The 113560-nt window shown below is 40.5% G+C and overlaps 8 protein-coding genes across 17 annotated transcripts; 4 read left to right on the top strand and 4 right to left on the bottom strand.

Annotated features, from left to right (window-relative positions):
- Nucleotides 1–28104: 28104 nt before the first annotated feature.
- On the bottom strand, nt 28105–35428 carry stx7l (syntaxin 7-like). 2 transcript variants are annotated; one of them, XM_084953992.1, is made up of 10 exons: nt 35343–35428; nt 33633–33725; nt 33456–33525; nt 33107–33197; nt 32473–32610; nt 30418–30467; nt 30234–30324; nt 30049–30121; nt 29832–29914; nt 28105–29574 (listed from the first exon to the last, which is right to left on the bottom strand). In XM_084953992.1, exons 2-10 carry the CDS (start codon nt 33715–33717, stop codon nt 29479–29481), a joined length of 777 nt encoding a protein of 258 aa, XP_084810118.1. In that variant the 5' UTR covers nt 33718–33725; nt 35343–35428; the 3' UTR covers nt 28105–29478. The 2 variants fall into 2 exon arrangements, with proteins under 2 accessions (XP_084810118.1, XP_084810119.1); XM_084953993.1 differs by having other exon boundaries at nt 30418–30464.
- A 2967-nt stretch (nt 35429–38395) lies between these two features.
- Nucleotides 38396–41102, top strand: leg1.1 (liver-enriched gene 1, tandem duplicate 1). Its single transcript, XM_084952413.1, has 8 exons — nt 38396–38747; nt 38902–38985; nt 39058–39131; nt 39332–39436; nt 39692–39810; nt 40335–40476; nt 40592–40688; nt 40780–41102. Exons 1-8 carry the CDS (start codon nt 38450–38452, stop codon nt 40929–40931), a joined length of 1071 nt encoding a protein of 356 aa, XP_084808539.1. The 5' UTR covers nt 38396–38449; the 3' UTR covers nt 40932–41102.
- Nucleotides 41103–41848: 746 nt separating this feature from the next.
- Nucleotides 41849–68090, bottom strand: dpf3 (double PHD fingers 3). Of its 5 annotated transcripts, XM_084952409.1 has the most exons (12): nt 67941–68086; nt 58244–58404; nt 55813–55920; nt 52851–52984; nt 52060–52155; nt 51737–51809; nt 51287–51328; nt 50316–50453; nt 50054–50182; nt 45243–45355; nt 44854–44935; nt 41849–44711 (listed from the first exon to the last, which is right to left on the bottom strand). In XM_084952409.1, exons 1-12 carry the CDS (start codon nt 67970–67972, stop codon nt 44644–44646), a joined length of 1176 nt encoding a protein of 391 aa, XP_084808535.1. In that variant the 5' UTR covers nt 67973–68086; the 3' UTR covers nt 41849–44643. The 5 variants fall into 5 exon arrangements, 4 of the variants coding, with proteins under 4 accessions (XP_084808535.1, XP_084808536.1, XP_084808537.1 ...); XM_084952410.1 differs by lacking the exon at nt 51287–51328 and having other exon boundaries at nt 67941–68085; XR_014802670.1 differs by lacking the exons at nt 41849–44711; nt 44854–44935 and adding an exon at nt 47154–47825 and having other exon boundaries at nt 45260–45355; nt 67941–68090.
- Nucleotides 68091–68580: 490 nt separating this feature from the next.
- wdr21 (WD repeat domain 21) lies at nt 68581–77647 on the top strand. Its single transcript, XM_084952408.1, has 13 exons — nt 68581–69038; nt 69170–69297; nt 69554–69711; nt 73973–74055; nt 74633–74735; nt 75068–75211; nt 75413–75462; nt 75736–75815; nt 76054–76146; nt 76233–76330; nt 76412–76588; nt 76836–76950; nt 77044–77647. Exons 1-13 carry the CDS (start codon nt 68944–68946, stop codon nt 77250–77252), a joined length of 1533 nt encoding a protein of 510 aa, XP_084808534.1. The 5' UTR covers nt 68581–68943; the 3' UTR covers nt 77253–77647.
- Nucleotides 77648–77683: 36 nt separating this feature from the next.
- Nucleotides 77684–83972, bottom strand: zfyve1 (zinc finger, FYVE domain containing 1). 5 transcript variants are annotated; one of them, XM_084952403.1, is made up of 13 exons: nt 83354–83972; nt 82556–83061; nt 82224–82467; nt 81874–82134; nt 81556–81770; nt 81356–81462; nt 81114–81222; nt 80935–81032; nt 80661–80778; nt 80156–80326; nt 79770–79950; nt 79543–79656; nt 77684–79437 (listed from the first exon to the last, which is right to left on the bottom strand). In XM_084952403.1, exons 2-13 carry the CDS (start codon nt 83033–83035, stop codon nt 79205–79207), a joined length of 2331 nt encoding a protein of 776 aa, XP_084808529.1. In that variant the 5' UTR covers nt 83036–83061; nt 83354–83972; the 3' UTR covers nt 77684–79204. The 5 variants fall into 5 exon arrangements, with proteins under 5 accessions (XP_084808529.1, XP_084808528.1, XP_084808531.1 ...); XM_084952402.1 differs by having other exon boundaries at nt 83573–83972; XM_084952405.1 differs by having other exon boundaries at nt 83651–83972.
- A 288-nt stretch (nt 83973–84260) lies between these two features.
- On the top strand, nt 84261–87673 carry pigh (phosphatidylinositol glycan anchor biosynthesis, class H). The gene is made up of 4 exons (XM_084952414.1): nt 84261–84725; nt 86323–86532; nt 86631–86714; nt 86830–87673. Exons 1-4 carry the CDS (start codon nt 84549–84551, stop codon nt 86902–86904), a joined length of 546 nt encoding a protein of 181 aa, XP_084808540.1. The 5' UTR covers nt 84261–84548; the 3' UTR covers nt 86905–87673.
- A 16247-nt stretch (nt 87674–103920) lies between these two features.
- rhov (ras homolog family member V) lies at nt 103921–106915 on the bottom strand. The gene is made up of 3 exons (XM_084952349.1): nt 106256–106915; nt 106035–106093; nt 103921–105779 (listed from the first exon to the last, which is right to left on the bottom strand). The coding sequence occupies exons 1-3, from the start codon at nt 106593–106595 to the stop codon at nt 105333–105335; spliced, it is 846 nt and encodes a 281-aa protein (XP_084808475.1). The 5' UTR covers nt 106596–106915; the 3' UTR covers nt 103921–105332.
- A 71-nt stretch (nt 106916–106986) lies between these two features.
- Nucleotides 106987–113316, top strand: vps18 (VPS18 core subunit of CORVET and HOPS complexes). The gene is made up of 9 exons (XM_084952347.1): nt 106987–107394; nt 107487–107628; nt 108472–108563; nt 108972–109222; nt 109398–109751; nt 109865–111127; nt 111302–111511; nt 111808–112044; nt 112167–113316. Exons 1-9 carry the CDS (start codon nt 107292–107294, stop codon nt 112461–112463), a joined length of 2949 nt encoding a protein of 982 aa, XP_084808473.1. The 5' UTR covers nt 106987–107291; the 3' UTR covers nt 112464–113316.
- Nucleotides 113317–113560: the final 244 nt, after the last annotated feature.

The raw sequence follows: 113560 nt of genomic DNA, 5'->3' as shown, positions 1-113560 counted from the left end.
ACTTTAAATCATGCCACACAGCTAGGTGCTGGAAACATCCCTCAGAGATTCTGGACCGTGTTGACATAATAGGACCACAGAGTTACTTTACATCCATAATGGGAAACTCCTGTCCCACCAAAGTGTTCTCTATTTGATTCTGCCATCAGAAGCCATCAGAGGATATGTACAACGTGGTCATAAACTAATGGGCCCAGTCAGCAAGAACACTCAGGTAGGCTGTAGTGTTTAAATGATGCTCAATTGGTATTAATGGCTCTAAAGAGGGCAAAAAATATCCCTGACAGTATTACACCACCGTCTGCAGCTAACCCACTGATCAAAGTTAGGATGGATCAATAGTTGTTTACACCAAATTCTGACCCTACCATCCAAATGTCACACAAGAAATTGAAACTCGTCAGACCAGGCAACGTTTTTCTAATCTTCTGTTGTGCAATTTTGGAGAGCCCAAAATAATGTGGTTTACATGACACTTAATTTCTTTAGCAACATCCGACTCCTGCTTTAAGTGAAACTAGCATATCTTCAGTTATGTCTGCCTCATATCTGACTCTTGCTGTCAAACTTCCCACTGTGTTTGGATGCTAGCTGCTATTTTATGATGCTGATCAGAGTGACGAGAGTGAACCAAAACTGCCAGGTACTGTAGATAAAGATAAAAAATAACCCTTTGCACATCCAGCCTCACCATTAGACTAAACTTTAGCCATGACATCACATAAGATCATGTGGCCTGCGTAGTAATTTGAGGTCAAGGCCTGCCTCTTACAGTCCAGATTTACTCTAGTCGCCGCTTGCTCGTTATAGCCTCATTACGTTCGTGCTTCATTCATTCTTACTGTGTGACATCACAAAGCAGCAGAAGCATGTCAGCTGGGAGCTCAGCAACTTTAGGATCTGCGGTGATGACAGACTCAGTGTCTGACCACGCTACATTTTCATACGCCTACGTCAGGTTCTGGGAACAACCTCATTTAGCCGCCTCTGGAAAGTGGAAATAATTCCCAGTTTTCTTAAACACCTCATATGTGTGTTCTATCACACCACGGTTGATGACTTCATAGCTGGTGCTGACGACACAGAGCAGGCCTCTGTGTCCCGTGGGGCATCTCCTCACCTTTTCCAAGCTTCGCGGACACTGTCTGCATTCAGCACCACTGCAGTCATAGTAGGCCTTCCCAGCACTTTCAAAGTTAAACAGGAATATAAAAACCAAAATTAGCAGTCGCACAAAACATTCTGTCCTGAGGTTTCACTGTTCCGAACCAGGTCAGATACACTACGAACACCTTCAGTACACACAGTGCACCTAAAAGTGTCTGCCTTCAGTTTGCTTTTATGTACTTTCCATTTCTTGCTTGTTTAAAAAAAGTGCATGAGGTTTAGTAGATGCATTTATCCAAGCAGTGCAGAAGTACTTAGTGGACTTTATTGCTGCACCCTGTTGCCAGTTTGTTAGATACACCTAATTAAAACTAATGCATGCTATTACAGCCGTCATGAAGGTCAGAGTTAGCTTTTGTTCTGATTTATGCTCACTTTATAAATGTGCATCTATACGTATATGCTGGCAAATCCAGTATGTTTTTCCCAAACTTTGTCCACATTTCAGGCTGTAGTTGTGTTACCTCCACTCAGCTGTCCATTAAACTAAATTCCATTAGTGGTAGCTGGCAGACTATTCGAGGAATGTTCCATGGCTTTGGCCTTCAAACAAACCATCTATGTACCACTAAACCAAACATGAAGCCAAGATCTCAAAATGATTTTCCTGCCTGCATATTTCTGCTTCTTTGAACTCGGTGGCTGACTGCAGAGAGATGGCGAGAGCGTAAAAGCTGAAAACAACCCAGAGAGACCTTATTATTATTTTGCACTTAATTAAGATGTCGGGCATTTTAATTGTCTTTCCGAAAGCACGGTGCACATACTTTTGCGTCAACGCTGCACGCACAGCCACTCCACAAGGAAGGCAAAACTCGATCACAACAGCAAAATAAGTGCATAACATGTCATTTGCCGTGTATTTGTTTCAGCAGCAAAGCAAACAGGCTAATGAAGACTTGCTGGAACAGTAAATTGCTCCTTTGTTTCACAGTTTGGAGTCAGTCTGCAAAAACACTCAGAGGGGAAATTTTAAATGAATTGGATGATGATCTGTAGATATTTAACAATGGAGAAGGGACTGCCTTTGAAGGCTGTCTATGAAGAGACAAGCAGTGGAGGCCAATAATGGATCTGGAGCCTGGTATGATTTGTGGAGATTTAACAATGGGGTTGGTGGGAAGATAAACTGTCAAGCTGGAAACTGAGTCTATTTAAAGGCTGCGCTGGGGGAAAATGTTCGGCCTGGAAACATGCATGAGACCTAATCTTTTTCAGGCACAGCCTGCATGAAATAGTTGGGTTTAATATTACTTGGGGTAATGGACCTAAGTATAATATACTGACGATTTGATGCCAAAGAGGCATAGTTGAAAGGTAGATTGCATTTTTCAGTCAAATTTTCTCATAAATCATTAAGTTGGGTAGAAGGGAAAGGGAAGATATCATTTTCATCTCCTGTGGACAAAGCCTTTTTCCCTAGCTGTAAAATAGTGTCACAGGTGGAAACTATAGTAATAGGCTGAGAGCCTGGGAACATCTGTACAGATATAACCGGAGGACGGATGAGTTTCTGAGCTGTCAAAGGAAGAGAGAGTGGAAACTGCCTGTTTAAATCCTGCATCCTGGAAATTGTTTAGACTAGAGACACAGATGAGAATTTTGGGCTATAACTCTTTCAACAAACAACAGAAGCTCATCACAGCTCGAGATTTACTGCCACACACATGGATGTGGAAGTCAGATGGTCTTCACCTAAACACAACTACATGTGGGTCCAGTACAGCATCTGTTCTGTTTCTGTGACTTCTCAGCTGGAGGTCGAGCGGGTTTCTAAACTTAGAAATAATCTCTGACTCTCTGGATTCTCACTGAGCGCTTCATCCTGTGGACCTCATGCCGAGCTATGAGGGTTGATGAAACCAGGTGGTATTTTGGCAACCTGACTTCAGTCCTGCCAGGAAGTTTTACACCATCATGAAACCATCACTACTGATCAAAATTAGCTTTTCAGACCTACAAATGCCAGCAGCAGCTAAAAAAACTGTGAATTCTAGGGGTCATCAAGTCTCTGTGGCCCTAAAGATGGACCAGCCTGAACAGATGATAGTTTTCTAAATATGGCATCAGCCCGGCCACACACTGTGCTATAACTACAGCAGAGGCAGCTCCTTCAGAGTGATTCGAAAATTTGTTAAAGATCTGAGATGAAAAGAATTGTTCACTTAAAAGAAAACAAAATACAAAAAACCCACTTGGTCACTTCTTTATCAGATTTAGGTGAATAACAATCCTACGTCAGGTGCAGATTTGTGAGCTTTAAAACGTACCTACAAACACCCCTAAAACCTAATTTACCCATTAACACTAGATTATTCAATAAAATAGATATATTGACTTTTTCATGTCATAGTCTCTATTCCACTACAAAACTCTACTACTGATGTTCACAGACGACATTTTGATCTGTAGTGAGTTTACGGGAGCAGGTGGGGATGTGGAGGTATGAAAGTCAGTAGAAGCGAGACAGAATACATGTGTATGTATGAGAGGGATACAGGTGTAACAGTGAAGCTGCAAGAAGCAGAAGGATTGATGGTGGATGAGATTAAATACCTGGAACCAAAGCAACAGACTGTACACAAGAGAGGTGAAGGAGAGAGTGCAAGCAGGGTGGAGTAGGTGGAGATTTTAAGAGGGTTAAAGATGTCAAGATTTTCATTGGGACTGATCAAAGAAAAGATTAATAATGAGTATATCAGAGTGCTGGGTTAGCTCAGTGTGTGAGCGGGCAACCACATACCACATGGCTAGAATGCAAAAGCCTGGGTTCGAGTCTGACCTGCATGTCTTCACCCCAATTTCCTGTCCATCTCTACTTGCTATCCAGTAAAAAATGTGAAAACCCCAAAAAATAATATTTAAAAAACAGCACATAAGAGAGACAGGAGGAGAAGAGTAAGACCACAGAGAAGATGGAAGGATGTAGTGCTCCTGTGAAGGGAGCAGCCAAAGAAGTCCACTTAAAAAGTCATTTTACATTTCTTTTCTCTGCCAACTAAACAAATGAGACACAAATATATGGTTACCTATGAAAAGGCAGGTTATCTGGCTACTGTAAACAGTTCAGTTTTTTATAAAGAATACTACACTGAGAGCAGTGGGCAAGGCACCTGTACACACCTGTACATACTGCCACATTGCAGCAACTAAAATCTGAGTCTGTGCTTTTTTGGGGTCACATTTTTATGATTTTGTCCTTGTAAAAAGAACCTGATTGAATATTAACTGTGGCTGAGGAGGTATAGAGCGGGTCATCAACCAATAGGAAGGTTGGGGCTCCCCACTCATTTCTTTCAGTTTCTATTGAATGCCAGACAAAGTGCTTAAAGAGACAGAGTGAAAGCACATGTGTTTATGTGTGTATGATTGGTGGTAAAAGTACCAGTCCAGTGTTGTTCACTGACACCACGGTGGTGCAGTGAGTGGAAATGTACAAGAATGTTCAGCTCAGTTTGTCCTTCAAGTCTACCAGATGTGATGGGAAAAGCCATTCCTATTGACTTGAGACAACCATGTTCCCTCTGTGAACACCGCAGACCCTCAAAGTGACATCACCGATTACGTTTGTAAACTCAAATTCAGCATTTTGGCTGACAACCCTCTTGTGTTTTTGAAACCAAGTGGTGGTCTTGCATAAGAGACCAAGGACACTGCAAATGCATGCAATAACAATTTGTCAATCACAAAGTAACAGTGCTCTAAATTCTACCCTGTTATACTCTAAATGGTAAATAGTCTGTATTTGTATAGCGCTTTTACTTGGTCCTAAGGACCCCAAAGCGCTTTACACTACACACAATCATCCACCCATTCACACACACATTCACACACTGGTGATGGCAGCTACAGTGTAGCCACAGCCACCCTGGGGCGCGCTGACAGAGGCGAGGCTGCCGGACACTGGCGCCACCGGGCCCTCTGACCAGCACCAGTAGGCAACGGGTGAAGTGTCTTGCCCAAGGACACAACGACCGAGACTGTCGGAGCCGGGGCTCGAACCGGCAACCTTCCGATTACAAGACGAACGCCCAACTCTTGAGCCACGATCGCAACGTAAATGGGATAAATATTTTTAAAAATTAACATAATATAGTATTAATTATCTTAAACTAGTGATGGATACAATCAGTTTAATTTGGAGAAAGTGTCCAATAAGATCGGAGATCAAAGGAGAAGTAGACTTCTATACTGTCGCACTTCAGGAGCTGCCCCCTGATGGACACTAGAAGAATGCAGGCTTAAGGCACATTTACAGTAGCTTTATTTTGGGAGACCCATATCTATCTTTAATATATAGTGTACAGTGAAGAGAGAATATCTTAAGTCCCCCTGACAACAATATGCTTTTAGTTTGATATTGCCAAACTAAACCCAGCAGCTTTGCTCAGCAGGAATTATCTGACCACTTATTAAAAGGGTAACTTTGCACTAGTTCCTGTTTGGGTGCTTATACAACATTTCAAAGTAACCTTTATCACCATGTTTAAAAGGAGAAATAATTCGAGCTCTCCTCTGCCAAATTTTCTCATCTTGCGGTAAAAGTGAGCTTGACCACATCCAAGCTTTTCTTCGTTTTTCACTGGGGGGAAAAAAAAAATCATGTCGTGAATAGTTTGAATTGAACATCTTGGGGCTCACACAGAGGAGGCTGTGAACGTAAACACGTCTTCTTTAGCTTTCTGAGGCCACTGCTTCCCTGCAGGAACGGCAGCTTCCCCCTATTAGCCTGGCACACGACTGCATACCTCGGTTAATTAGCTTCCCGTGAAAGCCTTGAATAAAAACATCTCCTTTAATCACACGCTACTGCCTCGTCTCATTCGCTGCCAAGGTAAATGTTACTTCAAGCGTTTAAAAAAAATTGACGTTTTGCTTCATGGGCTTCTACTTCCCAGACAGGTGTTTCACTCTGTGATGTGCAGCGACACAAGTCAAGATGTTACCTTAAAAATTCCTGAACATCAAACCAACTCAGTGTTTTTCTATCTATTCGAGTCTCTCACACTGAGGGTGCCTGAGATGTCAAACTGGTTTCAGGAGTGTTTGTTTAGTGTCTGTTTTACTGGATGGTTATTTACTGGCTGTCAGAGGGAAACCGTGCTCTCATACAGATTCACATAAAGCTTAGGGCTGCTTTAAAAGTTTGTTTACTGTTAGATAAATAGTGTACCTGCTACATAGCTTGTTGACTCGAATTTGATTATTTAGCAAATGCCGGTAACACAAATCTCCATTTACTGCAATACACCCATTCAAACATAGAAATAATTTAATGCTGTTTACCTGTTTGCAGCTGCTTATTTGACTTTTATGAATAGACATACAACATCTTGTAGACCCCCATTCATTAAGGTGAAAACAGGTTTTAATTTAAAAAGTTATTGCAGGATTCCCTTGCACCTTGGGGTGACGGTAGCTCAGGCGACAAAGAAGGTCATCCACTAATTGAAAGGTTGGTAGTTGGATCCCTAGTTGCTCAGTCTGCATGCCAAAGTATCCCTGAACAAGATTCTGAACCCCAGTTTGCTCTCCAGTGAATCCATCTGAGTGCTGATGTCTGTAAATGTTACATAGAATATTTTTTCTACTTAGGCTGGGGAAAAAATGCATGTATGAATGAGGGATGTTGTTTAAAGCACTTTGAGTGCTCATTTAGAGTAGAAAAGCCCTACATAAGCAGCAGAACCAGCCCACATGCAAGGAGTAATAACTTTTAGACATGTTGTGGTCATAATACTTCTGAAGTCCAACGTGAAATCTTGACACTGGCTACTATATTCACAAAATCCATTTAACAGTCAATAACAGTCATTGCAGCCAATCATGTGTACTGAATACTTTCTCAATCAAGTCATCAATAGTACATATAGACAAAACACTGGAAAATATATCTATACATCTATATCCCAGCTATCCTATAACACAACTGCAGCTTCTGTTGACTGACTAGCTTGACTAGACTTGCTTTGGATCATTTCACATCTCCATCTGTCCATGTATCCATTTACCCATTTTGAACTGGGATTTCTTACCAGTTGAACATACTTGAAACACCTGACCTTGTCAGATGTCCAAACTACCTCAATCGGCTCCTTTGAAGGTCTGTCGATGTTCCATGTGTCTAAAGCCACTTTTTGGGAATGTTTAGGTCCCTTCTTGTTGCCCAGTCCACAAAGCACCCGGCCTTTCCTAGGCTTCACTGACCTGCCAACCCTGCTCAGTCTGCCAACTGTAGGGTCCAAACAAGACAACATTTAGGTTTCAAATTCAAGGATATTCTGGATTTAAATTTGTACATTGTTGCTATTTTAGTGTTGATATATGTAGACTGTGCATGGTCACAACACCTCTTTCCAAACCTAGACAACGATTTGCAATAACCATCATCAAATTGTTCAGCTTGTCTGCAGCTGGACAGATGCATTGTTTGTGTTTCTACAGCGGTTCAATTGCCGTTTTTTCTGATTCTGGAAGTGTGGATTAATTTAACTTTCAACTATAGAAAAGCCAATTACTCAAAGAGACACGCACATAGCTCAACTAACAATTATTTACTCTTTGTGTTTAGTCTCTGTCTTTACAGTGTAAGGACAGGGGAGATAGTAGCATTCGGCCAATCTTTCTGTGAATCCAGGATTAACTGCCTAACCAGTCAGGTTGTGGGTTGCCAGGTTGCACTGACAGGGAAAAACTGTACTTATTGTATTGTATTGGGTCTTATGGGTTCCAGCCAGGTTGGCCTGAAGAAGCCACATAGGTCCTGCTACCTATGAAGGCCTTTATGGTATTAGCCCCTTCACTGACAACATAGGTTCTGGGATACCTTAGGGACTTTCTACATGGTAAAGTTTGCAGTTTACAGAAATTGCATATTGCTAAGTTTTATGTATAAATATAAGTATATAATATATTTCAATATCTACAAGTACATCACAACTGGGGAAACCTGCTGATGAACAGATATGGTCGAAAGCTCCAGAACAGCCCCAGATGGAGCTAGATAATAAAATAGTACCTCAGGGGATTTTCCATTGCAGTCGTTAGATGTTCCAGTAGAAGCTGAGTTCTTAGGTCAGTCTTCAAAAATGCCTTGCTATAGTGTAATTCATATGTTTAGTTAGACCACCCCCTGCCTGGTCAGCATTGCTTTTCCACTCCACAACCCTAGTTTGGAACGTAGACTTTGTGTTATAAATTTGTAAGCTCAAAACCCAAGCTGAGAAAACCCTTATGTCATCATTAGGATTATTCTCTAAGACTTAACAAAACTCCTCCAGAGCCAGGAGACATGATAAACACAGGTAGAATAGTAATGAGTAATGCGTTTTCTAAGGCTGGGAAGCACTCTCCATGGAAACTGACTTATGTATAAAGTAGGTGGAAGGAACCTTTAAAGATATGATATACTGTACTGTTGATGTTAAAACATAAAGTTCAATGTACAAAATCAGTCCCCAGTGCACAGGACTCTTGTCTTTAAATACTTTGTCCTGTGCCTGTACTCCCTGTCTATGTTCTTATGTAATACAAAACACATAGTACTGCATGCCTAATGACTCATCTTCAAAAAGTTCATCTTCGAGTATTTTGCTTGTGGTTTAAACAGAAAACTAGCCCAAAGGTTCTAACACAAAGAGAATGTGAAATAGCAAATTTCAAGCCACAGACAGTCTTATTATTGAAGTGTGCTATGAGCGCCTCTCAGCACTGCCGTGCTTTTTGGCTTTACTAATGAAACCTGGTCGGACCCTTTGGCACTGATGTCAAAAAAATAGCATCTGTGCGATGTCTGAGGTGAAAGTACAGTCAAAGTCAACAGCAGGTTTGTCTTTTGATGGAGTTGTTAGTGCTGAATGCTGCAGAAGTGAACACTGTTTTCACATGACTAATGCGAATGGACAAAAAGTGAAAGATTACTTCGAGGAGGACTTCAATTTCATAAATGGCTGTGAAAATATGACTTTTCTGGGGTTTTTCCCCTTCTGCTAAGCTGTTAGTATAAACATAAATGTGCTTTCAGTGAAATAAAGGATTATAAAACAATGCTCTCAGCTGTGGGAAAAGTAAAGTGTTGGAACAGTGAAATGCTTTGTACAAAGGAGCAAACTGTAAGCTCCTAACAGAATTGTGCTGCGCCGTATAGAAGTAATCTGGCCAGGGTTCCCATCAGCACTAATTGTTTCCAGATATACAGTCTCGCACAGTGGCTATGAGGACCCCTCCCAGTCTGTCTTAGCGTCTGGAGCAAAAAGGCTTCTCTCCATCTGTCTGCGAGCTGCAAGGTCAGACTGCAGACTACACCCTCGCCTTGCATCTGTCTGTTTGTCTGCTGGCAACCTGATGCTCTGTGATTGTCTAACTGGAAGGTCACAGCTGGTCTGTTTTTACATTCCCCTAAACTCAAAAAAATCAACCGCTGAAACTTATCAGGTTTTCTTTCAAATGACTACCACAACAGCTGAATTTAACATTTCTCACAGATCTAACAATCTGTGAAACAAAATAGTGAGTATTTACTCTATTAACTTGTAGTTTTCAGTGTAATACAAAAGTAATAATAGGTCTAAGTACTGCACTAACACAAACACTGGGAGAATGTGAGATCCTGGGATAAACATGGGAAACACATTCCAACTACAGTCATGTGGAAAAAGTCCACTAAGTCTATTTCCATATGAATTAAGAGGGTAAGCAGCAGCCAGGTGCTGTTAATTAAATGTACTTGATTACTTGCTCATCGGCAAGTGTAAACACCTTTATAAAATCCAGGGTTTGACAGTTCGCTGCGCTGGAGCATTCTTTTGTCAATTTGGTCCTGCTTCCTTGCGTTTTGTCCTCAATGGATTTTGCTGTGTTTTTGGACTTGATATTGGGTAAATTATACTATTTGGGGAGAGAATATTAAAACTGGCAATACTGCACAGCATCACATTTGAGAAAAGCCAAATACAGCATATCAGCACAAACATCTCATACCGTGTACCAAGAATGTTGGTGGATGTTTGTGGATGATTTGGGATTTTTTTTGCAGCCACAGGACTGTGACACCTTGCAGTCATTGAGTTTGCTATGAACTCTTCTGTATGCAAAAGTATTCTGGAGTCAAATGTGAGGCCATCTGTCTGACAGGTAAAGCTTAACCTAAATTGTGCCATGCAACAGGGTAATGATGCAAACTACTGCAGCAAATCTTTAATAAAATTGCTGAAAACAAAAAGAATCAAGGTCAAAGACAATACCTCAACCTGATTGAAATGCTCTAATGGGACCTTATAGGAAAGATGTTCATAAACAAACAGCCTCAAATCCTAATGAACTCAAGCAATGTTGTAAAAAAGAGTGGGCCAAAATCCATCCACTATGATGCGAGAGATGATAGATTATACAGAAAACCTTTACTTAAAGTTAATGCTGCTACAGATGCTTCTACAAGCTATCAAAATGTGGGGGTGTACTTAGTTTTCACAGGACTGTGAAATAATTTTTTCATCACATGACTGTGTGCTGTTTGAATGCTCTTCACATTATCATACCTGTACCAAAGCTGAGAGTGACAGTGGAAAATCTTTTCCTCCCACCACACTTTTCACAGCAACCATGGACCAGTTGACAGTGGATTCCTCAGCAAAGTGAGGAGGAAGTGATGACGCAGGAAGGAGTTATCAGTCAGCAAACTGTCAAGCCAGCTGCAGACAACCCAGGTTTCACAAGTTTCTCCTACTTCACCACAGACACAAGAAACATGTTTTCCATTCTAAGCAGGAGTGATTCAGGGCAAGTCTTACAATAGTGTAGTGGTTAAAAAATGTAAACCATTGAGGTGCCATTGTGAAGTGCTAATGTTAACAATTGTGTTTTTGCATGTTACAGCATAAAGAAACTATTTGAACATTTCTGAAGAACATTTTTTTGCCCTCTTTCTGAGATTTAAGTGAGAGGATGGATCGCAGTCTCACGTTTGTTTGCTATCTATTGTAGCCAGAGGTAGCTAGCTTAGCTTGGCTTAACAAGACCAAATATATTCAAGTCATGAATGGTATAACAGATGGATGTAGCTTGTGAAGCCTTTGTGGAAGTGCCTAAAGAACTCTGTGGCCTTAGTAAAGACTTTCTTCATAACTTTATGGGCTAAATTTCTAGTTTCAGATCTTACTAAAAAAAACATGAGTTTCATTTTATATATTGCTGTCGTTAATAGAGTGAGGAAGATTATCCACTGTAGCTTATAGCAGCAGACTTTTCATCGACTTCGCTAACCAGTGGGTGATGTCACGATGGCCTCATTCATGTTTTTTTGTACTGTCTGAGTCATATTTCCTCCTATAAACATTGGTTCAGTCTTTGTGTGAAGCTAACTGTGTGTATTGTGGTGCATAAAAATGTGTTCCCAACATGAATGGACCCTAAACTCCCCAGAAAGAATTACGATTTTTCAGTGGGAGAAACATTTCATCACTCATCCAAGTGTCTTCTTCAGTCTCACTTGACTTGGTGCATACTTGGTTACATAATGACCAAAACTAGCACCACTGACTAACAATAAGCCGTGAGATCAGTTCATTAATATGCGTTTCTCCCACTAAAAATGCTAAATCCAGATGAACAGAAACAACTTTCTGGAATTTCCTTACCTGGATGATTGAGCATGGATCAAGAGAGCCTAAAGTTAAAACAACTTGGAAAAGTGGTTATCGGTAAGAAATTTTAGATTTATGATGGAAATTCGTGTTGTCATTATTTGCAAGATTTAATTTTTCGTATAGTGTTATACACTCTTGGTGTGTGGGAGTGTGAGGATCCAGGTGCAGACACAGAAGAGGAGACAGTACTGAACTTGAAATGAAAAGCAAGCCTTTATTTGGGCTGATTAAATAACAGGAAAATAACAGAAAGCACCGAGGCAAGACAAAACTAGAAGCTGAACTGGGAAAACTAAGAACTGACACTTAACTCAGACAACAGGGAAGGCTAAGATAAGGTGACAATGATGCATATGACTGAGAAAACTATGAACAGGACTCTGTGCTGGAACAAGAAAGAACTATGAAACATATACACATAAGCAATATGAATATGACCAGCACAGAGTCCTGAAAGAAGAGTGTGTGAATGCGCAAAAACCTCTTTTTATTATATTCTGAGCCAAGCTAACTGTCCTCAGAACCAAGTTACTAAATTTACCTAATACAGAATATCTGCTTGCTAATTAAATATATTGCTTGAGGTTCCTGGAGGTTGGTGGCTGTTGCTAGGTGAAACTCACCAAAAACCTCCTTGTGCTTGCTTGTTTACTAGTAAATTACTAGATTACTGCAGTCCCCTGTGGTTTGCATGGAGACTGCAACTTGTCAGCAAACAGTCATAAATTACCAGTCCAGCTGTAGTCATGCTTGAAAAATGCAAATGAAAAATGAAGAATGTTAGCCTTCAAAGTAAAAGTTATGCCTTAGCCCTGCAACCAACATGTTTTGAAAGGTGCAAGTTTTACACTGAAGGTTAATATTTTCTTTCTGGTTTATCTCGCACTTTAGCGCTTAGTAGTAGTTAGCAGGTGTTGGTAGAAAAGTTACCATCTTCCATGGAAACTATGAGTAACCAGTCTGCTAAAGACCAAAGAGATCATAATGCCTTTTTCATTGCAGCACCGTATACCTGTTTGTGACCAATTTCACCTAGCAACTGCTGCAGACCTCCAGAAACCAAGTTATAGTCACACGGTTAATAGTCATGTGACTGCAAAACCAGGATACATGTATTAAATATAATACATTCCCCTTCAACACATTTCTGACTTGTTCATACTGTAGCATTCTTTTTCTTTTAAGGCTGATTTCTTGTACAAGTCTTAATCCACCTAAAAGCATCATTGTTATCTTCTACTCCCCAAATACTTTGAATGAATCATCAACTGTGAGCTCACTGCTATTTCTACAGCTGTATTCAGTCATCACCAGCAAACATGAAGGCAATGACGCAGGAAGGAACTATCACTCTATCTGTTTAATCAGTGGCAGCAAACCTGGATGTTTCACAGCTGTTCTAATGCATTTTGTAGACATGACTGCAGACGATTTATAATTCTGTATTTATACTCATTTATTAAACAAAATTCACTGTATTAAATCGCTATTTTCAGCTTCTTTTTCTCTCTCTGAGATCACTGTCATGTTTACAGTCTGTCTGGGTACTCTGTAGGGAAAAGACAGGGGTCACCTCCCATTCGCTATTCCCAGTTAATGTTTATAAACTCGGCAAACAAGACTAAACATTAGACTAAACAACCTCATAATAGAATTTCTTCAAATCTAAAACCCTGGTGGCTTGTAGGACCAGGGTCCCTTGTGAGGTCTCACAAGTACAATGACTGAAGGGTTTGATGGTTACGTGATTACAACGTGTCATGTGATGCTATGTGACTATGAAGCCTTGTCCTGGTGAGCAGAGTTTTTACAGAGCACATCTGACGCCTGTCTCAGGTATACGTTTCCTTTATAACCTTTATACATTCACCATGCTGAATTATCCCCAATGTTTCTGAGTATGATATCAATTTTAACACTTTCCCTTTTGTTTGCCTCCTCCACCCATCTGTTTTTCCCCCTCATTTTCCACTCTGTGACATATTGTATATAGTCCTCTGTATTTTGTTACCGGGTATTTTTTGTCTGTACTTCAAACACTTAAACCAAACTTGGCCGGCCGACTTTCATTAAGCATGTACTGTATAAACTGAAGGTTGTGCCTTTCCTGCCTTTTGAGCGCGACCTTCTGCGGTTAACTATATGCTACGATACCTTCGCTTCTCACGGTAACCGTTCCCAGGTATGTTATTCTCCTGCCTTTTGGACATGTGGTTTAGCGTGCCTGGCAGGGCGGCAGGCAGCTCTCCTGGCTCGATGTGTTTATGCAGGTGCGGGACGTTCAGGACACACCGCCCTGCAGAGTATTTTGGAGGTGCTTTTCAGAGCAGCTTACCCTGCAGTATTAGAAGGGGCCGCCTATATGTGGCATTTAAGTGGGACAGCCCAGAAAAGGCATTTCCTCGGCTTACTGGAAATGGAGTCTTAAAAAGCTTGAAACAGAGTCAAACACATCATAGTGAGAAATGCTCTAATGACAGCAGAAAGATTGATGTTCCCATACACAATGTGAGACAACAAGATCATCGAAAAGAAGAATGCTGAGCACGCGTTACATAAGCCACCTTATTTTTTGAACAAGTGTGTGTTAGTGTGTGTTTTTTGAGCAAAAAACCACTGCCATTCTCTTTGAGTTAAGCAAATCATAATCAAGGAGACTAGTTTAAAGGGCTTGCTTGATATCACAGGAAAAAACATGCAATGCTTTGTTGCTAAGAGACTGTAAAATATCCAGATGCACCAGATGCAACAGCTTTAGAAGCAAATGTAAAACTTCTGTCTTTTGAAACCTTTGGACCAAACTGCTGTTTGTATTGTCTATTCAGTGCATATGTTTATCTGATGTGTGTGCCAGATTTGCGGGTTGCATAAAGTGCCACCTCTAAATTGACTGTAGGTGTGACTCTGAATGGTTTTCTTTCTGTTTGGCAGACTGGTGAAGTGTCCAGGTTGTAATCTACCCCTTTCAAAGAGGGAGGTTTCCAGACCTAAGATAAGACCTAAGAAGACTTGTCGAGATAAGTCTTCTGTTTTTTTTTTTGTAGAAATCCTTATCTAGTTAAGAGTGAGTTAATCAGCTCTTGAAATAAATCAACCTCTTTGCTGTAAATTCAGCTGAAGTGTAATCTCAGAAGAATATCTTTGCTCAAAATGAAAATTAAAAGGCATTTTCACAGTGTCATCTTTTCTAAACATTAAATGGTGTTGTCAGTATTTGAAACAGGATGATAAGATAACAGTGGTCATCCTGTTTAGAAGTACTGACAGGGCAATTGTTTGCTATGGTTTCATTGTCAGGAAGCATGAGAGAGAAGAATAGCCTTGCCCTGCTTGGCTGACACTGCTCTGCAAAGTTTCCTGGATAATGAATTCCTCTGGTTTTGGTCAGCCAACAGTGAAAAACCAGGATAAAGGGGGGAGAAGGACTTAAAGAGGGAGAGAGGAGGCCTGAGGTGATTGTCCAGTCAGCATGGAGGGTGTTAGCAAGTCCTCTGTATTGTGGATAATTGCAGATTACTGGTTAGATAAGTGGATTGACTAGAAATGTGTGGGAGTACAGAAATGCAAAACAACAAACTGAATTTTATTTTGAAAGTGTCTTTTTAAGGTAGAACTTTGTCAAGTCTTCATGAACCCTGGTACTTCGATCAGAGGGAGGAAACTACCAGAGCAAATATTTTGCACTGCAAATTAGAAACCAGGCCTGCTGACCACAGAAAGCTGAGTTCAATCCAGTACGCATCTACCTGCTATCCTTCACATTAACAACCAGCGCTGGGGCTGACTGGATTTACACAGGCACAAAACCCTGTAATATTCTCACTTTCCAGCATATTCCACTTTAAAGCATATGAACTCTGGCACCAGTTTAAAATGAGCGCACGCTCAATGAGCCATACTGTTGCTACGCTGGTTCAAACACAGATGCATCTTAAAACAGAGTAAGAACATACACAAAGTACACTGCGCCTCTACAGCGGAGGGAACTAGGTTGAGAAATTTGAAAGAAAACAAACAGGATTCCAGAGCGGTGCGCTGTGGCGTGAGGCTGCTGGACTGAAACACAAAGAGAGGCCTGTTCACTGCATACGGGAGCATTCCAGCTAACAGAACAGGCTCTGGGATGCTGTTGACCTAAGCTACTTTAGAATGTTTGTGCAATAGCGTTTGACCACTTGATTAAAAATATCGTTTGATGCTGAAGTGGCTCTATCCTAGCAACGGGCAGTTCAGACTGGTCTGAGCAGAGCAACATGCTGCGTGAAAGGATGGCTCTTATGAAAAGATGAGCACTGAACGGTTTGCTCACTGAGAATGAACATCCAAGTGTCACTTTTAGATTGCCATTGGAAAGCCTGTTTATTTTCACCTTAAATGGTGCAGCAAAATACATTTGAAGGTTGAGCAACAGAGTTGAGTATGTGGATTTAAGGGGATGCGACTGTTGAAACTTGCCATATCTTCTCTGCCAGTCCCAAACAGGTTATATAGCTATTGACTCATGATTGGTGTCTTTTATGGGATTAGATGAAATAAGACATATTGCCAATTTAAGAATTTATTCATTTATAAAACATGGGCCTCAGTAGCTTGTGGAAGATCCATACACAGCCACATCAGCCTGGCACCTCCTCATCATGCTGGTCACCAGTTTTGTCACACACTGCCGTGAGATGGCATCCTATTCTTCAACCACCATTTTGCACAACTTGGGCAGTGTGGTTGTGTTGGCCACTCTCGCACAAAGAGCATGTCCAAACTGATCCCACAAGTTCTGTGAAATTAAGATCAGGACTGCCGGGAGGTCGTTCCATCTTCTCAACTCCCAAATTCTGGAGGTAGTTTCTAATAAACCCCACTCTGTGGAGGCAAGTGCCAGAATCTTTGAGTACAGGGTTCAATTGTGGAGATGTGGGAGTGCCACTGGTTGCAGAATCTTATCTTCATATCTCTATGCATTCAGATTGCTTCCAATGATGACAAACCTTGGTTTTCTAGTGATGGAGATGCTGCACCAAACTATCAAAAGCTGCTACTGTATTGGTGTAGCAATCAGCATAATCTAATCTACAATCTACAATCTAATTGCCATAGGCAGAATTTGGACTCGTCGCTGAGCAGCACTGTCAATCAACCTGGGGTACCACAAGCTCAAAGAGTCAGTACATACTCAACTCTGCTGCTCAACCCTCAAATGCATTTTCCTTACAAATGTGGCACCATTTAAACGGACCACAGATTTATTGCCAAGAACCATTGTTACATTGTAACAATTACATCGATCAAACACAAATTGAGAAAAAAATTGAGGAAAGTGATAGAAATATGATTTAAATCCAGAATGATGGTAACAATAGGACACAACACTTTGTGAAGGTAATTCACTCACAGCCATTTAGTCAGTCAGATCCTTTTAAACATGCATAAAACAATCCCCATGCTGCTTTTGTTGACCATTATGAATAAACAGTAAAAAGTAAAACTAGAACTAAAGACATTTTCTGTTTCATTTTTTTTATTTTAGTTTATTTAGTTTTTCAACCACACAACATTTTTAGTTAGTTCTCTAGTCAAATTCTAGTCTTTGTTTTATTTTTTTATTATTATGTCATAATCATGCTTAAATTAGCATATAGCAGTCTTCTTACGGAACGCAATCAACAGAAATTAGGCCTAAAATGTGTATCAGGATGATTACAGATTTTCACTGCCAAGTTTAACAATATGTTCTAAATCTGCTGATCTAAAATTTGGCTCTCGCAATTACTAAAATATTTTTTATTAGCTGAGGCTTAAAAATTACTCTTGATTGGATGAGTTTCACGGAGTTTTTTTCTTTTTAATATGTCTCATTATACAAAGGGACTAGTTCCAATATGTGCCAGTCTTAACTTTAAACAAGAAAGCTGATGTGAAAATTGAGATAGGTCTTGGATTTGCCAAGAAAAATCCAGCTCTGGGAAGTGAATGTGACCTGATTCTTTCTTTTTTAACTAATACCATAGAAATGCCCTTGAGCAATTTTCTAAACTCCAGATTGCTCTGATGGAGCTGCTCACTGGACGAACAGTAGACGACTGTGGTTGCACTGGGCAACTGCCAGGTATGAATGTGTGTAACTTTGTACGTGTGAAGAAGGGTGTTGATGAAAGAGACTGTGTGTACTTGGCAAATATTCCCAGGATAAATTAAGGCAAAAAAGCACAAGTCTATACTGAGAACCAAAAAAAGAAATGCTTGATGTGGTGGCAGATTTGTGCCTTTGATGGTCGGATTGAACCAGTCAGTGCAGAAACATGGAGATGAATTTAGCTGAAGTCTGACATTGATTCTTTTTGGCTTGTTGTGTCTTACTGGTTTGTTAAACTGCCGCTTGAAGTCACCGACAAAAAAAAAAAATGTGAAAAGGTATAGGCTTTGCAAAAATATAAACTCCTTGTCATGATCCCGGGTTTTTTACCGAGTCCTGTGGGTTTGGGACTTTCTTTTCTGTTTTTCAGTGTTTCTCTTATATGATTAACTTTGTTACAATTTATACAGTTTTCATTCTTGGTTTCTTTATCTTTATTTCCTGAGGCTGGTTTAGTTAGAATTATGTGGGTTCTGTTCGTATATGGAGGAGGTTAGAGAAAGGTACAACAGTGAGGGTCTGCAACAATCTGTAAAACATGGTGGAGCCTCTTTCATGGTTTGGGACTGCATTTCAGCCAGTGGTGATGGGCATCTTCAGTCAAAACTGATGGAATTATGAACACACAAAAGTATCATCAGAAACAGACATCATACAATGCCATCTGGAAAGCATCTGATTGCCAACAGCTTCATTTTCAACATAACAATGATCCCAAACACACGGCCACTGCAGGAAAAGCATACCTGGATAGAAAAGCACACAGTTAAACACTATCAGTCATGGACTGGCCTCCTCGGAACCCAGATCTCAACATTGTTGAAGCAGTGTGGGATCATCTTGACAAATAGTGAAACAAGACAACCAGCATCCAAAGAAGAGCTTTAAATGTTCTTTAGGAAGCCTGGAGAACAATTCCTGAAGATTACGACAAGTCTAAGAGAGTTGTGTTGAAGAATAAAGGCGGTCATACCAAATATGGACTTTGAAGCTGATTAGAATTGTACAAACTTTATTTTTGGCTTATGTACTGCATTTCCATTTACCACCTATTTACAATTTACCTGGATAAGTAAAAATAAATTTGGGATGGCTCGAGACTTTTGCACAGTACTGTGTATCTCATACATTTTCTTTTTTTTAATTTTGGTAGTGAATGTCACCTCTTCTCCTTTTATCTTCGTTTCACCTTTTCAGTGTGATTGAGCTCATCTTGTGACATGTATATACATCTGATTTCATGTATGACATAAAATTCATCTCACCTTTTTTCACCTAACAAACAAAATCATAATTTAGAAACTCTGATAAATTTTTTTTTAATATTAAAATGAGTTTGATGATCTGAAGACATGTAAGTATGACAAATATGCAAAAAATATATGCAAAAACTTATTTCTCAGCACTGTTATATCACTTCTCATCACATGGCCAAACAAGTATTTTTCCTTAATGTACAGAATTCGTTTGAAGTCTTGTCTCAGTTATTCTCATAGACCTGATCTTTAACACACAGCTACATTTTTACAGTTAAAGGTAAATGCCAGACGATAAAATGGAAACAAACAGTCTGAGAATCCCCCTGCTGTGGAAACATGACGAATCTATCACAACACTGTGAGTAAACTGAGGGCCTCCCTCCTTCACTCTTTCCTTCTCGTAAGCACTCCGTCTACCTTCTCTTCCTTCCTCTTCCTTTCTCACACACTCATCCACTTATTCCTCTCTCATGGTTTCGTGGATGTCCACACATCTCCAGCATGCTCGTGACAGCAAGCTGTGTTTGCGGAGCACCATTCATTCGATCTCCACCATCGCTCCACCCATCGAACCCTCTTAACCCTTGACCCCGTCCGCTCCACCTGCCTCCTCAAACACGCTTGTGCACACACTGTTGACACCTCTTCCTCTGTTAGCTCTTTCCGTCTCTGACGTCAAAACCCCTGTCAGTGAAGCTCATTAACAGGTATATCTCACTTGAGACTCAAGTCTATGGGATCCACAAATATGGAATCACATTCTTACTCACGAGACGTTGTCCAGCCAGTCGGGTACACAGAAAAAGATTTAAAATTGTATGTTTTTAAACATCTTTTTCAGTCTCTGAAAATGGTTGGGGAGGAGAGAGAAAGAGGTGTTTCATTATACACATGTAAACACTTAATGTCAGTAACTCTAATGACCACGCAGATTCTTGAGGACTCTCCATAAGGCTGTGTGCAGCGTACAGGTTACCTCATTCTTTTCCTTTCCATTACAATTATATTTTCTGGTTTGCTCTTAGCCCTCCAATGAGCTACCATGGAATGAGAGGAAACAGAAAATGGTGTGGATTTGTTTCCCCGACTGCCTAAAACCATGCAGTTAGCATAGCCTACTCTATTGGTAAGGTTTTCCTGCTCCATCTCTATATTTTAAGTGTAACTGTGGTTCAACAGGAACTAGAAACTAGAGCCAAATTCCTACACTCCCACCGTGACATACACCCACAATTTATTACCCGCCATTATGGAAACCAAGAATCAAATATCTACCAGGATCCAGACTCTAATTCCAATGGTCCACCATGAAGTTAAATCTTACCACTACATAACAATAACAAGAGCTGGATTCTGGCGAGGCCATGGTGCTAGTGTGTGTACGTACGTGTGTGTGTGTGTGTGTGGTCTGACTGGTGCCCACATCCTTCCAGGACAACAACATGGCCACCTAGGAGACACACATTCATTCCTCAATTACCTCCCTGCCTTCTTCCATCCATTCCCTCATCATTCATCCTTCATTCCCTCCAACAGCGAGGCGGCTGGAGGCTATGACGTCTGTTGTGTAATACGAATTCGCCATAGTTTGTCTTCCAGCATTTTTTCCTCGTGGTGACATTCCTCTGTTCAAACGGCCTCCTACATATATAGGAGGTGATTTGAGCTGAGCAAACCACACTTGTTCACACAAGACATTTGAAGGGGAGGTTGAAGAAATCCTTCTTTACTTTGCTTCTTGTTTTTTAACGAGTAAATAAATGAACATCCTGCCCATTTGACAGTTAAATCCACTCAATCAAGTATGTCTGCAGGGTAAGCAGGACTCTAGAAGTTGATCATGCTCCTGGCTTTGGAAGATGAATTATACACACTTACCAACCAATTTATTAGGTGCACCTCGCTAATACCAGGTTGGACTCTCCTTTTCCTTTAGAACTGCTGTAAGTTTTTGTGACATAGATTCAGTAAATTCCTGGACACATTCCTCAGGGATATTGGTCCATATTGGCATGACATTGTCAGTAGCAATACTATGGTAGAATTTGATGTTTAAACAATGGTCAGTTGGTATTTAGGTGCCCACAGTGTGCTAAGAACTATCCTCCACACCATTATACCATGATTAGCTGTTGATCTAAGCAAGGGTGGATCGATGCTTTCATGTTGTTTATGCCTAATTGTGACCCTACCAACTACAGCAGAAATAGAGATTCAACAGACCAGGCAACTGTTTTCCAAGAATCCATCCATTCACTTCTGCTTTTTCAGGGTCGCGGGGGGTGCTGGAGCCTATACCAGCTGTCTTAGGGCGAGAGGCAGGGTACACCCTGGACAGGTCCCTAGTCTGTCGCAGGGCTAACACATAGACAAAAAAAAAACATTTGCGTTTCCATTCACTCCCATATTTACACCTATGGGCAATTTATCCTATCTCCACTAATTGCATGTTTTTGGACTGTGGGAGGAAGCCAGAGTACCCGGGGTGAACCCACACAAACACAGGGAGTAACATGCAAACTCTGCACAAAAAGACCCAATCCTGATGGTGTAATTGAACTCAGGACCTTCTTGCTGTGAGGTAACGGGGCTAACCACAGTGCCATCGTGCATCTGTTGTCTAATTTTGGTGAGTCTGCGTGAACTTTAGCCTCAGTTTCCTGTTCTTAGTTGACTGGCGCGCCACTCAGTGTGGTCTTCTGCTGCTGTAGCCCATCTGCTTCAAAGTTTGATGTGTGTGCATTCAGAGACGCTCTTCTGTATACCCTATTTATAATCAGTGTAATGAGTTTCCTTTAATTATTTATTTTTACCTATTCGAGTTACTGTTGCCTTCCTATGAGCTCAAAGCATTCTGGTCATTCTGCTCTGATCGCTGGCATCAACAAGGCATTTTCTCCCAGAGAACTGCAGCTCACTGGATATTTTCCTCTTTTTTAGACCATTTTAGAGATGGTCATGTGTGAAAATCCAAGTAGATCAGCAGTTTCTAAAAATAATTTGAACAGCCCATTTGACACCAACAACCATGCCATGTTCAAAGTCACGTAAATCCCCTTTCTGCCCCATTCTGCCAAAGTGCTTTGAGTTGCTGCCATGCGATTGGCAGATTAGATTTGTGCATGTCAGTTGCACAGACATACTTAATAAAGAATCTGGTGATTGTAACAACCAACTTAGCAGATAAGTGTAACTGGTCACACTGGAACCAATCGTTATCAGCGTAATGTTCCTGTTAGGCCCAAGGAACACAGTAAATGAGTACGTCTGCGGTAGCCTATTTTTTCATAATGTAAGCTAAGCTAAATATTCTCTCTTTTTTAAGCTAAGCTTTCCCCTTCATTAACTCACACTTAAGCCTTGTATGATAACTAGTACAGAACCTGCTCAAAACGAGGACAGTTTGCAAAGGTACGATTGAGGTTTGCAACTTTCAAGAAAATTTCTCACTGTCTGCTGCAGACAGAATAAATTACAGAAGTCAAGTGAGACTAAAACAAAACAGCAAATTAGTGCAGTGTAAAATAAAAATATAAGCTGAAAGAAGCTAAAAAGCTAGTAGTAGAGTTACTTACAGTTACTCTTTAAGTTTATCCATCACCCTCTATCAGGTGGTGATTTTAGTATTTTCAATGTTTAAGTGTCTTACTGTTAATTTAAGTACACATCCATTCATACAACATACATACAATTCAGATTTAAAGTGGCACACTGTCATTGGTACAAAGAGGGCTGTAAAGCTATACTTAAGTAGAAATACTGCTAATAGTACTATGTTTTTAATCAACTCAAGTTTAAAAAACAAAACAAAAACAAAGTAGGTCAGTTAAAATTAAAAAAACAAACAAACACTAAATACAGCTTGGTAAATGTAATCTTTTAGCCCTACATCTGAGCCAGACGATGTCAGTCCCTTATTCTTACTAACCTGGACACTAAAAAGGAAAGTCCTTTACATTTCTGCCTCTTTGATCCCCGATGGTAAATATCAGCCTGGTTTGGTGTTTACCAATTGGTTATTGAAGTTTTTTAAGCATTTACCACAAGCTCCTTGTGGCCTTTTTACGAGAAGCCGTTAGACTTCAAAAACACAGTATTTACTTTGTCTCAATGTCATTACTTTGTTGTGTTTTTCAGCACAGGGAGGTACACAGTTTTTCACAGGTGCACTCTTTGGCGTGTGTGACATTCGATTTTTAGCTTTGAAACAGCAGGTGAGTGCAGCGGTTTCACCTCAGCGTGGAACATCCTGTCACATAACTGAGAGCTACTTCCTCCTCAGGAAAAAAAACATCAATATTTACTGGAATACACAGAAGCCTCTAAATCCAACTCTCCCCCCTAACCCACAGCATGCTTTTCTGTTCTAGTGCCAGTTGTCATCCCACCAGTGAGAGCTGTACCTCATCTTTATTTATGACCTTTTTTCTTCTAATATTCATAGACCGCAGAGAGGACATTTTGACAGCAAACATTCTGCATTCCTTCTGCTAGACTCCAAAGTAAAGTTTACATTCCTGGGATATTGGGTGGAATGCTGCCCTCTGCAGCTCTGGACCCCCTCGAGGAATACAAGTGGATGGAGACTGGGATGCTTAAGGAGAGGTTATCCAACACAAACTTTATTTAGAAAGTCCAAAATCCTTATCTCAACATTACAGAGACAACCTGGGATTGCAGAAAGAGAGTGAAGACACTGAGACAGAATAAATCCAGAAAGAAGACAAGAAAGTAATTGAGTTGACTTATCTATTCTTCTGTTTACTGAACTTTAGATGATTTGAAATTAATTTCTGATTATGAGTTATGAACTTCAGCGATCCATGAGATTTAATAGCAATGAAAATACTGTCAGTAACCCTGACTACCTTCAAAATAGAGACTGGATCCTCATGAAACCAAAAATAACGAATAAAGTTATGTACAACTTATCTAACATTGTGCAGGTCTCCATATTCCTGCCATGATAGCTCTGAACCCTCAGAGTGGGATGCGCTTCTTTAACAATGTACAGGTTGCGTGGTAAATGTCAAGGTAACATTAACAAGAATGCTAGACCCAGTGTTTCTTAGCAGAACAGTGCATCGTAACAAGACGATCACTCGTATTCACCCAACCCATCAGTAGTTTTAATGCTGCGGCTGACTGATGCATTTAATAACAAAGTAGAATGGACAAGAGGTAGCATGAGCCATAACAACGGACAGGACAAAAGGAGGTTAAAATAAATGGATAAAAATAAGATTCAATTATGATGGGAACAAGTCTGCTGCTAACAAGATTTCAGCTGAAAAGATAAATAAGCTACTGCTCCATTGCTCCATCGGATAATAGTACTTATTAGTAGATTTGCACCCTACATCAGGAGGGGACACTTTGTCCATCTCAAGGACACTCAATGCACTGCATGGCAACTGAAGGGCTCGAAATTGTAGTTTCTTTAGAGGACAGTCTGGACTGTGATTCAAGTGAATTAACATGGATCATACACAGATGATCTAATTTAAGGAAAGATCAGAGCCCTGATTGGTTGGCCCGATTTCATTTTGTCACTACATAATGATTTGTCTGCATGTGAGCACTACTATAAAACAGCAGGCAGCAGAAGTGTTTATGTAGCTGTTCTGTTTCTGGAAAAAAGTGTTTCATAAGCACATTAACATACCACTCTAATAACATCATTAGAATGCCACTGAAAAATAAAAAGTAAGGTCATTGCACTGTGGTATATTATGAGCTTTATAACAGCCAATACAACACTGCCCCCTGCTGGCAGCAATAATTACCTACTTTCTAATTCAGAAATGGGCTTTTTACCAAACATACCCATTATCATTAAGGTAATGTACATTATAAAGTACCTGCTGTGAAAAGTGCTTTGAATGTGGTGAGCACCTAAATTTACACATAAAGAAATGTGTTAACATTTCAAATGACTTCACTTCGTGAAAACAGTTTTGTTTTCTGCGTCTGGGAAAAATGCAATGAAACCTAGATGTAATGAGTCTAAAAGCATCTGTGTAAAGCAAACCAGGTAAATCTGACAAAAGATTGGATCAGGTGAATTGTAGGAAATGTAGGTTCCAGTGTTTTTGGAGCTTTTAGGGACTATAAACTGGATATAAATGGTGGACACACCCACTGTGACCTCAGCCACGGTTTCTGAACTGAGCAATTTAAACCCATGTACATGTTAGCTGCTAATTAGGGATTACTACTAGATTAATAAACACTGTCATTTTAATCCCTAAAACAGAAATACAGGCCTCTTGGACAGACTTCAAGTCATAGTATTTCAGATAGGTACTGTACATAACCCTCAAACTCCCAAGCTTCTTTTGGAGCTAAACATTCAAAAGGCCATTAGAGGAACTGCCATTTCTGCCACTTCTTGTTGGCTTCAATTTTGAGTTCCATGTTTTTAACAATGTTCTCTTTCATGTCCCTCGATCTGTTGGAAGTCTAATATTTATTACTTTGGTTCGGCCGTGGCTCAGGACCAGTTGAAATGTATATCAGTTTTCTGCTCTGTGAATTAATGTAACTAGGCAGTGCATAATTCAGAATTTGAGTTACAATTATCAAAATCTCTTCTCTCGTCTTATCTCGGAAAAAAAAGTTGACACAAGCAATGCCACCTTCTCTTCCATTTACGTTTTTTCAAACAGCTTCTTTCAGGAAAAAAAGAAAAGAAAAGGATAATAGAAACTTGTTATTTCCTCTGGTCCATCTTCTGATGACGCACTAACAAACTTCGCTTCAGTGAGGTCATTGTTCGTTCCAGAGGAGGTTATTATCTCCACTTTTTAACTTTTGAGCAAAAGAGTGTAGTTTCCATATACTATCTAGACACATTATATTATTATAAAATGATATGCATTAACACATTACTTCCACCAAAAAGTTAAATCCTTTTAAAAATAATAAGTCCTTTAATTTGTCCTCCAAAACCTAAAAATCTCCAGCTTCTCTTGTGGTAACTTTGTACCCAGTCAAACTTTCCTCATCCTCCACAGCTGGGAGGTTTCTGTTGGGAAGGAAAATCCTGCTCAGCTATTTGCAGCAACCTGCTACTTTCTGTAAGCAGCTCAAAATATTCCCTGTCCTACTGACGCTCAGTTCAACTCTTTCTGTGCCTCAGTGATGAATTTGCAACAGTGTCCAGTATTCCTCATCACTCGCTCTGCCATGGAAACTTTTGCTTTCTGCGTCACAGCAATCTGTTACTTCCACATCCGAGTCCAACTCCAACACTGTCTGTTCTGAAATATTCTAGCTACCTCAACCGCTCCCTGATCTAATCCTCTGTTGAATGCTATTTCCTCCTGTTTACATTAAACAACAATATCATATAACCTACCGTACAACGTGGATTTTTAACTATTTTCAAGGTACAGTTGAAGATGTTTTTCATTAAAATTCCCATGAGGTGTACCACAGGATCTATTACTAGTCCTCTTTTCACTTCACTATTTATATTTAAATGCTATTTTTGTGAAATCAGAGACATTCACTTTTATGTAAACAACACTGGGTCTGGCACAACCCCAGCCTTTAATGAAACAGTTACTTGGCTAACCTTCAGGTTCAGAATATAGGCCACCCTTATCTGGGAAAAATGCTGACTCAGTATTGTTACCAAGAAATAAGAACCAGCTCTCAAATGTCACTCAAAGTTTACACTCAACCCTGGGTACATACAGGTAGCAAGACTCAGATCTTGATCAGATAACTTTCCAATACTAGATTCCCTAGAAATGAGATGATGACCACTTTGTACTCTAAATCTAAAGCTTCTACAAAAATAATTGCAAATATTTACCATAGTACCAGAGGAACCAACGTTTAACTGGTTCTTGACTACTTTCTTTTCCATCTTGCTTCCATGAAACACAAAAACATGAATCTGCAAAGCAACTTCTGGGGAAGCTCATGGATTTTAAAACGCTTTGATATGAATTACAGTTTTGATTTTTATGAGGCATTGTGCAAGAGGAATGCCAAGCCCATTTTGCAAAAGTCAACAGTTGGTTGCAGCCTATTACACAAAATGCTCTCACCATGGTAACTAACTATTGACATATGTGGAGGCATGTGGGGCAGTTGGTGATGACTAATTTGAAATTGAGTAATTGGTAGATTTAAATTTCATCTGGCTGTCTGTGATTTTGAGTATGGGCATACAGTAAACACGAATCTATATTAAACTTTCAGGTCATACTATAGTTTAAATGCAAATCATCACAGACTTAAGTATTAATTATCATCATTTTATTGTCTTTCTCTCATACATATCCTTAATAATAATAATAATAATAATAATAACTGCTCTAAATTTTGTGGATTTTTTTTTTCACTGAACTCTTTCAAGACTGCCCTGGGATAGTTACAGGAACTGAATAGGAGGATGTGAAATCTCAGCTTTTTTCCCACCGAGAAATGTTTTTATTTTGTCAAATTTAAAATGTCAATTCAAGTCATTAACAAAGTGCTTAGATTTTCAAAATAAAAGGACACAGTTGACAATGAATCCGTCTCAGCTCCAGTATGACGGGAGGCAAATCACAAAGGGGTCATAAGATCAAGAAGAAGATGAATAAGACAAAACAATCCAAACTGTTCATGGGTTAAGTTCAACCACCCACCCCACCCACCTCCACCTCCCTTTTTCCCCCTGCTCATTTTCGCCTCTTTCTTCTATATGTTACTGAAAAGGAAAATGAATCAAAATAAAGTTTTAAAAATATATTTCAAAAAAATTATTAATTTGCTATCTCACTTCAGCTTTCTACCTCCAACTTGGTACCAGTAGCAACAGAGTGAGGTCTGCAGTACAACAGTCTCAGAAAGTGCATAATCTAGTTTCAAGTATCCTACAATTTTGGTTAAAAATCACTCTTCACACTTCAGATTCTGAATTTTTATTTAGCAAATAGAAGACAGTTCGCACGCACACACACAATTTTCCATCGGGTTCAAATACAGAAGCATGACAACAACAGTGTTAGTGTTTACTAATACAAGTTAACTTAGGATACTTTGCATTAGTATATTTTGGTTTAAGATCGGTCTTCTAATTATTTGTTTTTAAAAACAAGGGATAAGAGAGTTCTCACAGAAAATAGAGACAACTTTCCTTCAGCTCTTATGTAATTTGCTCAATTAGATGCCTTTTCCTGAGAACCACAAGTGAATGCCAAATAACCTACAAATGCTCTCACTGTGTATTACTTGACTTGCCACTATTTACTGTGAATATTTTACTTCAATCCTTTGTGTGACAGGCAGTGAAATGAAAAGGATTTCCCTGACAAGCTAAAAGAAATAAGTCCCCTACTGAATGTACAAACATGATTATTGAAAAAAAAAAAGAAAAAAAAATGGGATGCTGGGTAAGACATTTTTTTCATGGTTGGCTACGTTTTCTGTGTTCACTGCATTCTGCTTTTACTTACATTTTACACAGTGCTGCCATTTTTCCAGAATTGGTCTCATAATAACAAACCCTTCCCCTTATTATTTGGAGTGTAGTCTAACGTCTTAACAGCAAGATTAAAGTTGCACTTGCTTTTATTTTTGTTATACATAAGACTGAATGAAAATCAAATAATTTAAAATATTGGAAACAACAGATAAAAACACTGTTGCCCCTCAGAGGCTTTAAATATTCTGAATGTAGTTTGGCTACATTTTACTGCAACCCACACCTAGCGCTTGTTCATTTCCACTTAATTTACATACTGCACTTCATTGTTTTATTGCTAAGAAACTTATAGTATGTGGATTTTTGCATATGTAACCAGACAAAAAGGCAGCTGCAGTAGTGTCCCCTACCAACATGCTGCTTATTGCACCCAGGAGCGTTGTGTGTACTGTGTACATTCAATTTATTGGAGCCACTCCACATTGCTAGGACAGGACGTACTCAACAACAATGACTGCCACTAAACACGAATACTCGCCTCTTTCATCTGATAAGTCTTCCATTTCAGAGGAAACCATGTCTAAATCAGACACTGATCATGACAATAAAGCTACCAGAGCTAGATTTGCTTCACAGCAAACAAGGTTGTAGTCCTGACATTGAGGACTACAATATCTTAAAAACATAATTGATTTTTTTTTTTAAAAAAGCTTCAAAAAAAGACAGAGGAGAAGACAGATGGTGTTTCAATCCCCCCCCCTTTGACAGTTTTTGAAGAAGAAAAAGATTAAGAATGAAATTTCATTCTTGGTCCATGGTGATAAACACAGGAGGAGGAGGAGGAGGAGGAAGCCCTCAGGCTTTGAGGGAGCCCCAGATGATTAGTCCTACTACAACAGCAACAACAACCAACACTATCAATATAATGCAAATCTTCTTCCGGGAGCTTTGCTAGAAGAAAATAAGCAGAAGGAATTTAATGTTTTTGATTTTTTTCCTTTATGATCTAACTAATAAGTTGATTAAATGATGTAGAGTCATGCACACATTCTGCTTTACAGAAACAGGCTCTAACAACCAGTCTTGCTTTACTAATCCAAGTTAAAATCTCATTTTTCTAGCATTTATTACAGCTCATCTGTCTTTTCATACTCCTGCTCCTCACCACTTCTGTCATATCATATATTAAGATATCTCTGTCACATTACCTGGTGGTCTGCAGCTCGGGCCAGCTGGTGCACCCCTTTCTGGATATTGGTCTCGGTATTCTCCACGTTGGCTTCTATGCTGTCTGCAGGAAACAAAACAAAATACACAATTTACTTGCGGTAAGAGTAGAAACTGCACAATCCTGCTCACTGAGCCGTAAACTGTCAATGTGAAGCTGTTTCACCTGTCAGCATTAACTTACTGAAAGATTCTTACCTATCATGTCTCCTTGCTCGTGGACCATCATACCCAGGTCCTTGAAGATGTCATTTATGTCTACGATGTCAGACTAAAAATCAAGAGAGCCGATCCATATTCAAGAGGCACTTACAGTATGTTTGTGACTTTGTGTTTGTGGAATTTTTTTGCACAGATATTAGATGTTGAAATTTGATCCCTACCTCCAGCTGCCTTAGAGCTGATTCTCTCTCCTGGATCAGTCTCAGATCTTCTTCAGTGACAGCGTCAGCCTGAATCTGTATCTGGGAATCACTGCATACGCATGCAACGAGAGTAGTTAAAACATTATTTACTATAATAATAAAAAGCAGAGAGAATAATACTGTTCAGAAACAGTGGGTTTACCTCGGTATAGGAGGAACATTTCGAAAGCTGTCTTCAGGCTGACCACCCTGCTAGAAGTCAATTGAACACATTTAAGTCTTATTGTTGCAAATCTGCAGAGGTCCTTCTATTCCTGATTATGGGTATAGCAATGATTCAGTAAGTACAGAATGTCCTTTGCTGCAATATATAAGTAAAAAAAAAAAAAGAATTATTCAGTATTTGCAAAACACTTCATTGTTAAAATATATGCATGGCCAAGTTGAATAAATTCACCTTGCAGCTTTATTTACTGTGCAAAAAAAAATTATTAAACATAGCAGCAGTAACACGCTGTTCCTACTTATCAGCAGCATAGCAGATAAAAAAAAAAAACTTTGAGTGAAGCGAGATAAGCAAGAGTGAGATACGGGAACACAGCTGTGAGTGGGTCCAATCATGGGGATCTGTGACTACAACAATCACAATTAAAGATACTTTTTGATTCACAATCATGTGACAGCTTCATGTGAAACTACTTCTGAACTGACGCCTGTGGTTGCAACAATTTTAAGAGAGGAGTGAAACTGAAACCAGCTGTGACTATTTTCAAGCATGCACTGTGGTGGAATACAGTGCAATAACAATTTTATGTGGATTTTTGTAAAAATAAAAATAAAAAAAAAATGTAGAAATTTCTCAACAGAAGCCGACATACTGAAGAGAGAAACCCAACAAGGTTTGTGAACGAGCACTTTGTGACAGTGGGGAGAGAAAGATAAGCCCCTTAACATGCAGCAGAACTACACTCGGCGATGGTGACCATCTGCCTCGGCAGGCTGGGGAGAGGGGAAGCAGAGAGTGAAAACAGTAAGAAACCCGAAAGTGAGAACAAACACTAGTGAAATCTGCTGCTGAAAGGAAAAAGCCAGTGAGCCTTGATGTACAGCACCTACTTGTTTTGCTGGATTGTTAGTGCAAAGCTTAAACAAGCTACTAAAAAGCTTTGCATAAACCATTTTTTATTTTATTTTCTATGGTTTCAAGAATGTCTAATTTTCAAGTCTCTACTCTTCTGTAGGTTTTCAATAGGATACCAAACATATTCTCCTCTGCTATCCATCACAACCACTTATGCTGACAAAAATCGCCTGTATGTGTCGTCCAGTTTATGGCTTAGCAGAAATACACAACACTTCTTAAACAGCACTTCACACGCGTGTCAAAAGACCTGAATTCAGTCTTAATCTACACAATGATGTAATATATGTGTTTACATTTATAGCAGTTGCTTTACCCTACTCTCATACTCCCATATAGGGCTGTGCGATATGACCAAAATCTCATATCCCGATATAATACATCTATCGTCCCGATAACGATATAAATCACGAAAATTTTACATTTTCTGTAAATTCTGTGAATCTCGGGCAGCTCGACTTGCATGAAGTGTTTCCAGCTGGGCGTCGTGTACCTGGAGTCGAGTGTTTTAACCGATGCATGAAACGATACATTTTTAGACACAAGTTGTAACAGCCGCCGTTTTCTTTGTAAGTATTTATTACACGGCGTGCTGCAGGGAAAAGCTTGTTCTAACGTTTGAGTCTAAGGTTTATTTTTTAGCACCTGACGGCTCTTTTTTGCTTCTCACTCTGCATTCTCTTTCACGTGATTCAGTTTATTTTGAAAAGTCTCAACAGGATCTTGAGCTTTATTCTGAAAGGTTTATGTGGAAAATAAACAAGCGGACACGGGATGGTTTTATTGTCGTTGTTGCTAACGACAACGCATAAAAACAGGCTCCTGTCCGTCCATAGTGTGGTTATATTAAACATAAGAGAAAGAGAGAACTTTAAGAAATTAATATAGCCACTACAGTGACCATCAAAACGATGAAAAAATATTGCCGTAAACAGTTTATTTTGCGACACCACGAAACAAACGATAGCGTAAAATGAAACAATAGACGTTTTTATATCGTCATCCGATATATATCGTTATATCGAACAGCCCTACTCCCATACAGTACCTATTTTATAACTGTCTTTTAATGCTCTCCCCACCAACCTGGTGATCTGATGACAGGCAGTTACTTACAGACAGTCTGGAGCTGGCTCTGACTCTGGCCACAAACTCCTTCTCTTTGCTGGCGGCTTCTCGCTGCGACTTTTGAAAGCTGTTCAGAGCAGCGGAGAAGTCGTTCAGCAGGCGCTCTCTCTGTATCTTTCTCTGACGCTAAAATAAACACAAAAATATTGTAAACAGATGAACAAATGGACTTGTCAGAACTAAGGTCTGTAGTTAATCAGTCTGGTATGGTACCACAGATTCTACAGAAAAGATGGATTACAAAGCTCATTGGTCAGTGGACTGCTATTTTGAACATTTAGATGTTGCCATGGTTTCTTTGGAACTACAAGTAACCACTTTGAATGAAAGAGTGAAACGCTATGATGTGATATATAAATAACAATTATAGCTAAGAAGAAGTCAAAAGCATTTTTGTTTCAATCTGTCAACACATTTATTTCTGCAGTGAAGCTGTGAAGTTGGGCATTTAACATGGCAGTCTATGAAGACTGACTCAATTTTGTAACCAGGCCCCAGGGACATGTGAGGAACTACAGCCTTTGTGCCAGTGAGTTTATTTTTCAGACCGAGAGGTTGTTCTTTGTGGTTTGCTTGACTGTGACAAACCTTTTAGATCAGGAAGACTTTAGAAACTCATTACCTGATCAGGTCCGACCGGGAGTGCAGTAAAAGCTTTCATCAGTCGGTCAGTCTCCTTTGCCAAGTGGTTGCCTTGTTGCTGCTTCTGTTGACTAACGACATTAAAAAATTAATTTGTTAAAGTAGAGAATAGTACTCAGACATTACAAAGACAAAGGATGGTAGGCATAATACTGTGCATAGGTTTAAAAGGAATCAGAAGTAATTTAGAGTATATAAAAAAAAATTATCCGGCATTAAACATTGCTGTAATAGTCTAACATTTTCTACGCTTGCACATTTACACTTTCACTAAGATACTTCTGATAACAGCCCAGGTATGTAAATCCAACCAAGCCCCAGTAACTCACATCGTCTGTAGTAGCTGGCTGCTGTCCTGTTCAGTTCCCAGCACAGAGATTGCCCTTTGCAGCTCGGAGTCTGGCAAGAAAGTCACAGAGAAGCATGTTGTTTATTTGTATCGAAGTGTGTCCACGTGCTGGACGCGCTGGCTGACAATAATGCGTTTTTATGTGTGCATTTCTTACTCAGCAGTGTGATCTTCTGGATGTTGGAGCTGATCTGGTTAACCAAAACACTGGGCTCCTCTGGAATCCCAGCCTGGTAGGCCATGATGAAAGCTAGGAGGACACACAAGACCACAGGCTTCACTCGACTCGCTCATGAGTTAACAGTGAGATCTAATTAGCGTCTGGAGTCAGCTCACTGTTCTCGTGACTGTCATGTGTAGAAAAAAAAAAATGAGGCTTTCAGGGTGAAAGCATTTGTGTAGATATAGTATAATCATTGTATCTTGCAAATTTCCAAGAAGAGATGTTGCAGCTGTGCTTCTATTTATGGCATCTTTGACATTAGGTACAGCATTAAATACAAGATAAAACAGTGATTTCTGTGATCTCCTCTCCCCAAAAATAATGCAATGTTTGTGACACCCCCTTACATTTCACCTTCTTTCTACAGGTTTTCATCTTGAAGCAAAGCTCCAGAAATATCTGTTGAGAAGCTCACTACTATCTTTCACTGGGTGCTGGGTGCTCCTTAATACTCATGAACTCAGTCCGAGGTTTTATTCTCACACAACACAGTAAAGCCTGCCACACGGCTGGTGTCCTCATTGCTCACAGTGTTTAATAAATTTGAGTTCAGAGCTCTGAGGAGGCAAGTTTATGTCTCTTACACAGGAATACTCTCTTATTAAAAGTACAGTGACCCCCCCCAAACACTGAGTATAGTGTGTGATTAGTCACAGTAAGCTTAAGCTTCAAGCTAAGAGGAGCAAGGATGGAAGCTGAAATAGTAAAGTGAAGGAGTGGCTTAAATAAATCACTTTATAATATAACTCATGACCTAGAAATGGTTCAGAGGTCCAGCTTCTTTGGAATGTGATACTGTAAACATGAGCAACCTGAAACAATAAAAAATACTGTAACAATAACAAGTTTTATGCTGGTACTTATCCACTAAAAACACTGCGAAACTAATACACTTACATTATTGAGGGATCACACAAATGATCATTACAGCTAAAATGATTTGATATCAATGCTGTGAAATAAAATATTATAAATATGCTAAGGAATTAAAAATATTTTCATCTTTTAACCTTAAAAAAAAAACAGCTATCAAGGCCAAAAGGAAAGTCCTACAATCTGATAAAGGTGCTCATATCATACTGTACAACCTGAAGTGAAGGAGTGTTGGGTCGGGAATATTTAGAACAAGCTCCTCATGCAGACTTCCTGCCTCAAAAAAGACTGAAACCTAGTATGCAAATAGCCACCTGCTAAGAAACTGTCACAGTGACAGGATATTTCTCGTTTGCTTTAATTAAAAATTAAAGTGTGATTAGGGTTAATTAAACCAACGTGCATGTTCTGTTTCTGTCTCCTTGCCAACAAGGAAAAAAATGCGGAAATCACCAGAGTATTTTTTTTTTGCCATCAACATGAACGGATAAACTGCAAATACTTAGTTATGACCTACTTGTGTTTGTTGGGGTTAACGCTGTCCTAATGTTACATGTACACTGCTCTTCATTTTAACATTAGCGGGTTTAAGAGTCATGAAGTTACAAGAGAAGTCAGTATGAAGATGTTTGTCTCTTTTCGTTGCAAAATAAACAAAAACTTAAAAATACGAAACAGCCTCGTAAAAATACGTTGGTCGTCTAAAACGTCAGAAAAATTGTCAAGAATGACTAAAAGTTTACTTGAGTTGTGTAAAAGTTTGAACTTTACCTTTCTCGTGACTTGTTTCTTGCGTCGTTGTGCTTCCTGATTTTTCTTTTGGCCACTCCTCCGTCACATGATGTCTGCTGCACTCACAGCGAGACCGCAGCTGTAAATTAAAGGTGTCAAACGGTAACATAATGGAGCCCAGAAAAGTATAGAAACAAAAAACTGTCCTTTTCTTAAAAACAAAGCAACGACGCAGTACGGGTTAAGTGCTTCATGATCTTTCATTCTTAGGTATTTATCGGCTGTAGGCTACCAGGTGAGATGCTGGTTCGTGGGCAGGTGAGGGGTCCAAATCAGTTCCAAAAATGCTAGTTTACACTGGACAACATCAGTGCTTCTAGTTAGTGTAAGAGCCATAAAAAAGGATTATAATTCTGTTTAGGTCTTGGGTGTCATACATGATGCTCGGGGCCCAGAATCGGCCTAATAAATTGAATTCACATTGAATTGAATACATTCCTTTTAAATCGTGGGCCACATACAGCCAACTTTACAAAAGCCCCTTTCTCTGAACGTAAAGACGTTTAACAGCACAATTAATCCCCTTTTATATAAGAAACAATTAGTGCTATTTCAACCTCACACCTATGCCGTTTTTCTACATGGTAAAGTTGGCTGGTTGGTTTCCACAGTGTGTTTTTTAGCCTGTCTCCCTCCCATCGTGCCCAACTAGTCACTGCAGATGGCCTCCCCTTGTTGAGCCTTGTTCTTCCAGAGGTTTCTTCCTGTTAAATGGAAAGTTTTTTATTCCCACTGTCACAAATTGCTTTCCCATAGAGGGTCATTTGATTGTAGCAGTTTTCTCTCTGTTATTGTAGGTTCTTATGTGTGCACTATGTGTGCAGAAATGTACACAACAATATAAGTATGAATGTGTAAAGTGTGTCCATGTGCTTCAGTGTGTATGTATGTTACTAGTCTAGTTGATTCATGTAGGGTGTTCACTTCTATGTGCATGAGTTTCCAGTCCAGACTCTGAGTACTGAGCTTTCTGAGGCCTGAAGGAAGAAACTGTTGCACTGACTGGAAGTGAGGGACTAGATGTTCTGGTACATCTTGTGAGGCGGCAGGAGAGTAAAAGGTTTGTGTCAGGTGTGTGGGGGATCATACACAATGATGGTGGCTTTGTGAATACAGAGTTTGTGGGAAATGTCCTTGAAGGTGGGGAAAGAAACTGGGGTCCTGCAGCTAACACTGGTCATAACTGATTAACCACAACAATAAAACAACTGACAGGTGAAATTCTTGTGAATGTTACTTTTACAGGTGTCTATCCACCAAATATTTCACTAGCACTCTCCAATGGCAGCATCCTCCTATTGCAGGACAGCGCATCTTGCCACTCCACAAAGCTGCTCTGGACAGTTAAGTTGCATAAATCAAACTCCTCAGATCCCAACCTGAACATCCACGAAGGAGCCAGAATAGATCATCCACGGTGGACACACCAACAAGGGCTCATGTTCATGCATTAATGGGCCAGAACTGAACTGTGTACAAATGATGGATGTAATGTAAACGTGTCTGTCTCTAAAGCGCTTTGGTTCACCTTCTGTGGTTTATATGTGCTAGATTGCCGGTTCGAGCCCCGGCTTGGACAGTCTCGGTCGTTGTGTCCTTGGGCAAGACACTTCACTCGTTGCCTACTGGTGGTGGTCAGAGGGCCCGGTGGCGCCAGTGTCCGGCAGCCTCGCCTTTGTCAGTGCGCCCCAGGGTGGCTGTGGCTACAATGTAGCTTGCCATCACCAGTGTGTGAATGTGTGTGTGAATGGGTGGATGACTGGATGTGTAAAGCACTTTGGGGTCCTTAGGGACTAGTAAAGCGCTATACAAATACAGGCCATTTATACATACATGCCACCATATTGCTGAAAGATATTTCTTTTTAATTTGCTACCCTACTTTACATATAAAATTGGCTTTGCTTTCAGAATAATGCAGAATCTGCATTAAATAGTATTACCTAACAGTTCACTTGCTAACACCACCTCAACTTTTTAAAATTGTAGTTGTAATTTGGTTCTTGGTGTTTACTCCATGCAAAGTGTGGTAAATTTAAGCTACAAGACATGTTCTGTTTACCAGACACATCAGGCACATCAAAGTTCACTCAGATTAACCAAATCAATAACAGTCTTAACTTCTGTATCCAGTACAGACTCACTGGAGTATACTGCACTTTGTTAGGTGCACTGGTTTGACTGATTCTTAAGGTGATTCTCTAATCAGCCAATCTCATGGCTGCAACTACATGCATAGACATGTAGACCATATCTAAATGTCCAGGCACATAGCCAAGGCCAAGATAAATGAAGTTCAAACTGAGGATCAGAATGGGGATGAAAGGTTATAGTGGCTTTAAAGGTGTCGGTTGTTGTGGGCTGGTCTGGCTCTTTTAGGAATTTCCCCACTCAGCCATCTCTAGGGTTTACAAAGAAAGGTCCAAAAAAGAGAAAAAAGACTGCTTCAAGATTATAGTAAGGCAACAGTAACTCAAATAACCACTGAACCTTGAAGCAGATGGGCTCCAGCAGCACGCTGGATGCCACCCCTATCAGCCAAGAACATAAAACTAAGGCTATGGTCAGCACCTTGTTGAATGTGTGACACAAAGAATTAAGGCAGTTCTGATGAGAAAAGGGGGCCCAACCTGGTGCGAGCAAGGTGCAACTAATGAAGTCTTCGGTGAGTGTATGTGAAAGTAAATTTTATGAGTTTTTCCAGATAAAAAGTGTTATCTTTGGCTACTTAAGGGGGTAAAAATCTGTATACTTTTTCCAAGAATTCTTAGAATTTATTTGGGGGTTTGTGTTTCCAGATTCAATTTACTGATGGTATCACTGTATCACTATAAAAGTTGTGGATTTGGGTTCATGTAAACAAATCAGCTCGAACGATGAACAGATGTACTTTGCACTGAACTCAGTATTCTCTGTTTGGACAAAATTCAGCTCTATGTACTTAAATTCTCTTATCTGTTGGTCAGGGTCCAGTGAGCCATATGTCACATGGACTAATGTGATTGGTGCACATCTGCATGCACTGACTCTCAGTCCAGAGTTGCTGCTCTTGACTCTGTCCTTCTCTGCAGACCCAACACCTCAGTCATGCTTCGTTTGCTGGTCCTTGGCCTTGTCCTGGCATGTGCAGTGTCTCTCAGCAGCTCTGCAGTAATTCTAGAAAATGGCGCTCCCGTCCTTTGGGCACAAACGGCCAGCCAAGTGACTGAGTTGCCAATGCACGATGGGATTCTGGTTCCAGACCCCTGGAACTACCTTCACCGCATGAGTTTATACCGGCTGATGATAGCTGCTACAGACCCCTTCATGGGATCCATGGGGACAAATGCTACTGACAGTCCGCTGTGGGGACTGCCACTGCAGCTCGGATGGATGTTAACTTCAGGTGAAGTCAAAGTATCATTTCTTTTTTTTAAGTCAATAATAATCCTTTCATCACAATTTAACAAACTTTGTAGTACAAAACTGAATAAAGAGCCTCCTAATAATGCAACTAACAAAGAAACAAGACCACAGCTAATGATCTGTTGTTTTTACAGGGCGTCTCGCTGATCCAACGGGTGCAACAACTTGTGGCCTGGAAGCAGAGCCTTTGTGCATTTCTACCCAGAGTTGGTGGGCCTGTAAGTACAAGAAACAAATACATAAAAAATAAACACAGGGGGAATACAAATGACCTCTTTATGTTTCTCCAGGTGTGAACTATTTTGCATCTGTACTTCCCTTTCTGTCTGCTGCACAACAGGGCTTCATGGGAGCAGGAGCTCAGGTATTATCTTAAACTGAAAATGAAAACTTTGAAAATAAAACAACAACAACAACAACAACAACAGAAGAAGAAGAAGAGGACACTTTTTCATGCATCACACAAATATTTGCAGTTTAAATAATAATGAATATGACCATTTTGTATTATTTATAATGTATGTTATATAGTACATATTATCATGTATGTTATTACATTACCAGGTCCAGATGCAGGTGCCTGCAGGAGTACAGGACTATTGTACAACTTATACTGACTGTAAAGCTAAATACCCTGATGCCATGTCTAAGTGGGATGCTTTTTTTCAGGTATTGAAACACAGATATACACTGGTACATATACACACAGTTTCTATTCACATCATATTATCCCGCAATTTTAAAGGGGAACTGAACTTGTATTATTTTGCCCTTAGCAGAAAACATTACATTTTAAAAAGTCAGGGCCATGTGCCATTATAGTTCAAAACGGGAAGGTGTTCCCTGAATGCACCAGCTTTATGAAGCAACAAAGCTACATTGCTGAAATAGGTATACTCCTTTAATTGTTCATATTGTTTTAAGGGTCTGAAGACTACTAGTGAATCTCTTCTGCCTGATGATGTGAAGAAAGACACTATCCTTGGTGTCTATTGGGACGCCCAAATGGCTTCAACCTATGCCTCTGCAGGATGTAATCCCAGGTAATTTCTTTTACTTTTACTGTAACCATGTTTCTTATTAATTGTGGACTATATCATTTTAATTTTTTATTCTACTGCTGTAACACAACATCCCTTGTTAGATCAATAAAGTATCTATTTTTATCTATCATAAAATCTATCATTTTAATGCATTTCATTAGGAAACATTTACACATACCCTCCTCCCCCAGTCACCCATCCTGTTTTTACATATTACAAATCATGTACACACGCATTCATACATGAGTCTTGTTAGTTTTAGCAGTGTCAGTACTCTTTCCTGCACAAATTTTAACATCAATGCCTTTATTGCCAATACTAATGATGCTGGAAAAAGTATTAAAGCAAAAGTGATCACTATCCTTATTATTTATAAATGTTTATAAACAAAAATTTTTTTGTCCACTGAACTATTTTTGGTAGTTCAGTGCACACCAAAACTACCAAGAACAAGTGGTCAAAAAAGCCAAACATTTATCTCAAATTTCAGCTCTCTTAATCTCAGCTTCTGTGTTCTCCTACAGGCAGAGCCACTATTCCTCTGTAGAAGTGTCATTTGCTCACAGCTGGCTGAACTCAGTAGAATATGTAGCAGCAGCTCGATTCCAGACCAACATGGAAAAAGCAGTGCTTTTCCTATCCCCTCTGCCAAGTCGGATTTTACAGGTACATATCTTCAACCTTTTCCATCTGTTTATTTTACACATCACTTCTTTTTTTCTGAAACACACAAAGTGAGAGAAGGCTTTTGTCCACTCTCCATTCTGTCTTATCATTTTAGGAGGGCGACAGCGCCCCTAACATTGTTGGTATGACTGCAGAGGAGAACCACACACTGTATATCTTCAGCTGGATGAAGACTATTGACAGTCTGCTTGGTAGGACACACACACGCACGCACACAAGCAAACACAAAATATTATTGCTAAGCTTTTATTTTAAGTTATGCTCATGATGATGATCTACCAGGTGGGACATTGGTGCGTCTGTGGAAAGGTGCCATGTGTTCAGTAAACACAAGGCAAAAAGGTGCACAGGTGCTGGAGCAGCTCCTCCTGAATCCCAGCTTTGCTACAAGCACTTTCCTGTCCATCATCTCTGAGATGACTACAAGCTGCTGAGTCAAACACACAAGATAAATACGTAACGGTATTCATTTTTTCTCCTGAAAAATGACATTTTTGTCCATTAAACAAAGTTGTTTTGTCACTGGTTTTTAAGGTCAACTTGTTGCACTTATCTGTGGTGTATACCTGGCAGTACATTAAAGTAATTTCTTGGCTCCAGTTCAACTAGTGTTCTAAAATGTGTCTCACAGATTTTTAGTTTTTTTTAGTTTTTTTCCACAAATAATCATTTTCCAGCAATATGTTTCCACTGTAGTACAGCTACTTCTACTACTTAATTAAGGATATGATTAAAAAAAAAAAGAAAAAAAAAAGCTCTGCTAGATGGGTTTATAGTTTAGCTCGATCTGATCTCATGATCTCAATTAAAACAAATTCTCAATGATTTTGACCTATGCCTAAATCTAAAGAAATAAGTGTTCCATGAATTCAACAATGAGTAGTGTACTGCAGCGTAAATCCAGAGTTCAACTCCAGACTAATACTGGTACCTAGTGGTAAAAAAATGTAAATACTACCAAGTAAGATTTCTAGCAATGACTATACGGATCTATAATATATGACTATCTATCTATATAATATAATCATTGATGAGAGTGGAAAGTGCTTTCATAAGGTGAACATTCATTTGATACTACTGGAAAATGAGTTTATTCTTCTGTCACTGCTCACTGTAGAGTATTCATACACAGAGGGTGAGAGACAGGAAAGCAGCAATATGTAATGGGGAGGACATGTTCATATTAGACACAGTCATCTTGGCTAGTACTTCAATGTCTAATTGTCAGTTTATGTAAAACAGTTCACTGGAATGAGAGAGTATTCCCACAGGAGAAATTGGAAACAGGTCTGCTACTGACCGGGCTATTTTCATTATATGCTTAATATACAAGCAAACAAGAATCAGGCTCTTTATTTTAACACAATAATGAAACATTTATTTTAACAAAACATCACACATTTGGATCACTGTAGTTGATGGCATCACCCCCTCTTCCCCACCCAAAAACACCGTACATGACATTTGTGTAAGGAAGACGCAAATGACATTGAAAACTCACCAGAGAAAAGCACAGTGAAACCCTCAGTGTATTAATAATGTGTCTATGCTACCTCATGATTGTCAGTGGAAACGTGTTATCAAATACAAACACATAATAACACAAAACACAAATGCAAAATGTGATATCCTGTCAGGAGAAGCACACTATGTGTACTTTGAGGATCATTTTCTCTTTTTCTCATTTCTTCTCTTGAGGTGTTTCGCTTTTGAGAGTCAACTTTTTTTCATAATATAAACAGTTTTCACAGATTTTAGTGCTCAGTCTAACATGGAACCAAGTAAACATTAACCTTATTCACACAGCTGTACAAATGCAGCACTCCCAGAATATATTCTGTTTTTAACTGCATACAAAACACAGGACACAACAGTATATGCTGCTTCCTTGAGAGATAATAATGTATGAAGGTTTCATTATAAACACGTTGCATTGGAAAATTTACACGAGTGGTTCCCAAACTGTTGGAAAGGCCCTCTATATGGATGTTCATTTTGAAAGATGTCTTCACTCAAATGAAAGAGCATGCTGCCAAAGCAGCAGGTGATGGTATAAACCTGACCTTATAGAAATGTTAGACAATATGGAGCCTAAAAAAACTAGCAGAAAGCACAGTCTGATATCAAAAAAGATGATAAGAGTGTACAACTTTGCCACTGCGAGACAAAATCTGGAAAAAAACTAAGAAACGTGACTTTTTGAAAATCTTCACCCTGGAAGAAGCTCCCATTTTCAGTGCCTTGGACGAAAGGTCAAAATGCATAGAAAAGGCTATGTTTATCAAAATACCTGTGTATGTATGGATAGTGTAGAGTGAAACAATAAAAGCTGAACATTTGTCAAAAAATAAAGGCTGTTCCATCAAAGCTTAGAAAGAGCAACTACTTACTGCTGACCAGTCCACAGCATTGGACTTCTAAGCACTTAACCGGACAGGCAACACTGAAAGACTTGAGTATAATAAGAAATGGATTGGATTGCTGTCTGACGAAGAGTTATAATCAATCTCCAATTAAAGATATGATGTATGGTTAGAGGCTAAAATCACAATGGTAGTTATTGAACCTTTTTCACAGAAATCATTTTTAATTAAGCCTTGCTCCTAAATAGAAGATGTTCATTATTGTCATTAGTAACATATCCATTTACCTTCTATGTCAAAATGGATGTTGTGAAAAAAGTCTAAAAGTTGATAGCTTAGCGTCAGTGTTTTAGTTGTGGCTTTGTAGGCATGATGGTATTGATCAAACCCTTTTTATGGTGTTTTTTCCTTTAAAATGAGTCAGCTGAATAGCTTAAAATGTTCAATCAACTCATGGAGTTAGCGTGAAATAGCTGGCTAGCAGCAGCTGCTAGTGAAGTTATTTTTTCAGACAAAAACCAAATTCAGCGAAAGTGTAGGAAAATAAATTGTTTAAACTGTGATATGTGAATCTACCACTGCAAGCGTTCCCTTCAAATTAACTATAAAAAACAGAAGGATTAATAAGGAATTGTTTAAAGAACAAAAGTGGGCTCTGATGCTAGCAAGGCTAACGATATTCAGGTTAATGTCAAAATTTACTGAGAAGAAAACCTGTAGCTCTGGCTCATTGACATGTCAGTCAAATAAAGTATGAAGTTGTATTCTTAGTGCACTGAAGACATAAAGTTGTATTTTTAATGAGAAATTTCAGGTATTTATTTAATAAAATGTAATCAGTCTATAACTTGGCTGGGAAGTAGGAGATAGAAAAAGTTTGGGAACCACAGATTTACAGATGACATTTAGATGAATAATTTTTTAATTCTACTTTTTAAAGTATTACACCATTAGTAAGGTGTCCTACTGAGCACCACAGTATCCTGATAACTGAACGAATACAGAAAAACAGACGTGGCTATAAAGTCACTACGCTCCAAAGGGAATGATAGTGGAGGCTGTTTTATCGCCCCATTTCCTCTTAACGCAGGATATAAATTTCACCAAGCTTGACAAAACCTGTGAAAGATGGCATAACTAATACTGAGTCTGTCCAGATGTAAAGTGGGAATGTCACTGTAAAGTCTAAACATAGCAGAGGAGTAGAGCTGGAAGGAGAAATCTAAACAAACATTAGTCAAACTCACTCAAGGTTTCCCCACTGGAGAACTTAAGCTACAAGGGAAGGAAGTGATGCAGCTTCAGCAAATACTCTAGGAGAAACACCTTCCAAATCATACTCAAATAAATCCAAATCAGGGGGGAAAACATGCAGAAATGTAGTTAAAATAAACGTGTACTTCACATGCACATGTTCTACACCGTATTGGCCATTATCAATCTTGCTTTGGCTTTTTGCTGTCCGCTGAGAGGTGAGGTAGAGAAACGAGGGAACAGCAGATCTGCTGTTAGCTGACTTACGCTTAAGATGGCGTATGGCATTTGCATCTGTGAGTGTTGCTTGGCTTTATGAGAGGTAGAGGATCTCTGAGCCTCACACGGGAAACTAAGCCCTGAGCCTGCTAATGCACTGGAGTGTGTATCTGTGGGTATTGTGTGTGTGTGTGTGTGTGTGTGTGTTGGGTTGTATCTGGGAGAAAGAATATGTCAAACAGTAAGTGCATCTGTACAAATATATATATATTGTGTTTACATGTGCTTTAAAAAATGTCCAGGGTGTCCTTTATGCTTCTCCATAGGCTGAGGCCTTGTCTTTTAACAAGTCCAAACACAAGTGACAGCTCCAGCTTCCTGTAAAGAGAGGAGAGAAGGAATGGTTGAAATCTTTTCCATATATAGACTTTGCCTGTAGCGGCTTTCAAACATATAATATAATAATATAGCACCACTGATGTACACTAAAAGCTGTCAGAGTGGCTTTCGGCTGCGGTACCTTCAGGAGGCTGGGTCATCGGTGGCTTCAGGCAGTACATGTGGTATCCTCTGTCACAGTCATCGCAGAACAGCAGCTGGTCCTGCATGAACACACAGTCACTGTCATTATTTTTATACAATACATTATAAAACAGGGGCTTGCTGGTTGCACATTGCATATAAAATTAAAATCTTAATTAATCTTTACAGACTTTCAAATTTTTTTGCGTACTTGGCTCCATATAATTCTATATCTACACACAGATAATTTAATATGTATTATTTCTCTGATAGGCTGCACACAAGCTGGTGAAAGGTCATTCCATAGCTTCACAGCCAATTCAAAGTGAGAGCCGACATTTCTGGAGACACAAAGGTTGGCACAAGGTTTTCCTCTGTGATACATACATCATTTTCCGAGGTGCCACAGAGGCTGCAGGACTTGCACTCGATGCACTGCCACTGGTATGTCCTGACGGCCTGCATCATGTTCTCAGTGAACTGCAGACATGTCGGATGACCTGTGTCGGGACGATGAGACAAACACAAAGGGAAGCAGGGGCAGGAGAAGTGGATTGCCGAAAAAAAGTTTACAAACTGTTTTGGAGTGATTTTAAAGCGGATCTGTTAAACTGATTTCTAGCTTTATATTCTTATTATCTTATTTTGTGACTCACCTAGCAGCTTTGCCCAGTTACAGTTACGTGTTTTGAATTAATTTTAACACTGGCCATCTGTCTGGTGACTGTGAAGGCCAGTGAGTTCATTTCAAACAAACTCCGATCACTGATTAGCAATTTGTGACAGCACATTATCCTTCTGGATCAGCAGATGGGTACACTGTGGTCTTAAAAGCATGAACATGTTTGGCAATAAGATGGCAACTGTACTAAGGGGACCAAAGTATCCCATTTGAATGTCCAAGCAGAATTCAACTCATCAGACCAGGCAGCGTTTCTTTCAATGGTTCCATTTTCCAATTTTGGTAAAGTCATGTAAATTGTACCCTAACTCTCCTGTTCTTAGCTGACAGAAGTAACACCTGGTGTGGTCTTCTGCTGTTGTAATCTGTCTGTTTCATGGTTTGATGCTTTGTGTGATGGCTAGGACAGCTGTGTGGGAAAATCCCAGTGGATCAGCACTTTCTGAAATACCCAACATGCACCATGTTTGGCACCAGCAAACATGGCGCATTCAAGATCACTTTAATCCCCTGTCTTCCTGAACTTTAGCTGGTTGTTTGTCTACGTTAATGGAGTGGCTGTAGCTCAGCAGGTAGAGCAAGTCATCCACTAATTGGAAGGTTTTTGGTTTGATTCCCGGCTGCTCCAGTCTGCATGATAAATTGGACAAAATAATGAACCCAGAGTTGCTCTCTGAAGCATCCAACGGAGTATGAATGTTAGATAGAAAAGCATGTTGTTGTTTCTGCTCTACTCAGGTAGAGTAGAAAATCGCTATATAAAAACCTTTATCATTTACATATTGGACCGGGTTGCTGACCAGGTGTACCTAATAAAGTGGCCAGTGTGTGTCCTTTTGCCGCTCTCCAGGTGGTTTTGCTTTTTATGTTTTAACTTTCATTTCATTTGCCTTTAAATTGTTTTTAGTTCATCCAAATGCATTACATTTTGTTTTAGCTGCTTGCTGTGTAGCACATTGACCAATGTCTGCTGTGTTTAAATGTGCTATATACATAAACTGACTTGGCTAACATTGTGAAATATTTCCTCTAATGTGATCTAGTTCACACACAAACAAAGGATTTGACTCTTCACCCAGATGGTTGCGTGTTTCTCTGTCTTTGTCTTCTATGACAGTGTTGACAGTGTATACAGCAAGTGATTATATGACATGAAAACAAAACACATGCAGTCATGTGTGCACAGTTAAACACAGCCGAGACATATTTTATCCTCTTCTGGTAAAACTACAACCATAACAACACAAAAAGAAATATGTAAAGTGGTCCTCTTGTTGCCTGCCTTAATAACATTGTTTTTTGTAGCCTGCCCACATCATCACAGTTATGAGAGGACAGTCATAAGTACACTGGTGTCAATGGGGTATCAATGAGCCATATGCAAGGGTGAACTGACATATATCTGGACTGGGAAAGAAGCCCAAAACACTGATCGCACTGATCCCTCTAAGCCTCATGGGTAAAATAACAAGGAATGTGACCTGTGTAGATATTTGAGTTACTGCCGTCCTCACAAATTACTCTAAGGAATTGCAGTTGAGAAGAAATCCGCTGAGACACCTTTAACAGACATCCTGTTGGCTTAAATGGATAATGGAGTGGTGACTGGCTCTTACCTCGCTGCTCACTGTCCTCTTTAGCTAGTGGAGTGACTTGAGAGTCCAAGTGCCTCCCTCCCCCATGTCACGTGTTTATTTTACCATGGAAAAGTCATGTTTTTAATTCCTTATTCCGTAGTCCACAGCGCAATCAACGTTTTTGGTCCAGATTTAAGTGGCATGTAGCAAAGATGTATAGTTTGTTATATTGATTATCTGATGTAAGCAAAGTCAAATGTAAGGACATTTTTATTTATTTATTTTTTTGTTTATGAAAAATGGAAAATGGCTCAACTGTTGAAAAATCCATGAGGATGGTAAAAAAATATATATATTAGTGTGTCCATGAGAAACAAATTCCCAAGCAGAAGCATATGTGAATATATATCCTACATCCTTTCCAAGACACTTTCCAGAAGTGTCTTCACTGTGGTTTTCTGCAGTCCATTATGTGCCTCATGAGTCTTTCATTGTTCCCTCAATTAAAACTTTAATGGCAGAAGGCTCAGCTAGTCAAGTTGTCCCATTATTAGCTGTCAGCAACTACATCACTGTCTGAGAACGAAATATCTTCCAGCTCTGCATCTTCAAAGCCATGAAACGTGGAGGCCTCGCTGTCTGACGCGCTGCCGAACAATTCTTCGAGAGTGCTCCGCTTCCTCCCATCCTTCTTCGCTCCTCCTCTTCCAGCTACCATGAAAACATCAGCATCAGAGCAACACAGACAAGGCCACACAGTCTCCCAGTTGTTCTAGCACACTCTACCGTAGTAAGACAACATCTCGCTTGCTGAAATGATTCAACCAAAGGTTTTTTGCTGAGATATCCAGCAGATGCCGTTTTCGGCTAGTGTGGGAAACAAAACGGGGGAAAAAAAGGGGGAAAAATGCAGCCACATGTGCCAAAGGATAATGCATGAAAACTGAGCAACAAAAGAGTGAAAGCATGTTGTCTAAAGGCAGAGGTCTTTACTGATGGACGAGGCTGACATGGAGAAGCATGCAGGATGGAAGCAAGCGGCGGATTCTGCAAATTTGTATGATTCTTTCCTGTGGTTGGCTCTCAGTTCTTATGATCTGAAAGGCTCATTGACAACCCCATTGAAGAGACACTTGAAAGCTTTTATTGCACACCAAAAGCATCTAAAGAAATCTACATTATCACCTGAAGGTACAGATATGTTTGAATTTTTGGGGAACTTGTTCTGAAATATAGAAGGACTACATTAAACTGGGTAACAACATGTACCTCCCCTCATCTCCCTCCTAAATATATGTGTGTAATTTATTCCTTTATATTTGATGCAAACTTTTAAACTGCATCACATCTGTGGCCGATAGAGAAACACAATTTAAATCCGTGTGGCAAAGATTAACATCGCAAGAAAGCGAGAGATACACATGAACAAGATCGTGGACAAAAAGGAAGTAAAGAGAAACAAAAATGAGATGTGTAGTAAGACTTAAAGTAAAGTATGAGTCTAGCAGACAACACATTTCTGAAAAATCTCCACTGTCATTCTTACCTGCAAAGAGAGATCAATGAAATGATTGATACAACTCACACACAGCTAGAGGGCAGTTAGCTTAGCTTAGCATAAAAATGTAGAACGGGCAGGAGCAGTGGGGTTACAGGCTCTTTCATGAGGTAACAACATCTTACCAGCACATCTAAAGTTCACGTTTTGTTTTGTTTTTGAAATCCGTTTAAAAACCAAAAAGGAGATTTTGTTACCTCTGAACCAAACGAGGCTAACTGTTCCTTTTAAATTGGACTAAGCTAACCTAAGTGTACTATGTTCTCATGAAAGTTTCTGTAACTTGCTGGAGTTTTTACGAGATGGAGGTGTTAGCCCGATGCCTAGCCCCAAACACAAAGGGTCATGTGCTGTTTTTGCCATGCCTTGCCAGGGTTAAACCCTCCCAACAATATAGCTTCAAGTGCTCGAGCCTACCCTCCATGGCAAGGTAACAGCACATGGGCAGCCTAAGCTTATGGAGAGGGGGGCAGGCTTAAGACCACCAGGTGGAGGACAGTAATGGCAAAGCTGGAACAGATGGGACTTTCAGGGGGTGAAGCAAGTGCTCATCACCCACCAGGGACACCATGTAATAGATACATAAAACCTAACCTTATGCATGGTCTCAAATCTCATACTTCAGTATTTACGTTTAACTAATAAAAAAAAATAGTTTCCACTTGAGAAATTTTATTGTCTTTCCACTTAAGTCAGTGGGAACAAAGTTGGAAAACAACTAGGAAAGCCAGTTAAACTCCAGTTACTGAGCTGTTTTTGTTACATACGTACAGAGTTTTCTTAGAGTTGTGTACATTCGTTAGAAACGTTATTAGCAGGCACACAAATCTGGCTGTGAGCACAGTAGCCATTCCCACAAGTTGCTGAAACCTTCAGGTTACAAAACACAAGCCAACTGGAAGAAAGTTGGCTTAAAGGAATGATGGTCGTAAAAGGAATAATGTGGGTTGTTTCAGGCAGAGGATGAACTAAGAGGTGGCATAAAGGCCCAGTGTATGATAACAATTTTCGTTCTGAAATACGAGTGACACAAAGCTACTTTAGTACAGACAATGAATAAAAATATACAACTGGAAATGAGCACAACTGGTCCCCATTAACTTAGTGTTAAGCTTAGATGGTGCAAACTGTATATGAACAGACACATGAGTTGTATCAATACTTTCATGTCACTCTTGGCAGAAAAGTGAATGGGCACATTCTTAGTACGCCTTCTTGCTGTCCTACTGAAATCACTCATATGGCATTCACTTTTTTCTGCTAAGTCTTCTGGAGGGATTATATAACTATTGCTCCACTTGTGGTATCAATTAGTGCTTAGGCAAATACAAAATCTCCGGTTTTCACATAAACCATCTATGACCAGTAAGTGAGGACTCACCAGAACGTCCGCAGTCAGAGCAGGACACCAGCTCCTCTGCTTGTCCTGTTTTCCTGTTGGAGTCCTGGTCTCCCAGGCAGAAGTCACAGTAGTCGTTGGGGATAACAGCACCATCAGGGCCCTTTTGAGCTGTTAGCAGGAGAAATAAGGGGAATGGTCCACGAGCTTCCATTCAGTCTGAGCTTTCTTAAGTAAGTGCAAGTTTTTGTGACCTGGAAATATCCCGTTAATCAGTATGATTAAATACCAGCCAGCAACTTACGTTTATGGTTCTCTGAACTCTGAGGAGAAGACGGAGCCATCTCTGGTTCCTTCTCCTCTTCTCCCTCCTCCTCTGCCAGGTGAGTGTGTGTGTAATGGTAGCTCAGGCCAGGCCGGTTCTTGTAGCGCTTTCCACACACTACAGATTTTTTTTTTAAATCACAGGAAAGTTAAAACCATACAAAACTGCACACTGTCAGGTGAAAACATCAGTGTATGACACGGGTCTAAGTTAGTTGCTGTGAACACCTAGAGAGTCAGTGGAAGACGGTAAGGCAGAACCTCTATCTGCGAAATAACTACAACTATTTGTTGCTAAGAAAATGTTTCCTAAGGTAAATAAATGGAACTATAGCAAAGTTAAAAGAAAGACAAAGACTTAAAAGAAAAATCATCTCATTTATTTATATTTCTATATATACATAGAGGTATTTTATAAGCAAGTTTATTGAAACTTTTAACGCTGACCTAGACTTGTTATGATATTTTCATGTTCATTTAGGATTTTTTACATGGGTACACTGGCCTTGTAGCCATTATAGACGTTTCTCATTACACAGCTCTCTGGTGCATTATTGATCCAGCTATTTCAGCCTTAACAACAATCAACCAATCAATTCTATTTTCAAATATATAGAAATAAATCAAACCAGTGCAAACACTTATCTAAGAATAGCACACAGCTATAGAGAAACCTATTAAGCATGCACCCCTTAGATGAGCTGGTGTTTAAGCATCAGTTGGCGCATGCTTTGCAACAAGCAAGCATTGAGGCATTAGGTTTACTGTTAGCATCATGCAGTGCTTGCACAGGGATGCCTAGACTACCTTAAAGCAATTAAAGCATTGCACATATTCAGAGCATTAGCATTCAGTCAGTCAAGGACGCCAAATGCTCACTAGCAAAAAGGCCATTCATAAAGACAGCTCAAGAAGCTCCTAGAAAGACAAGATGGAGACAGGTTGAGATACCTTCTTCAGCCTTTTTTGAGTTATACTTTTGTTTGTATCTATCTGGAACAGAGAAGACACAAAAGCAAACAATATCGGAAAGACAGAACAAGACACAAAAACGAGGATGAAATTCATCTCTCTGAGGCTCAGTCAGCATCTCTAGCCACAATTCCCGCGGCAATCCATTACTGAGGAATTCTGTCCAAGTACGAAAGTGGCATGCTGGTCAGGTCTGGATTAACAGCAAACTCTTTCTTCATGCTGCAGAGGACTGCTCTTAGCAACAGAGAGAGGGCTTTAAAAATGTATATATATTTATATATATATATATTGATACACGTGTTTTTTCTCTTAACAGCCAGATCTCAGGAGAACACAGTATCTCTGCTCTGAGAAAACACAGTGACTGTAATCGCACCGATCGCAGGATGGTACATGTACAAAGAATGAAGTTTTCTTTGCCCTTACTGTCACAGACATAAGGTTTATCCTGGTCCTCGATGTTAACGGGTTCTGCCCTTCTGCGGCTCGAGCCTCGGTTCTGAAAGGATACACAAGACACGTGTGATCATCCATTTATTTCCTCCAACATAAGTTTAAAAAAAAGCTTACTGTATCCTATAATGCTGGTAAAGTATTCTGCTTTCAGGTTGATGGTGGTGTTGAGTCTTAACCTATTTGGATTTTGTATTAATGTGACAGTTTAATTTTTTCTGTATTATTCTGTATTGCATTACAATTCAAAACACACACCGTCATATATAAATCCTGTTTTTGCTTTCGACACTCACTTTGCCTCTGTTTCTGTTCTTTCTCTTCGGAGTATCGAGTTCAAAGTCTTCATCGTCATGGAAGCCATCCCCATTTTCCTCTGCCTCAAGTACTCTCTGCAGAGTGCAAACGCAAACAGAAAGACAGGGGTTAGACAGAGGTAGCATTAGGTCTCAGGAAGCTGGAAATATATAGATGCAGACATATTTACAATTCTCCTGGTTAATGTTTGATTTACTTGTCAGGGGGTTTTCATTGTCATTTGTTGCAGGAAGACATCAAATCTACCTGGCCAATTTTCAGGGAAAGTTGGTGGAGAAACAAAACTTGAGATGCTGCTGTGATTTATTAAAAAAAAATCCATGTATTTACACTGGGTGCACCTCAGAGAAGAGTGGACTTCGGGCATTGGCCAAATAAGATGTCAAATGAGACGCATACATGAAGTTAAAGGGACCCCTACTGGTGACATATACTAATCTTCGTCAAAGGAGCTTGCAAAGAAAAGTGTCTGGACTTCTTTAAGTTACTTGAAGACGTTTCACCTCTCATCCGAGAAGCTTCTTCAGTTCTAAGGTCAAATGGTGGGGAGTCCCAGATTTAAACCTAGTGGGAGTATCCCCCCACAGAGGGACAAAAGGACCCCCTGATGATCCTCTAATCGCCTGAACCAAGGTGTGAAACTTGGCTCAGGCGTAAGACTTAAAGAAGTCCAGACGCTTTTCTTTGCAAGCTCCTTTGACTACGATGACCTGGATGACTGAGAACCTTCACAGACATATACTAATCTTCCTTATCTTATTTACCATACCTGTATTTCTAGCAATGTCTCGTCTTCCTTACTGAGGTTGTTTTTTTTCTCCAGCAGGTTGTCCCCCCTTAGTAGGGCCTCCAGGGCTGTGGCCTCCCCCGGTGCCCCCTCACGCTTTGGGGCCAGTTCTGCTTCTGATGAGAGAAGGTGAAGGAGGGAATGACAAAAAGGAAACAAAGACCACTTGAGGTGGCATGTGTATGTGTCTGTGTATAGCAAGGCAAGTGTGCATCAACCTGTGTGTTTTAATCCCACTTTTTCATCACAGCATTTCGTACTAAAGTGGCTAAAAGCTGTTTAACCTGTGGTCAGGCAGAAAGGAGCACTTGGGGTGTAAGGCTGCTATAAGTAAAGCTCTTATGTGAATGCATCCTTTCACACTGCACCTCGTGCTTCTCGACACTTACAAGTACAACTTTACAGTATAAATCTCCTGACAGAACCACAGTGATGCTCAAATCTATCTGTAAAAAATGTAAAAACATTTTTTTATTGCAGCATGCTAGATTAAGCTACTAAACTGAAAACATATATTCCACCATAAGAAGTCGCCTGTGAGCCATGCAGCTCATGTCGGCCTGTGCTCTCCAGGCTGCTGCTGGCATGATAAAATGATCATATGATGATGATATTAAAGAAAAATAGAGTGACGGCATTTAAAAGTAAACATATCTTCCTATAAATACAGAGGAAGAAGAAAGAAGCTCAGCTCTGTGGTTACTTACACGTGTATTTAGTTACATTTTGCCTAAATGCCTCAAAGTCATTCGTTAACAGGTCGTCTAGTCCATTTATTTTATTTATCGTTTTATTATGTGAGGTGCAGTTGTGGTAATTTAGCACAGATGGTAGGTGACAGAGTTTAATGATTATCATCGGGGTGGACGAGGTTTTATGAGGAAAGAGGGAGCTTTGGGAATAATGAGAAGCAGGCTTCCAGATCCAACATCAATAAAAGATAAGACAAGCGTGCTATGGGAAGGAAATTAGCCAAATACATATATTTTTAAAAAACACTCACTGCTTTTAAGCCTGTAATATTTCTCATATATCTCATTCTTCTTTATTTCTCCCCCTATCTAATCTCCTTCATCGTTCCTGCTTTTGCTCTGTTCATTTCCACAGAGACAAACTTGCTGCAGCAGCCCTGCCTCTTTGTCCTCTCCTTTTATCTCTAATACCAGGATGAGAGCCAAATGAAACTAAGGCTATGATAAGAAAAGCAGGGAGCGAGCACAGCTGCTGAGGATGTAAGACACTTATTGAATACAGAGCTTCTGTACCTCTGCGTCTTCCCTCCTCCTCTTCCTCCTCCTCTCATTTGTCTTTTTGTATGCTATGACTTTGTGCTTGCACTGCCTCTGTGTTTTCTTCATTCAACCACCGCTCTGCCTCCCCTCCCCAGCACATACACGTTGTCCTTTACTTTGGTCTCTTTTGACAACCTCCTTCCTGTACATGAAACCCACTTTCCTCCTCTAGATTGTCCTTCATTCATGTCTTTACCTTCTTTTTTGGGGATAAAGAACACATTGCCTCATTTAATACATGCATGCACAAGTTGCCTGGATTTAAATTCTTAGGTGTGCATCAATAATTTCACATGTAAAGTCCAGTTTACTCATCTTCAGCCTGTGAAAGCAGTTGCACAACACCTTTTTTCCCTCTGGAGGATCAAAATAGGTGACAGAAAGAGGTTTTTGGATGTTTGAAAGAAGTGGGCCCGATGAAAGATGCTGCTGAGTTGCTTTGTGAGATTTTGAGAGTGACTTCACAGTCAGGATATCTTGGCTTCTGCTGCTCCTACACAGATCTCATGTGTTTTGTTTTAACCTGCTATATACAAGACTAGTTGAGAGGACAGAAAAATGGTTCCTGAAACCCTAACATGAGCTGGGACGTGAAAAAGGAAAAGCGAAACTCTACAAGAACAAGGAATTCATATGTGGCATGGCTTCTGTGTATTCACAGAGACAAACCTCTCTGCTCAGGAAGCATTAAATAAACATAAAGCATTTTGCAAAAGCCCACGAGGGGAGAATTCACATTCTTCTGTTTTGTTATGATAGACATCTGGTCCAAACTACACAATAGGATATCTCAAAAACAAAAGTCAAGAATTCTGCACTTCTACTCTCGGCGTCCGAAAATTTTGCATGCCTCTTTAACTACAGTGTTACCTTCTCTAATTTCTTCTGTTTTTATGCAAGCTTGTTGGTTGATGAGCTGGTTAGCTGTAGCTTTTGTTTTTTTGTTTTTTTTCTTGTTGTTTTTTTCCTCATCAGAAGGACTCTCTGTCCTCATCTTGAAAGCAAAGCAAGTCATTCTTAGCGGAAAGCTCCAGAGTATTAGATTGCATCTGGAAGACAGCGAGAGGGGAAACAATAGAGTAGAAAAGCAGAAACAAAGACTTGCCTTCATTCCCCTCCTTCACAGGTTCCTGGGGGCATTCCTTTGCTAAAATCCCAACCCACCCGTTATAACACACATTCTGTATGCATGCATGGATGCACACACTCATAAGAGAGAACACACTTCCACCTCATAGGACTCACTTACATTGTTATGCCTCATGGACAAATGATTATAGAGGCCCAGTTAGGGTGCTTCTGTGGTGCAACGGGGAGCAAGAGTCGTGTGTGTGTGTGTGTGTGGGGGGGGTATTTGTGTGCCTATGCATACGTGCGCCTATAGCCACAGAACAGAAAGAGAGGCGGCATTGATTCGAGGGAGAAAATGAACCTGGAGACCTGGTAGGAGAGACGGGCTAACCCGAGCCAGATGGCCAGACAGCAAGCGTGCGCAATAGCTACATGCAGATACCCAGCAGCACAGAGGCCACAAATAAAACAGATGTATTTATGTGACGGCATGAATAAATAAAATAAAATCCATTAAAGTAGGCTCCGTTGCGTAACTGTGGGTCTTGACTTTCACTGCATGGCTGTGCTGTTTGTCTCACCTAGTCGAAGCTCACACAGGCGGAGCTGGGGATCCAGGGGAGGGTGGAGTCGCCTCTTCTTTCTCCAGCAACGAGCGGGGTAGGTATACATCTGTCCTGCTGCCTGGCCTGGAAACACACACACATACACACACACATATGTATCCATATATATGTACACACAGAGAGTCACACAGGCACACAGGAAGAATTTTAACAACCACTGGCAAGCATACCATTTTAACAAACCTTGCATTGAGCTCTGCAACACACAAACACAGTAATGCACACAGAGGCCTGGTCTTTCCTGACACTTAATATGTTGTAATATGATTTCAATAGTCCTCAGGCACTACCCCATATATTCAGAGGGGTCCAGCTCTTGTGATCAAATTCTAGAGACTATGTATCACTCGCAAGCTAAAATTGCAGCTTTAATTACATTTATCTAAGAAGTACCAAAAGATACATCAGTATGCTAATGTTGAGAAGATGCAGTTTTACTTTTTTCCAGTCAAATGCTGTTTGCTCTCAAACCCTAATCGTATTCCACCAATAGCCACGTAGGAGGGAGAGATGAAAAACAGGGGTTTTAAGTCTGCATGAGCGGTGAATAAAAATCAAGAGATGGAGGGGGAGGGTTAAACCTAGAATAAATGCATATAATGTGACTTAGGTCTGCCACAAAGTATAGGGTGTGGCCTGAAGGGCTTTGCATACAAGATGGAGAGCAGGCTATTTGTGTCCAGCTCCCAGTAAATAGCAGATTGTTCCCTTTGGCTTTACAGAAGAACCAGATGTGCATAATGCATTCTAACTGCTTAAGGATAAATCAGCAAACAGTAACTCGGGGAATATACAAAAGATGAGCTGGCAGACGTTTTTTACTGATGGAGGAAATCCATTAATTCATATTTATCAGTGTTTTCTGATATATGTTTATTAACTTTCCTGCAGCGAGTTGGGCAAGAAGATTGATACCACTCTCATGCCTGTGCAGTGAAGATGAAGCTCCAGCATGAGGCTGTTCGTCTTAGCTTAGCGTAAAAACTGGAAGGCAAAAGCTAATAGCTAGCCCAGCTCTAAATTCACCTACCAGAACTTGTAAAGCTCGCAAATTAACATGCTATATTTCACAGTCATTTCCTGGAGTCTGCACTGGTTTCCTGGCAGGCTCATTTCAATATTCCCTGAGGAGTGATTGTTTCTGGCCAAAAAATTAATCCAGCAGTAATTCAGACTTTTGACTTTTGTTAGCAGATATACTGTATCAGTGAGTGAGTTGTAGACTGACTGTTTGTATATTCTATTACATTTGAATGGAGGAGGGGAGCTGTTCCTTCTTTTCTTAAATCTGAGAAAGTAACTTTTTTCTGGCCAAAATCATAATTCAGATCCCAAAAGCAAACAAATAATGTGGTTCTTTTTAAAGTTTTTTTTTTTTAGTTTAAATTCTTTCAGCTCCAAAAAGAGTTACTGTAGCTTTATTGGCCAAAAAAAGATTTATTATAAACTTAGTGTGCCATATTACACAAAACATAAACTACACTCACAAGATTTGATGAAGTTCAGTTAGTTGATATATAATATCTCCTAGACACTGATGATACAGGATTTTTAAGACGAATACTGATGCTGATATTTAGTGATTTAAAAATCCAATAATCTGATATGTTGGTCGATATTTTTTTTGTCTTTCAGACACACAAAACAAGAACAGATTTCCCTAACATTTGTTAGGGAATTGTGACTCTGCCCAGTCTGCTGAGAGCCTGATAGGGATGTTGCAGAGCGCCCTCTGGACAAACTATGCAAAATAAAAGCTGTTTCTCCTGTCTGTTCACTTTTTGAAGTATTCATTTATCAGATGGTAAAAATGTCAGTACTGATAGATCAGACCAAGGCTAATATCAGCCGAAAATATTGGCTCATTGATAAATTGGTTGGGCTCTAATATCTGCCAACATGTAGCTATAGAGGTATGACCATAGCCCAGGTACTTTATTCAAGATTTTTTTTTTTAGTTGATTTATTTTAGTAAGAGGAAGACATGCACCAAATGGCCTGGGGCGGTTTCATATCTGGGCTGCTGCGTTAGCCTCATGGCATATGGGTTATTTGTTTAACCCAGTGAGTTAAATGGTGCACCTATTCAAGAATGATTTTTATTTTTTTTTATGAACACATTCATGAATAGAGCCTGATCAGGTCTTTACATATGATATTTAGTGAGTAAAAAAACCCACACTAGTGGCAGTACAGATTAGAAGTTTACATTTTTACTACTGTTTGCATTCAGTGCTGCAGCCAGTAGCTGTAGCCTTATGTTGAATTTTTAAACGAGAGTGACATCAATCATCTCCCTGAAGCAAAAAATGCAGATATCTCCAAATGCAGACTTAATGAATGAATAACGTTTGCTACATTTTTCAACCTTTGCGGTGTTTCTCACCTGGCTGACGTTGGTGCTTTTCCATCCAGATGTAACAGTTGTTCTGTGCCACACCGGTTTGTGAGTCCAAGAAGGGCATGCGCACGCTGCGCTCTGCACAGAGTCGGGCATTGTAGTTCCTACAGTGTTCGATGGCCTCCTTGTAGAACTGGTCGCCAAGCCTGTCCACAGAGAAACACGAAGAACATGTTAGGAAAACAGGCACACACAGCTTTGATTCCAGTGTAATCCATCAAGTTTGTTAGCATTAACTTCTACATCAACTGCCCCATTCATTCAACATCTGAATTAAATGCATTATATGTGGCTACTGAGTCACTCACAACAACTGTTTATATCTTATTAACTAAATGCTAACATTTGTGGATTGTTAACGCCACTAGTATAAATTGGATATCAGCTGGGTGTTAGTATAATACAAAAACTTGTTCTGGCTTTACAGCAAAAAGGCAGCTGAACTGAAAGTGATTGGCATTAGAACAGTGAGGACAAATATAACAGGAAATGATTAGGAACCATTAGAAGAGATGAAATGTTTCATGCTGTCAAATTTGTAGATGACTAAGTGTGCCACAATGAAGTCCACACAACAGATGTGCTATAAACAGATGTGCATCGACTGATAAGAGGATACAAATCAGGATGTGAACCATCAATAACCTACACAGTCCCAGTCTCACAGCAGGATTTCTGCAGCTAAGATCATTAGAGTCAGAGAGAACAAACCAAGATTTATTTGCTTCCCTTAATGATTAAGTCTTTCTTAAATGAGACACATATAAAAGAGACTTTTCTGTTTAGCATGAAATCCCTGATCATTTAATCCAATGCAGCATAATTAGTGTCAAGGAGGTTGTTTTCCATAATGCCACAAGGACTTTCTGTTGCTAGGCTGGAACATATTGAAAGCAGCAGAACAGCGTCAGTTTTTCTGTTTATTTACATACAAGTCTATCTGGCTGCCTATCACCCGTCTCTCTGACTGGCCAAGCTAAGACGGGCGGTCTGTGGATACTGCGCACAGATATGTAAAGAATGCCAAGCTGGACAAAGACCAGCTCTCTGGTCACACTGAATCTCACAAAGATGTGCAGTGTTTGGAGATGGAGGGTGCAGAGGGTGAAGGAAGGAGGGATGGATAGTGGGAAGGGAGAAGGGTAAGAAGTGGAGTGACTAGCAGTGGAGCGTGAACCAGGTAGTGCATGCATAAGATGAAGGAAAAGAGGGGGTGAGTGTCACATAAGAAGTAAGAAGGGGGTGCCTACTTTGTAAGAGCAAAGAGGACATAAATAGGAATAGGAAGAGAGAAAACTGAACAATCGGACATGTGTAGAACAAATGGCAGCTGCATGTTTTTCATATTTGTTAAATGTGAACCTCAACTTTGGCTATACTGGTGCATCTGGACAAGGATGTTTTCCTTGTTTTACTCCCCACATGTTGCATCTGCAGGGAGAACAAAGGCTCGTCTAAACCCAGAACCCTCTTTACTGGGTTTGACCACACGTCACAGTGTAGAAGGAATCATGCAAATCTGTACCTTTAATTGCTTGGTGACCTTTTTGGCTCTCAAAATTTGGTCCAACAATTAGCTTTAGAGGGTATAGTTTTGTAGAATGTAAATGCAGTAACAGAAATGGCTTTTTATGGGAGGCAAAAAGTCCTAGTGGAAAACATATCACATGTCTGGAAACATACAAAGGACTGTTGTGTCCTATATCTGGATGCACAGCACTGCCTGACACACACACTTCGGGTAAATCATCACATTTAACTCTAGTTATTCGTGTTATTAAGGAATGATAATTGCAGAAATGCCACTGAAATCCCATCAAAGCTCACTGTCTTGTCTGTGAATTGTAAAATGGCCTGTATTTGTATAACGCTTTACTAGTCCCTAAGGACCCCAAAGCGCTTTACACATCCAGTCATCCACCCATTCACACACACATTCACACACTGGTGATGGCAGCTACATTGTAGCCACAGCCACCCTGGGGCGCACTGACAGAGAATGAATTGTTATCAAAAGTATATTTAATCTAATCCACAGTGCTACAAAAATGACTTTGGATTAATGTCAGAGAGAAGCAACTCCTTTCAGAAACAGGCAGCCAGCAGAGACTCCAAGATTGCTACCAGGCAATAAACAGTCCAACAAGTGATCCCCATAAGTCCACAATTATAAGTCAATCTGCTTTGTGTTATAGATTTCTTTAACAAATCTACTGGTGACTGTGGACTGGAATTCATTTATATCAGGAATAATTCTCTTCATGTTGACTAAGGTTTTTGTGCAGAGACCTCCAGAAATGAGGGATGCAGCTGGTGCTTTTTGTGACACGTGTTTTTACAGTATGAGACCAGCAGTCACAGTGATCCACTCAAATCCAAATCTCCAGAAGAGACTTCCTGTCACATAACTCATGTTCCCAGAGGTAAAGTGTTATCTCTGCTGTCACTATCAGTTGGCTAGATTGAATTGTGTGTGTGTGTGTGTGTGTGTGTGTGTGTGTGTGTGTGTGTGTGTGTGTGTGTGTGTGTGTGTGTGTGTGTGTGTGTACCTACGGGTATTTCTCCTCATCCTTCCTCCCTCATTTTTTTCCCTCCCCCGTGTCATCCCATATTGCCTGTACGTTTCTGTCCCGTTTCCGACAACAAAGCGTCTGCATAACCTCCCCGGGCGGCTTCATAAACTCTTACGTAAGTGAGTGTTCGTGCACAGCTCGTTTGCCTGCTGTGCATTTGTCTGTGTGTTGTATTCATTACGTGAGAGTAAATAGTGTATGAGGATGCCTCCAAGACTTCTGTCTGCGGCTTGCGTGTCCTGAGACATTCTTACCCAAACTTGATTTGACTATCCTCAATTGCTCTGTGCTCCAACCGTGAGTTAACTGTATGGCTGAGTGCAGTGATGGAGCTTATGTAAGGCGAGTTTTGCATGTCAGGGAACGCATTCCTCTTGGACACCAGCTTCCTGGATACTGATGGAATCTGCAGTTGTTAAGTGTGTTTTTGTGTCTGTGTGCACCACTACGACTGTTTCAGCTCATTCCATGCTGGCACAAAAGAGCTGTGTATACAACAGTCAGTATAGGTTTCACTGGTCTTGGATCACTATTTCATTCTATACCTATAGGCACAGGTAGGTCTATCGGTAAAAGCTTACAGAGGTAAAGAACATTTCAATCCCATCCTTTGTTCTGTGTTTGGACATCAGGGGCTATTGCCCTCACAGGTACCCATTAATGATGTATCACAGTTAAAGGGAGACATCATTGAACAGTTGAGGGGCTAATTTCATTTGCATTCAGCTCAAGGCGAGCAAACAGGGTCTCACACGCACACATGCTAGAGAAGGAAGTCCAAAAAGGGCTAATGAACGTTATGAATATTTAATGTGGTACTCAGTCCTTAGCCAAGGGGAGTGGAGGCTCCATTAATCAGCCTTTGTGTTTGGATATCTGCTGTCATTTCTCTTCATCAGTCTTACTCGTATCTGTCACTTTCTCTTCCTCCTCGGTGAATTGAATATTTAGCCACTGAAAGAACTCATCAACAGCAAAATAAATCACTGTCATCCGTCTCTTCACATTTGTGTTAATCTCTCAAGACTCTCTGTTTTCTTGCTGTTTTGATCCCATCTCAGTTTGCTATAATGTGCTACTGTATCTCACAGCCGATTATTTGCTTTGTTTTTAATAGTCTTTGCATTTTTAACACAAAAAGAAAAAAAATTGGCCCCCAAAATTTAGACCTGTGTTCTCAAATGTGAACATTTAACACTTTTGTTCCCATGTGTGATAAACTGCCTTTACTTATTATCCAAACCTGTTGACTTGAAAAAATAAATTCTATTCTATTTTATTTATATGGTGCCAATTCACAACAATAATCACCTCAAGGTGCTTTTTATTGTAAGGTAAAGACCCTACAATATTAGAAAGAACCCTCAACAATCACACGACCACCTATGAGGAAGCACTTGGTGACAGCGAGAAGGAAAAACTCCCTTTTAACAGGAAGAAACTCATGGCGGAACCAGGCTCAGGGATGGGCAACCATCTCCCGCAACCACTTGGTGGGGAGGGGAAAGAGAAGACAGCAGAGAGACAGGACAAAAGACACACTATGAGAAACAGAGCAAGAGTTTAATAATAACTAATGATTAAATGCAGTAGTGGTAGATAAACACACAGAGAGTGAAAACAGATAAGCGAAGAAGACGTGCTCAGTGCATCATGGGAAGCCCCCAACAGCCTAGGCCTATGCCCCTGCAGCATAACTACGGGATGGTTCAGGGTCATCTGAGTCAACTTTAAGCTTAATTGTTAAGTTACATTAATTTAACAAGGGTGAGTTATACTGGCTTGTAAAAGTTAAAAGCACTTTAGTGCTTAGTTTAACAATTTTTTGCAATAAATAAACTCACAAAACGACATTATGAATGGTCACATAAAATAAGAAAAGTGTCATGTGCCATAGACTGACAGTCTGTCCAGGGTGTACCCCACCTCTTGCCCTATGACAGCTGGGATAGGCTCCCTTCCCACAATTCTGTTTTGGACAGGCGGAAGAAAATGGATGGTAAAATTAATGGGCTGATTTTCTTCTGAACACAAATATGAGATATTATTACATCTGCTAACATGCAAAAATGCTTTTTGTAGGTGAACTCCAGCAAGCACCAACTAATATAGTTCCAATTCTTAACCACAAAATGAGACCCTAATTACAGCATATTAAACTGTCTGAGCCTGCTTTTGGACGGAGCGTTTGTGTGTCTGGGGGCAGGCGGTTTGTTTGCAGGTGTGAATGCATAGCAGATTAAACTGTTGCTCTTTCACTACAGTTATTTGGAATTTTGAGATGTAGGCAGCTCTTTATCACACTAGTTTATAAAACTGGGCGGATATCAGTCATCAAGGCCATCAAAGCCAGGTTTTTGGTACACATTATATGGACAAAAGTATTGGGCTACACCTTTTAATCTTTGATTTCTGGCATTTTCTGTCCCGTTGCCACAGGTATAAAATCCCACACCTATCCACAAACATTACTGAAAGAATAAAGAGTTTACTGAATCTGAGTGTGGTGCTGTAGTAGCATGTAACATTGCAAAGTGGAAGTGTTAAGGAACACAGCTACTCAACCACAGCATGAAGTGGCAGACCATGTAAAGCAGGGGTCGGCAACCCTGGGCACGCCTGCCACAGCTGGCACGCGAAGGGTTAACTGATGGCACGAGCTGGACTGGCCATCGGGCATTTGCCCGGTATGTAAGATGTAACGGTAATGGTATAAACAATGAAAGGTGGTGGATTGGCCAGATGCTGGCCGGTGTGTAAAAATAACTCAGTTGTTTGGTGGTGGCTATGGCGCAGCTCCCACAGAGGCCAGCAGGTGGATGAGGGGAAAGGGGAGGCAGGAGGAGGAGAGACCCAAGGCGGCCACCGGTCCGAGTGTCAGGTGAACTGAACTTCAGGTAAGAAGTTATGACCTGCAGTCTATCTGGGTCAGATATAATCCAAGTTTAGGTGTAGTTTATTTTCGTTGTGCTGACTTTACAGTCAGTTACTATAACTCGTACTGTGTATTAGCTAGCATGACGGAGTTTCTATACAGCTGGGTGGGTGCTATGATGTTACTGATAGTGAACTTTATTTTATTCACAAGGTTAGTTAGTAGAGTTGCCAACCGTCCTGTAAAAAACGGAATCTTCACGTATTTAGAGAAAATATTACCCGTTTTGTATTGAGCTGAAAAGGAACACAGTTTGTCCCGGACTTCAGCTAGAACGGAAAAAGACACAAAGCTGGAGTTATTCTGTGTCTTTTCAGCAGCACGTTTAAGCTTGATCAGCTGTTGTTAGAATTGATTTAATATTAATTTCTACTATCAGTAGATGTTTGTTGGAGCCACAGCCGTAAAGCTTCTGGTCATGATATCGGTTTGGATATGTGGTGAGAGGGAAACATGAAGATGAAACCAGCAGATGTCCTTACTGAATCATCAGAGCTGATAGAGAAACAGGTTTACCTTTTAGGTGACATGAATGAGTTGAAGGGAAGTTATGAACTGTTTCTGAGAGACAAATAACACCAGGATCCTTTTCTAAGCAGCTGACAGCTGGTAACTGTGCAGGGGCGGGTCTAGAAAAGGCTCCAGGTAGGGCATTAACAGGGAAAGGGGGGCACAAAGAAATACTTTTCTTTCTTATTCTCATTTAAAGTGTCTGGCTTTTATTAAATAATTATCTGAATCTTACAACCAAAGTTTTTATCTGACGTAAAATGTATAGAAATCATACATATACTGACAATACTGGAATCCACAGCTGTGCGTGTTCATGGAGCTTGCATTTTCACCTGCTGGACATCACTACCTGACAAGTTTAGCTGTCTTTAGAAAATTGCAGAGGCCTTATTGACAGTATTTGGCTCTACATATCTGTGTGAGCAGATTTTCTCTCACACGAAGAGTGTCCTCAGGTAGCTGTCTGAATGCTGGACACTCGGGGACCTGTGCCTCTGAGTGGGAGAGGATAGATCACATTAACATGTGTGTCTCTGTATTAACAGAGCAACGCTGTATGGGCAACGCTTTCACAATACAGTAATTAGGATGATCTCTGTAACATTACACAGATGCATCTTTCTAATAGACTGTGCTGGACAGTACAACATATACACAGCATCTTGAAGGAAAGTTAATAGCATTAGGGAATGCTGGAGGTTAACCGCATATTGAGCAAAAGATGGTCAGAGGAGATCTAATCCAGTATAGGAGTAAGTAGGAGCCCTAGGGGGATGTGTGAAGCGGGGCAACAGCATGTGGGTACTGATCGGCTTCTTTGTGTGGCACTTTGTAGGTCGAGCAGTGTGAAGCATAGAGAAGGGAGACGGAGGAGGAGGGGCCAAGGAGGCAGAATGGGAGGGAAGGGGGGTGGCGGGGTACAGGGTGGGGATTCGATATGTCCTGGGGCACACGTGTTCCCTTTCAAACCCTGTCACACTCATTTTTCTCCCAAACACACAAATGACCGTATACACGAGCGCATTCATGCACACACACACACACACTTGCCTGTACGCAAACAGACACACAAAGGGAGTAAAAGGGAAAGGTGCAAAGTGCAGTCTGAGGTGGAGGGAAGAAGGAGAGAGGCAGGGCAAACAGCTGAAGAGGAAAGGGTGTTGCAGAAGGGGGGAAACCCTGAATTAGATGCTCTTGCTGTTGTTTTGCTGAGGGACGGGTGGAGGACCAGAGACACCAGAAGTCAGGAGAGGTGAAGGAGTGGAAGGTGTAGACATGGCTTGACCCATACGTCATTTCAACTCAGCATGAGCATTACTGGAGGAAATGTGGAGGATAAAATGTTTGGATGGATAAGCATGGATACCACATGCTTATCTCTCAGCTCTCCAAAGTCTCACATATACCCATAGAGAGAGAAAAATGTTTCCATGTGCAGAACATGAAAAAAAAGAAAAAGCATTGATCACTGCTTGGAGGTTTCCATTTTTAAAAAAAATGTTCCTGTCCATTTAATTGTCTGTGCCTGGAAACCATTCTATTCCCATTCCCTGAGCTCGGATAGACAAAGGCCAGGGTTCAACCCAGCGCTCAGAGTGTAGTATAAATGTATGCAGCAGGACTAAATGCAGCCAGACAGACACCCCTCCACCCACCTCCATCACTCACTCATGCTCCCTCTCACAAGAACTGGGGGAGGGGCGCACGTCTAAGCAAACATGCAAAAAAAAAACAAAACCCCACAATAAAAACCCACGACCCCAAACACACTGACAACCCTACATCTCTCTTACATTTCCTCTAATCTCAGTTCAAGTTCTCTCAATCCTTGTGCAAACACAACCAATCCACATCCCACCTGAGCTCTTTGGTTTTTATTTACAAATCCAACTCTAATGAAAGAAGGTAACAGGCGCGATATGCACATCTCTGCATATGAATCGCAGCGCTTATTTGAATACTTCTCATGTTGGCTTCTCATTATCCCACCCGGCCTCCCAGGATTCAATTACCAAAAGTCTTTTTGAAAATGAGAATTTGAGTCAGTCGAGGAAAATATGCATTGCTAAACATGAGCGAGCGAGTCCACAAAGCCAGACATATTTACTGCCATGTTCCTTATGGTTATAATTCATCTGTTAGAGCTGGGCACTGACAAGAGAGCAGGCTAGATTATTACCACGTCCTCACTGAGCGCATTATTAACGTGCCACATCCTGAGTACGACTCAGAAGTAAGGCCTTTTGTTTCAAACACAGTAGACTCTGTCTAAAACGTAGACCGCAACTTTACTTCCCAAGGTTGTAACTCACATGTTACTTGATATTGGGTCTTACATTCCAACACATTACACTTCACATACACTTTTCATTACAGTTGCCTCACATATTTTGCTCTGAGCTTATACTAGTATGTCTGTTGTGGTAGGTGGGGTCCTGTGTCTATATGCATATCGCTTTCCCTTTTTTGCAGATATTAGATTGGTGGGGGGTGTCTATCTGAGAAAGCCCTGCTGCATGCAAAGGGCAGATGGGACTCCCTCCCTCCCTCTGCCCCAGCATCAGCCTGTCTTTTTTTTTTTTTTTTTTTTACGTGTACCTCCGTTAACAGATGGACCCAGCGAAACACTGAAATACTGGGACGCTCTCTAATCTGCTGCTCTACATGCACACAAAAGCAAACACATATACCTTCATTCCCTACAGCCTAATCTGTTTCGGTACAACACAGAAGCATTAAGTCCCCCCCCCCCCCCTCCCCCTCCTCCACACAGTAACCATGTATGACATGTTTCTGGTTGTCAACAACAACAAAAACAACAACAATAAAGAGCTCTACAAAATAAGAGCATCATTTCAGAATCTATTTTAAGGGACCCGCAGCAGCATTCCGTTCAAATTATTAAAACACTTGCCTCTTGCACAAGAAACTGTCAAACACTGCGCATTCCACATGACCAGTGGTAAACATCTGCCGTCAGCCAGCAGGGGGGGGGGGGACGGACATGCATTCTGTGATATAATGAAAGTTGGTTTTATCCCGTAAATCTTTACTCTACTTAGGATCACATCCCATTAACCTTTTTTTTAAACCCATGCTCATATACATATTTTTCTACAAATGCATTTTCAAACCGCCAAGATCGGCTTTAAGCAGTTTATTCCTCCACGCACACAAATTAAAGTTAATGTAATAACCTGCTGTGCGTGAGCTTGTCAGGCTCAGACAAGCACGAGTCGCGCAGTGGGAGCTTTGTGTCAGTACTTGCATTATATTAACTACACAAATATCCCCGACAAGGAGCGCAGGCAAACTTCTGACAGACGGATTTTTTAAAATTCTATTTATTTTTAAAAGTAGAATGTCCGCAACTTTATGCATAAATGAAACTGAATGTAGTCATTTGCGCGCGGACTGGTGATGTTTTCCGTTCGCACACCGTGCATAAGTGCATGCTTTTATATTCGTATTGCACAATACAGCAACTAGGCAAGGTACCTGAAGATACGGAGACTGCCCAAGTATATACTAAAGGTATTAAATGTTAGACTTATTTAAAAGCGCGTGCAATCCCCATACAGTCATAATAGCTCGTTACATTCATCTTACACGATGCAGTAATTTCGTTAAAATAATAATAACAAAAAAGAAATGTACTTACGATTTCAAAGGATTATGAATGACAGTCGCCATCTTCCTGTAGGACTATAACGTAATATTCCAAATCTCGGTGTAGTTTGGGACCCTTATAAAAAAAAGAAAAAAGAAGAAAAAAACAGCCAATGCGGTCCTGTGCGCTGTGCTCCCTGCCAATACAACACCAGCATCAGGACTTTAGGCGTGGCTTCAGATAAATCTGTCAAAATGAATGCCCCAGACCCCAGATTGTAATAACACCATGAAATTAACTTGATTTAGCCTTATCAGTGAAAACCACAACATGAATGCTATGTAGCATGGGATACTATTACAGTCTCACTTCTAATGTTTTTTGTTTGTTTTGTTTTTTGTTTTGTTTTTTTGCGGGGGGGGGGGGGGTTGAAGTTTTTTGAGGTTTTAACGGCTGGAAAATAAATCCAACGACATATCAAACATTAATTGTTTTTTTGTAATTTAAAGTCAGTGCCGCTTTAAAATATATAGTGTTAAGGGCGTATATATGTCGAACAGTCACTTTATTTTGTATTTCAATATCCAACTGTTTCCGAGAATCCAGTGAAATAAAAGTAATTTTCTACACGGTTATCCTGAGAGCTCGCGGAGAAACTTACCAATAGCTGTCTAGAACGTCAGACATTATTGTTCTCAATGGACCAATGAACGACGTGTGGAGGCGGGGATGGCGTGGCTGGACGTTACTACACGGGAGTTAGCTAGCTAGTGACTACTTACTTTCACGTTAGTGCCATGTTATTAAGAAGGTAAACCCAGTACAGTATCAACTCAAAGTTTGTTTATCGACCTATAAATACGTCGTTTACTTTAATCGATGGTGAATGTCCAGCAAACGTGTCAAAACGTGTGTAGAAAGATGTGCAGCTAACGTTAGCCCAACGGTGTTGATGGTAATCTGCCTGTAAACACCTGGACTGCCAAACACAGAGAAGTGAATGAAAAGCAACACGCCATCAGGACCATTTTACTTCTAGACCGAACCATAAGAAATGAGGAAGTGGAACTGGCGAGAAGGACAGCGACCGCACACGCGACAAGGTGCTGGTCAGCGCCGTGGATGGCACCGAGGAAACCGACAGCAGTGGTAGCTACGTTAAATGACACTTATATCACGTTAAAGTATGGAGCATGTGCCATACTAGAATATTTGTGTTTGTAATGACAATGATCAGTATGTCAGTATCATTGTTGTGTGTGTGCGTTTCCTGTTCAAAGGTATGAACGTGATGATGCAGCGCCCTCACACAGACCATCTCAGAGGCACCATGCTAACCAACCTGCCTCACATTCCTCTTCTTCCTTGCCTTCCTCGTCTTCTTCTAAGGCCAGCAGTGCTGCACCAGGTCAGTGACGTACAGCATTGAAAGTGCACGTTTGGGTTGGAAGCCCCCATTTCTTATTATTAAAGGTATCAGAAGAGCACAACACTTAAATTAAACACACATGTACATAAACAGTAGTTTTACATGCAGTGTCTTGTCCAGGAGCACTTCAAGTAGAAGGATATTGACAGGAAAATTCTTGTTGTACACTTGGAAAATCAAATAGATGCAATGAAAGATGCACAAGCCTAATTTTTGCCTCCTTTTCTCCTGCCAGAGCTGCCAGGTTTCTATTTTGACCCAGAGAAAAACCGTTACTTCCGACTGTTGCCCGGGCACAACAACTGTAACCCACTAACCAGAGAACAGCTACAACAAAAAGAAAGAGAGAAGGAGAGGAACAAGATGTTGGCAGAAGATGAAAAAACAAGAAAAGTAAGTCTGTCATCAAGGGTGGTGGGCAAATCTTTTTAATCTTCTTTGTCTTTTAGCATTTTTATCATATTTATTCTTTAAGATTCCATTAAGCTTTTTCCTGTTGCTGTAGACAGACACAGTCATCTGATATGCTAAAGTTATGCCCTCTACCACTCATTAACCACGCTTAACTTCTCAGTTACAACAGCTTTTAGACGTAACCCTATTTGGCGTTTAAAACCACACTGGCTGCACAATCAAAAAATTCTGGAATATGTAGGCAAAAATATTGATGACTATTTTTACTTTAATAAATCCGAAACTACAGCCTCAGTAAGATGGGAAGCCTTTAAGGTTTTTATTCGTGGGCAGATGATAAGCTACACCAAAAACAAAGCAAATAAAAATCATACTGAGATGTTGGACCTCGAAGGTCAAATAAAAGAAGTGGAACTTGAGATAAACCTGAATGACTCTAAAGAAAACCAACAAAAACTTTTAAGATTAAGAGCAAAATATGATAAATTAACTACTGAGAAAGCCTCAGCAGGACTATTTAGACTGAGACAGACCTACTATGACCAAGGGGAAAAGGCAGGAAAACTTTTGGCATGGCGCATAAAAACGCTACTGAACGAACAAACAATAAATGAAATTAGAACTGCAGACGAAAACACCACAGATCCTCATAGAATAAATGAACTCTTTGAACTCTACTACTCACAACTATATACCTCAACAGGAGATACGACTCGAGAATCACTAGAATCCTTCTTTGACTCAATAAGGACCCCTTCACTCTCTGAAGAAGCTCGATGTGAACTAGACTCTCAGTTATCTATGAGTGAACTGTCGATTGCAATTGATAAATTAAAAATGGGAAAAACTCCCGGCCCAGATGGAATTCCACTAGACCTTTTCAAAATATTTAAAGACAAATTAGTATCCCCTCTGTACGACATGCTAGTGGAAAGTTATGATTTAAAAGAGCTTCCCCCCTCCTTGCGTAATGCACTCATAACAGTATTCCCTAAGCCTGGGAAACCGCCTACAAAATGTGAATCTTATAGACCAATCTCATTAATAAACTCTGACGCCAAGATAATAAGTAAAGTACTGGCAAACAGACTTGAACGGTACCTTCATCTTCTCGTTGATACTGACCAGAATGGTTTTGTAAAAGGCCGACAAACGCAGCATGGTATTCGCAGAGTACTGAATGTACTTTACTCAAACTCAGAACATCTAGACATGGCTCTGCTCTCCTTAGACGCAGAAAAAGCTTTCGATAGGGTCGAACATAACTATCTCTATAAGGTACTGTCTCAATTCGGCTTTGGCGGTTACTTCATGACCTGGGTCAAAATATTATATAATAAACCTATAGCCTCAGTTAGAACTAACAATACCATATCTAGACCATTCTATCTAGGTAGAGGTACACGTCAAGGCTGTCCCCTTTCGCCTCTTCTCTTCGTCCTAGCAATAGAACCATTGGCTATTGCGATAAGGAACAATCAAAATATCTCTGGCATTAGAACAAATAATATTGAGTCCAAAATTGGATTATTCGCGGATGACATTATCTTAATGCTGTCTAAATTAAAGAGCTCAATTCCCCAGCTACTCAAAACAATTAACTTCTTTGGCAATATCTCCGGTTATAAAATTAATGAATCCAAATCGGCCATCCTCTTCTTTAATCATTCTGAAAGAACTAAACCACCTATTCAAACAACGTTTCAAGTTGCCAGAGACAGTCTTACCTATCTAGGTATAAAAATCACTCCAAAAATTAACGATTTGGTACATGCAAATTACTCTCCTACTATCAACTCTGTTGTTGACTTAATCAATAGATGGTCTATGCTGCCAATCTCGTTGATTGGACGTGTAAATATTCTCAAAATGAACGTCCTTCCAAAATTTCTATATCTCTTCCAAGTCATTCCTCTCAGCCCTCCAGATGACTTCTTCACAAAGGCAAAAACAATATTCATTAAATTCATTTGGAATAACAGACGAGCCAGACTGCGCCTTTCGCTACTATATCTTCCGTATGACAGGGGAGGTCTTTGTGTTCCAAACCTCAAATGGTACTACTGGGCTGCCCAGCTCTCTGCGGCCTCATGCTGGTTTTCAACAACAACCTTACCCTGGGTAAATTTAGAAAGGACAAGTACTACCCCCTTACCGCTCAGCACTTACCTGTACTCTGCAAAGTATAAAGATCTGATGAAAGATACATCAAACCTCTTTGTTAAAAATACCATTCGTGTGTGGTTCGACGCACTCAAGTTTAAAAATGAAACGCCAGCACTATCCCAATTCTCACCTATCTGGGGCAATAGGGCCTTTAAACCTGGTTGGAAAGATTTGGGCTTTAAAATGTGGGCCGACAGAGGCCTGTGCAAAGTTGCAGACCTATTTGACAAGGACACCTTACTATGCTTCAATGGCTTGACACAGAAATTTGGCATCCCAACCAAACATTTTTTCAAATTTCTTCAAATCAGAAGCTTCATTTCAAAAACCCAAAAATCCCTAACATTGCCCACTCTAAACTCATTAGAGGACATAGCAATAAACCATCAGCTGAAGAAGGGTTTAATATCTCGCTTCTACAGTAACCTCAGAGATGGCTCTCAAACATCCTCAGAAAAAGAAAGACTTGCATGGTGTCAAGACTTAGAGTGTAGAATAACTACAGAGGAATGGCAAAAAGCTTGCTTGAAAGCCCAAACACAATCTATAAACACCCAATTTAAACTAATCCAGTACAAATGGTTAATGAGAACATATATCACCCCAACATTATTAAACAAATTTGACCTCAAAACTCCGGACATGTGTGTTAAATGTGGGGAAAAAGGCACACTGATGCACTGCCTGTGGGAATGCTCAGAAATCCAAAAGTTTTGGAAAGAAGTTTTAGAAGTAATCACACATATTACAAATGTCAAATTGAATCTATGTCCTAAACTATGCATCCTAGGAATCTTCCCCGCTGAAATCCAGCTGAGCAAAGTTAACCAAAAAACCACAATCTTCTGCCTGTTACAGGCGAAATACAGCATAGCCAAATCATGGAGATCCACTAGTAGACCACACTCGAGAACTTGGTTATCGACATTGTCAAAATCCCTTGCTTTGGAGAAACTTACGTCTATGATAAAGGGTAAACATGCTTCCTTTAAAAAAATGTGGGGAAATTTTTTGTTATTTTTGGAAAGTGAGGAAATGATCGATAATGAACAGAAATGATTCTATCCATTTAACCTGTATGGGAGAAGTAGTGTTGCAGCTTAAAGAGAACCTGGGGAGCCTGCGAGTGCTGGACTGCTAAATAGAAGGACAGGAGAAGGGATGTGAAATTAAATGGACTGGAACTGAAGAGGACGCAGCTTATCATTGCAACCACTAATTTGGATGCCTCTCTAACTAACTTGACACCCCTGGACTAAACTTCAGCCCGAAGCCCTGGAACAATGCACTTAAACCTAATGTCTCACTATGTTATACCTGTTTGTTTTTTTCTCTGGAGCACTATCTGTTAACCTTTGTTTTTGTTTGTTGTTGTTGTTGTTGTTGTTTTTTTGTTTTTTTCCCTCTCTTTGTTTTTTTCTTTTGTTTTGTTTGGGGGGGGGGGTATTTTGGTTTGTTTTGTTTTATTTATATATATATGTATATATGTGTGTATATATATATATATATATATGTATGTATATATATGTGTATATATATGTGTGCGTATGTGTATGTGTATATGTGTATGTATGCGTATGTATGTGTGTATGCATATGTATGTATATATGTATTTATGTGTATATATGGGTATACATGCATACATTTTCTTCTGTAATAATATCTGAATGATTTACATGGGAGAGTATATATAACTATATCTATGTGTTCTCCTAACATTATTCATTTACGGTGTACATGCATTACTATTATACACTCAAATTTTTTTTGTTGATGGAAAGGCAATAAATAAATCTTTATAAAAAAAAAAGTTATGCCCTCTAGATGAAAGCTTACCATAAACCTCATGCAGTGTACTAAAGGATTATGGCTATGGCAGCAGCTGTAATGACATCATCACAGTACACCATTAGAGCACAACTGCAAACTGTGTAGGAATAAAACACTTGAGATCACAGTTGATCTTAGCAGAAGCACATGCTTTTCTTCAATCCGGGACATAAATGTTTAAGAAGTTGTAAAGAAAGAAACCTTGGTCGTAAACATGTACGCACATTTTCCTTGTCATTTACAGAAAGCACCAAGAAGAGGACTAAACACTTCGCTGCTACTTCAGAAACGACATCTAGGTGTATTACCTGAGCACTCCTATTGCAGGTACTGTGTCACAGCCCTGCAGGCACGCAAAACTCAACATAACACTGTTTTTCTCGTGTTCTAGCCACAGCTGTAACGGATTATGGGAAACAAAGAGAAACTTTAACGCTAATCAGTTCTGCATGTGTAGAGTGACTTTTCTTCTGAGCTTTGCTGGCCACTAATAATGATGCTAATCTGTTTAGACAAGTTATTTTAAATGGTAATAAAAAGATGGAGAAACATGCATAAATGCAGTCAAAGAAAATACTCTGCATCACCGGGAATGACATGAATAAATGGAAAAACAAAAAGTAATGAAATGCATATGAGGAAGTTTCTAGTTCTTTTTATCCTACAGGCAAACTGTCTAAATAAATACATAAATTACTACAGAGACACTGTCAGAAAGCTAAGAGAAAAGTGTATCAATTATCCTGGGTTAGTAGATTGTCTGCAGACAGTGCTAGTCTGTTACTATGGTTACTGTTGTGTGTGTGAATGGGTGAATGACTGAATGTAGTGTAGAGCGCTTTGGGGTCCTTAGGGACTAAGTAAAGCGCTATACAAATACAGGCCATTTACTGTTTGTCTCCAGGCTCGTCCATGAGGTGAAGGTCAGTGGAATGAGACGCCACAAACTAGAGATCCAGAGCACAGACAACAGCATCTCGAACACCGACAACTTCAGACTCATAGTGGTGAGAACACACACAAACACAGTGTAAAACACATGTTTCAATAGAATAAATGTTTGTTATAGTTGGTTTCAATGGAGGGAGAGGGAGTAAGAACAGTTTGCTTCATCCAGAGGATGATTTTGGGTCCACCAAGGCCCTGTGTATGATTTAAAAAAAACAACAACAACAAAAAAGATTGTTTTGAATGTTAAACGTTGACGTTAGAGTCCTTTTTTTTTTTTTTTTTTCTTAATTGCTGGAAATGAATACAGTAGGTTACCTTTAAAAATGGCCTCTATCTGTACTTGATGATGTGTATAAGCTTTGTTTCTTTGTTGCCGTTTCTTTTTCAGGGGGATTCGGCGTGTGAGCGAGTGTTCACAGTCAACGATGTCTCTCATGGCGGCTGCAAGTATGGCATCATGAACTTCAGCAGCAGCAGCAAGGGGTCTCTGTCTGTGGAAATGTGTGATAACCTCTATTTCACTAATCGGAAGGTAGGAGCATTTCTTTGGAGATAAAAGACCCTCTCTGAATACAAAGAATATGTTTGCATTTTTGTAGTTTTTATTTAGTACACTGCAGGAAATAAAAATTAATTAACTCATTTATCTTGGAGCCTGTTTTTATGATGTGTCTACAAACATTTGGTCTGTTTAAATAATATTAATCACTCTGATCTGGTTAACATGTTTCAGGTCAATTCCATCTGCTGGGCTTCGGTAAATTACCCCGATTCTCATGTGTTGTATCCTTCCACAGTTTAATTAGAGCGCTAACTCTAGTTCACTTAACCTTCAAATAAAGGGCTTAACCTGGCAACAAAGATCACTTATAAGTTGTCCTTTTCATTTGCATTATTTGTGGATTCATACTGCTGTTATTTCCAAAAGAATACACTTGGTGACTATCATCAAAATGCTAACATTTTAGCTCTGTAAAGTGCACATCTGTGTCACAGCGTGTCATCTCTTCACTGTTTTGGTGAAACTTGTATGTCCGTGACTGAAGTAACTATCAGGCTGTGTCTGGTGGGAGTAGCAGACACCCCTGGCTGCGTGAGTTTACTTCCTGCTTCCCTCTTCAGCAACTCCAACCCAGGTTTGTCAGGGTTCTTGCACAATATGCAGCAGTCACATTGCCTTTCTGTAGTTCATTTGTGAAGGACCCAGGTAGCAGTATGGTAAAACATACTTTTCAAACAAGCTTCTTCAGTCTTGGAATTATTATTCTAGAAGACTTTTATTTTGAAATATGTTTTGAAAGCAGTTTTGCTGTTGTTGTGTACCTCCCCATTACCCTCAACACCCTTCTCCTCTTACTTCTTGTACTCCTTCAGATCAGCCTGGGATGCTGTGCAGCTTTAAGATATCCTCAGCCTGGTCTTGTGCTTGGTGCCTCAACCCCCAGTTTGACAAGACGTTCAGCACTGGTTAGTACTGCGGCTAAACATTTTTGTCGTTATAGAAAGGAGAAATTACACAACTAAAATAATCATGTTTATGTGTGTGTTGACAGGCCTGTCTCGTAGAGTGATTGTGAAGGATGCAGAGACGGGCAGAACACAGACGTACAGCGTCGGCAGTGATGTCCTAGCTCAGCAGTTTGCCCTTAGGGTGAGGCATTTGTAACTTTAAAGTTGTTGAAGCACTCTGTAAGAACACCAAGCAAAAGAAAGTACACCTTTCCGTCCACAGGTTCCTGTCCTGTTTAACGGTTGCAGATCGGGGGAGATCTTCAGCATCGACCTCCGACAGCGCGGCCGCAGAGATCACAGCTGGAAGGCCAGTCGCTTCCATCAAGAATCAGCCATCACCTCTGTACGCGTCCTGCAGGATGAGAACTACCTGCTGGCTGCTGACATGCTGGGCCAGGTCAGGTTCTTGACTTGACTCTTTTAATTTTCTTTTTTTTTTTTACAGAAGATAATACTTTCAGGTTCTTAATTACAGGTATTTTACTTATGTTTTAGCCTCATGTGGAAAGACTTGGTAAACACAGAACCATCAGGCCATACTGACAAACTGTGGTAGAAAATATCAGAAAGGAATGATTTGAAATTAGGTAATAATTCAAGGATAGTTCTGTTGAGCCTTTGTGTGTTTTCTAATTTCTTTGCAGATTAAGCTGTGGGATGTGCGAGGCACAAAGCCAGTGCAGGAGTACAAAGGTCATCATAACGAGCATGCCTACCTTCCCATCCATGTCAATGAGTGTGAAGGGCTTTTGCTAGCAGGTAGGAGAGGATAAAACACTCTCAACACTCAATACTCTCACTGGTATAAACCTTTTTTGTGTGCAATTTCACTGTTTACCATCCTTTCCACAGTGGGTCAGGATTGCTACACAAGATTATGGAGCCTTAAGGACGGTCATCTATTGAGAACCATCCCATCACCCCACCCGGCCGCAAACGACTTGATCCCAAGTGTTGTGTTTTCATCTAACCTGGGTGGCAGCAGGGGCCTCCCCGGGCTGCTCATGGCTGTCAAACACGACCTCTATTACTTCCCATACAACACTGACTACCAAGAATGAGGAGTGCTGAGGCCAGCTGTATCACTGTGTATTTGAGAGAGTGTGGCTGGGTAAAGATGTTATGTGACAACCATTTACACTAAATTTAGACTGAAGTGGTGACCTCAAAGAACTGCTTTTAAATTTCATGGGAGTTGCCTCATACACATGATCGCGTTTTTGTGCCAAAAGGAAATGGAAGTGCTGCATTCACATGTGCACACCGGTACAGTTCGGTTTTCCTTACTGTTCTTTTTACAGAAGAAGTGCACTTATTTTAAACACAACTAACCTTGATTGTTACTGGAAATAAGGGTGCTGGGATTGAAATTTGAAAATGATGATACTGTTTGTTTACTAAATCAACATGTTTTATAGTCTTTGTTGATTCCCAGTAAAGTTTATTAAAAACCTTAGCCCACTGCATTGTATTCAACCCATACACAGACACCTTAAGATTCCACTGTTTAATACATATGTGTGAGCATACATAAATACAAGGTATTGATTGGTTCCATGTGATATCTATAGTCATTGATCTCTGTTTGAGACAGGATAAATCTATTATTCATGTTGAAGTCTGTTATTTCAGCTTATTTGATTGATCACAAGCAAACCAACTCTTCCAGTTCGTTAACAAGAAACAAACAAACAAAAAAATCTTACACAGTCAAATCTCATAATACCAAGATATTCATTAGAAAGCCTGAATGTATCAAGTGTCATCTTCATTTAATAGTAATCAGGTCAGATACTCTGTACAGTCCTGTTGAAATACAAGCAACCTTGAATGTTGCTGACAAAGAAGAGCGACGCAGCCTAAGCTGACAGTAAAAGACTACTCTTACTAATGATCTCTGTTTTGAGGGGCCAGCCCCAAACATGGTTTGAAACCTCAACTGTGTTAAGTCCCTACTGTGATCCAGCCACTATAAAGCAGTTTCTGTTGCATTGAATCCCACCTTAGTCAGATTTGTCCTGATACGCAGTTATGACATTTAAAAATAAAATGAGGCAATTAAAAGAATTCCCTATTAAAGTAAACATTTTTCCCATATATGTACTGTGCATACTAAGTAGAATTCAAACAGTTAACATGGACAGCATTATTAAGGCTGTTCTTGTTTTTTTTTTGTTTGTTTTAAATCTGCCCATTCAAATTCACAAACAACCACAAATAATCAATGGGACTATTTAAGTAGTAATTACGAATTATATATGTTGGAATGCATCTTGCTGCTACAGTACATCAGTGGCGTCCGATATAATGATCTAATATAGTCCCTGTGAAGCCAAGACGAAAGAAAAGTAGCTCTAGCAGGGGTGAATTAGAGGTAATCTACCTCAGTATTTCAAAAAAAGGGATCAGAATTCAATGTGGTTGATGACTTTTGAGGTGTTCTATCTAAAGCTGGTCCTAAATATTACATCCAGATCACCTGCACAAACCATTTTAGAACTAATAAGACATGATTACCTGGAAATGCTATTAAAAAGAAAAAACAGGTCAGTACAGTATTTTTTAAAAGGCTTAAATATGTAGCTCCAAACCAGGCAAAAGGAGCTAATGGTACTAGCATATCACATAGAGGGTGTGCAGCGTGTGCAAGAATACAAATCTGAACGGATCTACAGAGCAACATGGAAATTTACCTGAAGTCATTTGTAAGCAAGCTTGTACAAAACTCACTTTGATCATCTCTCTGTTATTTTTCTCTCCTGTCCTTATAATATTCAAGTCTTGCTCTGGCCTGTCTTCACAGTGTAAATTATAGGCATATTAAAGAGAAAAGCGATCGATGGACTGATGTTACATGAGGCCAGAACTAACAAATAATAAACAAGTCCCACCTGTACAGTCTAGAGGCATCCAGAAAAACAAAAATACCCCCAATGAAACCTGTTAGACTCAAGATGTCGCAGATTCCAGTTTCCACAAACGCTGGCATCTTTAATTGCTCCATTGAGTCCTGCTAGAGTTCCCCTGTTTTCTGGTTGCAGCCGTTGCAGACCCTCACGGGGTGGTCCCATCCACGGGACGGCACGGGGCGCCGCTCCTGGGAGCAGTCATCGCACACGCCCTGCCCACAGGCGCGACAGTGGTGGATGGAGAGACGTGGTGAGAACTCCCTTTGGCACTCGCAACAAGAGTGGATGTCCTGATCTGGCACCCAGTAGGCCGGCCGAGCTGCGTCCTTCACTAGGCCTGGAAAAAATTTTTTTATTTCTCTCACTCTTTTTTTTTTTTTCTTTTTTTTTTTAAACGTTGTTTCTCTTGCTCGCTATATTATTTTTTAGATCCTATGCTTACCAAGAGGTATATCGATGGCACCAACTACAGCCCCCAAAGTGTTCTGGACAGCCTCTCCAACCTTCCTCGCTATCAGGGTGCCTCCCTCCTCCTCCAACGCAGCGTCCAGCAACTCTACAACATGCACACATCAAATCATATCATGTTGTGAACATTAAAACCGCCTGAACCAGCCCGGCAAACAATACCGCACTCTTAAATTCCCACAGAGAGACTCATTTGCGTACCAGTTGGAATTCCTCTGTTGTGGAAACACGCATCACAGACCCTAACAGGCGCAAGACCCCAGCCCCTCTCAGGGACCGGCCGGGTTTTGGAGGAGCAGGCGTCACAGAAGCCCTCTCCGCAGGCACGGCAGTGGTGCTTGGTGTCGTTGGGCTGGAACTCCTCCCCACATTTATGACATTTCTACGGCACAATAATAAGTAATGCGATTTAACGGTATAACAGTAACATAACAGGAACACTGCAGCATGTCAAATGTCAACCTACATTGTCTTGATGGGCTATCACCAAGAAAATGTTTTACTTACACAAGTGATGTTTCATTCACAACTACACATTCTGGGCCTGTGATACCTTATATATAGTTAGCTAAATATTGGTTGCATACCAGGATGAGGGAATTGGGTTTCCAGTAGGCAGGAGCAATCTGGTCAGTGAGCCAGGAAGTGACCGCTTTGGCAGGCTTGACGCTGAGTTCAGACACAGACTGAGAAATGTATTTGACTCCGTCCAACAACCTCTGAGCAGCGTTGTTGTTGTCTTTCAAAAAGCCATCAGACTGCAAAGAACAGTGTAAAAACACATAATTACAGTACGCCATAGAAGTTGTGTTTATACAAGCGTCCCTCACAATTATCACTAAATACTGACAACAGTGCTGACAGAAATACAATGCCTGCCTTACCAGTTGGCGTTTGCACTGCTATATTCAGACTTGTGACTAATTATGCTTAGATCAACATGTTCCAGGAGAACATGCAGCGTTACTTTTCTGGATATTTACATACAGTATAAGCCACTCGCCTCATAGTGGCCAAATTCATATGACTCAAAGCAAACAAAAACTGAGCTTTTAGATTTCAGTGGTTTAAGTGAATTCACCGTGGCCTTACCCCAGGCCAGATGTGCTGGATTTCTGTTCTGACCACTGTTTCCACTGGGTCCTGGTTTCCATACCAGTACTGCCTGCTTCTGTAGATCACTGAACAGTTGGGACACTCAATGACATACCTGTAAAAAGACAAAACCATCTCAGTTTCAGCACAGGGAGGAAAGATTCCAGAGGTGCCACACACTTTTTATATCAACTGTGCTCAATTTTTCATAAACTTTAAAGGGACATATGAAGATATTTATGAAAAATCATTCTATACTCGCAGGACTCACCCTGACCAAGCGTAGATGGCCAAGCCAAACCACGGCGAGTCAGACGAGGCCGTCGTTTTGGGAACCACTATGACTTCCTTTCCCCTTTCGTAGCAGGCCTGAGAAGTTCAGCACAGTTGCTCAGAACCTTGTCAAGCAGGTATACTTCAAACGTGGCATAGATGTATGTTTGTACTTGCCTTGCATGTGTAGATGCGGTTGTCGTACTGTGCAGAGTACCGGCAGCGATGTTTGGCTTCATGGTCAAGACCTTCCTTTAGGTGATTCATGCTCCTCTTACAGCCTGACCTGAAAGTTGGTGCCCAGCAAGTCAGCAAGTTTTATAAATAAGTAAAAGTAAAAGGTACTGGCAGTGATGATGCTTTAGAAATCTGACTTAAAGTATTTTTGATATTTTTTTTAGCAAAGCAGGGACACGTACCCACAACTGAGGCAGATGCTGGAGCAGGTAAAGTATTCATCTGGAAAGAAGGAGTTACTGGTCATATGTTCATCTGGAATCTCCCCACTGAAGCGCTCACTCAGGGCCTGAAAGAAGGCCCCAGGTGGAGATGGGAAAGGTATAAACACATTTCCATTGGCTATGCCAAAACATACTTTGTTAAATGTAAGCACAGCTACCTGCAGGGCCTTGAAGATGACACTGGCAGATCGTGGTGAGCGTGTCGTATTGTTGTCCAGCTGCTGCTCCAGGCTGCGGAGCAAACCACTGAAGTCCGTGGGAGGGTTGTAGGTTCGAGTCCCACGGTACTGGATGGAGCTGAACGCTTCTGGAAATAAGCCCAGCTTCCTGAAACGCTCCTGGATAAGGCGCTCAGCAGATTCTGAGAGCGTGTCTAAATTTGGGGTACACATACAGATGGAGACAAAGGAATGAGGAGGTGGTTTGTGTGCTTATCTTTGAAAAACACTGAGATGAGACAAACTTCTTTGATGTACCTGATCCTAGTAGATTGGTGTGAACAGTCTCGTGGAAGATGATCACCGCGGGGCCCAGGGTGGACAACGGTACATCAAGACCACAGCGATTGGTAGTTGCCTTTAATTCTCTAGTGAAATGTTTCAGGTAGGCATCTGATGCATCACCAAGGAACTTGAAGAGATCGTCATGGAGACGGTCAGCGTGTGTCCGGTAGATTACCACATCAGAGATAGCCAGGACCTTGAGGAGCAGCCGAGTTCTCTGACCCTGATTAGCCCCTGATGAGTTTAAAAAAAAGAATCATGAATACCTGCCTGCTTCTACCCCCGTTTGTTTCATAATATTAAGTAAATCAATAATTTCATACCAGCTCCAAGCAGTCCCTCTGTATCGATGACTACAACCCGATGCAGAGGGTCCATAGCTGCCCAAACACCCACAGTGCAGGACTCCTGTGTGGGAGATGTCTTGAACACTTCTCTCCCAAGAAAGAACGTATGGTTCAGGGTGTAGGATTTTCCCTCACCAGTGTTCCCAAAAATGGAGACCACCTTGAGGAGCTCATCTGGACTACAACCCAGTCTGCTGACAAAGTCCTCCTCATCCTTCACCTGAGAATGCAGACAAGATTAGCTCAATCGTTGTAACGCATCATTAATAAAACACCATCAAACGCCGAGTACCTTAACAAGTGCTTACCTGCATTTCCTCCTTCTCATCCACTAGCAGGAAGCTGCGCACCTTCTCCAGTTTGGATTTGAGGATTTCCATTTCACTCTCCCCAGCACTGACACTGTTCTCTTGAGGAGCTTTGGCAGGTGGGTAAGATACCAGAGGGTGCTTCCTCTTGTTGACTCCCCCATGGGTGCGTTTTTGGCAATCCAAACACAGGTTGATCTTACAGCCCTGGCAGCGGACCACCGCTCTGAGTCTCCCAGAGCAGCTGCCATCCCCTTTGCAGGAGTCACAGAAAGGAACGTGGCCCGAGGCGACCCGAACCCGGTCGTGATTCCTCATGCGCTCCTGCCGATGTAGCTCCAGTTCACAGCGGGCACACTGCAAGCTGCCACACTCATCGCATTCAAACACAGCCTCGTCTGAGCCCCCACAGGCATAGCTCTCCTGACAGACCAGGATGGTGCTCATTCCTTTGTTTACAGCTGGACCTTGACCACTCATCTCAAACCTGTGAGGTCAGGAATCCCCTGGTGTGAAAACAAGTATAAAGGATTACTGTGGGTAATTGGGACGGCAAAAGCACTGCAGGAGAGGGCACAAGGTTATGGTACCGTCTTGTGAATCTATATAACCAGATGTCAGATAACCTGTTTTGTTGAAATACTGAAAAAAAACAAAAACAAATTCACTCATGAGCAGTACTGTCAACAAAACGACAGCAATCCATGCCCCTTTTCTCTCTCCTTACTTTTTAATGGGGATATTCAGTTTATTAAAACAGCAAAATTAAACACACAAAACTCGGACTAGTTTGTTTACCTTTTGACACAACAGCTCTGTAGCTAACAATAGCTGGCCGGCATCTGTTTTCTTGTTCTGGTAACGCTAACTTTCTACATGAGAGTATCCCACACTGTTCTATACATTAAAAATGCCTAAAAACAGGCATTGAAACTCAGTAGTAAAGAGTCATTAGCTAACAGCATTCACACAAAGAGACACTCCTGAAACAAACAACCTTCTTTTGAGTCGACTGACCTAACAGTTGCTACCAGTCCGACGGCTGTCTCGTTAAATAACCTGCTGAATCGACACAGTCTAAAAGTGGACACGTACACTACCTAACACCATACCGCCGAATGCCACGGAGAGCTGACGCTGGAGGGGGGGGCAAAGTTAGCAAGCTGTTATTGTGTCAGACCCCTGTAGATGTTGCTGCTTTTACATCAGCTGATCGGCTTGTTTTTATCCAGAGGTCAAAAGTCACGGAAACACAAAGCATTTTGGGAAACGAAGGCCTTGCAAGTGACATGGAAAAGCGCTTGCTAAAAACGAGCTGTTTGTAACCTGTTTATGGCACATACACCAACGGATACCCCGCATTTGACTTTTACAGACTGTTTGACGAAAGCTGTGGACCAGCTTGAGTTATCGACGGAGATGTCGACAAAAAAATCAATCGTTGCCCATAATGCTTTGCTTTTTCCAGCGACTATAGGGTCTGCTTTTATTCTACACCAGCGTGGGCCGTAGGCACAAGCTGAGACGGAGACAGAAGCTGAAGCTGACACGTATCTCGTTGATATCAAACGAAGAATAATAAATGTTACACTTACAAGTTGTTCTATGCATTAAAGTACATTTAGTTGTTTTATGAACTAGTTTTTTCGCGGTCTTTTGCTTTTGTGTATGCGAGAGCCCCCCACCCTTTCTGGACACCCCGGTGTAAAAAAGTGCAGCCACATGAGTGGGATGGATTGTGGCACCACTACAGTTGTAGTTGACTCTTTAATTCAGCTCTTTAGCTATTTTTCACTTTTAATTCATTTAAAGCATAGTACTTTACGCAGCTTTCTGTTTTCGTCATCATTATAAATTTATCACCGCCTGTCTTAATGTGCTGCTGACCCTGTCTATTTGCAGTTAACAACTAATGCTAGCTCGGTGCTAACACCATACAACGGTCATCACTCGTCTTTTATGCTCATTCACCTCGTTTCGCTGTTCAGTCGTCATGGAAGACGAAGCCTTCACTGACATTAGCGGTAAACCAATCTCTCTGGACTGTCAGAGTCACTCCAGCTTTTGCAGGGAGTTCATTATCAGCTCCCCAAAAGTGTCCATGGGCAAAGTGATGGTATACACCTGCTCCGTGTGGCTTCTGGCATATGCAGTGTTCTTCTTCACCCAGGTAAGATGATGAAGGCGAGACCAAAGTGATGCAGATTTACTGACAAATCCTTCTCACTGTGGGGTTGAGATGCAAAGTTTCTGAGGACAGCGAGACAGTGGTGAGGTGTGCAGTAGGAGCCGCAGGTGGCTTCAAGGTGGAGTGGGATTGCATCAAGGATCTGCTCTGAGCCCCTTCTTGTTTGCGATGATGACGGTCAGGTGTCCATAGACTGATGTTTACAGAGACACTGTGATATTTCCAAGCTCCCTTGACGACCATGACCCGGACGCATCCATCAATCAATCCATTCATTCGCTTCCACTTTTCCAATTCAGTGCCGCAGGGGGTGCTGGATAGGTCCGTAGTCTGTCGTAGGGCTAACACAGACAGACAGACAGACAACCACTCGCTCTCATATTCACACCTCTGAGCAATTTAGAATCACCAATTAACCTAACCCAACTAATTGCATGTTTTTGGACTGTGGGAGGAAGTCTGAGTACCCGGACAGAACCCACGCTGATACGGGGAGAACATTCATACTCCACACAGTAAGGCCCCCTCCAGATGGAGGGTGGTGGTACCCTCTTGCTGTAAGAGAACAGTGGTAACCACCACCACCATATATATCAGATAAAGGATGTTGAATATGGAGCTCGCAGGCAGGAGGAAATGAGGAAGACCATAGAGAAGATTAATGGATTTACATGAAGAGGATTGGTGTGACATAGGCGGGATAGGGTTTGATAGAGACAGATGATCTGCTATGGTGACCCCTAAACGTAGCAGCAAAAAGAAGGCAGAATGCAGTTCTTTCTTTCTTTCTTTCTTTCTTTCTGTCTTTCTTTCTTTCTTAAAGATACTTGTTTGTAAAATTGAACACTAATTCCCACCACAAGGGGCCAGTATTTTACAAGAAAGTCTCAATCTAGTCGCCCGGTCTAAGATCCAGACGGTGCACTTTTTAAGTTAGCGCAGTAATTTTGCAGCATTTTTTTTAATGGCTCTGGGTTCTTTGTGTTCAAAGCTGTGCTTGTTACGTGAGCGTCCAGTGTGATCATTTAAAGTAAACTTTATTGTCATCTCTGCTATTTACAGTACAGTATATAGAGAGACGAGATGACGAGGCTCCAGTTCCATTCAGTGCAAAAGAACAACAATAAATATAGGAAGAGTAAGAATAAGAATAAATATATATACACTTTGAGACTTTTCCAGTGATGAAAAGATAGTTGGATGTTTACTGTTGTTTTGTTTCACATCATTTCTGTTCTTTCCAACTGAGCGTGGTTTCTTTCCAGGAGTGGGTGATAAAAGTCACTTTTCAGGTGCATCGGCCATTGTTTGCTGATCCATTCACTAGGATATCTCTCTACCAGCATTTCCTCTTCCTCTTCTGTTGGACTCAGAATAGACTGGATGCCACACCATTAGTATCCTGCAAATTGGCATCATGCAAAAGTGCGCTCAAAGTTTTGTTTAGCTCTCCAACTCAGTATGTAGATGTTCTGTATATAATGTCATTCTGTTGCTAGCATTAGGTACTTTTGGATGGTTGTATATTATTTTAACTTACAATGATTATTTTAAATTGAATACTTTTCCTCTCTTGCAGAACACTGCCGTTCTGTCTGGCGCTATTCTTGTCACTCTTGTTGGCATGATGCTTCACATCCACTTTGTGAAGGTAGACCACGAGTCCCTTCTCGTCATTGGCTCCTTAGGCATCCAGGTGTCCTCCAGCTATGCCTCGGGCCGCGAGATAACCACTTTCATTGAGATGAGCAAGATCAAGGATATCGTCATCAATGAAGCTATTTATATGGTGCGTTGGTGAACCTGTGCCTCTGTACTTGTGTGACATGTAGTTATTCTACAGTTTGCCACAAAAGATTGGATTAATGTCTAATGCTTTTATTTCAGCATCAGATCATCTACTACCTCTGTGTACTGTTGAAGGACCCCTCAGAGCCCGATGCAGTGTCAAGTGTTGTGCCATTGTTTCAGGTGAGGATGAACATATCTCAAGAGCCTGTTTAGTGACTTGATTACCTGCAGGGCTGTTGATGTGGTGTCATTCATAGGAACCTGTTTTTAATTAACTCTATTTTTTTCCCTTTAGAGTTCAAAGCCAAGGCTGAACTGCTTGGTGAAAGTCTACAAAAGCTGTCAGGAGATTCTTTCAAAGTGCCAATGAAGCACATGTCATACAGGAACACCTGAGGTCATTCACCATGTTTTTCTTTTAGCCTCTTCCTTGTTTGTGTTGATACGTCTTAGGTGTATTTTATATACATTGCATTTCTTAATGTTTTGCTTTCAAGGATAATGGTGTCAGAATGTTGTACTGTGTTACATGATGAATTTAAAATAAATAAAACACTGTTCTTGACTACTTGTTTAAACCGAAAAAAGCCAAATTCTTTAACTTGAAATGTAACTTGTAATGTAAGATCATAAAAATAATATTTAACCTTATCGTTTTTTTTATATGCTTTTAATTCTACAAATTATACAAGTTTGTGTATTTTGGCACAATTAGCACACTCTTTTGTGTATTTCTTTTTGTCTCTCCCCCCCCCAAAAAAAATAATTCATAGAATATAACAAACCAATATTCATTAATTACATAGATATTGGTAGTATTTGCTCATCTTTAAAAGTTTGTGTTTAGTTGTTTAGTTTTACCACTAGGGGGCAGCAGTACTCACAAACTTTTGGGTCCACGCATCTGTTTTTACAAGTGATTCAAATGTACACCATGTCCTGTTCTTTGTTGGCTCATTGCTTTTTTTTTCCATGAATTGCTTATAAATGTAATCTCTGTGAGAAAACAAAAGCCTCAGCACAGTTTTATAAGGCAACAGTTGTATATGTGTATAAGATGGACTCTGTGTGTGTGTGTGTGTGTGTGTGTGTGTGTGTGTGTGTGTGTGTGTGTGTGTGTGTGTGTGTGTGTGTGTGTGTGTAAGTGTAAAATAAAGATCTACACCCTTTTCCTAAAAGTATTTTCACTTCCTCATATCTACTTGCACCTTCATCTCTTAGGAACAGTAGGTCACGTTTACCACGGAAGTCTGAAATATCACTGTTGGCATACCAGACCTGTTTTCAGAACTGTTTTTCAAGGTTACCTCATCAACTGAATGACAATCAATATATTGTTATTGCAGTAATTGTATTCTTTTTATCCTGCAGCTGTAACACTGTAATTACTATAATAACCCTTGTGGCATCAGTAAAGTGTCTACCTATACAGTGTGTATTTTTTTAAAGTGTTACATTATAAATGTTAATACACCAATAATTGTCTAACTGCCTATCAGATTAACGCCTAGGCCACTCACAAGTCATTGCCACCTTTCACTTCTGTTTCCTCTTTTTAGGCCTTATTCTTGTAGGGCCTTTTCATGGCGACTCTGTAAATTCAAGTCAGACCCGTGTGTGAACTCCATGTGGTACAGACCAAAAAAAAAAAAACCCAAAAAACAAAAAAAGCAGAAGGGTGTGATTTTCACGGGGTGAAGCATCGCACTGCTGTGAGAAGTAGCCCCTTGACAGGATAATAGTCCCTCCTGGAGGTGTAAAACAGCCAGGAGCCAGTTCAAGAAGAAAACCTGGGAGTGACCAGGAGTGTCACCTCTGGGCTTTTAAATAGGCCCCATAAAACAGGAGGAACACCAACACACACTATTTCTCTGTTATCTAAGCAGATGGCAGATGCTTAAGATCAGCTGAATGTTTTGGGTGTGAGAATCTTGTGCTTCAGTGGGAGAGGAGGGGCGTTAACCCCTTTACCTCCTGCAGTGCGCACACACACACACTTACACCCACACACCTGCACACATTTGTTTTTTTTGTTTCTGAGACATTAAAACAGAATTCCCACACTTTCCAAACACTCTAAAGTAGATTTGAGGTATAATTCAACGTTTTTCCCAATAGTCATAATAATTTTCTTCATGGAAGAGACAGCACCACTCTTAAGGCTGATCAGCAGCAGCTTAACTTAGCATGAAGACAGGAGACTCTGAAATTATAACCCCACTTACCTAAATGCACTGCTAAAATACACAAATTTATATATTATTATTGGCCGGGTCAAATCTCACAAACACTAAAGCACAAACAGAAACTCTGAGTCTTGACTGCTTTCAGACAATAAAAGACTGAAGTAATTATACCAGTGTAAAGCAGATTAAAATAGGAATATCAAAGCAATTAAAGATCATTCAAATACAAGCACTAAAATCCATGCCTAATAATGTATAATAACTACTGATAATAAGACACTCAAAATCGTTTCTTTTAGTGCATTCTGAAAATGTTCAGTGTTCATATGCAATACATATGCAAACTTTGGATTAAACAAATAGATCTAGCGAGTGAGGGGATGAACTTTAATTTTGAATTAATAGGAAATTTTTTCACAAAAGCCTATCCCGTACCCCAGCAGGAGGCTGGGTACAACCATTCATGCTCACACCTACGGTCAGCTAAGTCAGCCATTAACCTAACGTGCTGTGGGACTGTGGGCGGAAACTGGAGTACCTGGAAAGAACCCAAAACCAGGACCTTCTTGCCCTGAGGCGACGTTGCCCTTTCCTTATACCTTTAATTCTAGTATTTATGCTAAGCCAACCAAAGGCTAGCTCCAGCTACGTATTAACGATACAAACATATACATGATGGTATTCTCATCTCTTTCCAAGATCGATAATCTAATAATAATGTATACATTTTATAAAGGATCCAAGGTACTTGTTGTTAAAAGTCAACACACTCAAATTCATTCGCTTTACTTCCACTCCATGTTTTACATGTAATGTTCGGAACTTTATGCTAAAAAATCAAAATGAATGAACTGCACAGAACACACATGTTAGGGCAGTCCACTGAAATTAATTGTGTGCTGCGGTTTTTCATTTGTTGCATATAAGCTACTCTTTGTATTCACAATGCTCTGTCCTTGTATTGTTGTGCTGTGTGTGTATGCACACCAGTTCCTGGCTGATAGGTGCAGGAAGAAAACGTTATTGTATTGTTTAAAATGTGTCAGTTTATCTTCTTTATGTACCAGTTCAAACAGGCAGGAGCAACATGACGTCAGTTTGGATTTGAATCTCAAAAAAGAAAAAAATGCCTTCCCCGCCTCACTGGCAACGTCACAGGGGCTTTTACCGGTCACTTATCTTTCCTCCATGTTGAACACTGCCTACAGTGCTTTGGTAGAAGTGTGAAAGTGTATTTTTCCGGTGGGACTCGCATTTACATGTCTCCCTCCCTCGGGGGAAGGTTTTTTTCCACGGATAGTTTTAATCTGCCTGTCATGGAAAGCTTAGGAAAAAAACTTCTTGGCACTGGAGCTCCACCTGGGACTCCAGCTGCAGAGCCTCATTGTTCTTCAGTTCAACGCTAAAAATGTGCCTGATCAAGCCTCACTCAAAACAAGCCTTTGTCTTTATAGTGTGCTTCCAAGGGCCAAGGGCAGGCTAAAGAGAAACACACCTTCTCATTTAATGGTTTTTCTTTATTTTTACTACTTTCTACGTTGTAGATACATACAGAACACATTAAATATATGAAGCAAGATATATATATATATATATATATATATATATATATATATATATATATATATAAAAATTCCCCACTCGCCCCTGCGGGCGGTCAATCCTTCAAGCTTGGGTCCTCTACCAGAGGCCTGGGAGCTTGCTCCAGCTACGTATTAACGACACAAACATGAGGGACCTATATATATATATATTTAAATTGTTAAATGACTCTAAATATGCCTTATATTTTTGATTCCTTAAAGTAACCACCCTTTGCTTTGTTGACACTGCTGCAAACCCTTGGCTTTCTCTCAATGAGCTTCATAATGTAGTCACCTGAATTGGTTTTCACTTCACAGGTGTGCCTTGTCCATTTGTGAAATTTCTTGCCTTCTTAGGGGTAACATGAAGTGAAAGAAAAGCAAATGAATTTAATTGTGTTGACTTTTAACAACATGTAAGTTAGATCCTTTAAAAACTATTAATCTCTGGCTTTCCTGTCTCCCTCCCCTTACCATCAAGCAGGGCAACAGATTGCTGCCCCTCCCTGTGCCTGGTTCTGCCAGAAGATCCTTCCTGTTAAAAGGTAGTTTTTCTTTTCCACTGTGGCTGATGTGCTTGCTCATAGGGGGTACTCTGATTGATGGGATTTTCTCTGTATTATTGGAAGGTCTTTACCTTACAATATAAAGCGCCTTGAGTCAACTGTTGCTGTGATTTTATGAAACAAAAACTAGATTAAAATAAATATATGATAACTATGCAAATGATCTTTTATTTAAAAATAACATTCTGCCCACTTTGACTGAATAGAACCCATCAATATATTTTTTTAATTCTAAATTTTAATTCATTCTATTCAACTCAGTTTTATGTATATAAGCCACTTTATATTTTGAACTAAAAATTATAGTGAGATCCTCAATAATATGATGATCCCCTAGAAGTGATGGGGACACTGTCTTATGATTTTATACATGTTCACTGATATTCATGTAATCCACCAGTCCAACCGAAGGTGTGACAGCGGTGGAGGTTTGGACAGCTTCCATCATGGTCATTACTTTTCTTTTCAGTTCTTATTTACACAGAGATTAGTTTCCCTCTTGAACAGGAAAGTCTGGTGTTGCCTTCTTTCTTTCCTCAGGCTCACTCTATCGCTTCAGTCAACCTGCCTGCCTACTGCTGCAGTTGTAGTTCTTGATGAGCTGACGATTGAGCCTTTTGGCACAGTTACAGCCAAAAGACTCCCTTCTTTTGAGCTTTTGTAATCTGCCATTCACTCAGTTTAAAAGAAAGAAAGAAAGAAAAAATCATTGTTTTAAAATCTGCAATGAAGCAACAGGCTCTTCTCAGGCCACACCCTTGCAGAGTCACCTGTACATGAGGTAAGCGAGACAAACTTCTTGTCAAACCAGCTGGCAGCAGATAAGAAAGACAAGCCTGCTCTACAGGTCTGTCAGGGGGAGCTGACAGCAGGGAGCTACCTGCTAAAACACACATCCTTTTTTTCTTCCATTCGCTCTCTATTGAAAAGTGCCAACCATTGTTATGAGTGCATACAGGCCTGTAATACTGTGTGTGTGGACGAAGGCAGGCCTAAACTGCCGTATTCAAATCCACTGGGTAGGTTTGTGCTTTTAGTGGTCTGGAAATAAGTGATCTGATTGTCCTTCTATTGCGTATGCATCCTCATTCCATTACTCCCACATCTGTCATATACCATTGCTGTATGATGACAGCTGCTGAGTATCTTCACTTTCAGTGGTGCCGAGCTGTCTGTGACCAGTCATTCAGTCACAGCTATTGTGGTTTGCATAAAATATTACAGCAATAAATTGAAAACAAATAAAAAGCGGGCCGCAAACAACCCTACCAAGCTGTACGTCTTTTATTGTTCATCTGAAAGCCTGGTGTTAATTTCCATCCCTAACTTTTGTATCAGTCTTAACTGTGACTCATCCCAGCATGAAAAATACTCTGGGCCTCTTCCCCTCATGTGCGATTCCAGATAGGCATGCGCATATGCGTGTCACTTTGCCCATCACTGTGTAACGCTGAGAGGTATGCTTGCTCTGTAATCAGCTACTGCAAAAAGATGCGAATTATGAAGACACTCCGTCATTTCTTCCAAAATACCCGCACGGTGATCGTGCTGCAGTGGCATGCAAAGTGACATAACAGTGGCTTGAGACACAGAAGGGATGAGCGAACGAGGAGTTAAGGGGAAGAAAGGAAGCTACTGAAAGTTTCCTCAAACAAAATATCGGAATTTCTTATTCACTTCCACGCTATTAAGGTTACAATGAAAATGGACTGGTTGGCTTTTAAATTGTAGAACATTTCTGTGTGGAGCTCAGATATTGTTGAGCAAAAGAAATAGAAAGATTAATATCTGTTTAACAACAAGACAGCAAAATTCCAATAAAATGATCCTGAAACGTTTTTTGTTGTTGCTGAAGTGAGACTCATCCTCTGGAGACAACACTAAGAAGATTCATCCTCATGAGCCAGTTCTTGGAAAGCCCCACAGCACATTTCTGTTGTGTCACCATGAACACATGACACATGCACACTGGCCCAACAGACTTGTGTATCTGAAAAGGGAGACTTGGAGTCTGTATATAAACAACTTTGCTAGCAGGAGATCCACGACTTCAAACATGATAAAACCAACCCCAACCACAGTTAGCGTAGCAGCTAAGGGAGCTGATGAGACATTGTGGTTAGCTCTGCTGGGTCTTTGTGTCAGTGTTAAAATACAGCTTACACCTCCTCCTGTTTTCTTGACATAAACAGTTGTTGTCAACAGACCTGCTTTATACAACTGGCCTCGTGTTGACGTGAATAATTTAGCACTGTTTTTCAAACATTATCATCTGTACGTGACCGTACATACAGTGCTGTGGAAAGTATTTGGCCCCTTCTTGGTTTTTTCTTCTTCCTTTTTTGCATATTTGTCACACTTACACTTGTCAGCTCATCAATCAAATTCTAATACTAGACAGAGATAACCAAAGTAAATGCAAAAATGCTGTTTTTAAATGTTCATTTTATTCATCAAAGGCGAAAAAAAACTATCCAACCTATTATGTTGTCCAAGTGTGGTGAAAACCACTGCTGACCATGAAGGAACCAAAGGCTCGTCTCACATTTACCAAAAAAACATCTTGATGATCACTAAGACTTTTGGAAAAATATTCTGTGGATTGCCGAGACAACAACTGAACTTTTTCTAAGGTTTCAGTCCCGTTACACATGGCATAAAACTAACACGTTTCATAAAAAGAATATCATACCAACAGGCAAACATGGTGGTGTTAGTGTGGAGGTCTGGTGCTGTTCCCTAGCAGAAAAAACAGTTACTAGAATTAGGGGACAATTAGTTTTTCACACAGGCCCAGATAGGTTGGATAGTTTTTTTCCCCCCTTAATAGATGAACTCATCATTTAAAAACAGCACTGAATTTACTTGAGTTAGCTTTGACTAATATTAAATTTATTTAATGATCTGAAACATGTGGGTATGACAAATATTCCAAAAAATTAACCCAAGAAGTGGACAAATACTTTTCCATGTCACTGCACTTTAATTGAATTGCTTTCTTTTTCAGTGTTTTTAGGTAGGTTTTTTAGGAAGATCAAAAAATTGGTTTTTACTCTTTTCAGGGATTCAAGTATTTCTATTGTCATTCCAACAGATGCATACACGTATACACATGAGGTGAAATAAAAGTCAACAAGAACACAATGAGAGCAATAAATCCAAAGACAAGGTAATAAGAAACATATTTACAGTGTAGCAGTAGCAGTTAGTGGTAATAAAAGTCAGTTTTCCACAGTAAAAAAACAAAACACACTAATGCTTTCTCATGTCTGTTATCTGTGGTACAGTCTCAATTATATTAATAAGCTACTATGACATCATCCACTGGTTTGTGAACTGTTATAAATGAATGATTTTTATAGTCATTATACATGGTACAATGAAACTTGGTTTAATCTTAAGATAAAAACAACAATAAATAAATAGAATGACTAGGTAAGTAACAGATAGATAAGTAATTATAGATGAAATAAACTTTGCAGGAAACTTAGTAGCATATTATATATATTCATCTTGGGTTTTTTTTATATTCCTGCTGTTTCTACATATCTCTCATGTTTGTTATTCCTGCTGTCTTACTATTTATATTTCTGCACAGTTTCACACAATTTCGTTGTGCATGTACAATGACAATAAAGGTCTATTCTATTCTATTCTATTCTATTCTATTCTACTGGGAAAGATGTGAGTGCAACTGGAAACATTACAGTATGTGTCCGATCACTGCATGGAAAATGTCCCAAAAAGCAAGAACATGGGTCCTACTCAGTGATTTGAATTTGTCGGGCTGAAGCATGCTGACTACAGGAAAATGTGGCCACACCCACCGGGAAGGCAGCCACGCCCCTACTGAGGCAAAAAAACAAACAAACATTTCAAGCAAGTTAAAAGACAGAATTGGTGAATTAGTCACAGAGACCTCACCATTTTTTTTAGAGTTTAAATTCGAACATTTCTTTTGTTAAAAATCTTTCTGTTTAAACTGTCTTTTTACTTGCACTAATTTAATTATTTTTTATCTACAACTTTTTTTTATGGCATTTCATTTTTAGTTTACTCTGTTTTATATCCAGTACTTTGCGACCAAAAGGCGATTTCATAAATAAACATTACTTGTTTGCTTTAGGAAGCAGCCACAAGTGGCCATTCCAGGAACTGCAGTTTGCAGCACTCATGGCATGTAGAAGGACAAAAAAATTAATAATATTCTCTCTCTCTCTCTCTCTCTCTCTCTCTCTCTCTCTCTATATATATATATATATATATATATATATATATATATATATATATATATATAACATATATATAATATATATATAACAGAGGCATTATTTAGTTAAAAACAAAACAAAAAGTCTCAAGTTGGAATCAGTATAAAATAGTTCTTCTAGTGTTACCACTTTTACTCCAAAAATATGCAAACACTTGAGGTTACAGCAGCCGATTAGGCAGAAAGAAACTGATAGACTGTTTTCTGACATCTCTTTTTCACCTTCATTGTAAAGATGCCCCAAACACATAGACGCGCTTTTGTGATGGCGGTGACACAAAAACATCTTGAGTAAGCCGATTTACTTTCTGTGAGTAATCCGTCACTCTCTGCTGAACAAGTCCAGACACAGCATATTGCTCTCACAGAAAGAGTGACTGAAACGCACAGTCTAGCTATTTATCTATTGTCATTGACCTTCCAGACCACATCACGTCTTGCCAAACCTGTCCTTCCAAGTCTGGGGACTGTGAGCATTTACATGTAGGTTTACCTATATTTTTGTTTATATTCTTGCATTTCTATTAACACTACATGTGCACATAGTGGTATCTGTACACGCGTGTCTGTTTGTGCGAATCAATATACTTGTCAACGAGGGGGCTTGGGACAATGAGGGTTGTGTTGACTTGCATCATGCTTTCACTTGCTTCACTGCCATCATATGTGGATGTCACAACACCCCCTCCCTCCTCTTCTCATCCCCCAACGCCACTGTGAGAACACCTCACCCCCTTGATTCCCAGACGCGCACACACCCAATTCACAGACTCACATCCAATCAAATTGCCTACTTCCCATATGCAAATGACTATCATATTCCCTCCTAAAGTTAACTGTCACTTTTTTAAGGATTTGAATCTAAAACACTGATGTAGTCCTGCCTCTATTTATCTGTCTGCTCCATCTCCAGCTTTGCTACAGATTAAGATGCGACTCGATAAGCAAGATAAAAACAAACTCGCGTTAGTATCAGTTACTTATAATTCATTTGACACTATATTACTCAATACTGTTTAATACGCTGGCAAGATCATCACATTTCCATCACTCTGTATGTTGCCTTTTCTACAAGTTTGTCACAAAAGTTTGGAAAACACTTTGGTGGCTGGTTTAATACACATCCAGTGTGTATTCACACTTAATAATGATTCATGTAGTCACAGTCGCCAAGCAAGACGATCAGTCTCACATACAACCACAGACTCTTTTAATTCAAATTGGAAAGCAGGCGTTAGGCTCACTCATCTTCAGTCTCTATTCAGTTGAGTGTGGCACTGAGTAAATGATTACTCAGTGAAGACTTTGGTTCGAATGCATGTGTATTTCATCACAGATACAAGTTTAGGCACTGGAGACTGGTTTCACATACAACACATGAGCTCATCTTTACGCACAAATAACAAAATGATTTAAAATTTACAATTTAGGACGCCTTCCTGCCGTCAGTATTCAGTGTGTCTCCCCCGGGAAGCACCTTGTGAACCATTTGTAATTACAAGGGTTTCACCATTGATTATTCATAAAATCTGGTTTAATTTTCATTTAAGTTGGCTTAGTTTTGATGTAACTTGACTGACTCATATTTCTCTGGGTTCGTGGGAACAGTTAAGAAAAGTGTGTGGTTTCACTGAAGATTTAGATAACGTGTCCCAGTACTTTTGGACTAGTTTCTACTAGCCCAAAAGTAACATGGAAAGGTAACAGACTTATTATACTTGTTTTGATAGAGATAAATAAGACCCATACATAGACAGAATAAGCACTTATTAACAATACAGTTAAAAAGTGAATTCTTTTTTTGATCCCCTCTTTGTGTCACTGACGCTTCCAGCCCCCCACCCCCCACCCCCCTCTAACTTCTGATTAAGATCTGTGCAAGTCCAAAGTGTAGACAATGGCAGTGTGACTAAACTAATAACATACAAGGTTTGTGCTCAAACTTCTCATGTGATTGTTGATCACACTGAGTGATAACTTCGAGTGCAAGCTAGAATTGATCTCCTGTGCTAACAACTTTTCCAAAAACTACTTTTTTTAGGAAGTGTGTTTTGTGAAGCTTGGCCCTCCCTGTAAACAAAGCATGACCTTTCTCGTATATTAAGTTTTCTTTCGCAAGAAAGACGTGTTGATGCAAACCATGCCTCAATCACAGCAATTTGAAGAGGATCTTCAAAGAAGCATTAAAGTGACAATCCAAAATGGAATATCCAAAAGCTAGACCTGAATGTTTGTGTGTCCATAATACAAAAAAGGCAGGGCTGTGGCTTCTCTGAGGTGGGTCTTTCTGCATCCAGCTTCCTCTTTGTCTAATTCTCTGTCCTATGAAAGACTGAATACACTGAATAAAAATGGCGTGAATAAAAGAAGCACATCCTTCTCTTGAAAAATGACAAAAACACATTTCAGCATATCTTAAGTGTGGAAAAATAAACAAATAAACAAAAAACTTAACTCGGGGACGGGTACTTGATTTTCCCAAAGGGCCACATGAGAAACTGGGACTGTTGTGGAGGTCCACACCAATAAGCTGATTTCACTTCTTCTCAGTATTATTATTCAGTGTGGTTGTTGCACTCTTCTCTTAGTGTGTAACAAACTGCTGCCAATCATTATTATTATTATTATTATTATTATTAAGAAGAATATAGTTCACCTTATTGGAGTGGTCCTCTAAAACAGTCCCAGTTTCTCACTATATTGTCCAATCAAATGTGTTTAACAGCACTTTCCTGTGAACTGTTCAGCATGGTGGAGGGAGCATCATGGTTTGCAGCTGCTTTACCTTGAATGCCCGGGAATCACCGGGAACAAAATTGAATTCTGATTTTTATCAAAACATTTTATAGAAGAGTGTCGGGACAGCCCACCATGACCTGAAGCTTAGAGGAGGGTGGCTGTTGCCCTCTGGTATATGCAACAAGTTCATGAAAACAAGCAAAGAAAAGATTTTAAAAAATGTTTTTATCCAAGTGGTGACTAGATTGGAAGCATAAAACCTGAGATGAAGGCAGTTCCTGCTGAAGGAGGTTGTGAAAGTTACTAAAGTAAAGACTTACCCTGCTTTTTTTCAGTTTATACTGTGAATGATTACTCATTCTGTTCATGAAAACTACACTTGTACTGTATGTGAGTCATAGTTTGGTCAGACTGTTGTTGCCTGTAATTGAGTATTATATGAAAATACTTACTTTGGCACCTTTTTTTGGATTGATACAGAGCTGCTAATATTTTTTTATTGGAGCTCTAATATACACACAAATATAAAACATTTATTAGGGTGTAACATTAGGATGTGCTATTTCAACAGCATAGTAGTATCACATAAGATAACTCACATAAATTTGTGTGCAAACTTCAGCTTTGAGCACCTTGGCACTGAGAATTTCACATAGCGTGCTCTGCTTATTGTAGCATTAATTATTCATCTACGAGTTGATTTTCATGCCATGTTTCCATGTGAGCACTGCAGCTCGGAGCCTCATATTATCTGCTGTAGTTTTTGTTTCATGATGAATATTTGCTATCAGTCAAGAAAATCCCTTTTGCTTAATAATGATAAAGAATAAATGTCACAACATGGATGTGGATGCAGTGAACAAACAGCATCACATTACATGCAGGCCTTTCTTCTTTTACACTACATAAAAAAAATCAATAAAAATACTGATTTTGCTACTTTGTCACAGCTTTAGTGTCCTGCTGTTGTCCTGAGCTGTGAAGGGGCGATAGTGTCTGGGTGTTTGAGGGTCGTCTGTGGTAATAACGAGCCTTGTGATGAGGCCCATTTGAAGTGCTAATCATCTCATTTCGAAAGCAGCGTGCACCTTTATATGCACACTCCTTTGATCATATGTGATTGTTGATGGCCACTCTGAAGTCATTTTGTCCCTCTTGATAGCTGCAGATTCACTTGCAGGTTAAAACTCAGCATGAACAGAAAGAAAGAGTTGCATTTGATAACGAGCTGAATGGCTCACGTGCCCATAGAAATGACAAGTGCAAAAGGAGCAATGCTCACGTGTCGGTGGTGATGTATTATTACCCATGTATAACTCAACTATCCAACATGAATATTAAGCCCAGCACGTGCATATGCATGGAGAGGAACTTATGCTGTTGACTGTGGGACAGAAATTATCGTTGTTGCCTCCAGGCACAGCCAGAGTCGAGAACTGGGACCTTTCCTTATTGGCTTTGCTTGACATCGAAACTGGCAGTTGTGTTTTTTTTCAATGCAGTGTTCTGCACACTGAATGTGACTGACAGGTTGTTTTTGCTCTACAAAACACATCAATATAGATACTGCACGGAAAACAATGATTACCATAGTAATTTAAGCATTTAATAGCTTGTTGAGTTTAAGAACGCTGCAACTCTGTCATGCACATGTCTCAAAATTTAGACCAAAGGCAACAATAACAGGAGCAAAAAAAGAAGAAGAAGAAAACAATTATAATCACAACAGTCAGTTTTCTGTCTGTGTGAAAGAGAAACTACAAGCACTGCCAAGTTCAAACTGCCAATTTGGATGACCGAGGAAGAGCAGCGGTGAGCCAATAGGCTTTGTCCCCAGCTAGGCAGACCTGTTGGTGCACCTGCTGATTCCCAGGCCTCCTTGCCAGGCTTTGACTACAGTGAAACCAACCTGAGTGAAACTGGCTCAGTGCCAGAGGAAGAGCTGGTTGACTACTGTTGACACAATCGCTAAAAGCAGGGGATCCTGGAAGGTGGACCAGCCCTCACTGACAGGACGAGAGAAAAAAAAAAAAAGATGACTAACCATGAGAAGAGAGAAGAGGGCGGAGGAGAAGAAGGGTACAGTTCAATGATCTCCTGGGAACCTGGAACCTGTCCGGCACGGCCTTGACGATTGCTCAATCAATACTACACAACCTCTTAAGTGTTTCTGTTTGCATCATAGGCGAGTGGATGAAACTTCTGACATGTTTTTTGTATTATAGTGAAGGACTTTGCAGAACATTTTTCACTTTTAATGACTGACTGGAAAGCAATCATAGCTTTTTGAAGAAGAAAGAAAGAACGAGTGATAAATAACACTCGATGAGATAAAGAGTCTCACGGCCTGCCTCGACTGAGGTCTGCTACCCTTCAAGATGTTAAAACCCATAGTGCTTCTGACCTACAGCTGCCCTTACACACACACACACACACACACACACACACACACACTGACAAAGCAAAGCCAAAGGAACAAACAACTTTAGAGTGATTATATTTCACTGCCTGTGCCCCTGTCTCCTCTTCAAACAAGACAACACTGCTGAAATACACAAACCTGTGCTGCAGCAAAGTGTGCTGATGGAAGGAGTACAGAGTTTCAAAAGATTATCTACACAACTTTACCTGCAGACAAAGTGGAGAATGGGAACACCAAAAACTGTAGAGGTGAAAATAAACTAAGAGGTTATTCAAATATATGATGAGTTACGTGTGTTTCACTCGGATCACTTAGTAAGCTAGTCAACACCTCATGGATACAACTTTATGATCAATGAATAGTTTAGAATAGCAGTCTTTTTAGAAAATGACTGCTTTTAAACTCTCGTGTAGACATTTTTGGCAAATTTAAGGCCAGCTTTAGGTCTCCACCAACTCCTGAAAGAAACATATAGTATTTGGGCTTTTGGCACCGTCATATCAAGCAGGCGCCTGGATAAGACAGTTAAAGCAGGCCCTTCCCATCACAATGTCTCCTAATGTTCCTATTCAGTCTCATGCCTTCCTTTTGTGTCTCATCTTCAGTGCATAACACGATTCTCATTATTACACGCAAGCGTTAGAGTACAGATCCTCCAGCGACGACTCTATGGGCTCCTCAGTCTTACAAATATCACAGACGTATCAAAATCTAAGGAATAAAATAATTAACAATTACTGAACGACATGAGGCAAAGCATGCAGCTTTGAAACAGCAACAGCAAGATCTACTGCAGACATCTGAATAAAATCATTTCAAAATGTGCTGTACTTGACAAAATCTGCTACTGGACAAAAAGAAGGAAAAAACTTGGTGGATATTAAGATAACCCTCACAATAGTGAGATTAGTCATACTGCAAACAGGCTTTTCTGGGCTTTCCATTCACTTTTCAACTTCTGCTTCTTCCTGCTGACTTTCTATTTGGATCGTAATCACTGTGCAGTAATTCTTACTTTAACTGCTATAAAGAATACACTTGTGAATATGTCAATCTTAAAAAAAATTGTACTGTCATTTATCTAATAGATTCGATGACTCAAAGAGGACTGATTAATATCTAGGCCACTGCATATCAGTACATTTCCTTTCCATTAGCTGTTCTACAAGTTAAGTGTCACAGATCTTTGATATTACAGTGCCAGTATATAATGATGTATTTCAGAAGGCTTTATGTATTTCTCGTTCACCAGGTGTGATCACAAAGCAGTGTCTGAAGACAGAGGCAGTGTCAAAATCTGCTTCAAACTGACCTGAAGGTTCATACGAAGGGTAACCGCCCGGCCATGAGAGCTGGGTGTCCTGTTACAACCAATTTTTATTCAAAGACAGCAGGAGCTCCAAAACAGCCCCACAGGTGAGGTGCACGAGCGGGAGCTCACTTGTCGTTATTTCAACATTCATCAGGGTAAGGATGTCAGCACAAACGTCTTACATTAACATCCTGAAGTGCGTGAGGGAGAACATTCCGGAAACCATCTGAACTCACTTCTAAAAACCACTTTCTCAAGAACATTAAGACCCAAATTGGATTTGTATAGATAAACAAATTCTCATTCATAGTTTCTTACTGTTAGTTTCTGACTCACCTTTGCAGCTTACATAAAAATGATGTCGTCTAAATGCAACAGGCCATGAAAAGCTATAAAGCTACATTTTCTGATTTTAAAAAGGTTATATCTCTTGCAAGTTTTTATTAAACTGTGATCATGTGTAACGCCTGTTTTATTCATTTTTGCATATGTCTTTGTACACAGGTGTCTCTCAAAAAAGAGATCTCAATCTCAATGAAAACACCTGTTTAAATAAAGGATTTAATAATAATATCTGTAGTTTGTGTCAGCTTGCAATCGCAATAGCACAGGAGGGATTTTGTATTGGGTTTGTCTTTTTTTCCTTTTTTTGTTAGTCATATCAACGCAATCTTTGTTGACCGACAGATTTGCCTGCAATTTGATCCACTTCCTGAAAATGAAAATCATGTTTTATCGATTGCAGTTTTGACACACTGGAGAAGATTCAGAGCCCAGAAGCACACAAGTACAAATACTGAAAATGGTAAAGATGTGCACAAGATCATAGATCTCTTTTTTCAGATAAAGGGGTAGTTAGGCAGGCAGGTAGGTAGGCAGAAACTTTATTGGTCCCACAAGGGAAATGATCATGTTACAGCACCTTAATAAAGGAAACAAACAATACAGTCTAAAATAAATAAACAACATGGTTAAAGTAAAAGTGCCAAGTGTGCACACTGAAGGTCTTAGACTGTGATATAGTGATATAGTCATATATTGTAGCAAAAAAATAAGACTGAGAGTGTAAGAACCTTAAATGTGGGATTGGCCACACCTGTATCAGGTAAGGCTTTTGAGTTTTATGGACCAGTCATCCCAATGTTTTGATCACACTTCTTATTAGGTGCCAATTTCTGGCAGTATCTCTCGCCATGCTAATATAAATGCTCTGCTATGTTTTCCAGCAGCTGCTGCCCTTAGCTGCTGTTTGAAGCTGGGCAGGTAGCATGCAGTCACCTTTTAGAGTCTTTAGTGCCATACATAATATTAAACTGTGGGAGGTGGAAATAGTGAACACTGATTTCGATGATAAAGCTTTGTGTTTGTCACTGAAAAGCACCCACACAGTACAAGATCATCATTTAAACCATTGCTCATATGTAATTATTTGTAAGAGCAGCTTTAATCTTTCTATGGACCTCTGTGACTGCTGTCAGTGGTCATGGCTAACACCAGCTGGTTACTGAGAGTTCATGTGTGAAAGCGCTGTCACGCTGTCAGATTGCAAAACACCAGCTCCCTTCTGTGACCTCTCCACTGCATGAGGTCAGTAGGCCAAGAGTGAGATGTCCCGTGCTTCCCTATCAATAACAGACGTTCAAACAGAACCCTGACAGATTTCCACATGATGGACTGCCCACTGACTAATGGCAAACAGATTTTAGAAGTATTGGGGCGAACGCGTTTTCATATGCTCTCGCTCACTGCTCTGAACAAAGGCACTTCTCATGCTTTCCTCTGTCATGTTCACCCTCAGTTTGCTCGGCGACACTCCGTCAACGTTTATTTTTCTGCAGCTCGGGCTTAAAAACGAGTACAAGAGATTCCTTTCAGACAAAAGCATGCTTTAAAGTCTGTAATCAATGTTCTGTGCTCCACCGCTAATGTTTATTCTCAATCAGTGCATTTGATTCAGTCATTCTCCCCCGAATGTCACTCTCCCGTGTCATTTTGGAAAAAGGCCTAATCAAGACGTGGCAATCAGTCACAGCGTGGCACTGCCAGTACCCATTAACAGTCATGTGGATTGCATTGGAACTGATCGAGCCGACGCACAGCTGGAGCCCAGAGGTTGTTTATCATATGTTTGGGCTGAGGGTGGTTCAGGAAAACTACCCGGTGTGATCCTGGGGACCTTTCGGGCACCCTGCAGAGAGCAGTGCTTCGGCTTTTTACAAAGTTTTCCTTCGCATCACACCACATAAACAACTGTGAATTGCAAATGCAGACTACTTTAAAAAAAAATATACATAACACAGAAGATAGATGAGCTTCACTTCATTTATTGGCATCACATCACTCCATGTAAAGGACACACAGCTTTAGAGCAGAAGGTGGTTAAGATTAATGATGATTTGGTAATGATACAAAATATAACAAATCTGTAGAGTACATTAATCCTGTTAAAACTTGTGCCTCGTGTGATATTTCATAAACATACGCGCGACGATAAGACCTGTTTTTAACAAACAGAACAGTTTAAACATTTAGTTGACTTCCACGAGAAGCATAACAAAATATACAAAAGTTTACACCCACCAGATAACAAAACACTGGAGTGCAAATGTAAGTTTTTTTCATTCTTACACATTTGTCACAGGTACAAGCTTGTTTTTTTAAAGTGTATTTACCTTACACTTGCATTCACACAGAGGCTGTTTAGCAACCCCTAACTGTACACACAGGAGGAGATAAGCAGCGTATTGAGCCAACAAAACAAAGAAGAGGCAAATAAGAAAGCCGGGATGAAGATGGTTGGTGGTAGGAAGTCGGGATCCCTGCAGTGCTAGCTTTCACAGATGCAGATTGATGAGGAGAGGGGAATAAAAAGCCAAAGGTCACTGGTCTCTTGCAACCTTTCACCTTAAGACGAGATTTACAAACTAGCTCCTCGGCCCGACTTGATGTGTCACAAACAATATCTCCCTCTGTGTTTTCTTTATCAATTGTGAATCAGGAAATAAACACCGGCTTGATTAGAAGTGTCAGCTGACCTTAAATGGGGAGGACAGAAAATAGCAACAGAAAAACCAGCCTGGGGAGATTTGCACGCAGGTAAGAATGCGGCAGCTCACACAGCAAGGTGAACTCACAGCTGCTGCATATAAATCGCTGGTGCAGTCAGGCAGTGGGAACACAGCAGTGAAGTGGCTAACGCCCATCTGCTCAAACACAGACCCGACACTTTCCGTTTCTCTGTCTCTCTCTATCTCTCTCTATCTCTCTCACATGCCTACATTAAAAGGCAGAGCACCATGCAAATTCACAGCTTTACATGAAGACCTGGTCTTTTCTCTCCCTGTGCCTGCACGAGCTTGATCTCTTCATCTCCTCACACTGAAGTGTCAGCTCACACCGCCCTATCCTCTCAAGGGGGTGCAGGCTACGTGAACCAAATCAAACATGTAAATGTAATGTAAACAATACTGTTGTCCCGGGTCAATGTGAGAACGACCCAGAATCCTCTCTGCAGTCACTGCTGATGTTAGCTCAGTGCTCTCAATCGTGTCTTTTGTTTCCCCATTTGGCATCCCACTGAAAATAAGCCAAATCATTTAAAAAAAAAGGAAACAGTGCTACGCTGCCACATACTGAATATGTGATCGAAGTGAAAGTAGGAGAATCAAATAAATAACAAGGTTCTGTCCACAACCCACAGGGTCGACAATCACAAGGAGTTCAGATGAAGCAGAAGAACTTCTTCCAGCTACACCTGGAGAACGCTTTGGTTCGCCTGTCAGAAAACCTCCTCTTCTTGGTTTTACGCGTTTTGTTCTTTATGGCAGCGAAGATGGCGGAGTCAAAGGCCTCCTTTAAGTTCTTCTGCGTGAGCGACGAGCACTCTATGTACTCCGTGGCTCTGATCTTCTCCGCCATGCTCCGGGCCCGGGAGCTCAGAACCGGCTTGACGTTGGATCGGTCCAGGTTGATGAGGACGTTTACGTCCAGCAGCAGGTCGGACTGAGTCCCTATGAGAATGATGGGAGCAGTCGGGTTGTTAGAACGGATCTCTGGTACCCACTTCTTGGTGATGTTGTGAAACGAGGTGGGGTTGACCATGCTGAAGCACAGGAGGAAGACATCCGTGTGGGCGTAGGACATAGCGCGGAATTCGTCAAACTCCTCCTGTGTGGAGACAGAGCGAGGGTTAATGCCGATCAAAGTGAGTACCAAGTCTGAGTCACTAAATAAAGATACGCCATTAACATTCAGTTTGAAATCCTGTCAGTGAGTCACACAGTGGGTTAAGCAAGGATGTGACGGTCTGTACTTTCATAGCTCATATCATTAAATTCAAAAGGGTGTCTCATCAGTGGATAATTTGGTATTTTGTGTCAGCCTTAAATGAAACTCTTGATTCAAGTGTAAAGGCATTCATACCTGGCCAGCAGTGTCCACAAGCTGAACTTTGACAGGAGATCCGTCAATTTGGACCTGACCTGTTAAAAACCACATCAGTCAGTCAGTTTACAGTAAACACAGTAACCAATTCAAACATCAGAACATGCAGCTCGTGCACTCTCGTGCCATTCCACTTCCAACATAACTTGCCACTCAATGTAAATCTGTGCTGTCATTAAAAACTAAAAATCATCACTCACCGGAGAAGACATCAAAGCCTGTCTGCTTGTACTCTGTTGGATATCCATTGGAGATGTAGCTGATGATCATGCTGGTCTTCCCGACGGCTCCGTCTCCGACCAGCATACAGCTGATGACAGCGGGATCGAGCTCATCCTCCCGGGTCAGCCCGCACGCAGATGGGACTCGGGACTCGTGGTAAAAGTAATCCATGTGAGGTGGCATGTCGAGCCGAACATTAAACCTCTGAATACAAACTCTTCTCCGTCCCGGTCGCAGCGACACTAGATACCGTAGGTTGCCTCTCTCTCTGACACATACCACCAGACTGACTGTAGAAGTACGACTGAGGAGCAACATGTGCGGGGTGCGACGTATTTAGGGCAACCACTGTGCTCAGACAGGTTGTGATTTGCATAGACACGCCCACTGACAGAACAATAACAACAGCTTTCTTTCAGCTTTTCTCTCTATTAGATAGATATATAGATTAGCTTGTTTTAATAAAGCCCATATATATTAGACATTCATTGTGGAGAAAATATTATATACAAATTCTTTGCCGTCTGCAACTTAAAAATGAAAAGTATCCGATACTTGAACAACATGTAAATGACAAAAGCGCTCAGGATTTATTTATATTTTTTCTAAGCGTCTAAATACAATCACTTTTGGACGAACTACGCTCCCTGGTGTTTACAAGATAGCATTGCATTCAAAGTGGTCACATGATTCCATGTGTCACCTGATTATCACGGTCTACCCTGCGTTCTGTACGCGGAAGCTAAGTTAGCTGGTGTGACAAAACGAATGATTGAAATTTCCTCTCTTCGTGTGTTAATGCTGCAGAATAAACGCGTCTGTTGTGCTTTTTTGTTCTTAACTTAGACGCACGCGGAGAAAGGAAATACGTTACTGCAGCTTTAACGGGTAAATTTGTGCTAGCTGGCTAGCTACCTGCTAGCAGGTTTTCTTTCCCACCCCATGTTGCTTTAGGGTTGGCTCCTGTCCTGTATTGTTAATCCATTCAATAACTGAGCTGAGGCACTTTTAACCATGGCTTCAATTCTCGATGAGTACGAGGATTCTCAAAACATCCGGCAAAGTGCGCAGCAGCACAGCCGCCTGTCAAGCACCAACATCGGGATAACCCATTCTGGTAGGTCGCCCTCTTCGTTTTTTTTAAAGCTCCGTGCTAAGATGCAGTGGGAAATATTGGGCTGATACAGACATTTATATTCTCAACGTTAGGCTTTGTCAACGCGAGGCTTGAAGAAGAGAAGCCGATATTCAACAAACAGAGGATTGATTTCACCCCACCTGAGAAGATAAATCATCTGGCTGTCTGCAACAATCAGCTGTGCATGAGTCTGGGAAAGGACACCCTGCTAAGGCAAATAGCACAATGACATGCAGTTCAAACGCTCACTGCTGTTTGTATGGCTTTGATTAGTTTCATTAGGTTTTGTTATTTTGTTTTGTAATTTACCGTCATTAACCCATTTTGTAAAAACATGGAGGTGCAGTTTAAAATGTAAATCAAAAATGTTTTGGGTCAGGGACGTGTTTACCACACTGCTGTATTATCTTTCATTTAAACAACGCTCTGCCAGTGTGGGAGAGGAGCTGATGCTGTTGGGAAATCAAAAATGTTTTCCCATCTGTGCTCAGCATTGAATTTCATCTGCTTACAGCAGCTCATGGACTTCTCGTTTGAAAAGTGTTTTTAATCTCCCACACACTGTCACTACACAGCTATGCCCGTGGAATATGTGAACAATGACGTTTGGCATGCTTAGCATTGTCTTCCTGAAAGAAGTAAGGCCTAAGTTTAGAAGATATTGTATGGTTAATATGTTGGACCCTAAACTGAATGTGTCTCTGCAACAGCCCAGAGATAGACTGATCACCTGTCCAAAGTGTGCTCCATCATTTGCCCTGTGACAGCCAGAATAGGCCCCAGTCCGATCACAACTGTGAATTGGATATGCAGAAGAAAATAGATGGATAGAGCATTTCTGTTTTTTTCAGACCTCAAATTCACAATGGGCACAATCTTCCTAGTTTTAAACATTTGTCAGGTTGTGTTTACGCTTGCTTTAGTTTAGCTGTGTTCTGTTTTTATTCACATTTTTACACAGCGTTCTAACTTTGTTGTTAAGACAGTTGTATTATTCAGCACATCTGTCTCAAGATATTGTACTAAGGTTTTCCATTTTATTGTTCTTTTGTGTAGGATTGACTTAGCAAAACCAGATCAACCCAACCAGACTGAATTAGGAAGGAAAGATGACAGTAAAGTGCACAGACTGTTCTTGGACCCAACAGGTGAGATAAACCATAATAGTTTTCAAAATATTGTTTATACATCATAAATGGACTGCTAATTACTATCGAACATTCTGCAAGACAGTGCTATGTTATGTTGTTATAGATTATGCAGATATTATATATTGTTGTATAATTGGAGAAATAATTGATTTTGATTAGTCATTGTGTATTTTGAGGTGATTCAGCATTCATACATAAGTGCTGTAATATTAGCAGCCACAAACCTCAATGCACAGCAAGTCTGAACTTGGATAAAGACAACAGTTTCATATGATAAAACAATTAGGCAAAAATGTCTGGCAGTGCATCAATCTATAAATCATCATCATCATCATATATAAATGCTATGTCACAGTTATGACTGCTTAACAACAGCTATAACCTCCTCCATATTTTCCGTTTCAGGCTCCCATCTGCTGATCAGCTTGAACACCAGTGAGTGTCTGTACCTCAACAGGAACACCCAGAAGGTGCGCAGTTTGTCCCGCTGGAGAGGCCACCTCATCGAGAGTGTGGGCTGGAACAAGCTGCTGGGCAACGAGACCAGCACAGGACCCATCCTGGTTGGCACGAGTCAAGGCATCATTTTTGAGGCAGAGATCTCTGCGAATGAAGGCAGCTTGTTTAACACCAATCCAGATCAATACTTTAGACAGGTGAGAAAGTGATTACATCTGCTATTTTGCACATGATAGCCACATCTGCTTTGTAAGTTTTAACTGTTCAAACTGTATTATAAGCATATACATTTAATGCACTTGTGGAAACAGAAGAAAATCCTGATGTAGTTCATTTCTTCCTCTTGATATAATTGATAACATCCTGATGTAGGTCCACTCTGTGGAGGAGGATGGCAAACCTGCTCCAGTCTGCTGTTTGGAGGTTGAGCGGGGCCTGGAGAACAAGTACTTTATCATAGCTACCACACGCAAACGCCTGTTCCAGTTTGTGGGTAAGGTAGCCGAGGGGTCGGAGCAGCAAGGCTTCAGTTCCATCTTTAATCAAAATCAGGACTTGCTGCCCAGTTTCCAGGAGTTCCCAGTCAATATGGGACACAGCGAGATCACCTTCTACACCCCTAAGCTGCGAACATCCCCCAAGGCGTTCGCCTGGATGATGGGCAATGGAGTTCTTTATGGTCAGCTTGACTACGTCAGGCCTGATTCTCTGCTGAGTGATGTGCAGGTAAATGTCAGTCAGCGTGTGTGAAAACTTTTTAACATTTTTCTTAGTAATATCTCATCCTTGCTGTCTTTATGTGTCATATACTATCTCCACATCTCCTCTTTCACAAACAGGTGTGGGAATACACTCCAGACATTGACCTTAATCAAAACAAGCCTATCTCCATTGTGCTGACACAGTTCCACTTCCTGCTCCTGCTTCATGACCGAGTTAAGGCCATCTGCACTCTGAACGGGCAAGTGGTTTACGAGGACTTGTTCCCAGATAAATTTGGCAGCCTCAAGAAAATGATCAAAGACCCAGTTGGCGGGTTGGTGTGGATCTACACTGAGCGGGCAGTTTTTCGATATCACATCCAGCGGGAGTCCAGGGATGTCTGGCAGATGTACATGAGCATGAATAAATTTGATCTGGCCAAGGAGTACTGTCGCGATCGGCCTGAGTGTATAGACATGGTGCTGGCAAAGGAAGCTGAGCACTGTTTCCAGAATAAACGCTATCTGGAGAGCGCCATGTGCTATGCACAAACACAGAACTATTTTGAAGAGATTGCTCTCAAGTTCATAGAAGCCAAACAAGAGGAGGCCTTAAAGGAGTTCTTACTGAAGAAGCTAAACAATCTCAAACCCAGTGAGAGAACTCAGATCACCTTGTTGGTCACCTGGTTAGCTGAGCTCTACTTGAACCGCCTCGGCCAGCTGGAGAGTGACGGCAACAGCGTCATTTTCAAAGAAACCCGTGACGAGTTTCGTCAGTTCCTTGGCAGCTCCAAGCACAGAGACTGCCTGTACAACAACCGCACCACCATCTACGACCTGCTGGCCAGCCACGGCAACGTGGACGACATGGTTTACTTCTCAGTCGTCATGCAGGACTACGAGAGAGTGATATCCCACTACTGCCAGCACGACGAGTACAGCGCTGCTCTGGATGTGCTCTCCAAGCACTGTGACGAAAAGCTTTTTTACAAGTTCTCCCCGGTGCTCATGCAGCACATTCCCAAAAACGTGGTGGACGCGTGGATTCAGATGGGCAAGAGGCTGGACCCAAAGAAGCTCATCCCAGCTCTGATGAACTACAGCCAGATGGGCAGCACGCAGCAGATCAATGAGACCATCCGCTACATGGAGTTCTGCGTTTATGAGCTGATGGTAACAGAGGAGGCCATCCATAACTACTTGCTGTCGCTTTATGCAAAGTACAAACCAGACTCTCTGCTGTGGTATCTAGAGCAGGCAGGCACACACGCCTCAGAGATCCACTACGATCTCAAGTATGCTCTCAGGCTGTGTGCGGAGCATGGCTACAGGCAGGCCTGTGTGCTGGTTTATAGGATTATGGAACTGTATGAGGAGGCAGTGGATCTTGCTTTAGAAGTAAGTAATGTATATTAATGGATCAGCAGTGCTTGTAAAGAAGTGGTGAACATATGTAGATCATTGAAATGTTGTGTCACTTTTTTTCTTTTTTCCAAATTATCAAAATTATAGACAGCAGTTGGCGATTTCAATTGTTGCACTGTTTTTTGTCGTTTTTTTAATTGTCCGCAGGTAGACGTGGACTTGGCCAAGTCCTGCGCTGACCTCCCAGACGATGATGAGGAGTTGAGGAAAAAGCTTTGGCTGAAAATCGCCAAGCATGTGGTGCAGAAGGAGGAAGATGTTAAGAAAGCCATGAACTGTCTGTCCAGCTGCAACCTGCTCAAAATTGAAGACATCCTTCCTTTCTTTCCAGACTTTGTCACCATCGACCACTTTAAGGTCTGTAATAAGTAGGATGTTCTTTCCTGTCTTTTTTGTCTTCCCTCAGTGTGTGTGTTTTTACAGTAAATTGAGCGGTCGGGTGAGACCTGATCTCAGTAATCACATTCTGTGTATTCACAAGTAGAATCTTTAAGCAGTGGGCAAGGTTTTAGGCACCTTTCGCTTTCTATTTGTAGTAGGTGATGCATATCCAGATTGGGTGATACCGGCTGGCATCTGCATTCACAAAGACACAAAATAGTGTACTATTTCAAATGAAGGTTCTTAATGCTCTGTTCATCATGGTTTCTCAGGAGGCCATCTGCCTTTCCCTGGAGGAGTACAACCAGCACATTGAAGAGCTGAAGCAGGAAATGGAAGAGGCCACAGAGAGCGCAAAACGTATTAGGGAAGACATACAGGAAATGAGGAACAAGTATGGTGTAGTGGATTCCCAAGAAAAGTGTGCTGCTTGTGACTTCCCATTGCTCAACAGGCCCTTCTATCTGTTCCTCTGTGGGCACATGTTCCACAATGACTGCCTGTTGCAGGTAACTGGCTGCACACAGGAATATTTCACTTTTTATTTAATTCAGTCAGTAATCAATCTGGAAATTATCGACTCTGAATATGTCCTCTGACCTTTTTTTTTCCTCCTTCTACTTTTTTTTAGGAAGTGACTCCTCATTTGTCGGCCTTCAAGCAGAATCGCCTGGAGGATCTTCATAAAAAGCTGGCAGCAACCACGCAATCATCCAAATCGCGCCACCGTCCAGCACCGAAGGATGAGGGTGACACATCAAGCTTGGGCAAGGCCACTGCGGGCACAAGCCGTGAGCAGATAAAATCAGACATTGATGACATCGTTGCATCCGAGTGCGTATACTGCGGCGAACTGATGATCAAATCTATCGACAAGCCTTTCATCGATCCGCAGAAATTTGAGGAGGAGAAATCCAGCTGGCTGTGAACAAAGACTTTTTTTCTCTTCGTTACAAACTCACTATCTGTCAGCGAAAGTGGATGATCCACAGGACAGACACATTAAGCGGAGACATGCCGATATCCTGTTGGTAGTGCCTACTGCTGAACACTTAATCAGCTTCTGTCCTCTAGAAACTGCACTTGTTTTGTTGTCAGTATTTGAAACTGAACATTTGCACTAGGAGTATGTAGTGAAGAACATAGAGAAGACATAAACCAACCTGATCTATGCTTGTGCTAGAGTTGTATACTGCATACATGTGCCTAAACCTCAGATTATATATAAGGATACAACTGCTTTACACTCATTTCTAGCTGTTAACTGCATTATGTTGTGTATTTGTTCGATTCAGTGAAAACACAAAATGCACTAACAAAATATCTGCCTGTCCTAAGCTCGGTTTGTTCTCTCCAATTAATGCATCTGTGTTCATCTAAACATTATATAACATATAGGCTGTTTTTGAGTTCAGCTATGGCACAGTACAGCTTCTCAGTTATGACAGATTTTTTTTTTTTTTTGACTTTGCTTAAATGTAAAAAATATTTAACAAATCATTTTATGTTTACTGTGAAAAATGAAAACCCCTGTGCTGGTGATTTTGTGTAAACTGCATTTTAACAGGAAGATCTGAGTTTAAGTGATTGCAAATACACGTGTCATTGTTGGGATCGCTGCCTGCCAGTTTTTGGAAGTTTTTCTTTTCTTTTAAGTTACAATTGTCAGGATCAAGATTTGAGAGGCTGACAACTGGTACTATAATCCAAACACAGATGACAGGAAGCTAATGTGCCTAGAGTGGTGGACTTGCCATGTTCAATAAACAGATGTGCAAGAATTTTCCTGTATATTTAATTTTATTGTTGCAAAAAACTAATTATTGTTTCTGTTAGTTTTAATTTCTCCGAAGTCTAATTCTTATTTTTTATTTCAGTTTACAGAAATAATTGGTTTATAAGTAACTTCAATTTTTAGTTTTAATTATAATAACCTTGCTACCAACTCCATGAGCCTGTAATCAGTATATAATTCAGTCATTATCAGAGACTATAACTGGTAAGTTAGACTATAAAATATGTTTT

Source organism: Perissodus microlepis, chromosome 15, assembly GCF_051167445.1.
Source record: "Perissodus microlepis isolate ML-2025 ecotype Zambia chromosome 15, ASM5116744v1, whole genome shotgun sequence".
In the NCBI taxonomy this organism is placed as follows: Eukaryota; Metazoa; Chordata; class Actinopteri; order Cichliformes; family Cichlidae; genus Perissodus; species Perissodus microlepis.
This window is presented reverse-complemented; position numbering and strand designations above follow the sequence as displayed.

What these genes read in the sequence shown, in the direction of transcription:
- dpf3 (XM_084952409.1), bottom strand. Translation starts at nt 67,972, where the DNA reads ATGGCGACTGTCATTCATAATCCTTTGAAATC. An exon ending in ATTCATAATCCTTTGAAATC is followed by an intron (nt 58,405 to 67,940) that starts GTAAGTACATTT and finishes CTCTGTGGACAG; the next exon opens with GCTTGGCGACCAGTTCTACA. An exon ending in AAAGCACCAACGTCAGCCAG is followed by an intron (nt 55,921 to 58,243) that starts GTGAGAAACACC and finishes GTGTGTTTCCAG; the next exon opens with GCCAGGCAGCAGGACAGATG.
- zfyve1 (XM_084952403.1), bottom strand. Translation starts at nt 83,035, where the DNA reads ATGAGTGGTCAAGGTCCAGCTGTAAACAAAGGAATGAGCACCATCCTG. An exon ending in ACCGCATCTACACATGCAAG is followed by an intron (nt 81,033 to 81,113) that starts GCAAGTACAAAC and finishes TGAACTTCTCAG; the next exon opens with GCCTGCTACGAAAGGGGAAA. An exon ending in TGCCATCGATATACCTCTTG is followed by an intron (nt 79,438 to 79,542) that starts GTAAGCATAGGA and finishes AATTTTTTCCAG; the next exon opens with GCCTAGTGAAGGACGCAGCT.
- pigh (XM_084952414.1), top strand. Translation starts at nt 84,549, where the DNA reads ATGGAAGACGAAGCCTTCACTGACATTAGCGGTAAACCAATCTCTCTG. An exon ending in TCAATGAAGCTATTTATATG is followed by an intron (nt 86,533 to 86,630) that starts GTGCGTTGGTGA and finishes CTTTTATTTCAG; the next exon opens with CATCAGATCATCTACTACCT. An exon ending in GTGTTGTGCCATTGTTTCAG is followed by an intron (nt 86,715 to 86,829) that starts GTGAGGATGAAC and finishes TTTTCCCTTTAG; the next exon opens with AGTTCAAAGCCAAGGCTGAA.
- stx7l (XM_084953992.1), bottom strand. Translation starts at nt 33,717, where the DNA reads ATGGCCTACCAGGCTGGGATTCCAGAGGAGCCCAGTGTTTTGGTTAAC. An exon ending in CAGCTCTAAGGCAGCTGGAG is followed by an intron (nt 30,122 to 30,233) that starts GTAGGGATCAAA and finishes CTTGATTTTTAG; the next exon opens with TCTGACATCGTAGACATAAA. An exon ending in CGAGCAAGGAGACATGATAG is followed by an intron (nt 29,915 to 30,048) that starts GTAAGAATCTTT and finishes TGTTTCCTGCAG; the next exon opens with ACAGCATAGAAGCCAACGTG.
- rhov (XM_084952349.1), bottom strand. Translation starts at nt 106,595, where the DNA reads ATGTTGCTCCTCAGTCGTACTTCTACAGTCAGTCTGGTGGTATGTGTC. An exon ending in AGGCTTTGATGTCTTCTCCG is followed by an intron (nt 106,094 to 106,255) that starts GTGAGTGATGAT and finishes GGTTTTTAACAG; the next exon opens with GTCAGGTCCAAATTGACGGA. An exon ending in TTGTGGACACTGCTGGCCAG is followed by an intron (nt 105,780 to 106,034) that starts GTATGAATGCCT and finishes GTCTCCACACAG; the next exon opens with GAGGAGTTTGACGAATTCCG.
- wdr21 (XM_084952408.1), top strand. Translation starts at nt 68,944, where the DNA reads ATGAGGAAGTGGAACTGGCGAGAAGGACAGCGACCGCACACGCGACAA. An exon ending in CGAGGAAACCGACAGCAGTG is followed by an intron (nt 69,039 to 69,169) that starts GTAGCTACGTTA and finishes TCCTGTTCAAAG; the next exon opens with GTATGAACGTGATGATGCAG. An exon ending in TACCCCGATTCTCATGTGTT is followed by an intron (nt 75,463 to 75,735) that starts GTATCCTTCCAC and finishes AGTAACTATCAG; the next exon opens with GCTGTGTCTGGTGGGAGTAG.
- leg1.1 (XM_084952413.1), top strand. Translation starts at nt 38,450, where the DNA reads ATGCTTCGTTTGCTGGTCCTTGGCCTTGTCCTGGCATGTGCAGTGTCT. An exon ending in CGGATGGATGTTAACTTCAG is followed by an intron (nt 38,748 to 38,901) that starts GTGAAGTCAAAG and finishes TTGTTTTTACAG; the next exon opens with GGCGTCTCGCTGATCCAACG. An exon ending in TACCCAGAGTTGGTGGGCCT is followed by an intron (nt 38,986 to 39,057) that starts GTAAGTACAAGA and finishes ATGTTTCTCCAG; the next exon opens with GTGTGAACTATTTTGCATCT.
- vps18 (XM_084952347.1), top strand. Translation starts at nt 107,292, where the DNA reads ATGGCTTCAATTCTCGATGAGTACGAGGATTCTCAAAACATCCGGCAA. An exon ending in CATCGGGATAACCCATTCTG is followed by an intron (nt 107,395 to 107,486) that starts GTAGGTCGCCCT and finishes TCTCAACGTTAG; the next exon opens with GCTTTGTCAACGCGAGGCTT. An exon ending in TCACCATCGACCACTTTAAG is followed by an intron (nt 111,512 to 111,807) that starts GTCTGTAATAAG and finishes ATGGTTTCTCAG; the next exon opens with GAGGCCATCTGCCTTTCCCT.